The 144,179-nt window shown below is 36.3% G+C and overlaps 1 protein-coding gene and 1 pseudogene across 1 annotated transcript; one reads left to right on the top strand and one right to left on the bottom strand.

The window, feature by feature from the left end:
- Positions 1 to 31,381: 31,381 nt before the first annotated feature.
- On the bottom strand, positions 31,382 to 118,902 carry LNPK (lunapark, ER junction formation factor). The gene is made up of 13 exons (XM_037020635.2): positions 118,744 to 118,902; positions 113,414 to 113,502; positions 111,848 to 111,889; positions 110,850 to 111,037; positions 94,912 to 94,970; positions 88,618 to 88,658; positions 82,125 to 82,208; positions 81,993 to 82,044; positions 52,811 to 53,023; positions 42,355 to 42,460; positions 41,034 to 41,104; positions 39,998 to 40,162; positions 31,382 to 32,390 (listed from the first exon to the last, which is right to left on the bottom strand). Exons 2-13 carry the CDS (start codon positions 113,438 to 113,440, stop codon positions 32,155 to 32,157), a joined length of 1,284 nt encoding a protein of 427 aa, XP_036876530.2. The 5' UTR covers positions 113,441 to 113,502; positions 118,744 to 118,902; the 3' UTR covers positions 31,382 to 32,154.
- LOC140845056 (U6 snRNA-associated Sm-like protein LSm3 pseudogene) lies at positions 84,771 to 88,611 on the top strand (annotated as a pseudogene).
- Positions 118,903 to 144,179: the final 25,277 nt, after the last annotated feature.

The following is a 144,179-nucleotide window of genomic DNA, read 5'->3' as shown; positions in this document are numbered from 1 at the left end:
TCTATAACCAAAAACATTAGTGTTCACTTGGTAGAAGCTACCCAGATCTTAGGCAGGGGGCCAAGAAGATATCCACTAAGGGTTATAACGACAAATGCAAATCTAGTAATTAAAAGCAAACTTACATTAGCTTAAATACTTCATGCCACAGTTAATGCTTGCTGCTTCTGCCTCTGTTGCCATGGAGATGAGGAGCAGCTGGTAAGCTGCGTTTCTGTGATTCCCAGCTAACCATGCTACATATAAGAATAATTTGGGGAACTTCTAAAAGTACAGCTTCTCTAGCTCCATGCCCTCCTCCCTTGAAATTCTGATTGCATATATATATATGCAATCAGATCCTTCCAATGTATATATATTGGAAGGGTGATGGAGTAGTCTGTGCATTTCAACTCTTTTTTTAAATTTCATTAAGATTGGTTTCCACCAAATTAATATTTTTCAACTCATTGTGCCTTCATGAATAAGAAAATTTATGAGAGATTTAGTCTCTGACACTTAATAAAATTCTTAGAGGTATAGTTGTCCAGACGTTTGAACTGATACAAATTTTTTCTAAAAATTTGGGATTTAATGAGGTTTACTAAAATAGATCCTGTGTCAGCATATTTCCAGAAAAACACTGCTGCTTCACCCTTTTCTGGTTCAACCTTTTAAGCAACTAATATCAATGACTATGAGGATTCCCTGAGTAATCTCTAATAGTAAAGAAATTTGATTGCTTATTAATTGACTTGTTTTTCTGGCAGTCTGACCAAAACAGAAGGATCTATAAAGACATTTTTCCATTCTTTCCATTTCTTGCACTCATTTACAATAAATAAAATGAAGTCCAGGAGAGTATATTTATGTGTGTGCCAATCTAGGGGCAAAATGGGGAAAGCCGCAGAAGAGACTAGCTTGCCCTCTGGAAAGACAGCCAGAAATCCAGATCTTCTCCCAGATATCTCTGTTTTACCATACTGGGAAATAGGATTTTTCCATTCATGCTTCACATTAAAACTGTAAATACAAAAGAGGTAAATGCCTACTGGAGATTTAAAATTTTGTTCAGCATATGAGAGCACATTAAGAGTTTATAATTTTTATTGCAAATTCAGTAACTCATTTGTGTTGTTGATTTGCTAAGAGGCTACATAAATATGTAACCAGACCTTTGGAGGCTAACAGTATTAGCACCACACAAAGACCCATCAAGCATAATTAAATAAAAGAATGGCACTAAGTCCATAACAGTTTTGTACCCACAGAGGTGCCAGAAGCACCTCTCTGAATGAGGTGACGTTTTGGCTACCCTTTAAGGCACATCCATCTCAAGTCTTTACTCAAGGGATCAGGCTTGGCAGGCAAGATGGCGCCCTGTCCCTTGGGTAGCAAAAGCCTCACTTGCACTGAACAGCTCTAGAGAGTAAAGAACAAGGCACAGAATGAGTTCGTCCAGGAATGTCCTAATGGGTGGTTTCCTCCTCCTCTTCTTTCCCTACTCCCTGCCCCCATTCAATTTGGTTGGCATTTCAGGGGGCTTGGCAAAGTGCCACAGCAGGAAGAGAGGTATCTGGAGAGCCCTCTTCACACCGCATTATCATCAGTGCTCCACTCACAAGATTCCCCTCTCATAAGGCTAAACGTCTCTTGACTCCTATTGAACCCTGTGTAAGCCACCTTCATGCAGCACGCCCATCTATGTAAAACGCTGCAAAGAGGATAAGCAGTATAAAATCTTGATAGAACAAAATAAAATGTGCACCAATGTGCATCTGATAGATGTAGCAATTGATTTGTGGATTAGGTTTTTATTTTCAGCCCATTGAAAAGAAATAATGTATGGAGGCAATCTAGTACTAAGCATTTTAGAAAATCTATTTGAGATCATTTCAGCAGAAGCTCTGGCAGTTTGTCATAAGAGGGGAGGAGAGCAAAGGATAATTGTCTCCAGTCTAGTAAAACACAGAATAACTGCCATCACACTTGAGTGAGCTTATAGCCAGCCGGTCCCAGGGCCTCCAGAAGATAGAGCAGTTAATGTTCCCTTTTATTTCAGAGGTTATGTCACTTGTATCACAGATTTATACCATGATACAGCAATTTCATCCAAACAGATGGATAATGATGTCAAAGGCAGAAACCCTGTTTTTATTGAGTTTTGCAAAGATTGCTCAGATAGCTGCTTCAATTGAAAAGCCCAGCAGTACTTCGGCTCTTAATCTTTGTAATCTCAGTGGTATTAAATTTCATCATTTTTGTTTGAAGGAGGAAAATTCTGCAGTAATGGCTTCCTAATAGGAAACACAGAAGCTGCAAAGCTGGGGGCTCTCGCTGCGGCTGCTCCATAAGCACTGCTGATTTATAGGGCTGTTTATGACAGAAAGGAAAATTATCTTCTGCAGGTATAAATCAGGTAAAGAGTAGGAAATTGAACTTAGATATCATCTTGTCAGATGCTTAATGTTCTTCCTCCTGTCACTTTGGATAGGCCCAATTTGTAGAATACTGCAGAGGTAAAAGAAGACAATTAACAGTGACAGGGTGGTAATAGATGAAGCTATAAACCGACCTGCTGGTGCTGGATGCTCTGTATGATTTTAAGATGAAGTGGTGCCAAAAGTATATATTAGCTCAAACCAACCACTTCCCGTGCTCAGCAATACCCAGTGTGGCACTTGTTTGTCACTTTCATTGAGATCTACATACTACAGTTTACATATTAATGAACCCATAACATCTCACCTTTCCTGAAAGTCAAAGGAGTTCCACAGTGGCTTATTTGTTATTTACTTATCAAAAACACAGGGATTATTTGCTTAAGGAGCAGATAAGGAGGTTTCAAATTCTGGTGGTCACATTTCTGGCCAACACGCGGAGGAGAAATGGGGAGCGATACCCTAAGGGAGCCAAAGCAAGTGTGTAACTGAAGAGCTCAGCACCCAGTTCGGGGAAATAATTCCAACATGGTCCCCAAACCTACCCTGTGGAAGCACTCCAGATCCATCCCCAGAAAGCCAAAGTAGGGCTTACACGACAGTCTCCAGGCCCGTAAAGGTTGGAAGGTTAGAGGCCAGTTAGGTAGCAGAAACTGGCTGACCTTGGGGCTGGGGTCATTGGTCGCAATCATCTGAAGAGGCTATAAACAACATTCCAGGGAAATGAACTCCAGGACGGGGTTGCTTAGGACTCTGTCAAAGCCAGGCTGGAGCTCTGGCTGCCAGAAATTGAGGGTTTCTCTTTGTGGGCACTTTTTCATTTTTCATTTTGTCCAAGTCTCACAGAACCTTTAGTGTAACACGGAGATTCTATTTAGAGACAACGAGGCACAGAGCCCCAAGGATCATCTGTCTCCAGATTAAGTTTCTGCATCTAGTAGAAGAGATTCCGTTACATGTTGGAACCTGGTCAGTAAACTGGCAGGTCCCAGGCGAAGAACATCAGGGTTAGAAATATCTACCATGACTCCAAAAAGTAGTAACTGATCATAATACCATTCAAGAGAGAAGTAAGTTGCTTGTGTACAAGACAATAAGTTCCCCAAAGAGACAGAGTGCAGAACTCCAGAGAAAACCACAGACATGAGGAAGCTGTAAACCACAGTTGCTGAAGGAAGTCATTTCCAGAAGACTGTTGGCAATTGTTGCAAGGTACAGGGAGCAGCATTTCAACTGAAGTGCTACATATCTGCCTGGATCTTAGCAGAGCGGCTTTCTAGGCACCAAGACTCTAGGCCTCCTGCCCACAGAGCCTGCCTGTTAGATGCTCTATTGGCGCTAAAGGATGGCACACAGTTTTATTCAAAGGATTAAATTTGAATCTGTCAAAATTGGGAACCTATGTTTTCTAGGGGATAATACTCTGCTTCTTAGATCCTCAATCAATCCTCTCTGGTAAATAAAGATTTGGAACAAACACCAATGTATTTGGCATGTGGTTTTAAATCTGTATATTTCTCTTTTTGTAACTTTTTCCAGCAGAAATGTCACTTGTCTAATATGTGACCATTTGGTTAAAGTCCTGATATCAATGAACAAGGGAGGGAAGGAGGAGGCCCAGAGGGAAAGCTGGGCCAGGCCAGGGGAGCCAGAACAGGCACAGGTGGAGCAGAACTGGATGTGCAGAGGCCTGTGCCAATGAGCAGTCCCTCTCACAGCTTGTGAAAACCAGAGGCATCTGCGGGGACAAAGCCTGGGAGCTGGGCGAAGGAAGTGAGAGCAAGAAACGTGAGCGGGAATGAGAGTCACCCTAGGCTGGTCTTCGCCATTTGCCTGATAAATAACAGCGACAACAGTGAGCCGTGGCTTGGAGGGAGAAAAGCCCTTCTGATGGTGGCCACCAGGAAGGCAGAGTGCCCCTTCTGTGCTGAGGACAGACACAGTAGGAACACGTCATTTTATTTTTTTATTTAAGGAAAAATGAGAGGGTACACATATCCATGTTCTCCCTCTGCTCTCTCACTCCTGTTCTTTGCCATCTACTCTTCTGAGGCGGAAGCATGAGCCATTCCATCTAACCTAGGCAGCCAGCCTAGTTGTATGTGTGTATTATTTAATGTACAAATTATCCAATGTGCTGTGAACAAATTCTGAAGTTTACAAACTCTGCCTCTGAACCTCTTTGTCCAAGGTACTGAAACTACCTCAAATGTAGCCTACTTCAGGAAAACCTACTGAGGTCCGGGAAGAAAGCCCCATTAGGCTGGATCCAAATTGAATCCTGACTAGTTCACAACAGTACTGACTCATGAACTGATGCACAAGCTGAGTAACCATATCACATTTCATCCTGCAAGTATCATTTTTAAAAGACAAATGTTTGCCTACAATAAAGACGTAGATGAGGGTATCAGTCAACGTATTACCCAAGGTCTTCTTCATGAGATGTCCCTTCAAGTTTTAGCACAAGGAATAGTTGTATGGAGCAACTGGTTATCTTTTAACTTATAGATACCACAAATTACACAGCTTATCAGATTTTCCCTCTTCTTACTAGCTGCAGGAAGCTCGAGTCAAATTGGAAGTAGTAAATTTTGTCTCTAGCAGATATTTGCACACTTGTAATAAGCACTTAGGAATCAGCCTTGTGCCTGGCTCCATTTTATTTCTCTCTACTTTCTCTTTCTCACTGACTTTTAAGAAGTTAGTTCTAATGCATGTTATCTTGATGTATTTATGTACTAAGTAAGCTACCTTAAATCCTCTAAGGAACAAGGTGGCAGAAAGAGAGACAGAAGCGTGAAGAGATAGAACATGGGTAGAGGAAGTGACGGCCTTCAAGGGCTTCTAGCAACAAGACAGTCTTCATGACTGTGGTGTCTCTAGCCAAATAAACTAGAGCCAGGTTAATGGCCCAGTGCTCTTCAGGTCATAGGCAAGTTCCTCTGCACAATTCCCAGTGACTCAGCAGTTTCTAGTTACCGGTTTCACAAATGAGGGTATTGTTGTGGGACCTGTTCTCATAGGCAAAACTGTCTATTGCAATAGGCAAAAACACATGGCCAGAAGTAACAAAAACTAACTTTGATGGGAAAAGGGCAGGGGATGATACTAAGAATTCTAGATGAAAACTGAAGACTAAAATTTTTGTAAAAACAATACCTGTCATCATCAAAATGAACAATACTTATAGATGCATTGTTGTTGAAAACAATCCCCAAAATACTGAGATTGTATACCAGGAAAATATCTGGGTGATTATAATTTTCTTGGAATTTATCTTCTTATTTCAGTTCCTTGATATGTGATACAGTATAATGATAGGCGGGGGCTAAGTTTCACCAAAATCATCAATTCGTTTAGTTAATTTAGTTACCCATCAAATCAATACACATTTATTGAGCATTTACATGTACCAGACGGTGTTAGAAACTAAGGATATGAGATGGATAGACGAATAAGATATGATCCTGCTCCTCAGGGTCTCTACATGTTAGCGGGAGACAGACACATTAATAGTTATAATATGTGTCTCCAACAGTAGGAACCAAGTGTGGTAGAAGCTCAGTAGAGGAGTGCATTGGCTCCATCCTGGGCTTGGAAGAAGGGAGAACCAGAGAATTTCATAGAGGAGTTGAAAGTTGAATTGGACCTTAGAAATAAGGAGTCCTCAAGCATCATATCAAGGAGATCAGGGAGAGGAATCAGCTGGAGCAGAGGCCTAGAGGCATGAAGGCCCAGGAGGTTTAAGGACAGCCTGGTGTTCAGCGTGATCAAAGCTGAGGTAAGAACCGGGAAGCACTTCACATGTCCCTGCCGTGCCTACGAGTTTGGCCTGCATCCTTCATGGCAAGGAGCCACTGGAGAATCTTAAGTGGGGAAGTAAAATAATTAGAATTATATATTTTTAAAGGTAACTGGTAGCAATACAGGGAATGGACAGTTGTGAGTACAAACTTATGGGATTAGAGGTCATTTATGACCATCTCAGTTCTGGAAATCCCAAATTTGGAATTACAGCATGTGGGTACACGCTATAGTTAATGTCATGGGGATGTGTGAGTTCACCTGTAAAAAGTTATGAAGAAGCAAGAAAAGCACCCATAGTAATGTCAACCACTGCGATGAGGCGGGCAGGGGAAGGTGAGCCCCTGAAGGAGACCGACACAGGAGACTGGGACTGGCAAGGATCTTGAACAAGAAGAGTGAGGCTGCAGATGGATGGGCTGCAGAAGGAGCTGTCCACAGGGCCCAGTGGGCAGTGCAGGAAAGGCCACAGGGACTGGTGGCTTTGGCAAGGGTGGTAAACACCAGCAGCAGAAGCCAAACTCTGGAGTTAAAGCAGAGGCAGCAGGAACAGACTGTTCTTTATCAGAGATCTGGCTGGGAAGAGGAGGGAACCAGGTGCTATGAGAGAGGGAGCATGCAGGGAGATTCTTCGGGGATGTCAAAAGCTTGACTCTCTGGGCCGACCCGAAAGTGCTAGTGAAGAGGAGACAGTAGAGGGGAAGAGAGATCGGCGTGGAATTGGGAAGAGAGAAACAGATGATACAAGGTCTTGAGACAGAAGCTGGGAGAAGTGATCAAATGAAAATCCACTCTGGAAATCCATCAAATCACTAGGAACGAAGGTCCGTATAGCAAGCTTTTGAGGCAGCATGCCTGCATGGGTAACATGCTTCAGCCTGTTCTACTGAACTTTTGAAGACAGAGCCCTGGGGACCTATGTATAAGCTAGTCAGTAGAAATAGTGGTTTAAAATATTTGCTTTGCTTCATTTTTAAATAAATCATCCTGGAAAATTTCAACTCCCTCCACCTCTTTTTCTTAATTTAACATTTTGATGTAACCATTGAAGTATTAAAAGCATATTTTTTAATACTAATGAATACTCAGATCAACTGTCCCATGAATGATATTTGCTGCTTGTGGGAAAATAAAGGCTCATCTATCATGAAACAGGAAGGACACACACTCCCAGAACTCATGCCTTTGTGTCCTCACCAACACGGCGTTTGTCCTCTGCCTTTCTAGACTAAGGACCCAAGCTGGAACTACACCCAATTCCAAGTTGTTTGCATCTCCATTTAATATGACACCTCCTGTTGGAAAAAATGACCACCTGAGTCAGAAAAAATGCAGAGGAACAAGCACTCTTTGCAACTTGAGACTGGGAATATTTCTGTCTATGATTCTTCACGATCCAGGGCACCTAGGACATTGGCTGTCCCCAGTGCTATACACGTTTCTAAAACTGGCGGCTGATCTTTTTCCATAAGACTGTGCATTACTTTTTAATCTGATCCCTGACACACACTAGGAAATAGCATAAATCCCACCTGTATCTTCTTCCTTTTTTGCAAATTTTCTTTTGGCTTCTGAAGATTATTGGCTTCTCTAAACTTAACAATTTGAATAAAATTAAAATCTAATAGGGTCAGGAATCAGAATTCCCAATTTATTTTATATTAGAAAGAATATTTAAATAGGCTCAATTTTTTTACCAAGAATATGATAACAAATCTTTAAATTAAGTATAAGAACTTAGCAAATAAAAAGGCCCTTTGTTGGCTGCAAGGCACGGAACTATGTCTAAAAAGAAACTAAGCTGATATTTGTAAAAGCAGGGTTAGTTACATATACTCTACCTATAAGCAAAGAGGTACATTTATTTGACTATGTAAATTTTTTTATGCAACTGCAAGAACAAAACCTCTATGTCCCATTTATTTTTAGGAGAGCCAATATATACAATACAAAACGGTGTCGTGTTGCTGAGGAAGGGTGCAAGGAGATTGCAGACACCTGGCTGGCTGGTCAGGGAGTGTCTGACCAGAAATACAGCATTCGAACTGCACTTTGAAGAGTTGGCAGGATTTCAATAACACCAGGACTGAAAGAAGAAATGCCAGGTAGGATGGCAGAGGCAATACCAACAAGAGAAAACTGAGATGTGCATGTTTTCAGTCATCCCCCCAAAAGTGATATTCTCTGTTCTGCTAAACTCTAAAAACATGGAAACAGAGCAGCCACATCTAGTGCTCACAGGACATGGGGAGAGCAGCAGCAGCACCCTGACCGACACTGGGTGTCAGTGTTTTCTGCCTGGGCTGCCGTAAGCAGGCAGAGGAGCAAGCCTGGGTGCTGGCACAGCTGGGGGCTTGCCTGCTGAGAGAGTAGAAGGGCCAGCCCAGCAGAAGGAGAAGCATATACAGAGACACACAGATTCTTCCCATAGAGTTTCTTTTTCCGATATAAGTATGAGAATAATAATAATAATAGTGGACTATTTTGCCAACGGGTTTCAGCCCCGGACAAGCTCACTACGGATTCAATGAGACCGAAAAATGAAAATGGAACATTCTTGGGGTGAAAGAGTTTATACCCAACTTTATTCCCACGGTGGCAGGTCAGTGTCTAGAACCCTATATACTCAGAGCGAGTCTGCATGCAGCAAGCCCGTCTCTACCTCTGAGCCTCTTGGCCCCGCAGCCGTCTCAGTCTCTGTCCTCGACACTGCCACCACCCTGGCCTCTGCTCCCCTACAGCCGTGCAGCCCAGAGCACAGGGCGGAGCTCTATATAGAGTCAATACCGACATATTGCCCACACACGGGCAGTGAGCAAGCCGACCAGGGCCAGGTGAGAATCCTGGAACCTTCACTTTCTCCACATGGACATTTGTTAAGCTCTTAACTACTTGCAGGTGCAGGTCAGAAACTTTGTTAAATCCTCAGATATCCTTTGAGGCAGGTACTACCCACATTTAACAGATGAGAAACTTGAGATCCAGGGGTTAAGCAACTTGGGTCACTTGGCCAGAAGGGTGGATTCAGTAGAGGATCCTGCTCCGGGGCTCACATCCTTAACTGCAGTTTCACCACAGATGACCTTGTGGTAAAGTCAAGGAAATGTAAATTTGCTCTTACCAATTCTATAGTTTGGAGAACAGTTGTATGTTTCAAGCCCTAAAAGTTATCTGGGAAGCAGTCAGTCTCAAACATGGATTGAAAATTCAGAACATGCTACTTAAGACACTACTTACTACCTCTATCCCCGGGGCACTTGTATTTCTGGTCGGAAATTGTGGTGAACTGCCACCACATTTCCCACCCAAGACCTCCCTTCTCTTGAGAACTTCCATCTCCCCCGACTTTCCTCTTCAACCCAGTGTCCCAGGAGCCAAGTTCTTGTACGGCCTCCCCGGCCATAGTTGTTGGAGCTAGAGGTGTGCCCATCTGGGCTTGACTGGCCTAGAACTGGGAAGCAACAGCTGCTGAAACGAGTGGCAGGAGCTGTGGATGCGAGGCTTGGTGTTGTTGGCCATGGGCTCCACCATGTAGAGGACATTGCGCCACAGCGGCTGAGGGCAAAGCCAGATAGGCAGAGAAGAGCTCCAGATGTCTAGATCCTGTGGTCCCTAAGGTCTAGCCACATGCCTCCCCTGCCTAGATTTAGGTCATGCAAGATATACTTACTGTAGACTTCCAAAATATTCCCCTCTTTCTTAAGCTAGCTGAGTTTGGCACTTACAGTCAAAAAGGTCCTGACTAACACAAGCATAAAGAATTAATGTACATAAAAATACTAAAAAGACTTTTATAAAATAACCTGCAAGCAAGGGCTGCTGTATCACTGTTCAAAATAGCACATAAATATACTTAGCAGAGAGAGATCAGGGAACACGCTCCTGAAGGTAGTGGTCAGGAACAAATAATTCAGTGAATGCTGCCAAGTGGTTCGGCTTCATCCACAGTTCTTGAGACCATCCCTATTCTCTGATTCCAGAAATTTTAGGTGATCCTATGTGCTTTAACCCATGGCAGCTCCCAACAATTTCCTGGGTTCTTATGGGATCTGGAAGAGGTGAGTTTCTGAGACAAAATAGTATAGAAGATAAGACTCCACTGTAAAGTAACTGATTATAAAGTGAATATGCCAGAGGTGAAAGCCCGAATATGTGTTTTTTCCTTCAAAGCCATCAGCCTAGCCCTTGGTCTATGAGGCTACCATCTCTCAAAACAGCGTTAGTACTCCAGTTTGGGGATGGCCTTCACAGCTTACCACCTATGCCTCTGAATATTCTTCACCACTGAACACAAGCCTAGACTTCTGGAATGAGCCAAAACAGTTGGAGCCAAGGTTGTTGATTAAAGCAAGTAATCAAGCTTAGGAAACTACTTGGCATCAGAAATAATATTTGGATATAAATATAGAGATAGAGTTTTCTGTCATTTACAAACTGCCTCTGACAGGCTCTTTTGTTCAGCTATGTACTGTTATAATTTCATAATAGAGCTCACCTACAAAATAAAATTTAAAAATCTTATTTATATATTTATCTAATCACATTCATAAACAAGGAGAAGAAAAACCTCTCCTCCCTAAGTCCAAGATCTTACAATAAGAGCAAGAGATATGCCACCAGAAGTGTTTGGACTATTATGTAAACTTAAAAAAAAAAAGGATTACTTTGGATTTTATAGAATCTTTCATTCTACCCTCAACAATCTTGAGTAATCTGGATTATCATCTAGCCACTATGGGGACATTGATTACCTTGAGGGATGAGAAGTGACAATATTCAGAAATTCTTTACTCTAAATGTGATCTTTTTCTCTTTGAAAAACCTAGCAGTTGAAATAAAAACAATGTTTCTCATTTTCTGCCTTTTAGAAAGTTTTTTCCTCTATAAGCTATTCTTTCACCTGCCCTATGAGGTCAGTGAGTCTACTGAGGACTCCCTAAAGGTCCAAGAGACAAGGACATCAAAGGATTCTCTTCACATCTTCAGAAATGTTGCCCTCCACAGCATTTCCAGAATCTTCTTTTTTACATAATTTCTCTATGAAATTATAGAACAATAAGCATTATGAAACAATCTTTCACATTTCCCAGAAAATAAATACATCTGATCTGGAAACTCTTACATCAGTAAGATTGTACAAATATTATTTGTACTGGTTATTTATTGAATAAATAAATTAATAAAAGCCCAGAAAATCTTTTTAAGACATCATCTCAAATGATACAGATAGAAATGTGTCACGCATGGCACGGCTGTCTGTTTTACTGGTACTGTTTTACTATTTCATATTCTGAGCCAACAGAGGGGCTATTTTCCCCAAAGGGTTCAGGAGGGCAGACGATTTCATTTCTTCAGAAAATTGTTTCTCAAGATTTCAATCTTCTTAGCTGGAGATGACAAAACATAACATCAGAAACACTTATGCTTTTTATCTACTATATTTTCAAAGCATAAATAAAAGCTCAGTATACATTTAAGACAGGTAGAGGCAAACAGGGATAAATCATATACATATTGTAAAATAATTTTATCATGTAAGAACATTTTAACTTTAAAATGTTTAAGAAAAGGCTAAAAAAAACCTAAGCCCTTTAACAATATTTTCCATTGTCACTCTTATTTTACTTAGGTAGCATTCAATTTTCTAAATCTTGGGGTTAATGAGACAAGTAATAAAAAGTTAAATTGGATTTTTAGAAAAAGGGATTCAAATGGGCAGCATTCAGCCAACACTTCTCTTTTCTATTTCTATGCACATTGGCAAGCACTGTTTTGGTTTTCAACCTCATTACACTTCTATTCATAAAGCATGGTATAAAAACTTCAAACCTCAAATGTTTTAAGAATAAAACAAATCAGGCATCTATGAAAAGATGAACATAATGGCTTTTTTGTAGCATGTCTAGTGCAGTTCCCAACTGGTCTTGCACAGCATTAGCTGAGCAATTCCCATTAGCATTAATATGCTCTTAAGTTTCTACTGTCCTATCATTTAAGCAATAATTTGAGGATCAATTCAATTTCATGGGAATTTCACTATTCCAGGCCAGCTTTGTGGCTTTGTGACATAGAGAAATTTGGTTGTTGAGACATCAAAGCTTTCATGGTCTTTTGCAGAGTAACTGAACACACACATGTCATTAAACTAGTGTCATGGATAAAACCAGTCATAAAGTAAGGTAGCTTCTGAGAGGTGGATTCCCATATGCCTCCCAAGCCCCCTTCCCTCAGCTCCCTGCTTGTTTGCAGGCACTATAGTGAATAGGTCATACAGCAAAATATGAGGATCGGTCCCTTAAGAGATTTAAGAGAAACTTAAAAAATACTCAAGTCTGTATTCCATTCCATTGCTGTGATGGGGTGAGGCATTGCCTCCAGGAGGTCTCTGTTAAGACACCGATTTCTGACAGCAACTCACTGGCAGAGCTCCCTACGTGTAGTAGGTGTTTAATATATGCTTATTGAATTGAAAGAGCGCCTATGAAATCAGCCCATGTGACTTTTCCAATTAGTAATGGGCAGAAGCATCAGAGGACAGAACAAGAGACCTGGGTGGAGGACAAAGGAAAGAGCAAACAATACAAATTCCACTGGGGAATTCAGAATTCTTATGTAACTGAGAAAGGTTTAAAAGGCAGCTTCATTGTTTGCTGATCAAACTGTATTCTTGACACCAAAAATACTTCCTAGTGGTTGCAAGGAAGTTCGGAGAAGTCACCATTATAAGCTCAGTGACTTTTATCTCCTCTCACTCACTGGAAGTAGGAAAGGTCTGAGGAATAAGAGCATTGCGCTAAGACTGGTAAGTTCTAAGACCTACTGAACTTTGACACTAATGAACTTACAAAAATTTCAGCAAGTCTCCTGCTCATCTTTGCACCTCTTACTGTTAATGCTCTTTATAGATAATCCTGCTTCAACCTTGGTTTAGCTTCCTAGGACAAGCCTGGATGGGATCACTTATAACAGCCACATGACATGCATTACGGAACTGAACAAGGCTCTTTGGCTGTAAGAGAGACACATTTCAGAAATGGCTTGCATTCTGCAAAATCACAGGACTTAACAGGAAAAAATTGTGTTAGAAGCAGATCCTCAAACCCAAACAACTTGGTAACAGAAACACTGACAAAAAATAATAAACATAATAAAAATATTGTCACAGTTTAAAAAAATCAGGTTAACTTCCTGATTTAAAAAGGACTACTGTAAACACAGGAATTTATTCCTTTAAAAAAGAAGGTATATTTTTACCACAATAAAGAGAAGATAAATAAATATAGAGAAGATAGCTTAAAGGAAGGGATAAAATGAAGGACTGAGGCTGCTGGTTTGTGCAGACAAGAGCAAAAGACCCGAAGCTTGGAGAGGATGACACAACAAGCACCCAAAACAGGGCACAAGGCTGCACTGTTCCCACACGGTCTCCTCAACTTGGTTTGCCTGTGGGCTTCTAGAGCCATGTTCTTCCCGAGATTGCTGCATTCGGCACCTGTTGTTCAGGGGTGCAAAGCTTTAATGATCTGAGAAAAATCAAACATGGCCAACATGACTTCTAAGTGCTACCGGACTCATTCTCCTATTTACCAGTTGCATACCAGCCAATTCATGTTATAGAAGCAGACTACAGACTATAGGAAAAGTTGTTGCCTCAATGTTGATATGGTATTTTTTGAGAAAATAGAAGACCTCTAAGTGTCCTGTATGTATTACTCCTTTAACACTTTAAAGGCAGAAGCCAACACCAAATCACCTCCAAGACCCATCTAGCTCTTCTATTTTAGGAATATTCAGTTCTACAGACTCAAAAGCAATTTAATTTTTTTAATGAAAGGTAAGTGACAATAACTGTAGATGATACAGATACAGATGTAGATATCTACAATAAATGTGGATACTAACTGGCAGGAGGCCATTGCCTAGTATCTCAAGTAGAAGAGAGATTTTTCATAGAGTTAGTGATTTTGATATTCCATCAGAACAAAGGAGCTCAGTCAAACAGGACAGTTAATCAAATCATCCATCAGGCAATACCCATGCCTTAGGAAAGTGCCCAAGGTCAATCAGGGTTTTCAGATCCGGGAAGGATGTCTTCATCTCCAGCCCTTTGAAGACACACTCATGTAGTCATTCTCCACCCTTTGAGCCTGTTCAGTTAATGAGTGGCCAACATGCTTTTTTCTATTGCTTTTCACCAAAAAAATTTGCCCGGATCTCTTTCTTTAGGCCCTTCTTGATGCTAAGAAGCTTGCCCTTCTAATCTGCTTTATTCAGCACAAAATATGAAACAAAATAAAAGCTATGGTTGACTTCTAGAACTGTCTTTTGCTTTCCCTTTTTGGCCCCCCTTTGCCCTATTTGAACAGCACTGTATCTCCTTCACATTCCATTCTTAATGAGGTTATTTACCTTGCATCTCCAATGAGATTGTACCTTATATAATAAATTCTCTTCTTTGAGATATGTCTTAGAGGGCAGCCTATTCAACTATTAAAAGGATTAACCTTTTAACTGAGAGTCGTCTTAAGGCTGGACACAACTATCATGCTGAGCTTTCAATTACTTAAAGATGTCACCATAGCATACAGAGGTGTTTACATTTACATAGTAGATCAGTCTTAAAAATAGCCACTCACTAACTTTGCAAAATAATTAGCAAATAAAGCTCATTTATCACTATATGTGTATTGTTCTTATTTATATGTGTTAATGAAATACATGTGTGCTAATAATGTAAGCTGGGAAGTTAAGAATATCATTTTTAATGCATTAGTATTGCTATCAATTATGTGCGCTCCTGAAATACATGGAGGTACAGTCCACATGGACCCTTCAAATTTCCTTTTAGTCAATAATTGTTCTTTTTACCATAAGAGATAACATTGACTACCTTACTTGCATCTTTTTATATTACCATCTGAGGTGGAAAACATACAGAGAAATGGCCAAAAATCTAGAAACAGAAAAAGGGATGAGGAAAAAGCAAATAGCTTGAATAATCCACTCTGTGGGCAATAAATTCGGCTTTCCCTCATCAGTGGAGTGGTGGGAGAGGTGACATGGGAAGTGGCTAGAGGCTAGAGGTTAGGGAAAACAAGAAAAATTTTTTTCAATTATCTAGGCTCATATACGTCATTGCATTCAAAGGTGATATTTAAAGGAATTTTCGTAAGTCTTTTCCTCCAACATCCAGCGGACGTCTGCATCACAGCAAATTTCACTCTCAGATTCTCATGACCATCACCAGCTGGTCTGCTTGCTTTGGTGCTGTGCTGACCTAAAAATTATCTTGTTAGAGTGGTGTCCAAGGTGCTGAGAAAGCAACTCTCTTAAGTCAAAACAATTTCATCTCTATTCTCAGGAAAGGAGTAACTGAAGGGAGAATCTTCTCTTGAACATAAACTACCATGTCCAGCTCTCTGCAAAAGTCCTGGGAAGATCTAGCCAATTACTAATGTTCTGGGGCTCATGGAGATTTCAAATGTGAGTGATAATCTACCAACTGCCAGGCACTAGGAATACAGCAGGAAACAAAACATTCAGAAATTTCTGGCAACATGAATTACTTTCTACTACAGGGAGGGGTATAACAAACAAAGATGCAAAATATTCGGTATGTTAGATGGTGATAATATTGCTGTTGAATGTTGGTGATAATAGAGAAGTTTCAGACAATTTTAATGGAGAAAAAAATCAGGAAAGGGAAATGCAGGGATATTTTAAGGAAGGTGTTGTTAGGTCAGGGAAAACAAGCAGATATATGAGTAAATACCAGGGGTGGGTCCAACTAAGCAAATGTGTTTAAGGCAGAGAGACCATTAGGAGAAAAGGTTCCCACGCAGGAACGTAGCTGGGAATGCCAAGGAGGCCCGGGAGGCCGAGGAGAGAGGGGGCAACAAGGCCAGGAGCACCGCACAGGGGCTGAGGGTGGGCAGTGTGGGCCACTGAGTGATGTGGGCTTCTGCTCTGATCAGGATGGGCAACTGTGGGCCTACGTGTCTGTCAGTGGGTGTATGACCAAAGAAGATGTGGTACATATACACGATGGAATATTATTCTGCCATAAAAAGAAAGAAACCCTGACATTTGTGACAACACGGATGGACCTAATCAAAATTGATGGTGAACTAAGTGAAATAAGTCAAAGAAAGACAAATAATGTATGACCTCACATAAGTGAGATTTTTAAAATCTGGAATTTCACTTTTAAAATCTGGAATTTTAAAAATACAAACTCAGAAACAGAGAGCAGGGTGGTAGTTACCAAGGGTTGTGGGATGGTGGAAATGAGATATTGGTCAAACAGTACAAACTTCCAGTTATAAGATTAACAGTTTTGGAGATCTAATATATAGCGTGTTGATTATGGCTCATAATACTGTGTCATAAACTTGAAGGTTGTAAGGACAGTGGATCTTAATACACACAAAAAAAATGGTAACTATGTGTGGGATGGAGGTAATATTAATACTAGGGTGGAAATCACTTCACAGTTTATAAATGGACCCAATCAGCATACTGTGCACATTAAACTTAACACAATGTTATATGTCAATTGTATCTCCATGGAACTGGAGGAAGAACAAAAACAAAACAACGAAAAGAAGGAAAAATGACAGGGAACCATGGGGAAAGCATATGAGGAGTGATGAGACCCTAGAAGCAGGCTCACTCTGGCAGCTGCTGGGAGTGGGTAGTGAGACAGAGGGTGCGTGCCCATGACAGTGACCAGGCGAGAGATGAGAGGGGCTTGGCTCTGACAGAAGAGGGGCAGTGCCTGGACAGCATGGGTGAGGATAAGGCTGCCTTCAGAGACAGCCAACATCTAGGTAACAAATGAATTTATTTTACAAATTCTAATCATAGCAATTATTAGGAAATCAATCCATCAGTGCGAACACAAATTAGTGGCCTCCAATGTTAAAGCATGTTACAAAATATGTTTGTGTGGCATTCTTTAAAGTCACTACACATACTTTTAAAAAACTGAGTCAAATATTTGGGAATGACAGAAGGACCCTTGTGGCATCTAGGGCTTCTATGGAGCCCAGCAGGAAAACTAGAGTTCCCGGGGCTGCTGGGAAAGATGCCACTGGCACCTGTGGGGACAAAGGAAGTGAGCCCGGTACTGCTCTTGGGAGGCATCGGCAGCGGTGGGGACTGTCACAATGCCTGGAAGCAATAGAACAGCCCAGCTCACCATCACTCTCCTGGGGGCCTGAGCCTCACAGCCCTGAAGCACTTCCCTACCTACCTTCCCAAATGTCTGGCAATAATGTTTGACAGAGAAATGTGTTAGTAGTAGAAGTTTATAGAAAGTGTGACCTTTGTAAATAAGACCATCACGATGCATGAATTGCATATATATATAAACAGGAGTCATGAAAACTACATGGACAAGCCATAAAGGACTAACAGAAAGGTTGACACCCAACCCAGTTCAATAGAAGGACATGTAAAGTACCGGGGATGCTGGTGCTGGGTGGGCACAAGATGATCACAGGGAAAGGATGTGAGAGGAAGAAGGGGGATGAGAGGCCAAACAAAGCTGCTGACTAGTATGAGGTCCTTCATGGGGCCAGTGCCTCTAACCAAAGTTTAAGTGGAGAAAGGCAGCCAGTTCCCATGTCTGAACCACTAGGTACAGCCCAAGGGGCGGAGAGCAGCAGTCCACACCCTTCCCTCCCTGGCTTCCATGGACCTAGAGGCATAAGGAACTCCAGAATCAAGGTTTCTTCAGCCTGTGTAAGAATCCCAAATTTCAGAGAAGGTAAGCATCTGTATCAGAGCCACAGAGCCCTGCTAAAAAAACAATTCGATTCCACAAATGTACATGGAGACCTACTGTTTGCCAAGCACTGTCCTAAGTGTAGAGTTGAAGGTATCTAAGAGACAGTCCCTTCAGTGAATGGCAGTCCAGGAAGAAGTCTGCATCCTTTGTACAAATCAAACCAGCACTTGACATGTGCTCAGAAAAACACTGTGACAGACAAGAAATAGATATTTCTCAGTGCTTTCAGTGAAAATCTCATCGGAGAGACAGTTTTTTAAATGGCTCAGAATCAAAGAATTTAGATGCTTGTTTTATAAATTCACTTAGTACAAAGATTAGAAAGGTAATTTCTATATGCAACAACTTACAATAATCTTTTCTGCTATTGTCACAAATCAACTCAACACTACATGGTGTCACAGAAGAGACACAGCCAACAGTGGAAGTGGAAAGGATGCACCCTGCTCCTTCCTAAGTGAAGAATGAGCCAGCAAACAGTATGATATTCTTTTTTCAGCTTCTAAAATAACAGTAACATCTCCAGTAGGGTTCCACAAAATCAGGACAACCTATGGAGTGGTCATCTTGCTGAAGGGATTCTTCAAGACATTCCTCAGAATTTTGAACAAAAATATTACTATGAAACATTTTAATAGGATATTTTAATATTTAATATTTAATCATTTTATATAAGGAAAGAGAGTGTTGCTGATAAAGAGCCAACCTTAACAAACAGATAAGACTCAAGGTGGTGTGCTGCAGTGAAGCATTTATGGACCAGGCTAAGTTCAAGCCCTGCCTTTACCACTTACAGCTGTGTGATCTTAGATGAACTACCGCATTTTTTCAAATTTCAGTTTCCTTATCTATAGGATGGAGATGAAAATTACCTGCTTCAAAGAACCCTAAGGATCAAATGACACTGTGTGATGTGAGATGTCTTCCAGCAGGTTGGGTATGAGTAAGCATTCAGTCAATTACAGTTTCCCCAACAGGACACCAGCCCATCGAAGTGTCTCCAGGGACACTGTTGTATGTAACTAGATATTTAAAATAATCACCCCAAAGTTAAACATTTCCAGAAAGCCTTACATGGACTCTGCATTTACCTATCTAATCTCCTAAATCATGTAATTCATTCTCATCTCTATTACAAGTTATCACACGCTTTCCATTTGGGAATCCCAAATCAGATTCTGCTGTATTTGCCATCACAAGACAACCACAGACAAAACCGCACTGAGGCAGTTCTGCATATTGTACTGTGATTATTTCCAGATGTTTTTCAGAACCCAGGTTTAGGAAATTACTTGCATATCCATAAGAAGCAGTCTTGATATGAACTTAATTGTGAGATTCCGAAGAAATATATTAAGAGAAGATCAAAGATTATGGCACCATATTGCATATAACAAAGCAACTACTTACTAGAAAAAAATACCTTTGATTCATTCCTCTTAATTAAATCAATGAGCTGTGTATGTCTATATATGTGCATATAAAGGGAGGTGGAGAAAATATGTAAATGTGTGCAGGGGCTTTCAGACCATTCTACAAGCTGAGAGCACTTTACTTAAGCTGCCGGAAGAAAAAAATTACCTGAGCTTCTCAGGTTCCTTCTTCATTTTTAAGTTCATTATAATTAGTAAAGCATTCATTTCTCTTCTTTATTCCAAGGTAACCAAGGTCTTTCTATTTGTACTGCTCAGATAAACTCACTTTTTTCTCTTCCTTCCCAAATTAAACTTGAGTCAACTCTTTCCCAAGACTAATTTGGCAATAACTGAACTACTGACTTAGAAATATTTCTGTAACACAGTGATGAATTGTAAATCATTCTTCTAGATTTATAATTTTTTACCTTAAAAACTAGAATTTCTAATAGTAATACACATTCTTAATATTCAATTTGGAAAATTCAGGGGGGAAAGGTAAAGAAAACAAGTAATCCACATCCTATAATCCAAATATAATTAGTTAAAATTTATTGTATTTCTTTCAGTCTCTTTTATATATATACATATGTGTGTATATCCTTGCGTAGAAGACCCAACTATGTATACTGTATAAATTTATATTCACCTTGCTCTTAATATTAAGTCATGAGCATTTTCTCACAGTATTAAAAATACTTAAAAAATGTTTAATATTTAAACATTCCTCATTCCTGAACTTTTTGATCATGTATTTTTTTTGCTACCATAAATAATTCTGTGATGAACCTCATTTTACAACACAACAGGTTTAGACCCACAATGTACCAACTCAAATTCTAGATATATGTATGCTAAAGGAGAAATGAGGAGATATGCAGAGAAGGACTAAAGAGACTGGGCATCCACATCCTCAGCCCGAATTTACCAGAGTGTGAGGGGAAACACCCATTACCACCTGACAGCTGCTCAGGGGTCTGTAAAAAGTGCAGGGTCTGACCCTTTCCAGCGAGCGGACGTCCATGGCTTCAGGTACTATGGAACGGTCAGTAATTGACTCCTGATTTTGACAGCGACAGTTCACGTGAGAGAAGCTACAGGAGGGAAGTGGGACCCTACGCAGAGCACCTCTCGGACATACTTTGGTTTAAGAACACAGCTGCGTACGTATCAATTTTTAAAGCATATAAACTAAGGGGATTAGGTTAAAAGTAACCTAAGGAAGAGAAAACTTAATGCACTTAATGATAGAATTCAGCGAAATAACTTTTAAAAATCTGTCATTATACTTTGCATTTCTTATACTGTGTTAGGAACGGAGAGAGAGAAAAATAGGTATTGGTGAAAAATACTCATTGTATGACATGGTTGCGTGGGAAGGACGTTCCGGGGCAGGGGAGGGAGGTGGCAGATGGGCAGCGACAAATAAAGAACAAGCTGGGGGTGGGGAACAGAACTATAATATCTGTAGTATCTGAGTTTGGATATTGTGATTCCTTACAATACTACCATCTTATTTTCAAAATTCAGCTTCACAAACCTGACAAGTGTTAATTAATTCTCATGTCTAAAAGTGATCATTGATAAAGCTCAGTCTAAAAACACACAAGATCCACACAATGAACTATAGTTCCAGTTTTATACTGATTTTGTCACTGGCGTGGCCTTGCTACTCTACGCCGGCATATAGCTTCTGGTCATTAGATAATTTGAAGGCCTTTTCTAATGCCCAAAGAAAAGATACTTTTCTTATACCATTACACACAAATATTACAGTAGTATTAAGTAATATCTTTGACAATTAGCAATTCTCCTAGAAGAGAGCCACAGAATTCCTGTTCTACTGACTCATAGTCCCCTTTTAAGTACAGGTGAGAGCTGTGTATTCTCTCCCTGGAGAAATCTGCACGCACACATACAAAACTCTGCAGCAAATTGCTGGAGGCCCTGGGAATTCCTGAATCCCTATCAACCTCTACACCAGAGAAAGAGGAATGTGTAGGGAGAGAGCAAACTGGCTGACTGGGAGGTGTAAAGGCTGCTAATGATGGGAAGTAGAGAAGGAAGTTCCCAGTTCTGAAGACTTGGCATGGATGCTCCTTATTCTTCACTTTCCTTAGCATCTATGTGTGCTACATAATATTTTTCCATAGTCAAGAAAACTAAGGTTAGAGAGGTTCTGTAACTTCCCCACAAAGTCACACTGCTGGGAAGTGGTAAAGTCAGAATGCAACCCGGTCCCTGAGATTTTTAGTCCAATGTGCATTTTACTTAGCACTTACTAAATCAACCTCCTGCTTTTTCATCTTAGGACTTCCCAAGATAGAACCAAACTATTGGACTAAACACGTCAACTAGACTGTGAACTCCCTGAGAAGCTTGTTTCGTCCATTTTATATTTCTTGTGCCTGACACATAGAATGCACTCTTTGAAGGAGAAATTAATGCATAAATTAACACACAAGGGCAACAGTCCCATAGACAGCAGCAGAAGCTCTATGCAGCTGCATGTTGCCACAACATAAAGGTCCTTGTCATCACTAAATATTCCTTTAGATGACCATTGGGAACAGTTTTTAACATATTTTAAAAAGCACAGGTAAGTCCGCTGTGCAGAAACAGCACTTAATCCTTCTGAAAAATAACCTGTTCATAAGACACGAAGTAGCTTTAGAACAATTTGCCCAATAATATGAACATTTTTTGGTAGCAAACTACTTCAGCTTATGAAAACAAACTCATGTTGAAAGTAATTGCTTAAATTAGGACTATTTCTAGAAATACTTGATTTTACCAATTTGAAAGTAAGAACTTAAATGCGTTTTTTGTTTTGGCAATAATTGTTCTGAATATGAAAACTAAAGCACCATTTCAATGTAGAAAGGTAATTGCTGCATTTACTGCCCATGTCATGCTGATGTATGACTGTGTATCAAAGGTCATCCTTCAGTACTCATACATTATCAAATTTGAAAGCACAATGTTTGATTCTGACCAACCTATAAACTGCTCATAATGTGTGTAAAAAATAGATGGAGTTCTACCTTGGGTTTAAAAAAAAATGAACCCATGTTTCGGAAGCAGATTGGTCAAGAAGCCAGTGGCAAGGTGAGATGTCAGCACTATGAATCTCATACTGTCTTAGCTTATCAATGAGGTCTAGTACAATGATCACAAGCTAAAATTGCTCTACTAATGAACACAAAAGTCTAAAAAATTAGGTAGCACAGGCCTTCTGACAGAGGGCAGTACCTTGTAGACAATAATGCAGAAATAAGAACATAAATCACTCTTTAGAGACAATAAAACCTATAATGCACAAACTGAATTGTTTACATGTCTACTGGAGGCATTGTTAAAACAGAAGCCGCCATACCTTGTTACTCATCTGAAACACAGCCACCCTCAATTCAGCTTCTTTACTAGAAGGCAAGTCATCTGTTTCCCAGTTGTCCTCTTGCAACACCAAATACACAGCACTACTGTCTGATACACAGTTTAGTATTCTTGTGGGTCCTGACCTAAAAGGAGTGCTGGACATTCCCACTGACTTCAAATGATCACTTACAGTTGTTTGCTGGGTGGATGAATTGGTCTTATCAAAACCTACTAAAACCTGAACATCAGTTGCTCTGCCCTTTGGTGGTCAGTGAGTATAAGGTGGGTAGCATGGGGAGACAGGAAGAAGGAAAGAGAAAATCCTCACTCTTCAGTAATGATGTGCTTGTCTTGAAAGAAGTAAAATACCACTTCATTTCATCAAGCCCAGCTATAGGAGATTGCCTTCTTGAAGAAAAGAAAGATCATACAAACATGCAAAAAGAATCCATGTCTTCAAAAACTAAAAGAAAAGAAGTTCTGAAAAGAATTCACAACATCCCTCCAAAACATGTTTCAAACATACCAATTTTATTTCAGCCTCCACTCAGTTTATTCCGTAAAATTTACAACATCCTATCCTGAAAATTCATGTGTTTTTTAGCTGTGTAGCCACTCATAATTGAGAATACAAGTTCATTTTAAAATTTGATTCCTTCTTGTTCCTAGGAAAAAGATGTTTTAAAAAGCAAACCACTATAATTTAATAAAATGTGTCAACTCTTGGCAGGTAGGCAAAGCCTTTAGAATTCTTGCTGCAGATAGTAAGGTCCAAGTAGTCTGTTTCAATTTTAGAAAAGAATAATGAATTACTTTCCTATAATTCATAAAATATACCACACTTGTGCAAGTTTTAATTATACTTGCTATGTATAGTAATGCATTGACTTTTAAGGATTTTTTTGAGGCAAGTACTTGACTATAAGGTCTGAATTCCTATATTCTGGAAGAGGAAATAGTCCTAAATTGTATTGCATACATGTATGTGTATGAATATCCAGGATCCATCAGGCACAGTCTCAAAAAAGAAGCAATTTAATTCAGAAAATTCCTAAGGTCAGTTATAACATTAAACAGTTCAGAAATGAGATAATGAACAAGAATAGACAAAAACAAAAAAAAGATATTTTTGAATATCCCATTTCAAAGGTAAGTAAAACATGAGATCAGGAGTAGGGGGTGTAGGGGTCTTCAAGAATGGGAGTTTGTTACACCAACTCAAATTATTTTATACAATTTAGAGACCTTCCCTGTATAACGGATGCATGTGTATCACGGAAGAGCTCTGGCACGGGGATCCCACCTCAGCCCGCTGGCTCTTAAGTCACCTCCAGTTCAGTTCCTCCAGTGACTGAGCTCTCTGTCGGGCACTAAGAATACAAAAATTAATGAAACCTCCCTACCCTCGATGTCTTGGTTTCCATAGGCTCCTGCCTTGAGCTACTCCTCCTTTTCCAGCCCCGGTCACTTCACTTGTAGGCATTTCAGATACAAGTAGTGCAGCACCCACCAGTGCTACCAAGTCAGGCCCACCACTCGGTTACTGTAGGAATCCACTCACTACACACACATGTAGCAGACACCATGCCAGGCTTGAGTTTTATTTATTTTGTGTTGCTTTGTTGGAGGAAAGCAAGATGAAGAAAATTGAGAAACATAGTCTATCTTCAGTGTTTGTGCGGGAGGCAGACAATAACAAGAGGTCAGGAGACTACAAGGTATATGTAGTGTGTAAAGGAGAGTGGAAACAAAAAGCAAGTAACTGCTTAGGAGAAGTGAGGAAGACAGAGAAGGCTGGGTCTTAAAGGAAAGAGAGTTCAAAGAGAACAGCATCATGACAGATCAGCGCAGCACATCTCTCAGAAGTATGAAGTCCTTGTGTGGTCAGGGCAGAAGGGAGAGCTGTCAGAGAGAAGGCTGGAAAGGTGACTTGATTCTGAAGAGCATCTTTATGAGCCACCTAAGAAGTCAACCATATGCATATGAGCCTTGGTGGATATTTTAAAATTTGTTTTACAAAGCTCCAACAGCAATATAGACTATGAATTAAATTAAAAAAAAGACAAAGGAGTCAATTGGAATTTGCCTAAATTGTAAGAAACAAGTTACCCGGCCTCTTCCGTACTCAATAATACAAATAAATTGAGATTTGCAAAATTCTCACTATAGAATCTGCCCTAAGACTACAGCAGTCTGCCCATTCTGTGTGTGTGGTGTGTGCATGTATGGTGTGTGCACTCATTAACAGATAATTTATTGTGTCTTCTGTACACCAGACACTAGAAATATAAGCACAAACAGGCATGGCCCTGCCTTCAAGGAGTTCATAATATGGTGTGGGGAATATTATGAAAGAATTTTCAGGGGAGAGTGTGTGTGAGGAGTCTGACAAGTGTTAGTCTAAGTCAAAACTTCCGTGTAGTAAAACAAGTTACCACAAAAATGAGAAACCCAAAAGAGCATTAGTCTACTTCTTTTAGTCACCAAAGCAGAGGGCACATAGGTAACAAAAACAACAAGGTCTTAACGATCCTAGGTTCCAATTTCATTTACAACATCCATAAACTAAGTGGTCTTGGAAATTTAGTTGCTGCTCAATAGGATTTCACCTACACAGTTGTGAGAACTATGAGTGTATGTAAAAGTGCCTAGACCACAGTGCCTGACCAAGTGCAGGTATTCAAAAAATGCTCATTTAATTCCCCACTTTCTTCACCCCTCAAAATCAGACAGATAGAAATATTTATTTTTGCAAATAAATGATTTTTCCCAGGTTTCTTAAGTCATGTGCCAGTGATCTGGTCTTTGGCAGCTGAGAATTTGGCTTATTCCCATATAACCCTGGAATAAAAATTTAAACTAATTTATGAGGGAGGTGTTTGAGGACACTTTTTAATCTTCTCAGAGTGCTTCCAACTTCAATCAATTTTGCTGCCAAATAAAAATGGAGGGTATATATGTATTTTTTAACTGAACAAAAATGCAAAAAGCAGAAAACCTAGGTCTTAGAAAACACCAGTATAGAACCATGTAAGTGGGTAGTGTTTTCTTCTCTTAAAGCCCATGAGTAATATAAATTAAATGACATGTAACAGGACCTCTGGAAAAGAAAGGATGGAAAATTAAAGGGAATATTTTTCCACAAAAGGCAAACATAAACAGAAAAGGGGCGGACACCTACTATCCAGGGAATTCAACAACTTTTTAAAAGGCACTTTAAAGTAGTATTAAAGTGGAAAACATAGATTTGTTTCCGAGAAAGAAAGATACTAGGCTGAGACAAATTAATACTTTATGGTTTTACAATAAGGTTTTAATTTTGTGCTCACTTTAATTTTTGTTTGTATCCTAATAAATGTACTTTTCTATATTTATATATTTGTCTAAATTCACAGCCTGAATGTAATTTACTTATTAACTTGGTAGAGTTAATATATTTCATCTTTATTTTGGAACAAGTCCAAGTACAAACTATAAGATTTACTATATATAGTAAATCACAACCATCTCTATCTTGATTCACCTTTATTTAAATACTTAAAATTTTTTCATTTATTTATTTATTTTAGTATCATTAATATACAATTACATGAGCAACTCTGTGGTTACTAGATTCCCATTATCAAGTCCCCACCACATACCCCATTACAGTCACTGTCCATCAGTGTAGTAAGATGCTATAGAGTCACTATAGAGTCACTACTTGTTTTCTCTGTGCTATACTGCCTTCCTCATATCCCCCACACACATTATGTGCTAACCGTAAATGCCCCTTATTTCCCTTCTCCCTACCCCCCAGTCCCTTTCCCTTTGGCAACTGTTAGTCCATTCTTGCTTGGGTTCTGTGAGTCTGCTGCTGTTTTGTTCCTTCAGTTTTTACTTTGTTCTTATGCTCCACAGATGAGTGAAATAATTTGGTATTTGTCTTTCTCTATCTGGCTTATTTCACTGAGCATAATACCCTCTAGCTCCATCCATGTTGTTGCAAATGGTAGATTTGTTTTCTTCTATTGACTGAATAATATTCCATTGTGTATATGTACCACACCTTCTTTATCCATTCATCTACTGATGGACACTTAGGTTTTTGATTTCTTGGCTATTTATTGTAAATAGTGCTGCAATAAACATATGGGTGCTTATGTCTTTTCAAAACTGGGCTCCTGCATTCTTAGGGTAAAGTCCTAGAAGAGGAATTCCTGGGTCAAATGATATTTCTATTTTTAGTTTTTTGAGGAACCTCCATACTGCTTTCCACAATGGTTGAACTAGCTTACATTCCCACCAGCAGTGTAGGAGGGTTCCCCTTTCTCCGCATCCTCGCCAACATTTGTTGTTCCTTTTCTTTTCTGTTGGCCATCCTAACTGGTGTGGGGTGATATCTCATTGTGTTTTTAATTTGCATTTCACTGAAATTAGCAATGTGGAGTGACTTTTTATGTGGCTGTTGGCCATCTGAATTTCTTCTTTGGAAAATTGTTCATATCCTCTGTCTCTTTTTTAATAGGGTTATTTGCTTTTTGGGTGTTGAGGCATGTGAGTTCTTTATGTATTCTGGATGTTAACCCCTTGTTGGTTATGTTATTTATAAATATATTCTCCCATACTCTAGGATGCCTTTTGATAGTGTCCTTTGCTGTATAGAAGCTTTTTAGCATGATGTAGTCCCATTTGTTCATTTTTTATTTTGTTTAAAGAGATTTTCGCCTATGTTTTCTTCTAAGTTTTATGGTTTTATGACTTACATTCAGGCTTTGATCCATTTCAAGTTTACTTTTGTGTATGGGGTTAGACAATAATACAGTTTCATTCTCTTGCATGTAGCTGTCCAGTTTTGCCAACACCAGCTGTTGAAGAAGCTGTCATTTCTCCATTGTATATCCATGGCTCCTTTATCGTATATTCATTGACCATATATGCTTGGGTTTACATCTGGGCTTTCTAGTCTGTTCCATTGGTCTATGGGTCTGTTCTTGTGCCAGTACCAAATTGTCTTGATTACTGTGGCTTGGTAGTAGAGCTTAAAGTCAGGGAGTGTAATTCCCCCTGCTTTATTCTTCCTTCTCAGGATTGCTTCAGGTATTCAGGGTCTTTCGTGGTTCCATATGAATTTTAGAACTATTTGATCTAGTTCATTGAAGAATGCTGTTGGTATTTTGATAGGGATTGCATCAAATCTGTAGTTTGCTTTAGGCAGGATGGCCATTTTGATAATATTAATTTTTCCTATCCATGAACACAGGATGTATTTCCATTTATTGGTTTTTCTTTAATTTCTCTCATGAGTGTCTTGTAGTTTTCAGAGTATAAGTCTTTCACTTCCTTTGTTAGGTTTATTCCTAGGTATTTTATTGTTTTTGGTGCAATTGTGAATGGAATTGTTTTCCTGATTTCTCTTTCTGCTAGTTCAACATTAGTATATGGAATGCAACAGATTTCTGTGTATTATTTTGTATCCTGCAATTTTGCTGAATTCAGATATTAGGTCTAGTAGTTTTAGAGTGGATTCTTTAGGGTTTTTTATGTACAATATCATGTCATCTGCAAACAGAGACAGTTTAACTTCTTCCTTGCCAATCTGGATGCCTTTTTTCTTTCTGTTGTCTGATTGTAGTGGTTAGGACCTCCACAACTATGTTGAATAAAAGTGGGGAGAGTGGGCATCCTTGTCTTGTTCCCAATCTTAAAGGAAAAGCTTTCAGCTTCTCACTGTTAAGTATTATGTTTGCTGTGGGTTTATCATATATGGCCTTTATTATGTTGAGTTACTTGCCCATTATATCCATTTTGTTAAGAGTTATCATGAATGCATGTTAAATTTTGTCAAATGCTTTTTCAGTATCTATGGAGATGTTCATGTGGCTTTTGTCCTTCTTTTTGTTGATGTGGTGAATGATGACGGATTTTCAAATGTTGTACCATCCTTGCATCCCTGGATAAATCCTACTGGATCATCATGGATGATATTTTTCATGTATTTTTGAATTTGTTTTGCTAATATTTTGTTGTGTATTTTTGCATCTATGTTCATCAGGGATACTGGTCTGTAATTTTTTTTGTGTGGTGTCTTTGTCTGCTTTTGGTATTATAGTGATGCTGACCTCTTAGAATGAGTTTGGGAGTATTTCCTCCTCTTCTACTTTTTGGAAAATTTCTGTCTTGAATAGTGGCACTATTTGTACAATGAGAAACACAGGTCTGAAGGTCTTGAAGGTTTGAAGGGAAAGACAAGTATCCTTCTCAAGTATGTTGACTGTGAGACATTCCAGCAGGCAGGTGACTCGCTCTGAAGTAAATGAAACACACCAAGGCTGAAGATATGAGAACCAGAGAGACAGATAGTAAGTAAATCCATGAAGGTTGATGGGAGCCTCTAGAGAGAGAATATGCAAAGTGAAGAAATGCTGGCACTAGTTAGAAGCTCTGGACACTGTCACTTAAAGAATGCACAGGGGAAGAGAAGCTTCCCAGGCACACTGAGAGAAAGGTGCCAGAGAAGAGAACAACAGTGTGAGAACTCAAAAGAAAAAAGAACCCAGGAAAAAAGAGGGGGTTCAATGAAAAGGGAGCACTCAACCAGTGAGAAATAAGCTAAGGACTGAGTTTTCATTGGATTTAGCAACAAAGTTATCATTCACATAATATGTGTCATGCATTGTGGGAGGCCCTGGAGGCACAGAGGTAAATAAGACAAGAGCCTTGTGAACATAGACTTTATGTTGTAAAGACAGACAGTAAACTGGAAAATAAATACAATACTTATAAATTGTGGGAAGGACTTTTAGTAGAGATGAAGTGACAATGACAGGTCAGCTTTAGCTAGGGAGTTTGGGAGGGCATCTCTGAGGCAACAGTGAAGTTGAGACTGAAGGCAAGAAAGGATTTAGCATGATCAGAGAAGTCAGAGGCTCTTGAGGCTACAGCATAACAAGAGACAGAAGTTGGACCATGCTTGTAATCACACCCAGCACATAGTAAGAAAAGTTTAGATGATAACCTATTGAACATTAGTTAGTAGAGAAGTTAAGACCACTCCAGCTAATAGCATTTAGTAGTTTGCTTTTTCATTTACACTAGTCTTAATCATCAGAGTGGAACATTTTACATTCTTTTAACCATCAACTTTTGTATTGTATATTGTGTATTACAATATCAGAATAATCTTGCCTGGTTTAAAGGGTACTACATAATTACAGCATGTTACTTGTTCCATTAATTTTACTAATCCCTGTTAACCTTCTTTCATATTTCTTGCAAAGATATTTCTCATAATATCTGCTTGATTCTATTATTAAATTACATTTCTCTGAGGTACTCTTCTTTTCCAAGCAAAACTGTAGCAGATTTGAATGTTTTATTACAAGAAGACTCAACAAGTTTTTAGTAGTTGTTTATGGGCCAATAACACATAAAAACCTGGTGGGATTCATCCCTCTAAAAAAGATTATATTCCGTAGAGATTGTATTCCGTTGTTTCAGGTCCCTATTTCCTTATCTATGTCTTTACATATATGTCTATGATAAAGAAAAGTTGATACAGAAAACTTTGGCTTGATTCTGGCCAGCTGAATTATATTACATATAATTCATTTTTTCATTTCCTTTCCTCAAGAGGAAGAATTTATAGCACTTTCATATTTTGTAAAGATATCAATAATATAAAATGCTATTTACATAATATCTATTAATTATCAGGCAATGAGCTGGGTACATTAGATAAATTTTTTTCATCATCCTTATACCCCAAAAGGTATTATTCCTCCCATTTTACAGATGAAACTCTCTCAGTGAGGTCAGGTGACTTGCCCATGACTGCAGAGCTGGAATTTAAGCTCCATTCTATAATCTCAGAAACTAAAGTTACTATACAATGATGCCACAAACTATTAACAGGTTGGGTTCTTTAAAAATACCTATCAGATATAATATATCAAATTATAAAGGTGAATTTTTAAGTAACAAATGTTATTTTATTAAAATTTTAATAAACTATGTACAAGCTTAGAAATATTTGCCATATACACCATTCCTATATATTCTTCCCCTTTGCATAACTTGATATACATTTTTTTAATAATGGAGAAGACACATAAAAGAAAAGATGACACCATACTGAAGGTGTATAGATGTAGAATCACTCTGTTGTACACCTGAGACTTGTATATTATGTTACCTATACTTCAATTTTAAAAGTTAATTAAATTAAAAATAAAAGTATTATCATCTGGGTCAAAAATCTTCCCAGTTAATCCTTAATACATGTGTTAACTGCAATGACTACCAGTAACTGCCTATTCTCATGAAACTTATTTGTCCCTCAAAATGTAAAATTACAAATGGCCTAAGGTTTCCCTGAGTCAGAAAAATGTAATCTCTGATTCGAACCTCTAAATATCAGTATTTCTCTGAATTTCAAAGACAACAATTCTGAATAAAAGCATCATAATTTGCTCTCAGCAGAATCCATAGATTAATTGTATTGTGAACTCTTTCTACTAGGGTTTTTCAGGTAGACAAGTAATCCACAAAGATACAGTCTGAAGAAGTTTAGATTTTTAACAAAAACAAACTGTGGCCAGATCACTTTATTTTCCTTAACAAAATACACACAAGAGCACAAAATTCACTTATAATATCATTATTTTACAAATAAATAATGCTCAGAATTCAAGCACAGTCAAGTGCAGAGATATTTCCTATGTTTTAATATGTAAACATATGCTATGATATCTTGTGCCTTTGGCCCAGCTTCAAAATAGAGACAGCAAAAAGAAACACTGCACCTGGCTGTCCAATTGCATTCTGACTGAGAAGTCGTACCAACGCCTGTATAGTTACAGTCACAACTTTTATACTGCTTAATGTAAATGGCTAAGCAGATATTTTTCCCCTAGCAAGTATATTAAAAATTAAATTCTATCCATTTTTAATAAGTCCTAAAAATCTTAATTGAGTTTCATTCCTTAAAACAAACACTATTAGAACTTACTCCTAACCAAAGTTCTTCCTATGTCAAAATATATATTATTTACAGGTCACACATACAGAAAATAAGAAGGCTATCATGTTTGTTTACTTTCAGAATGGGAAAAAAACATCTAAAAGCTAAACAGTGTGGATCTTTATACATACAAAAAGATCCTACTTTACCAACATCACTTGCTTTTAATTTTAATAGCCAGTAGATATAACTTTGACATACTGAAATAGCTAGGCAGTCTGAATTCACATGGTATCAAGCATATCCTTAGAGGGAAAAAAAAAAAGAAAGCACCACCTAAAAAGCATTAACTGACACCAACAGGACTACAAATATCCAGTTGAAGGCACATGGAAGAATTTACTACATTGTCATCACAGGTTCCCCACTTAGTTCAGGATGAGGAGCAGAATCACCCTTGGGAACTGCTGATTTGGCTTCAGTCACTGCGGTTTCCTCACACTCGGTCTCCTCTTGTTTCTCCTCTGGTTCCTCAGGGCCAGATGCTTTTTCAATCACTTGGTTTGTCTGCTCTGTATCTGCTATTTTGTCATCTATCTGCTCTGTATTTTTATCAAGAACATCTTGCTCTAAAGATTCTGAAAAGATAAAGAGTCAAGACTTTAGGAATACCCAAGCATTGAAACTGCTAAATAAGGTAAGCAAAAGATAGGCACACACATATATGGACTAAGAAACAGCATTAACCTTAAAATCTTTCAAAATATGTACTTAACTCCCTATAGCCTACCATATACGAATCGGTATGAATGAAGTACAGAAAAACGATTTGGGGGGAGCAAACCCACAAATTCATTTTTTTGAAAGCTCCATATTTTCATAAACTTTAGAAACTTTCATAAAATTTAGGAACTTTACTAAAGATGTATTTGAAAGTTGAATGTCCAAATATATCAAAGTCACAACAGAATTATGTGCTTTATATAAGCTAACAGTCCAGCAAACAAAGCAAATGTATTAACTCCTAGCTTACGTTTCCTAAAGGGATTGTCTCCCTTTGCACCCGGGAACCCTGTGAGCTGTGGGTAAATGTGCACCGTGTGTGCAGGCAGCACTGGTTCCCACACTGACTCACATCTCTGTTAACCAAGGACTGGGGGGGCTTGGATCTACCTTTTCTAAAAGACATGACAAATCGCCCCTCACCACTCTGCAAGACAAGTCCTCCGGATTTCAGACTCTGGGACAGAATAAGCTACGTAATTAGAACGTTAGGGAGAGGAAAAAGAAGAGGCTTTTCTCCAGCTCCTAGCAAAAGCATTAAATAAGGGTCTTGGTCATCACTTCCTGAAAATTTACTCCCTTTAAATTCACCTTTGCTTTTCACTAAACTTAAATGCCTTAATAATAGTTTAATTGTAACAATAATTTTATTAAATAAAGTCCCTTCAAGTCTTTAAAGTTTAAAAACTGTGATGGGGGAGAGAATGACAGGAGTAGGAAACTCTGGACCACCTAATTTTCAAGTTAAAGATAAAAAACTAGCTTTGAAGTGTTTCTCTGCTTTTTTTTTTGTTGAAATCTGGTTAAACCACATCAGGTAAACAAATAAGCAGACCTTCCTACCCTCATAGAAGATCCCTTATAATCCACTATGTTATTGATTCAAAAAACATGGAGGAAAGACCAGTCTACATTAGAAAAAGTTCTACTTTAGTTCCTTGTATAATACAGGCCAGAGTTCTGCTAAATAAATAAAAATCAATGGCTTGGCAAAGAAATTATGTGCTATTGTGGAGGTCTTACAAATTCATGGTTTTACCAGATTAGTCTTAATAAATAAAAATTATCTGTATCTACACTCTATGCCAAGACTTTAAAAATATTTTAAAATAATTATTTCTTTAAACAGTTACCTTAAACTCTAGTTTACAGAATTAGCCAAATGTCACAAAAATGCTATTTTTTATCTTAACAGGAACTTAAAAATGGCACTGCTGTACTACTGGGAATCCTACAGAAATCAAGGTAGAAGAGCAGTGTAGTAGGTCACCTCAGTTTTGTTATTTGAATGCATCAGTGCACAAAGGAAAAGCAGAAAGTGCAAGTGAAACTCTATGGACACACACAGATCATTTCTGCTATTAACGGCAAGTTCTTCAGTGGAAAACTTCAGGTATCACCAACCATTTGTAATTCTACTCTCACAGAATTTATCCATGGCAGATTTTAAGAGTAACGGTTTTCTACACTCTCTCGCCACAGAGAGATACTTAACTTGCCAAGGGATTTATAATTTGTTTAATTTATAAGCCTTCTAAAAAATACCAAGAAAGCAAAGAACTCAGGATACAGAACTGAACTCACAATAAACGTCTAACAGTGAACACAGGTCCACAGAGTTTGCCATATTCTGTCTAACAGGTTGCTCCACTACTGAACTTAAACCAGTGAGGAATCAAAGTTCATGGTTCATCATATTAAAGTTTTATGATATAACTATTTTAAAAAATAGACATATCACTAGTCAAATCCAATTTTAAAATTCTGGGTTCCTAGCGAAGCATTTAATGCAAAGAGGAGAACTACATACAGCACTACAACTAAATGTTTAATGTCTGTAAAGGTGAATTCTAAGAAATACCATGTGTTGTCATAATTAGAAAACAACATCATACCCAAAGCTTGTCAATACTGTATTGTATTTCAGAGAATGTATGGAATAAAAATTGGTATAATGATGAGTAGGGCTTTAAAACAACCAAAAAACCTATTAATGACTACTTTTCCAACCCCACGTTAATTTGCAAATTTGCATGAAAGTAGTAACAGTAGCAGTAACACTACAAAACACCAGTATGTGTCATGGTGCCTGAAATACAGACACCTGCTGGTCTAAGTGATGTGGGTTGTCAATGCTTAGGTGCCAAGGCCATTCTGTGAGTTAAGTCATCCAAACAAGACTTAAATTAACTAAGTGTGCAAGATTAACAGAGAATTACATATCAGTTTAATAACTACTGAAGATTATAAAATGCATTTGAAAGTATACTTTATTTCTATGAGGGAGTATCAGCTGCCTATTCTAATAAAAACAATAAATTCTTTCTGAGAAGTTGTAGATTAAAATAGCTTGATAGTATAAAAATACATTAGAAAAGATGTCAATACTTGGGCATAAAATACTAAAAGAGAAACCAGCCTTTGTGTTCACATTAATTACGCAGGCCTACTCTCCCTGGTGCAGCACCAGTTTAAGACTAAAATTGAAACAGAGTTTCATGAATGACCTAATTCCATCTGTAAGATAATTTTAAAAATCAACTTTGGCATCTGTAATGGCAAGAAAATAATGTATCACAATATAATATAACAGAAATGACCCATGGAATTTGTTCTTTTCCCCACTCCTGCCCCCAGCCACACTCCCGCCCCCAGCCACACTCCCATCCAAATATTCTTGAGAAAAAAGCTTTTTATCAAATGTAACAAGTGAGTGTAATTGTATAATGAATACCACTGCCTCACCTATAAACCACATGCATGCAAAAATATGTAAGAACATCACCTTACCTTTAGGTTTTATTTGCTCTCTTGGAAGAATAATTTTCTAATTAAATAATAGTCTAGCAAAACAATTTCATGTATTTCCAAAGAGAATACAGAATTTCCATGTAAAATACATGATTCTATTTAGATTATGCCTTTGAAAACCCCTGGTATTTTTGGTGAATTCACTTATATTCTTACTTTTCTCTTTACAATAAAAATAACAACAAAATTTTTCGTTGCTAACACATCAGTACCTGCTATGTGTGTAGACTATAAAACTTACCCAAAAGAAATTGTTAAATTAAAATTAACAATTTGTCTTTGAACATACAGCGTTTTTTTAAAGATTTATTTGTTTGTTTGTTTGTTATTATTTTTTGATATCATTAATGTACAATTACTTGAACATTATGGTTACTAGACTCCCCCTATTATCAAGTCACCTCCACATACCCCATTACAGTCACTGTCCACCAGCATAGTAAGATGCTACAGCATCATTACTTGTCTTCTCTGTATATACGGCCTTCCCCATGTCCCCCCCTACATTCTGTGTGCTATTTGTAATGCCCGTTTTCCCCATTATCCCTCCTCTCTCCCCATTTATCCTCCCCATAAACTCACAGGTTTTAAACAAAGCAGTTTTAACAAGATTTTTCTGGCTTAAATAAAATGGCCAACTTAAGGAACAAAGCCATGATTTTATCCCCAAACTCAACTCAATGACTCAAATAAAACTCAAATAAATACTAACCACCTATGAGAAGATAGGTCATAGTCAACACACAGAATACTGCTTATTTATCTATCACTGGTGAACAAATCTATTAGATGAGTAAGATTGTCATTATTAAGCAATGATATAAAACTATTATTAGGTGAAGGTGTTTTAGAAAAGGGAATAAGAAGGCCAAAAGATCTCTATGCCTAAAACAAACATGCAAACACATTCTACAGGCAAGTTTACATCTTGAGGAAGCTATACATAATCAAAAATAAACAAAGGCATAAGCTTTTTGGATGTGGTAAACACAGAATTCAACAAAACTTACATTATCAAATAGTTCCATTTCCTAAATCATCATACCAAAAATACTAAAAATAGAATTTTGCCTAATGCAACATAACCTAATGGTGACTGTACATTGCTTCAAAGAAAGGAGAAGAGCTAAAATTACATTACCAAGATTTGATAATATTGATTAGATGCCATGCGTTTTACTATTAGCAAGTTATTTCCAGTTAAATAAGAGCTATTTTCTACTGAAATAATTACATAAGACCTAGACAAATACAACTGAGCACCAAAAACAATATTAACCTTTCTCAAACATGCTAGCCCAAAATCACCATACTGGTATACTAACAATGTAGAAACCTCATACACTAATTATCATCATATCTAACAAAAAGAATGTTATATATCAAGTATTTTGGAAAGCACATTTTTAAAAATGCAGAACTGATAAACTACTTTAATGTGGCTTAGCAGAGATTCAAGTACTAGTCTATTACTCATTTAACCATAAAAGAAACTGAGGAACTAATTTCTTGGGTTTCTCTAATACTCTATTACCAAAGTATCTACATACACGGTTCTTTAAAAATCCTAGCAATTCAAATGAACAATAAATAGAAGAAATTTCTTCTAGGTCTCCTCCTTTGATAAAAACTTCCCAATATTTCTGTGTTGTTCTAAAGAATGGTCCAAATATTTCAAAAGCCTTATGCCTCATCCAACATGCAAAATCTTCCAGCAGCAGAATCAAGACAAAACTTAATTTCAAAGTCTTGCATCACAGATTGAAAAAAAGGTTTCTTCTACTGATTCTAGATTGTTTCACATAAATGGTTATAGGATATTCATTGAAAGATAGATTCAGATGGAAGAAAGTTACCTTTCGGTTCCACCTGTATATTCAATAACCTAATCTCTGCAGTTTCTGCTGCTAGCAAGGAGCTACTTCAATACTTTAAAAAATATAAAAATTCATGAAGGAAAATTTTTTCAGATCTCAAGTTTCTGTATCAAGAATGTAGAACTCAGTATTCACAATAGCCAAGAAATGAAAGCAACCTAAGTGTCCATCAGTAGATGAATGGATAAAGAAGATGTGGTACATATACACAATGGAATATTATTCAGCCATAAGAAGAAAAAAAATCCTACCATTTGCAACAACATGGATGGAGCTAGAGGGTATTATGCTCAGTGAAATAAGCCAGGCGGAGAAAGACAAGTATCAAATGATTTCACTCATCTGTGGAGTATAAGAACAAAACAAAAACTGAAGGAACAAAACAGCAGGAGACTCACAGAACCCAAGAATGGACTAACAGTTACCAAAGGGAAAGAGACTGGGGAGGATGGATGGGAAGGGAGGGATAAGGGGGAAAAAGGGGCATTACAATTAGCACACATAATATAGTGGCGGGGGGACACGGGAAAGGCAGTATAACACATAGAAGACAAGTACTGATTCTATAGCATCTTATTATGCTGATGGATGGTGACTATAATGAAGTATATTATGGGGACTTGATAATAGGGGGAGTCTAGTAACTATAATGTTGTTCAAGTAATTGTACATTAACTATACCAAAATTAAAAAACTAAAAAAATTAAAAAATAAAAATAAACAAAGAAAAAGAATGTAGAACTCAGAAATCTAAGCCCTCAATTACATTGGCTGTCAGCATAGAGAATGGATGATTGAGAGGATATAATGTTACTTAATAGTACAATCTAATCATAAAGGTATGCCACACATTCAAAACAAATACAGCTTCATCTGTTCATCAAAAATATTTCCAGTCCTTTACTAAATGAATCCAGCTTGGAATTGAAAACTGTATGTCACCGTGCTGAGTTCAGACAGTAGTCTTGAAGAAAAGTTTCAGTCTTCTGATAAGCCAAAGAATTAAAAAGTGCTCATAGCCATTTTGATGAATCCAATGAGAAGTATGAAAAAGTTACTACTCTAGAGAGTTTATCTTAACCCAATGGAAATACCGTTTCAGTTTCTGGCACTATAGAGGTATCAGACACTGCCTCAAAGTTTGTCTTCACCTGTTAACATTACCTTATTAGGGTTGAGTTTGAGTCAGTTAGACTTCATTCCAGAGATCTCAGACATAAAATGAGACATCTGGATATTGCTCCTCCTAGATTTGATGAGAAGGAAAGGTATGGATGGGTGGTGTTTGCTAACTATCCATCTTGACTAGCAGAAGATATAAAAGCATGGATTCATCATCAAGCTTTTTACTTTGTTGGCTGTTTTTCTTTTCTTTTTTCCTTTTTTTTCTGTCCCAACCATTAATTTTCCAATATTCACTTTAGCTTTCATAAACAAGGCTACTATAGAAAGAACTCAGTTTTTCCTCTAGGCATCTTCTGTATGCAATTCTTTAACTTTCAGTTCCAAGAGGCTGCAATGGCCTGGCGCATGATTTGCATGTGACAGCATGCAGCTCAGAGCATGACTTCAGCCAAACAAAAAACTTTATACTGTTTGGAGTTGATGTTGCATAGCTGGAGATGAATGCACTGATTCAGTGTTGGAAGTATACAGGCCTCTTATCATGACTGTCTGTATTCAAACTCATTTTGATATTTGTTAGTAAGCCTAAAGCCAAGCCCAAGTCATTACACATATTTTAGGTTCACTTTTCAAAGTTAAAAAAAAAAAAAAACTTAAATGCTCATACTAAACTTCTGATAGCTGAAAATTCATTGCCTCATATATGATTCTTGGTTAAAGCAATTTTTTTCACTAAATGCTTTTTAAAGAAGAAATCTAATTTATGTACATACTTCCTAGAAATTAAAAGGATGAATACTGATTAAACTATATGAACTGAACTTCCAATGTGGATTTTTTTCTTTCTTAGGTATAGCACAAAAATATCATGGCCTGTGTCATAATTTTAGCAATCTTCACACTTCGGAGCTGCTTAACAAGCATCTCCTCACCTACTATTAACAGCAAGAAATAGCTGGCAATTAATAGTCAGGTCTTCCATCTCATTTTTTCCATGAAACTTCCTCAAGAATTCCTAAAACAGAATTGCAAGATGAGTTCTAAAACCAAATGAATTATGATAAATTCTGTTTCTCTAAAGTAAGGTTACATCAAGGCATACATCAGCAAGATTAGTCTCATGGACCTCAATAAAGTGATTGTTTCAAAGGAACACCAGTCCTACCAACATAGTCACCTAAAGGATGACTTTCCAATACCAAAGTTTTCCCACTTTCTAGTAACTTCTATCAATTCAAGTGATAGGACAAATCTATTTTATCAATATTAATTTTAAATCTTATAAGAATTTTAACCTTATAAGTAGCTGTTTCATAATTCTCACAATCTGCTTCATTCAAATAAATTGAAAAAATGATTCTATAAAAACATTACTAGTCAAATCTCCAAACAGTTATTAGAAGAGGTCACTCCATAAACAATGTTTACCTAGCTGTTGCTAGATGCGGCTTAACACAATATAATCTGCATTTTAAAACTGAAACACATCATACCAATCACAAAGAAGGCTACATATCAGAGCAATAGCTGATATATGCATGCTTTAAAATCTGATAAACTAATCCATTCTTATCTAAAATCATTATGCTTTTATTGTTAAATAGCAAACACTATTAAAATACAAGACTTTTTAATTAACATAGTCCTACCTTCACTGTTCTCTGATGAAATCACGTTTCCGGAGGGCAAGGAGCCAGCCGAACTTGAGTCTTCCACCACCTGCCTCTTCTGAAAACTAAACTCTGGAAGTCTTGGAGCCTGGGGTCTGGTTTTTCTTGCAGGATTCAAGAAAAAACAGTAGGCACATCGAAAAGCTGCAGGAAATTTAAAAAATATATAAAACCACAAAGAAAATTCAAAGACTAATCATATAACTCTCAAGATTACTTTCACAAATAATCAAACAACCCTTCAAAAGTTTTATCCCTTGTATAACTACATGAGGTTTTAATAATATTTTGGAAGGTGTTCTAATAAAGCATACTTTCTAATTATTATTAGAATTAGAATATTAATTTTAAAGCAAAAAAGAGTAAGTCACATAGCAAGTTAATAGCAAAACAATATTAATAATGGTCTAATATATTACAGAAATTACATTTCTGGTCACCAGAATCATTAGGTCTTTAAAAATTCAGATCCTCACTCATTTGCCCAAGAAAATGTTATATTTGAGAAGGATAATTAATTTAGTATTGTATTTTTTCATTAGTGACTGCACATGAGAATCACCAGAGAGCTTTAAAAAACATGCTGATGAATGGACGACCCCACCCCAGATCAACTAAAGCAGACTCTGTAAGTGGGGCCTGGGCTCATTTTTTTTCCACTTAATTTTTTTTGAAATATTGTTACTATACAATCTTACATTAGTCTCAAATATATAACACAGTGGTTCAACAGTTACCCCTTTAGCGCAGTAATGAGCTGTCAACGCAGAAGATGTTACAAAACATTGACTATATTCTCCATGCTGTACTACTATCCCCTGAGCTCATAATTTTTAAAAGCTTTTCAGGTGATTCTGATGCATAGTGAAGTCTAAAAACAACTGGCCCAGAGGTTGTATATTCTGTGAGGGACAACACACGCCTGTTAACAATAAAATAACATTGCATGGGGATTAGCATAGAATTAAGTATTTAAGTGTGAAGTATTAAAATTTAACTGCCCAACAGTTCTTACCAATATATTCAAATTCTTCTTTCAAAGCCATGCCATTATGTGAAAAACACTGCTGACATATAAGGGCATACCTTCACCAAAAGAAAAAGTAAGCAGGTCAGTTACAAATACAGACAATGCCTGCATAGGAAAGGCTACTTAACCATTACAGCTAATTTAAATTTTACCATAGCTAAATGTCATAACAAATTGGATGTTACTTAGTAAACAATAAACAATACTCTTTACGTAACAACAAAAATTTCAATGATTTTAAAGTATAATTCATATGTCAAGTTAAAAATAAACTAAGCAACAGTCAAATGAATATATCCTTACTAAGTTAGTAGAAATAATTTGATAACAAAACACTTAAAGTTCAATGTTTCCTAACATATACTCCTGGGGATGATAGACCCCAAATCTGCCATCAGATAAGAGATGGAATCTTTTAGAGATTCATTATTAATATTATTAAACTTCTGAGAAGTCTTGCATTAAAAAAATTAATTTAGTTTTGTTTAGTCCACTCCAAAGGTTTATTTCTGTACATTGTGATTACTTTATCTACCCTAGTTATATTTAAACATCTTATTTATATACTTCCTATTTATATAAATTTATATAAACATTTTATATTTATATACTGTCCTCTGTTTATGTACTTAATACTTAGTCATATCAAACACCACTGTTTTGAATAACATACAATTTATTATATAAACATTAAATTCTAGTCCCATTATTAAAATGATATTAAGCAATAATCTGTCAAATAGCTACTATCTTAAGAATTTTTTTAAAGTTTATACTATGATAGTTGTTCTCTTAAGTCATACTTACCTTCCTACAGTTACTGTAAGGATAAAATAAGATAATTGGCAAAGCATTCTGAGAACTGTTAAATGTCAAACACATGTAAATTGTTCTCATTGTTACTATAATTATCACCACCACTAAGTCCACTACTGACATCTATAAAACTCCATTTCTTACAATCTACCAAGTTTTTACTATTTCTCTGCTCTTGAAATTTTAAGATTCAATGTAATGATTGTTTTTCTAAAAATAATTTTATAGTAGGGTTGTAATATAGTCAGGTTACAATATTTTTGTTATAAATATATAAATATATTTTTTCTATGTTTTATCTAGATGCTTTATCCACTCCTACTGAAAAACAATTGAATATGCACTTTTGCAGGGCTATAAAATACTCCAGTATGTTCTAAAATCAGAAGCTACAAATATGAAGTATCTAGTGCATACATGCAGACACACACAAACTGACTAATAAACTCTTTCCTCACATTCATTTATCTAACACCTGAGTAAACATTACCTGTTCTGGGGACCATCACCAACTAAATATTCAACAATTCTATCCAGAGCACCTCGTTCTCGGGGGAGAATGGGTCTTGCTAAAGGTGGACCTGGAGGGTGAAGACCTAGTAAATAAACAAATACATATAAAATTTATATGTATAAAATATCATTGAAATTAAATTTTAATTCAGTCACCAAGAACAACCTTCGTTTGTCAGAACTTTTGAAAGATTTTAACAAAACAAATACTAATTCTTATAAATCTCTGTAGAACATTCAAATTTTCATTAAAAATGCTTTACTACAAAAAATGTTTAAATATGTGCTATATCAGAACCACCAACATGCTCTATTAAGAAATGAAACAATGTTGGGTTCTATACAAACTAATTTTGAAAATGCCCAGACTCTTAAAAGCTTATCATAAATTAGGGAACTTCCACTTTCAACATAGCTTATAGTAAATTAGGAAAGTTCTGCTTTTCGACATAACACAGCAACAGGGATCAGACTTACCTTCCCACCTAAAACAACTAAAATATTATGCAAAATATATGATGCAAAACAGTTTTAAGACACTGGATATCAGGTAACATAGGGCAAAGATCTCTGAAAAATAAAAAGCAAACATGATGAGCCCTCCAACTGCTCCCCACCTGCTGCTCTCAGAGTTCCCAGGCAGCAGCTCGCGGGGAAGCCCTAGTGAGGTGCATCAGTCTCCTAAGCTGAGGAGATATAGCTGGAATTCTGGGTAGGGACTCAAGGCAGCTTGAGTTCACAGGATAGAGTGGATGGAATGCACAGAACAAGAACACTAAAGATCTACAGAGGATCTCCAAGACTGTTCCGCAGAGTACCAACTGGTGCATGCATGTGAGGAAACTACATGAGGACATAGAGAGAACAACCCTAGAAATATTAAAGGTCACAGTGCTCACATGGGGCCTAAAATATTGCATGTTTGCACCAACTAGAGTGGAAAACTGCATAACTCACAGTTGTTGGCTAAATATTGAGAGGAGTTTTGTACAGGACTATAAAAATACCCAGCATCCAATAAGGTAAAATTCACAATGTCTGACATCTGATTAAGAAAATATTTGACATGCAAACAAGCATGAAAAATACAACCCATAATGAGAAAAATCAATCAAAAGTGACCCAGAAATGACAGAGATGATAGAATTAGTAGACAAATATATTAAAACACTCATTATGACTGTATACTGTATGCTTGAGAATTAAGAGTAAAGATCCAACATGTTAAGTAGAGAAATGGATAAATTTTAAAAGAACCAAATTAAACTTCTACAGATGGTAACTACAATGTCTTGGATGAAAAATCCACAATGGGAACATCAGCCATTAGGTCATTACAGAAAAAAATGAGTAAACTTGAGTATATAGCAAGAGATGCCCTACAAAATAAAACACAGAAAAGACCAAAAATTTTTTCAATGAACATTTCGTTAGCCAGCTGTAAAACAACTTCAGGCAGCCTAATGTATGTATAACTGGAGTCTAAAAGAGAGAAGAGAAAATATTTGAAGAAATATGGCACAAATTTTTTCCAAAGTTGATGAGAGCTATAAACACATAGATTCAAGAATATCAATAAACCCTAAACACAAGAAACATAAGTTTATACGAAGACACAGCATAATCAAATTGCTTAAAACCAATGATAGAAAAATCTCAGAAACAGAAAAAGATACATATATACAGAGAAACAGAGATAAGAATGACAGCAGATTTCTCATCAGAAAATAGCAAGCCAGAAGACAGTGAAACAGTATCTTTAAAATTCTGAAAGAAAAACTATCAAATAGAATTCTGTATTAGTGTAAACATGTTTTAAAAATGAATGCAGAGATTCAAGATGGCAGCGTGAGAGGTGAGATGGAGAATTCCTGCCAAAATCACAGATAGTATGAAATGTAGTTAACTGATACAACTAACCCAGAATAACAAGAAAGAAGGCTGAACCGGACTCCACACAGACCTCACTAAAAGAGCGGACCTCACGAAACAGGGTAACTACAAAAGCCTTTATCAGGCGGGACCCAAGCCCATCCCCCAGCCCAGTCACTGGCAGGGGGAAGAGAAACAAAGCCGGGTGGGGGTGGAAGCCTGAGACTGCTGAACACCAAGCCCTGGAGGTCTGCTTTGGGAGCAGAAAACTACACTGTGTGGTGTGCTCTGGACGTTGGGGAGCTCAGACAGGTGGAGGGCTTGAGACACAGATTCTGGCCATTTGTGGAGGAGGGGATCCACACCCCGCAGCTCTGGAAAAAGGGAAAGGCAGGCGGTCTGACAGGCTTCCTAGCAGCCAGAGGGCTGCTGAAGGGGCGGGGTTTTCACGGAGCTTGCTACACGGGGGAGGGGAGAGCTGGACAAGGTTGTCTGGGTGCCCTCTGCCCAGCTGGTTGGGAACTTTGCTGAGCTCCAGGCGCTCCATCCCCGTGGCTGCCTGCACAGTTCCAAAGCCCCCTACTGTGACTCACAGCCTGCTGCGCCTTCCTCCAGGCCTGCCAACACCCGTTCACAAACCGGAAATCACTGTGCTGGCATCAGGCCAGCCAGAGGGAGGCCACGCCTACAACAGCTAGAGACGCAAAGCACCGAGGCTTACACCTGTGTGCTTGGCCCACTGGCTGTGACACCGGAGACAAGCACCACAGATCTTTCCTCCCCCCAGGCACCAGCGCTGCTCCCCTATGAACCCCAACTTCACTCTAGGGGCTGAGCAGCTCCACAGACTGGAGCTTCTGGGCACTACTGGGCACCACACATAAATATGAAATGTCAAAGAACATGGTTCAGACCAAAGTCTCACAAACCGCCAGAAAAAGGGTCAAATGAAACTGAACTCATCAATCTGCCTGAAGGAGAGTTCAAAATAAAAATCATAAACATGCTTATGGAGGTACAGAAAAATATTCAAGAAGTCAGGAAGGAATTTAAGTCGGATATTCAATCATTAAGAAATTCTGCATCTGAAATTAAACATACAATGGAGGCAGTTAAAAGCACATTAGATGTAGTACAAGAGAGAGCAAATGGAATAGAAATTAGAGAAGAGGAATACAAAGAAGCTGAGGCACAAAGAGGAAAAAGAATCTCTAAGATTGAAAGAATATTGAGAGAATTGTATGATGAATCCAAATGGAATGACATTCATATTATAGGGGTACAAGAAGAAGAAGAGAGAGAAAAAGGGATAGAAAGTGTCACTGAGCAAATACTTGCTGAAAACTTCCCCACTCTGCGGAAGGAGATAGTCTCTCAGGCCATGGAGGTGCACAGATCTCCCAACACAAGGGACCCAAGGAAGACAACATCAAGACATATAATAATGGCAAAGACCAAGGATAAAGACAGACTTTTAAAAGCAGCTAGAGAGAGAAAAAAGATCCCATATAAAGGAAAACCCATCAGGTTATCATCAGACTTCTCAACAGAAACCTTACAGACCAGAAGGAAGTGGCAAGATATATTTAATGCAATGAAGCAGAGAGGTCTTGAACCAAGAATACTATACCTGGCAAGGATATCATTTAAATTCAAGGAGGGATTAAACAATTTTAAGATAAGAAAAAGTTGAGAGAATTCACCTCCCACAAAGCACCTCGACAGTGCATTTCGGAGGGACTCCTACAGATGGAAGTGTACCTAAGGCTAAATAGATGTCACCCAAGGGATAGACAAAGAGTACAGAATATGATTCATAACATACAAAGAATGGAGAAGGAAGAAAAAGGAGGAGAAAAAAAGAACCTTTAGGTTGTGTTTGTAATAGCACACAAAGTGAGTTAAATTAGACTGTTAGATAGTAAGGGAATTACCCTTGAACCTTTAGTAACCATGAATCTAAAGCCTGCAATGGCACTAAGTACATACCTATCAATAATCACATTAAATGTACCAATCAAAAGACAAAGAGTCACTGAATAGATTAAAAAATAAGACCCATCAATATGCTGTCTATAAGACACTCACTTCAAACCCAAAGACATATACAGACTGAAAGTGAAGGGATGGAAAAAGATATTTCATGCAACTAACAGGGAGAAAAAAGCAGGAGTTGCAGTACTTGTATCAGACAAAATAGACTTCAAAACAAAGAAAGTAACAAGAGACAAAGGACATTACATAATGATAAAGGGGTCAGTCAAACAAGAGCATTTGACTGTTCTAAATACCTGTGCACCCAACACAGGATCACCTACACATATGAAACAAATACTAACAGAAGTAAAGGGGGAAATACAATGCAATGCATTCATTTTAGGAGACTTCAACACACCACTCACTACAAAGGACAGATCAACCAGACAGAAAATAAGTAAAGAGACAGAGGCACTGAACAATGTATTAAAACAGATGGACCGAACGGACATCTACAGAACACTCCACCCAAAAGCAACAGGATACACATTCTTCTCAAGTGCACATGGAACATTTTCAAGAATAGATCATATACTAGGCCACAAAAAGAACCTCAGTAAATTCAAAAAGATTGAAATTAAACCAACCAGCTTCTCAGATCACAAAGGTATGAAACTAGAAATAAATTACACAAAGAAAAAGAAACAGCCCACAAACACATGGAGGCTTAATAACATGCTCTTAAATAATCAATGGATCAATGACCAAATAAAAACAGAGATCAAGCAACATATAGAGACAAATGACAACGATGATTCAACAACATAAAAAAATCTGTGGGATGCAGTGAAGGCCATGCTAAAAGGGAAATGTATTGCAATACAGGTGTACCTCAGGAAAGAAGAACAATTCCAAATGAACAGTCTAAACTCACAATTAATGAAACTAGAAAAGGAAGAACAAATGAGGCCCAAAGTCAGTAGAAGGAGGGACATAATAAAGATTAAAGCGGAAATTTAAAAAATTGAGAAGAATAAAACAATACAATTAAAGAAAGCAGGAGCTGGTTCTTCGAGAAAATAAACAAAATAGACAAACACCTAACCAGACTTATCAAGAAAAAAAGAGAGTCTACACACATAAACAGAATAAGAAATGAAAAGGAATAAACATAACAGACACCACAGAAAAACAAATAATTATGAGAGAATACTATGAAAAATTATATGCTAACAAACTGGATAAACTAGAAGAAATGGACAACTTTCTAGAAAAATACAACCTTCCAAGGCTGACCCTGCAAGAAACAGAAAATCTGAATACACCAATTACCAGCAAAGAAATTGAATTGGTAATCAAAAAACTACCTAAAAACAAAACTCCTGGACCAGATGGTTTCACTGCTGAATTGTATCAAACATTTAGTGAAGACCTAACACCCATCCTCCTTAAAGTTTTCCAAAAAGTAGAAGAGGGAATACTTCCAAATTCATTCTACAAGGCCAACATCACGGTAATATCAAAACCAGGCAAAGACACCACAAAAAAATAAAATTACAGACCAATATCCCTGATGAACATAGATGCAAAAATACACAACAAAATATTAGCAAACCGAATTCAAAAATATCATCCATCATGAACAAGTGGGGTTCATCCCAGGGATGCAAGGATGGTACAACATTCAAATATCCATCAACACCACTCACTACATCAACAAAAGGAAGGACAAAAACCACAGGATTATCGCCGCAGATGCTGAAAAAGCATTTGACAAAATTCAACATCCATTCATGATAAAACCTCTCAAGAAAATGGGGACAGAGGGCAAGTACCTCAACATAATAAAGGCCATATATGACAAACCCACAGCCAACATCATACTTAACAGCGAGAAGCTGCAAGCTTTTCCTTTAAGATTGGGAACAAGGCAATGATGCCCACTCTCCCCACTTTTATTCAACATAGTTCTGGAGGTCCTAGCCACCTGAATCAGACAACACAAAGAAATAAAAGGCATCCAGATTGGCAAGGAAGAAGTCAAACTGTTCCTGTTTGCAGATGACATGATATTGTACAAAAAAAACCCTAAAGAATCCCCTCCAAAACTACTAGATCTAATATCTGAATTTAGCAAAGTTGTGGGACACAAATTAATACACAGAAATCTGTTGCATTCCTATACACTAATGATGAACTAACAGAAAAAGAAATCAAGAAAACAATTCCATTCACAATTGCATCAAAAAGAATAAAATACCTAGGAATAAACCTAACCGAGGAAGTGAAAGACCTATACCCTCAAAACTATAGGACACTCTTACGAGAAATTAAAGAGGACACTAATAAATAGAAATTCATCCCATGCTCTTGGCTAGGAATAATTAATATTGTCAAAATGGCCAACCTGCCTAAAGCAATCTACAGATTCAATGCAATCCCTATCCAAATACCTACAGCATTCTTCAATGAACTAGAGCAAATAGTTCTAAAATTCATATGGAATGACAAAAGACCTCAAATAGCCAAAGCAATCCTGAGAAGGAAGAATAAAGCAGGTGGAATTACACTCCCTGACTTCAAGCTCTACTACAAAGCCACAGTAATCAAGACAATTTGGTACTGGCACAAGAACAGACAGACAGACCTGTGAAAAAGAATAGAGAGTCCAGATATAACCTCAAGCATATATGGTCAATTAATATACAATAAAAGAGCCATGGATTTACAATGAGGAAATGACAGCCTCTTCAACAGCTGGTGTTGGCAAAACTGGACAGCTACATGTAAGAGAATGAAACTGGATTACTGTCTAATCCCATACACAAAGGTAAACTCAAAGTCGATCAAAGACCTGAATGTAAGTCATGAAACCATAAAACTCTTAGAAAAAAATATAGGCAAAAATCTCTTGGACATAAACATGAGCAACTTCTTCATGAAAATATCTCCCCGGGCAAGGGAAACAAAAGCAAAAATGAACAAGTGGGACTGTATCAAACTAAAAAGCTTCTTTACAGCAAAGGACACCATCAGTAGAACAAAAAGACATCCTACGGTATGGGAGAATATATTCATAAATGACATATCTGATAAGAGGTTGACATCCAAATTATATAAAGAGCTCATGCACCTCAACAAACAAAAAGCAAACAAACCAGTTAAAAAATGGGCAGAGGATATGAACAGACACTTCTCCAAAGAAGAAATTCAGATGGCCAACAGGCACATGAAAAGATGCTCCACCTCTCTAATCACCAGAATGCAAATTAAAACCACAATGAGATGCCTATCACCTCACACCCATTAGGATGGCCACCATCCAAAAGACAAACAACAACAAATGTTGCCGAGGATGTGGAGAAAGGGGAACCCTCCTACACTGCTGGTGGAATTGTAGACTAGTTCAACCATTGTGGAAAGCAGTGTGGAGGTTCCTCAAAAAACTCAATATTGAAATACCATTTGACCCAGGAATTCCACTCCTAGGAATTTACGCAAAAATGCAGCAGCCCAGTTTGAAAAAGACATATGCCCTCCTATGTTTATCACAGCACTATTTACAGTAGCCAAGAAATGGAAGCAACCTAAGTGTCCATCAGTAGATGAATGGATAAAGAAGATGTGGTACATACACACAATGGAATATTATTCAGTCATAAGAAGAAAACAAATCCTACCATTTGCAACAACATGGATGGAGCTAGAGGGTATTATGCTCAGTGAAATAAGCCAGGTGGAGAAAGACAAGTACCAAATGATTTCACCTATCTGTGGAATATAAGAACAAAGCAAAAACTGAAGGAACAAAACAGCAGCAGACTCACAGAACCCTAGAATGGACTAACAGTTACCAAAGGGAAAGGGTCTGGGGAAGGTGGGTGGGAAGGGAAGGATAAGGGGGAAAATGGGGCATTACAATTAGCACACATAATGTGGAGGGGGGACATGGGAAAGGCAGTATATACAGAGAAGACAAGTAATGATTCTATAGCATCTTACTACGCTGATGGACAGTGACTGTAATGGGGTATGTGGGGGGGAATTGATAATGGGGGGTGTCTAGTAATCATGTTCAAGTAATTGTACATTAATGATATCAAAATAAGTAAATACATAAATGCAAAATGAAGACATATTGAACTGAAAAAAGTCATCAATAGCAAAACACAATCTCTGAAAACTGAAAAAGAACTACTTGCTAGTGATACTCTAATTTGAGAGACAACACACAGATGGCACTAAGAAAGCGAGAAAATAAAATAAATAAGATGTGGTATTTGGCTTTGTAAAACAAAGCAGGATTAATGTAAGAGGTAGACGGGCCACAGTGGAGGTTTACATAGAAACCTCATAGAAGATTTTTAAGCAAAATGAGGCCTCGTTGAAACAAACCCTGTGATACAAGAATACAAGGTTTCAAAACAACTTTGACAAAAACTTAAGGGCTTTAGTGTATCAATACTATATTCACACTTTATAGGATATAAAAAGATTTGCTTTGTAAATCAACACAATCCTAAAGGCTGTTACTATCTAATAAAGGTCAAATTATGTCAAAATTACAATTATTATTAAATGAAATTTGGTTCTAGAATAAGTTCTTAGTATTATAAATCCAGTACATCTTTCAGATTTCATCAACAAAGTTATTGGCTTACTTGTATCAACAACATTCAATCATTATCATAAAAAATATAAACTTGAATGTTAAGTGTCATCCTTCATTATCAAGTTTTCAACTTAAACAAGCATGCCAAATTAGATTTCAAAAGCGTTTAAGCCAACTTAAGTTTTGTTGGAGCATTTTACCTCTACATGTTTAAAATTAAAGTGTCTATAAAGGAATTTGAATACATCAAATAACAGATTTCATAAAAATATCTTAAACTCTTTAAATACTATAACTTTTGGTAACAGCAATTAATACAAACATCAAGAGCCATCATTGTAGGCATACTGGTCATTTTTACACACCTTGGCAAATTATCAAGTACCTGCTGATTTTTAATTTTCAAACATATGGGAGCCCTGTGGTAATACACATTAAATTATCTTCCACAAATAAGGCATAATGAAAAATGAATTATTAATCTTCTTTGTAAGAAATCACTTAACTCATTCATATTTTTTGGCAATGCATAACTCAAATACAGTCTTTTACACAGAAACAAAAGAAAAACTTTAGTAAAATATGTTTTATTTATATGATCATGAAATTTAAGCCATTGTTCCTCTATAACCCTATTCTTACATGTACAATACAATTTTTATTACTTTATATAATAAAAGTTACTAGAAGTTAATAAAAGTTACTAAACTTTTATTTCTTTAAAATTAGATAAGTACACAAATGTATGTAACTGATGTACTCAGAAAAAAAATTCTTTCATTAAACAACTAAGAATTTTACATTACAAATCACTGGTATATCAAATCAACCAGATAACAACTGAAAGATGAATAATTTTCAATTTAATTTTTCTCAATTTCACAAAATATATGGCTGCCTTAAGTGACACCATTGTATGTCAAGTTTAAAATTACCTTTTCAATAAGTATTTTAAAAGTTAAGATTTGTATACAGTTCATTTGTAACCAGCTTTCTTAAGTAGTTTATAAATTACAGATTTCTACTTTTCTAAAACCTTATGCTGCTTTTTCTGAAGGAAAAGCAGGAAAAATTCTATTCTAATAGTAACATTTAGATTGCTTATTGATTTTGCTACGCCCTGAATACCTGTTATCAAAATCATGATAAATTATGTTAATAATTAGTCATGAAAAACCAAAGTAATCTAAATTAGAATTAAATACCCTAAAATAGGATAAATAACTATCATATTCAAGAATCTGACATGGAAATCTACATAAAATGTGATCTGCCGAAGCAGTGGACACTTATGTCCCAATCACACTCCAAAAGTAAGTTGCAGAGTGATATAATCCATTACAGTCCAAAAATGGGATCTTCACCTAGAGATTTACCACACTAAAAAAAGGGAATCCAAAGAAATGAAAGAGTAATAAAGGCAGTATGTTAATTTAATAGGACTTTATGCTAAAGTATCTGTCAGAAAATACTAAAATTCTATGGCTTAGAAAAAGACAAATCTACCAGCTCATATTAACAATAGTAGTATTGTATACCACAATGCAGGAATATTCTTCCTGGAATATGTTAAGTAATTGTCATTTAAAAATATATGTGAAGGGTTTAACAAAAAGCATGAATATATTCCAAAAGTGTTCTCTTCTATCCTCTTTTATATAAATCTGGAGCCACTCAAGCTGAATATAAAAAGATATGCTATACTGTTGACTACAAAATACTACAAAGTTTTATTGCCATTTAAACAAAGAAACCATAACAGTTAAATGAGCTCAAGAAATAGGTTTCAGTATCACAAGGTGCCATCTGTAAAGAGTTATGGCTAATTGAATATGGAACTCCTGCTTAATCAGATAACTGCTCTGCTATTTCCAAATGAAATGCCATTTCCATACTGTCTGAAAATGGCCCGTTTTATTGGTAACCAGAGAAAACAATATAAACTGTAAATAACATTAAGTGCTCTGTTTACCCATTCCAGACACTGAAGTAGCAGGGGACCCAAGACGTCTTGATAACACATTTGATGTTAGGGCTGGAGTAACAGTTCTCTCTGGGGGCCCACCAGGGGCGGAAGTGTCCTTCGGTGGTCCAGGAGATACTGGAACTTGTGGAGCAGGGCCTTGGCTAGAGCTTGCTGGTGTTGGAGAGAGGTTTCTTTGAGCTGCAGTTCGCTGACGAATCTCTGAGAATAAGAATAAAAAGTATATATTAGATTTAATATCCAATATACCATACTAGCCAACCACAATTATTTACATTTAATAAAGTTTTGTGGCACAAGGATGCATCTGTATGGTCAAAACTGCCTGTAATAAGAAATCTATAAAATGTAATATTGAAAACTGACTTAACAGAGTATTCCATTTCTGCACCCACAATTCAACTGCATATATTTATACAAGCTCTGATCTAAGTCTGTCTACTGATATCATTTTCCAAAATATTCAAATAAAATAAAATCATTACCCAATTATGTGTCATGTCTTTTTACAGTAATCCTTCCTAAATTATGATAAAGGAAAGAAAGCTTTAAAGGAACACTTTAAAAGGTGGTTTCACATTGGGAAAGCCATTAAATGCTGCAAAAGGCATTGAGATTAATGAAATTAAGTTTGGTCATTTAAATAAATTTTTAAAAACAAGGCATCAAATACTGTCAGCCATTTTTTATCTGGTAAAACATAACTCAAAATGATATTTTTCTTCCAGATAAATAAAAGTTTCACATTTATTAGACTATATAAAAAGTAGCTATTATCCTTTCACTTCTTGAGCAAAGATGAGACCACTTCCGCTAAATGTGCAGTTACCCCCTGTTCATGACAATTAACTAAAGCACTCTTGACTATCACTCATGTGCTATTGAAAGGTGAGGTCTATAACTAATGAATTAACAAAGGCTACCATATCTAGCATTCCATGAAAGAGACCTCATTTTATAATTTCTAAATCTTAACTTAGGCAGACAAAAGGGAAAAGTGATATAGAAGAGTCAGGAAAGAGAAAAAAACATAGTTTAGTTTTCAAAGGAAAAGAAGGTAACAAAGAGTTACAATAGCAAAGAAAAGAGCTATCAATATAATACCAAACCTATATGTAGTGACGTAGTATGAATTCTGGTAGTCTCAATTTAAAATACCTAACACTTATCTATTTTTAGCATTTGCTATGCACAAATGTTTTGTATTATGATTGCTCTAGAAAAGTTTCTAGTAAGCAACAAAGTAATAATATTGGTTATAGTCAACATTTCCTGCATTTAAATGTAAAAATACCATCCCTCAAAAAAATTTACCAAGCATTCCACATCAGTCTGGTAAAGTATCATCAGGAGTGTTCCATAAGGTCAATTCTTGACTGAAGGATGTTTTAACATTATCGGTGATCAATCACTGATTCAATAAAAATCACACTAAGCAAGTATGAGGACATGTTTATATTTTTTAATTCAAAATGAAGCAAGTAAAATCAAAATGAGATTGGTTACTAGATGTACATGCAAGTCTTTTCCAAGTTGATGACATCTCTCAGTTCAGCTTCCTCATGATAAGAATATTTACCTCTTACAGTTGTTGTAAAGATTAAAAGAGATAATCAACGCAGTAGCTTAGCCAGAGCCCAGGAAAATAAGCAATTACTACTAGTATACATCTATATGTTTGAGATAACAATAAATCAAAAGCATTCTAGAATTTTTAAAATGGATATTTTACAAATTAAATTTTTTCCTAAGGTTGTTTGTGAACTTGTTTACACAATTCAAAATTAATGTAAAAACAAATCTATAATTCTAGCTTGCTATTAAATAATTCTTGAGGGGCATGCATAGACTATGATAAAAATGATTCTCTCTTAATTTATCATATTTTTAAATACTGATTCTTTACACACTGATGGTAGCTTCTGTCTTTGTTTTGGTATTAAGCTGTAGTAGGAAGAACACCATGTAATAGTACAGAAACCTGAATTTTCGTCCTCACTAATACCACCAGTTCCTTATGTGAACTTACATGAACTTTTATGTGAACTAAAAAAGTTTTTTATTCAGTCTGGGTTTCAAATTTCTTTATAGAATGTTGGCAGAACTACAAAGACAATCCTCATATTTTCCCTAGCACAAGTCAAAGTTTTTCTGAATATTGTGTACAGTTAGTTCTAAGCCTCAGAAGAAAAAATTTCAGTAACTAGGATTTTAGTAATGAGGAGAAAAAAATATTTAAATCTATGGATGACTCACATGCAGATTGTGGAGACTTAAATTTAGGATGTATTGGGCTCTTTATGTATGAAATGTACTTAGGTGGAACATGAGGATATATCTTCAGAAGAGTTTCTATTTTTGAATTTGTATAAATTCAGGTCTCTAAATAGTTTATATAAATATGATTCCTTTAAATAATCAAAATAATAATAAAAATAAATAAAAATAAAGTAATTTTTAAAATACCATGACATATCTTCCTCTTATTTGCAAAATTTTTTAAAGTTTACATTCACTGTATTTTCTTCTTCACATCTTACCTATACTAAGCACCTTTAAATTCAGCTCCTGCCCTACTTCTCTGTTAAAATTGTTTTCTCAATAGGTCAGTGGCTTTTTATTAACAAAAATTACTCCCTACTTCTTCCTTCCCATAGAGGTAACACTCTTTGGAAAAAAAAAAAAAGGTTGAAAAACTTCTCCACCATTCCACTCAACCCAATGCAATCTGGTTTTTGTCCTCCCTTAGCTACACCACAGGATCACCCACTACTCAAAGTATCATTCCTTTGGTTACCAACAAACTTAGAGCACCACCATTATTGCTATTACCATAGCTACTCTTTATAACATTACTATTTTCTGCTAGGAACAACACTTGGTGCTCCAGGTGATTTTACTAACTTCATCTAATATACAACACTTTGAGGTAACTCCTATTCTTAGTTTTCAAAAGAAGAAACCAAAGCTCAGAAACCAGTTTAACTTGCCAAAAGTCACACAGCAAAATAGGAGCTGGGGCCAGGATTTCCATTGCAGCTGGAGCCAGGATTCCCTTAGGAGCTGGAGCCAGGATTCTGTTTTTATTACAACAATGCCCTAATGTTGTTACACAACCTGTCAGATTCAATGGCCTCATTTGTTTTCTACTTACTTGTCCTCTGCAGACAAGGACAGTGCATGCTATCCCTGCTACACTTCAATTTTCTAGATACCAGTTTAGTTCTGCTTTTAAACTCTGTGATCATTTTTTCTTTTTCATAGACTTTCTTTCTCCATCCACCCTTAAATGTTAATGTTCCCTGGGGTTCTCCATAGGTCCTCTTTTTACTCTATTTACTTTCCCCGGGAATTTTCGCTGAATCCTGAAGTTCAATAATGATCACCTGTATTCCCCAAGGATTCCTAAACTGTATCTATAACCTCAACTTTTTTCCTGAGCTCCATATGAAATAATCAACTAACTACCTATTAACTGTACCACCTGGATATAATTTTCACTCACCAAATCCAAAAGCAAATTCATCATCTTCTATTTTACACAAGTCTACTATTCCAAACCTTACATTCCTTATCTTGCTTGAAACATTAACATCTAATCAGTTACCCAAGCCAAAAACCTAGGCAATATCTTGACCCCTCCTCTCACTAAATCTAATTGCTATCAAATCCTGTCAATCTACTCTTAAATCTGAATTATCTCTTAAATCTCTTCCTTTTTCAACTGTTTTGCCACAACTTTATCTAGTGTAGGCCTTTTCTCTTACCTATTAGATAATATCCTAAATGATCTCCATGTCTTCAGCCTGCTCTAATCCATTCTCCATGTTACAAAAAATAAAAAAAAATGTTCTTTCTAAAATTCAAATAATCAAAATGCAAAGACTCCAGTGGCTTTCCATGTTGTATACTGTAAGATAAAGTCCCAAACTCCACAATGCTGCCTACAAAATCCGTCATAATTACCCCTCCCGCACATAAACCCTCTCTCCTTTTTCAGGCTTGTGGCACTGCTGGCCGTCCCTCAAGATACCAGGTTGTTTCTCTTCTTGTCTTTGCATGTGAAGTGGACCTGAAGAGTCCTTTCCCAACATATTTTCAAAACAAGTTGTTATTAAAAATTTTAATGCACTGTGATTCATGCCTACCTTCATTATGGTCCTTAGTATGTTAAGATTATTTACATGTGCATATCATTTTTAACCGAAAACTGATAGCCAGGAACTGCATCTTTGTAGCTCGAGGACATGGGAAGGAAACTGGCACAGAGTATGAGCTTAGTAACAGTCCGTGAAATGAATTTACTTTCCTCCTGCATTTCAGTATCCGATTTCCAACAGCCTATCCCCCAAACTAGTATAGTAGCAGAGTAACGGCCTCCCAAACATGTCCACATCCTCATCCCAGAACTTATAAAGGTTATGTTACAAAGAGGTATTAAAGTTGCAGATGGAATTATTAAGATTGTTAATCGGCTAATTTCTGTTGCCTGAAGCATTGAGAATTCCAGCCTAAATTCAGGAGACCACCAAAAAAGCTATCTTCAAGCAAGAAATGTGCTAATAGTATATACCACTTGCCAACCTTTTGTTGAGTTTATTTTGTTGCTCTGCTTTTTGAATTAATATACTTTGTTTTACAGTTCTTTATCTCAACATTTACTTTTTCCATCACCTTCATGATTTATTTCTACCATACTCAATCAACTTAACCTGTACCTTGTAGTTCACCAAAGCACCATTTGGTAAATTACTATTTTATATTTAAATAAAACTCCTGAATTCTTTAAAAAGTCTCCTTTTATTTCCTTCAACTCAACACACTTACATAAGCAACCTCTATGAATAAGGCTGCATTAAATGGGATTCATATTTCATACAGAAATGACAAGCAAATATAAAACAAAATTATGAAATACACTAATGCAAGGTAAGCACCATAAAAAAAGGAACCAATAAAATAGCATGGAGGGTCCACGAAGGGGGAGATTAAATTCAGTGATGGGATGAAGAAAGAGTTCATGGTAATGGTGGCATTTAGGATGCACACTGAAAAATGGATAGAGACAGAAATGCCCTTGTTACCTACATTGAGATAAGTGTGGCAGTTTTAAAAGAGTCCAAAATTCTTAGATTTGCCTCCCATCAAATGGGGAAGGGAGGATATCTATGCACCTTTGAATCTGTGCTCTCTTATTGTTTGACCAAGAGAATATAGGGGTGCCAGTTTTCAGGATTACTTTCTGTCTCTTGGGCTGCTTGCTCTTAGAACCAAGCCACCAAATTAGGAGCAAGTCCAAGTGACCCCATTAGAGAGGTCTATGTGAAGAGGAACCAACAAACAGCATCATCAGCCATGCGCATAACCATCCTGGTTGCAAACCCTCTAGTACCAACCAGGTAGCTCCAACCAGTGTGAGGCAGAGATGAGCTGTCTCCACCAAACCTTGCTGAAATTGCAAATACATGAGCAAAACAAATGAATGTTGTTTTAAGCCACTAAGTTTGGTGGTTTGTTACACAATAGATAGCTGTAACAGTATAAGTATGACACCTCAGTACACTTAAGAAAAAAAAAAGTGAATTTACTAATTTATAAGGTGTTATCCAGATTTTCTTAATCAAATGTACATCGAGAAAAAAACAGTAAAATATGAGGTACTGTTCCATTTGCAGTCAAGATAAAAAATGATTAACAATTTCTACTTTAATCTTCCATATATACCATGGAACACAAGTGAATAAACTCTAAAAACATACTTAAATGAGAAGTTGTATGTAATCCATTTGCCAGAGCCTCTAATTTTTCTACAACGGTGATTGATTTCAAATTTAGCTGCAGCAGGATACAACGGACTTTTCTTTTGTTAATTTCATTACTAGAGATACAGGGTTATGTACAAAAGTAAGATAGAATGTACAGATGGCTTCTGTTATTTTTAGTTATCAGATGGTATCCTCCAATAATCTTATTAGCCTCCCTACTTCAGTCATTTACGTCTGTGGTCGTAACCTAGTTCTAAAATCTTGCCATTAAGGATAACTGCACCCTGTCAAATTTAAGCACCCTACTTCTCAAACTACACCTACTTTTCCAGCTTACTTCCCCTATTATTATTTTCAACTCCAAGGGGACCTACAATCTATTAATTATTAAAGAAGCCAGCAAACTATTTTTGTAAAGGGTCAGGCTGTAAATATTTTAAGCTGCATTTCTGCTGCATAATCATATTCTTTATTATTTTTTAGAACACTTTGAAAATGTAAAACCACTTCTAATTTCAAGAGCCATAAAAAGCAATCTTAGCCCAGATTTGCAAGCTGTAGTTTGCAGACCTCTATTATTAATACTACCAACACCTTTTAACTGACTATTAATCCCCCCTCATGTCCTTATGTCCTTCATGATCATCTTAGATTCCATAATACATTGTTACAATCACTCTCTTGTGAACAACTTCACCTCCCTTCATCTAATCCATTAGGCAAAATCCCAACCTTAGTTAAAACCAACTGTCCGCCTACTCTATAAACACAGCTGGAAAACACACACACACCATGCTTTAAATTCATGACTGGTAACTTCAGGTGTACGTTACTGTTAGCCACAATGCTTCCCTAGCTTGTGCAACAGCTTCCTAAGTAGTCAGTCTCCCTGCTTCCACCTTTGCTCCCTTTGCAGCCTCAGCACAGTAACCTTCCTTTTAAAACATAAATTAGATCATGTTAAGCCTCTGCTCTAAACAAAAAAAAAAACAATTTTTTAAAAAAATCATTGACAAGGGAGCCAAGATGGCGGCGTGAGTAGAGCAGTGGAAATCTCCTCCCAAAAACACATAGAGCTATGAAAATATAACAAAGAAAAATCTTCCTAAAATAGAGACCACAGGACACAGGACAACATCCAGACCACATCCACACCTGCAAGAACCCAGCGTGAAGGGGGTAAGATACAAGCCCCAGCCCGGCGGGACCCGAGCGCCCCTCCCCCCGGCTCCCGGCGGGTGGAGAGAAACCGGAGCAGTTTTTTTTTTTTTTGGAGAGCGCTTTTTGGAAGCCTTAGAGGGACGGGCCCCCGTTGCTGGGGAGGCAGGGTGGCGGGACCGGTGAGGAGGTGCCTGGGAACGGCGCCAGAGGACAAAGAATATCCCGCGTTTCTCCCTGCGAGACCTGGGGGCGGGTGCCTGAGACCGGTGCCTGAGGACGGAGGAGGTCGCGCGTTTTTCCCCTTTTTTTTTTTTCTCTCTTTTTGGCAAGCGCTTTTTGGAAGCCTTGAAGGGACGGGGACCCCAGTGCTAGGGAGGCACGGTGGCGGGACTGGTGAGCGGGTGGCTGGGACCGGCGCCTGAGGACAAAGAATATCCCCCATTTTTCCCTGCGGGACCGGTGGGCGGGTGCCTGAGACCGGCACTTGAGGACAGAGGAAATCGCGCGTTTTTCCCCTTTTTTTTTCTCTTTTCTGCGAGTGCTTTTTGGAAGCCTAAAAGGGACAGGGACCCCGGTGCTAGGGAGGCAGGGCGGCGGGACTGGTGAGCGGGTGCCTGGGACCGGCACCTGAGGACAAAGAATATCCCGCATTTTTCCCTGTGGGACCGGTGGGTGGGTGCCTAAGACCAGCACCTGAGGACGGAAGAAATCGCGCGTTTTTCCCCTTTTTTTTCTCTCTTTTTGCCAAGTGCTTCTTGGAAGCCTTGAAGGGACAGGGACCCCGGTGCTAGGGAGGCAGGGCGGCGGGACTGGTGAGCGGGTGCGTGGGACCAGTGCCTGAGGACCAAGAATATTGAGCGTTCCTTCCCTGCGGGACCGGTGGGTGGGTGCTTTTTGGAAGCCTTGAAAGGACAGGGACCCTGGTGCTAGGGAGACAGGGCAGCAGGACCAGTGCGCGGGTGCCTGGGACCGGCACCTGAGGAAAAAAAAAAAAAAAAATCGCGTGTTTTTTCTTTTTTTTTTCCTTTCTGTTCCCTCTCTCATTGTTGCTGTTGTTGTTTTGGTTTGGAGAGTGCTTTTTGGAAATCTTAAAGGGGCAGGACAGGTCACTTAGACCAGAAGCAGGGAATCTGGGGATCTCTGGGCACTCTAACCCCCTGGGCAGCAGGGAGCACAGAGGCCCCTTACGGAGATAAATAGTCTCCTGGCTGCTCCCCCTCCAACGGGGCTCCACCATTTTGGAGGAACAGCCCCAGCCAGGCCAAGCCCACAGCAACAGTGGAGATAAACCCCAAAGCAACTGGGCAGGAAGCAGAAGCCCTGTCTGCGCACAGCTGCCCAGCACAAGCCACTAGAGGTCGCTATTCTCCCAGGAAAAGGCTACAAACCAACAAGAAGGGAAGCTCTTCCAGCGGTCACTTGTACCAGCTCTGCAGACTATCTCTATCACCATGAAAAGGCAAAACTACAGGCAGACAAAGATCACAGAGACAACACCTGAGAAGGAGACAGACCTAACTAGTCCTCCTGAAAAAGAATTCAAAATAAAAATCATGAACATGCTGACAGAGATGCAGAAAAAAATGCAAGAGCAATGGGATGAGATGCAGAGAAAAATGCAAGAGCAGTGGGATGAGATGCAGAGAAAAATGCAAGAGCAGTGGGATGAAGTCCGGAAGGAGATCACAGATGTCAGGAAAGAGATCACAGAAGTGAAACAATCCCTGGAAGGATTTATAAGCAGAATGGATAAGATGCAAGAGGCCATTGAAGGAATAGAAGCCAGAGAACAGGAACGTATAGAAGCTGACATAGAGAGAGATAAAAGGATCTCCAGGAATGAAACAACACTAAGAGAAATATGTGACCAATACAAAAGGAAAAACATTCGTATTATAGGGATACCAGAAGAGGAAGAAAGAGGAAAAGGGATAGAAAGGGTCTTTGAAGAAATAATTGCTGAAAACTTCCCCAAACTGGGGGAGGAAATAATCGAACAGACCATGGAATTATACAGAACCCCCAACAGAAAGGATCCAAGGAGGACAACACCAAGACACATAATAATTAAAATGGCAAGGATCAAGGACAAGGAAAGAGTTTTAAAGGCAGCTAGAGAGAAAAAGGTCACCTATAAAGGAAAACCAATCAGGCTAACATCAGACTTCTCAACAGAAACCCTACAGGCCAGAAGAGAATGGCATGATATACTTAATGCAATGAAACAGAAGGGCCTTGAACCAAGGATACTGTATCCAGCACGACTATCATTTAAATATGATGGTGGGATCAAACAATTCCCAGACAAGCAAAAGCTGAGGGAATTTGCTTCCCACAAACCACCTCTACAGGGCATCCTACAGGGACTGCTCTAGATGGGAGCACCCCTAAAAAGAGCACAGAACAAAACACACAACATATGAAGAATGGAGGAGGAGGAATAAGAAGGGAGAGAAGAAAAGACTCTCCAGACAGTGTATATAACAGCTCAATAAGCGAGCTAAGTTAGGCAGTAAGATACTAAAGAAGCTAACCTTGAACCTTTGGTAACCACGAATCTAAAGCCTGCAATGGCAATAAGTACATATCTTTCAATAGTCACCCTAAATGTAAATGGACTTAATGCACCAATCAAAAGACATAGAGTAATAGAATGGATAAAAAAGCAAGACCCATCTATATGCTGCTTACAAGAAACTCACCTTAAACCCAAAGATAAGCATAGACTAAAAGTCAAGGGATGGAAAAACATATTTCAGGCAAACAACAGTGAGAAGAAAGCAGGGGTTGCAGTACTAATATCAGACAAAATAGACTTCAAAACAAAGAAAGTAACAAGAGATAAAGAAGGCCACTACATAATGATAAAGGGCTTAGTCCAACAAGAGGATATAACCATTCTAAATATATATGCACCCAATACAGGAGCACCAGCATATGTGAAGCAAATACTAACAGAACTAAAGAGGGAAATAGACTGCAATGCATTCATTGTAGGAGACTTCAACACACCACTCACCCCAAAGGATAGATCCACCGGGCAGAAAATAAGTAAAGACACACAGGCACTGAACAACACACTAGAACAGATGGACCTAATAGACATCTATAGAACTTTACATCCAAAAGCAACAGGATATACATTCTTCTCAAGTGCACATGGAACATTCTCCAGAATAGACCACATACTAGCTCACAAAAAGAGCCTCAGTAAATTCCACAATATTGAAATTCTACCAACCAATTTTTCAGACCACAAAGGTATGAAAGTAGAAATAAATTCTACAAAGAAAACAAAAAGGCTCACAAACACATGGAGGCTTAACAACATGCTACTAAATAATCAATGGATCAATGAACAAATCAAAATAGAGATCAAGGAATATATAGAAACAAATGACAACAACAACACTAAGCCCCAACTTCTGTGGGATGCAGCGAAAGCAGTCTTAAGAGGAAAGTATATAGCAATCCAGGCACACTTGAAGAAGGAAGAACAATCCCAAATGAATAGTCTAACATCACAATTATTAAAACTGGAAAAAGAAGAACAAATGAGGCCTAAAGTCAGCAGAAGGAGGGACATAATAAAGATCAGAGAAGAAATAAACAAAATTGAGAAGAATAAAACAATAGCAAAAATCAACGAAACCAAGAGCTGGTTCTTTGAGAAAATAAACAAAATAGATAAGCCTCTAGCCCAACTTATTAAGAGAAAAAGAGAGTCAACACAAATCAACATAATCAGAAATGAGAATGGAAAAATCACGACAGACTCCACAGAAATACAAAGAATTATTAAAGACTACTATGAAAACCTATATGCCAACAAGCTGGAAAACCTAGAAGAAATGGACAACTTCCTAGAAAAATACAACCTCCCAAGACTGACCAAGGAAGAAACACAAAAGTTAAACAAACCAATTACAAGCAAAGAAATTGAAACAGTAATCAAAAAACTACCCAAGAACAAAACCCCGGGGCCGGACGGATTTACCTCGGAATTTTATCAGACACACAGAGAAGACATAATACCCATTCTCCTTAAAGTGTTCCACAAAATAGAAGAAGAGGGAATACTCCCAAACTCATTCTATGAAGCCAACATCACCCTAATACCAAAACCAGGCAAAGACCCCACCAAAAAAGAAAATTACAGACCAATATCCCTGATGAACGTAGATGCAAAAATACTCAATAAAATATTAGCAAACAGAATTCAACAGTATATCAAAAGGATCATACACCATGACCAAGTGGGGTTCATCCCAGGGATGCAAGGATGGTACAACATTCGAAAATCCATCAACATCATCCACCACATCAACAAAAAGAAAGACAAAAACCACATGATCATCTCCATAGATGCTGAAAAAGCATTTGACAAAATTCAACATCCATTCATGATAAAAACTCTCAGCAAAATGGGAATAGAGGGCAAGTACCTCAACATAATAAAGGCCATATATGATAAACCCACAGCCAGCATTATACGGAATAGCGAGAAGCTGAAAGCATTTCCACTGAGATCGGGAACCAGACAGGGATGCCCACTCTCCCCACTGTTATTTAACATAGTACTGGAGGTCCTAGCCACGGCAATCAGACAAAACAAAGAAATACAAGGAATCCAGATTGGTAAAGAAGAAGTTAAACTGTCACTATTTGCAGATGATATGATACTGTACATAAAAAACCCTAAAGACTCCACTCCAAAACTACTAGAACTGATATCGGAATACAGCAAAGTTGCAGGATACAAAATCAACACACAGAAATCTGTAGCTTTCCTATACACTAACAACGAATCAATAGAAAGAGAAATCAGGAAAACAATTCCATTCACCATTGCATCAAAAAGAATAAAATACCTAGGAATAAACCTAACCAAGGAAGTGAAAGACTTATACTCTGAAAACTACAAGTCACTCTTAAGAGAAATTAAAGGGGACACTAATAAATGGAAACTCATCCCATGCTCATGGCTAGGAAGAATTAATATCGTCAAAATGGCCATCCTGCCGAAAGCAATATACAAATTTGATGCAATCCCTCTCAAATTACCAGCAACATTCTTCAATGAATTGGAACAAATAATTCAAAAATTCATATGGAAACACCAAAGACCCCGAATAGCCAAAGCAATCCTGAAAAAGAAGAATAAAGTAGGGGGGATCTCACTCCCCAACTTCAAGCTCTACTACAAAGCCATAGTAATCAAGACAATTTGGTACTGGCACAAGAACAGAGCCACAGACCAGTGGAACAGATTAGAGACCCCAGAAATTAACCCAAACATATATGGTCAATTAATATTTGATAAAGGAGCCATGGACATACAATGGCAAAATGACAGTCTCTTCAACAGATGGTGCTGGCAAAACTGGACAGCTACATGTAGGAGAATGAAACTGGACCATTGTCTAACCCCATATACAAAGGTAAACTCAAAATGGATCAAAGACCTGAATGTAAGTCACGAAACCATTAAACTCTTGGAAAAAAACATAGGCAAAAACCTCTTAGACATAAACATGAGTGATCTCTTCTTGAACATATCTCCCCGGGCAAGGAAAACAACAGCAAAAATGAGCAAGTGGGACTACATTAAGCTGAAAAGCTTCTGTACAGCGAAAGACACCATCAATAGAACAAAAAGGAACCCTACAGTATGGGAGAATATATTTGAAAATGACAGATCTGATAAAGGCTTGACGTCCAGAATATATAAAGAGCTCACACGCCTCAACAAACAAAAAACAAATAACCCAATTAAAAAATGGGCAGAGGAACTGAACAGACAGTTCTCCAAAAAAGAAATACAGATGGCCAAGAGACACATGAAAAGATGCTCCACATCGCTAATTATCAGAGAAATGCAAATTAAAACTACAATGAGGTATCACCTCACACCAGTAAGGATAGCTGCCATCCAAAAGACAAACAACAACAAATGTTGGCGAGGCTGTGGAGAAAGGGGAACCCTCCTACACTGCTGGTGGGAATGTAAATTAGTTCAACCATTGTGGAAAGCAGTATGGAGGTGCATCAAAATGCTCAAAACAGACCTACCATTTGACCCAGGAATTCCACTCCTAGGAATTTACCCTAAGAACGCAGCAATCAAGTTTGAGAAAGACAGATGCACTCCTATGTTTATCGCAGCACTATTTACAATAGCCAAGAATTGGAAGCAACCTAAATGTCCATCTGTAGATGAATGGATAAAGAAGATGTGGTACATATACACAATGGAATACTACTCAGCCATAAGAAGTGGAAAAATCCAACCATTTGTAGCAACATGGATGGAGCTGGAGAGTATTATGCTCAGTGAAATAAGCCAAGCGGAGAAAGAGAAATACCAAATGATTTCACTCATCTGAGGAGTATAGGAACAAAGGAAAAACTGAAGGAACAAAACAGCAGCAGAATTACAGAACCCAAAAATGGACTAACAGGTACCAAAGGGAAAGGAACTGGGGAGGATGGGTGGGCAGGGAGGGATAAGGGGGGGGAAGAAGAAGGGGGGTATTAAGATTAGCATGCATGGGGGGAGGGAGATAGGGGAGGGTGGGCTGCACAACACAGAGAGGACAAGTAGTGACTCTACAACATTTTGCTAAGCTGATGGACAGTAACCGTAATGTGGTTGTTAGGGGGGACCTGATATAGGGGAGAGCATAGTAAACATAGTATTCTTCAGGTAAGTGTAGATTAAAAATTTTAAAAAAAAAAAAAAGAAAGAAAGAAAGAAAAGGGGGATTACTCCTTAACAGGATAAAACTATTGGTAAATCAAAGATCAACGCATGCTTTAAATATCCTTAATGTTGATCACTTAAAGGGTGTCAGATGATCAGCTATGGAGGTACTCTTTTCTGATAATATTCCTTTCTCTTAATTAAAAAAAAAAAAAAAAAAAAAAAAAGCAGTTACTGTGTGCTGACCTCCAATGAGTTCTGCACAGTGGTATAGAGGGCATGTCAAAGTGTGGGCAAAGGGTCTGTTTGTTTCTACGCAGAAGATCAAGGCCTAGCTTGGATACCCAGAAAATGAACTAAGATACGATATGAGGAGGAGCTTCCGGCATCAGCACTCTCTGGAGGACTCGTGCCGGGGGATGATCATCAAAAAGCCTCCACAGGGATCCGGACGATGCTGCGGTTGTGGCTGCATCCAGCCCACCATCTCCTGGACTTGCCATAAGAAGGAGGAGGGAGATGTCTAGGCTGGCATGTGCATACAGTGAGACAACGAATTTGACTGGATCTGTACTGTTGGAACTCAACCAGGAGTTGGGAGGGGTGCAAGTTGTAGCACCCCAAAATATCATGACTATAGACTATCTATGGTTAAAAGAACATATGGGATGTGAACAGATCCCAGAAATGGGCTGCTTTAATTTGTCTGATGGTTCAAGTACAGTTGGAAAATATCCATCATATCATAGATAAATTTTCACAAATGCCTAGGGTGCCTAAATGGTTTTCTTGGCTTCACTGGAGATGGCTGGTAATTATAGATTTGCTTTGTTTATGTCACCGTATTCCTATTATGTTAATATGTGTGTGCAAATTAGTTAGTAGTTTAAAACCTATACATACTTAAGGTACTATACAAGAAGATATGTCAAAGAAATAATCAATCCTCCCAAGTTTCCTTCATATGCTACATCTATAGCTTTTCTTCTTCCTTCCTAATTACAAACCTTAAATAGAATTCGTGCCTCATATCGAATTTACCGAGTATCATAATTCCTCCAGGTGGTAAAGATACCTCGAGACAAGTGCTGGGCATAGAAGCCACAGGGCATAAATCTGCAAAGAAGTAAAAAGCTAACCTTTGCAAACAATATGGCTTCTCTCTCACTTACCAACTTTACATTTCCCTGTATGGCCCCGGAAGATGACTGGTTAGCCAGAGACGGGTAAGATTCCTCAAGGGAGGAACAACCTAAGACAGGCACAGTCGCAGGGGGGCCATCAGGTGAGAATTTGGGGATCAACAGAGGTGAGGCTCAGAACCTCACCCCCCCTGCTTTGAGAGAAATCTTCTGCATCCGTGGATGTCTTGCTGCCCTTGTCTAGCCTGGATTAATACTTAGTCCATAGGCACACACCTGATCATCTGATCATCTACATTTGCCTTCTTACAGCACTAAACTATGTTTTCTACCTTTATCTTGCATCTACCTACCACTTCAGCATTTTATTAAAAATAATAATAATAATAATAATAGGAGAAATGTGGGATCAACATATAAATCAAGTACAAAAATCAAATGAATATTCATATTTGACCTGATGGTTTATAGGTCATATTGCATGATCAAAACCGAAAGTTTCTGTGATGAATGCCCTTGTACTGTTCACCATGTAAGAATTTATTCACTCTGTAAGAATTCGTTCACCATGTAAGAACTTGTTCGTTATGCTTCAGAAGATTGGAGACTGACGAGAATTAGGCTTGAGATGGATTAATGATTGTACATTGAGCATTGACCCCCCTATACTGAATTTTATTGTTGTTAACAACCATTTGATCAATAAATATGAGAGATGCCCTCTCAAAAAAAAAAAAAAAAAAAAAAAAAAAAAATCATTGAAAATTGAAGTTCTCACAATGGTCTATATTCCACAAGGCTCTATACCACACTATCTATCTCTGTTGTTCAATACAGTCCAGCCATACTGGCCTTGCTATTTCTAGAGCAGTCTGGGCATGCTCTCTAAGCAGGCTTGTACTTGCTAATTCCTAGGTCTGTTCTTCCCTCAGATATCTGCATGGCTCATTCCTTCACTTCTTCCATGTCCTTGGTCAAATGTCACCCTATCAATGTGGTCTTCCCTTGACAGCCCTATTTAAAATTTCAACCCACCTTCACTTGAGGGTTTCTTATTCACCATCTTTTCTTTATTTTCCTCCACCTAACAAACTTTTATTATCTATTCCACCACAACAAACAAAAAGGGAAAGGTTTTCTATTATCTATTTTATTCACTACTATGACCCCAGGCCCTAAAACAATGCCTGGCAGACAGCACACACCACTCAAGTAAACATTTGTTGAAGAAAGAAACAAATTAGAGAGATTCAGGACAACGGCATGAGAAGTGAGACGGAGAACACCCAAAACCACAAACCGTATGAAAATATAGTTAATTAGTACAACTAACCCTGAAACAGCAACGGAAGGGAGGGCTGAACCAGACTGCATACAGACATCACAAACAGAGCAGACCTCACAAAACAGGGTGGCGTGCAAAGGCCTTGATCTGGCGGGACCCAGGCCCATCCCCCACCCCAGCTCACTGGCAGGAAGAAGAGAAACAGAGCAGGGGAGGGGGTGGAAGCCTGGGACAGCTGAACACCTGGCCCTGGAGATCTGCTTTGTGAGCAGAAACCTGTATTATGTGGTGCTCTGGAGGATGGGGAGCTGGGACAGGCAGAGTGCTTGAGGGACTGAGATTCTGGCCGTTTGCGGAGAAGGGGATCCACACCTGGCCGCTCTGTGTCAGAGGAAAGGCAGGTGGTCTGAGAGGCTTCCTAGCGGCAAGAGGGCTGCTGAAGGGGTGGGGTTTGCATGGAGCTTGCTGCACAGGGGGAGGGGAGCTGGACAAGGCTGTCTGGGTGGCTCTGCCCGGCTGGTTGGGAACTTTGAGGAGCTTCAGGCGCCCTATCCCCCTGGCTGCCTACTCAGCTCCAAGGATACCCACTGTGACATGTAGCCTGCTGCACCTTCCTCCTGGCCTGCTGGTACCAGTTCGCAAACCAGCAGTCACTGTGCTGGCATCAGTACAGCCACAGGGCAGCCCCACCCACAACAGCCAGAGATGAGATGCCGAGCACAGAGGCTTACATCTGTGTGCTGGGCCTACTCTCTCTGACACTGGAGACAGGCACCGCAGACAGGAATCAGGAAACATATTTCCTCCCCCAGGCACCAGCATGCCTCCCGTGCAACTCCCAACCTCACTCAAGGGGCTGGGCAGCTCCACAGATGGAGCTTCTGGACACTGGTGAGTGCCTCATGGAGGTGTGAAAACTCAAAAGAACATGGTTCAGACCAAAATTTCACAAACCTCAGAAAAAGGTCCAAATGAAACTGAACTCACCCATCTTCCTGAAAGAGAGTTTAAAATGAAAATTGTAAAAATGCATATGGAGGTACAGAAAAATATTCAAGAACTCAGGAACGAATTTAGGTCAGTGATTCAATCATTAAGAAATTCATCATCTGAAATGAAATATAAAATAGAGGCATTTAAAAGCACATTAGACAAAGTAGAAGAGATGGTAAATGGAATAGAAATTAGACAAGAGGAATACAAAGAAGCTGAGGCACAAAGAGAAAAAAGAATTTCTAAGAATGAAAGAATGTTGAGAGAACGTGTGACCAATCTAAACGGAACAATATTCGCATTACAGGGGTACCAGAAGAAAGAGAAAAGGGGATAGAAAGTGTCTTTGAGGAGGTAATTGCTGAAAACTTCCCCACTCTGCGGAAGGAGATAGTCTCTCAGGCCATAGAGGTGCACAGGTCTCCCAACACAAGGGACCCAAGGAAGACAACATCAAGACATATAATAACTAAAATGGCAAAGATCAAGGACAAAGACAGACTTTTAAAAGCAGCTACAGAAAGAAAAAAGATCACATACAAAGGAAAACCCATCAGGCTATCATCAGACTTCTCAGCAGAAACCTTACAGGCCAGAAGGGAGTGGCATGATGTATTTAATGCAATGAAGTAGAATGGCCTTGAACCAAGAACACTATACCCAGAAAGGTTATCATTTAAATTTGAAGGAGGGATGAAACAATTCTCAGCTAGGCAAAAGCTGAGAGAATTTACCTCCCACAACCCCCTCTACAATGCATTTTTGAGGGACTCCTACAGATGGAAGTATTCCTAACGCAAAAGAGATGTCACCCAAGGATTGACAAAGAGTACAGAATATGATTCATAACATACAAAGAATGGAGAAGGAAGAAAAAGGAGTGAAAAACAAAAAGCTTTAGGTTGTGTTTGTAATAGCATACAAACTGAGATGAATTAGACTGTTAGATAGTAAGGGAATTACCCTTGAACCTTTGGTAAACACGAATCTAAAGTATGCAATGGTAATAAGTACATACCTATTGATAATCACCCTAAATGTAAATGGCCTGAATGCACCAATTAAAAGACATAGAGTCACTGAATGGATTAAAAAACAAGATCCATCCCACAGCCAACATTATACTGAATACCGAGAAGCTGAAAGCATTTCCTCTGAGATTGGGAACCAGACAGGGATGCCCACTCTCCCCACTGTTATTTAACATAGTACTGGAGGTCCTAGCCATGGCAATCAGACAAAACAAAGAAATACAAGGAATCCAGATTGGTAAAGAAGAAGTTAAACTGTCACTATTTGCAGATGATATGATACTGTACATAAAAAACCCTAAAGACTACACTCCAAAACTACTAGAACTGATATCAGAATACAGCAAAGTTGCAGGATACAAAATTAACACACAGAAATCTGTAGCTTTCCTATACACTAACAATGAACCAATAGAAAGAGAAATCAGGAAAACAATTCCATTCACAATTGCATCAAAAAGAATAAAATACCTAGGAATAAACCTAACCAAAGAAGTGAAAGACCTATACCCTGAAAACTACAAGTCACTCTTAAGAGAAATTAAAGGGGACACTAACAAATGGAAACTCATCCCATGCTCATGGCTAGGAAGAATTAATATCATCAAAATGGCCATCCTGCCCAAAGCAATATACAGATTTGATGCAATCCCTATCAAATTACCAGCAACATTCTTCAATGAACTGGAACAAATAATTCAAAAATTCATATGGAAACACCAAAGACCTCGAATAGCCAAAGCAATCTTGAAAAAGAAGAATAAAGTAGGGGGGATCTCACTCTCCAACTTCATGCTCTACAACAAAGCCATAGTAATCAAAATAACTTGGTACTGGCACAAGAACAGAGCCACAGACCAGTGGAACAGATTAGAGACTCCAGAAATTAACCCAAACATATATGGTCAATTAATATTTGATAAAGGAGGCATGGACATACAATGGCAAAATGACAGTCTCTTCAACAGATGGTGCTGGCAAAACTGGACAGCTACATGTAGGAGAATGAAACTAGACCATTGTCTAACCCCATATACAAAGTTAAACTCAAAATGGATCAAAGACCTGAATGTAAGTCATGAAACCATTAAACTCTTGGAAAAAAACATAGGCAAAAACCTCTTAGACATAAACATGAGTGACCTCTTCTTGAACATATCTCCCCGGGCAAGGAAAACAACAGCAAAAATGAGCAAGTGGGACTATATTAAGCTGAAAAGCTTCTGTACAGCAAAAGACACCATCAATAGAACAAAAAGGAACCCTACAGTATGGGAGAATGTATTTGAAAATGACAGATCCGATAAAGGCTTGACGTCCAGAATATATAAAAGGCTCACATGCCTCAACAAACAAAAAAACAAATAACCCAATTAAAAAATGGGCAGAGGAACTGAACAGACAGTTCTCTAAAAAAGAAATACAGATGGCCAACAGACACATGAAAAGATGCTCCACATCGCTAATTATCAGAGAAATGCAAATTAAAACTACCATGAGGTATCACCTCACACCAGTAAAGATGGCTGCCATCCAAAAGACAAACAACAACAAATGTTGGCGAGGCTGTGGAGAAAGGGGAACCCTCCTACACTGCTGGTGGGAATGTAAATTAGTTCAACCATTGTGGAAAGCAGTATGGAGGTTCATCAAAATGCTCAAAACAGACCTACCATTTGACCCAGGAATTCCACTCCTAGGAATTTACCCTAAGAACACAGCAATCAAGTTTGAGAAAGACAGATGCACCCCTATGTTTATCGCAGCACTATTTACAATAGCCAAAAATTGGAAGCAACCTAAATGTCCATCGGTAGATGAATGGATAAAGAAGATGTGGTACATATACACAATGGAATACTACTCAGCCAAAAGAGGGAAAATCCTACCATTTGCAGCAACATGGATGGAGCTGGAGAGTATTATGCTCAGTGAAATAAGCCAAGCGGAGAAAGAGAAATACCAAATGATTTCACTCATCTGAGGAGTATAAGAACAAAGGAAAAACTGAAGGAACAAAACAGCAGCGGAATTACAGAATCCAAAAATGGACTAACAGGTACCAAAGGGAAAGGAACTGGGGAGGATGGGTGGGCAGGGAGGGATAAGGGTGGGGGAGAAAAAAGGGGGTATTAAGATTAGCATGCATGGGGGGAGGGAGAAAGGGGAGGATGGGCTGTACAACACAGAGAGGACAAGTAGTGATTCTACAACATTTTGCTATGCTGATAGACAGTGACTATAATGTCGTTTTTAGGGGGGACTTGGTATAGGGGAGAGCATAGTAAACATAGTATTCTTCATGTAAGTGTAGATTAAAGATTTAAAAAAAAAGAAAAAAAGAAAGAAAAGGGGGATTACTTCTTGATAGGATAAAACGAATGGTAAATCAAAGATTAACGCAAGCTTTAAATATCCTTAATTTTGATCACTTAAAGGGTGTCAGATGATCAGCTATGGAGGTACTCTTTTCTGATAATATTCCTTTCTCTTAATAAAAAAAAAAAAAAAAAGCAGTTCCTGTGTGCTGACCTCCAATGAGTTCTGCACAGTGGTATAGAGGGCATGTCAAAGTGTGGGCAAAGGGTCTGTTTGTTTCTATGCAGAAGATCAAGGCCTAGCTTGGCTACCCAGAAAATGAACTAAGATATGATACAAGGAGGAGCTTCTGGCATCAGCACTCTCTGGAGGACTCGTCAAAAAGCCTCAACAGGGATCCGGGCGATGCTGCAGTTGTGGCTGCGTCCATCCCACCGTTTCCTGGACTTGCCATAGGAATGAGGAGGGAGATGTCTAGGCTGGCATGTGCATACAGTGAGACAATGAATTTAAGTGGATCTGTACTGTTGGAACTCAACCAGGAGTTGGGAGGGGTGCAAGTTGTAGCGCTCCAAAATCTTACGACTATAAACTATCTACGATTAAAAGAACATATGGGATGTGAACAGATCCCAGAAATGGGTTGCTTTAATTTGTCTGATTTCTCTCAGACTGTTCAAGTACAGTTGGACAATATCCATCATATTATAGACAAATTCTCACAAATGCCTAGGGTGCCTAACTGGTTTTCTTGGCTTCACTGGAGATGGCTGGTAATTATAGATTTGCTTAGTTTATGTCACCGTATTCCTATTATGTTAATATGTGTGCGCAAGTAAGTTAGTAGTTAAAAACCTATATATGCTTAAGGTATTCTACAAGAAGATATGTCAAAGAAATAATCAATCCTCCCATGTTTTCTTCTGTCTGCTACTTCTATAGCTTCTCTTCTTCCTTCATAATTACAACCCTTAAATAGAATTCGTGCCCCATATCGAATTTACCGAGCATCATAATTTCTCCAGGTGGTAAAGATACCTCGAGACAAGTGCTGTGCATAGAAACCACAGGGCATAAATCTGCGAAGAAGTAAAAAGCTAAGCTTTTCAAACAATATGGCTTCTCTCTCACTTACCAACTTTACATCTCCCTGTATGGCCCCGGAAGATGACTGATTAGCCAGAGACGGGTAAGATTCCTCAAGGGAGGAACAACCTAAGACAGGCACAGTCGCAGGGGGGTCATCAGGTGAGAAATTGGGGATCAACAGTGGTGAGGCTTAGAACCTCACCCCCCCTGTTTTGAGAGAAATCTTCTGCATCCGTGGACGTTTTAAGGCCCTTGTCTAGCTTGGATTAACACATAGTCTATAGGCACACACCTGATCATCTACAATTGCTCTCTTACAACACTAAACTATGTTTTCTACCTTTATCTTGCATCTACCTACTACTTCAGCATTTTATTAAAAATAATAATAATAATAATAATAAGGGAGAAATGTGGGATTCACATATAAATCAAGTATAAAAATTAAACGAATATTCATATTTGACCTGATTGTTTATAATTCATAATGCGTGATCAAAACTGAAAGTTTCTGTGATGAATGCCCTTGTAGTGTGCACCATGTAAGAACTTATTCACTATGTAAGAATTCGTTCACCATGTAAGAACTTGTTCGTTATGCTTCAGAATATTGGAGACTGACGAGAATTAGGCTTGAGATGGATTAATGATTGTGCATTGAGCATTGACCCCCCTATACAGAATTTTATTGTTGTTAACAACCATTTGATCAATAAATATGAGAGATGCCTTCTCAAAAAAAAATAAAATAAAATAAAATAAACAAGATCCATCAATATGTTGCCTGCAAGAGACTCACTTCAAACCCAAAGACGTACACAGAATGAAAGTAACGGAATGGAAAAAGATACTGCATGCAACTAATAGGGAGAAAAAAGCAGGAGTTGCAGTACGTGTATCAGACAAAATAGACTTCAAAACAAAGAAAGTAACAAGAGACACAGAAGGACATTACATAATCATAAAAGTGTCACTCCAAGAGGACATAACTATTATAAATATCTATCCACCCAACACAGGATCACCAACACGTGAAACAAATACTAACAGAATTAAACGGGGAAATACAATGCAATGCATTCATTTTAGGAGACTTCAACACACCACTCACTACAAAGGACAGATCAACCAGACAGAAAATAAGTAGAGACAGAGGCACAGAACAACATATTAGAACAGATGGACCTAATAGACATCTACAGAACACTCCATCCAAAAGCAACAGGATACACATTCTTCTCAAGAGCACATCGAACATTTTCAAGAATAGATCATATACTAGGCCACAAAAAGAACCTCAGTAAATTCAAAAAGACTGAAATTGTACCAATCAGTTTCTCAGATCACAAAGGTATGAAACTAGAAATAAATTACACAAAGAAAAAGAAACAGCCCACAAACACATGGAGGCTTGGTAACATGCTCGTAAATAATCAATGGATCAATGACCAAATAAAAACAGAGATCAAGCAATATATGGTGACAAATGACAACAATAATTCAACAACACAAAATCTGTGGGATGCAGCAAAGGCCGGGTTAAGAGGGAAATGTACTGCAAAACAGGTGAACCTCAGGAAAGAAGAACAATTCCAAATGAACAGTCTAAACTCACAATTAATGAAACTAGAAAAGGAAGAACAAATGAGGCCCAAAGTCAGTAGAAGGAGGGACATAATAAAGATTAAAGCAGAAATTTAAAAAATTGAGGATAAAACAAAAGAATTAAAGAAAGCAGGAGCTGGTTCTTCGAGAAAATAAACAAAATAGATTAACACCTAACCAGACTTATCAAGAAAAAAAGAGAGTCTACACACATAAACAGAATAAGAAATGAGAAAGGGATAAACATTACAGACACCACAGAAAAACAAATAATTGTGAGAGAATACTATGAAAAATTATATGCCAACAAACTGGATAAACTAGAAGAAATGGACAACTTTCTAGAGAAATACAACCTTCCAAGGCTGACCCTGTAAGAAACAGAAAATCTGAATATACCAATTACCAGCAAAGAAATTGAATTAGTAATCAAAAAACTACCTAAAAACAAAACACCTGGACCAGATGGTTTCACTGCTGAATTTTATCAAACATTCAGTGAAGACCTAATACCCATCCTCCTTAAAGATTTACAAAAAGTAGAAGAGGAGGGAATACTCCTAAACTCGTTCTACAAGGTCAGCATCACTCTAATACTAAAAGCAGGCAAAAGAAAATTACAGACCAATATCCCTGATGAACATAGATGCAAAAATACACAACAAAATATTAGCAAACCGAATTCAAAAATATCATCCATCATGAACAAGTGGGGTTCATCCCAGGGATGCAAGGATGGTACAACATTCAAAAACCCATCAACACCACTCACTACATCAACAAAAGGAAGGACAAAAACCACAGGATTATCGCTGCAGATGCTGAAAAAGCATTTGACAGAATTCAACATCCATTCATGATAAAACCTCTCAAGAAAATGGGTAGAGAGGGCAAGTACCTCAACATAAAAAAGGCCACATAAGACAAACCCACAGCCACCATTATACTTAACAGTGAGAAGCTGAAAGCTTTTCCTTTAAGACTGGAAACAAGACAAGGATGCTCATTCTCCCCCCTTTTATTCAACATAGTTCTGGAGGTCCTAGCCATGGCAATCAGAAACACAAAGAAATAAAAGGCATCCAGATTGGCAAGGAAGAAGTCAAACTGTCCCTGTTTGCAGATGACATGATATTATACACATAAAACCCTAAAGAATCCCCTCCAAAACTACTGTATCTAATATCTGAATTCAGCAAAGTTGCGGGATACAAAATTAACACACAGAAATCTGTTGCATTCCTATACACTAAGAATGAACTAGCCAAAAGAGAAATGAGGAACACAATTCCATTTATAACTGCATCAAGAAGAATAAAATACCTAGGAATAAACCTAACCAAGGAAGTGAAAGACCTATACCCTGAAAACTACAAAACACTCGTAAGAGAAATTAAAGAGGACACTAATAAATGGAAATTCATCCGACGCTCTTATCTAGGAAGAATTTATATTGTCAAAATAGCCATCCTGCCTAAAGCAATTTACAGATTCAATGCAATCCCTATCAAAATACCTACAGCATTCTTCAATGAACTAGAGCAAATAGTTCTAAAATTCATATGGAACCACAAAAGACCCCAAATAGCCAAAGCAATTCTGAGAAGGAAGAATAAAGCTGAGGGGATTATGCTCCCTGACTCCAAGCTCTACTACAAAGCCACAGTAATCAAGACAATTTGGTACTGGCACAAGAACAGACTTATAGACCAGTGGAACAGAATAGAGAGCCCGGATATAAACCCAAGAATATATGGTCAATTAATACACAGTAAAGGAGCCATGGATATATAATGGGGAAATAACAGCCTCTTCAATAGCTGTTGTTGGGAAAACTGGACAGTTACATGTAAGAGAATGAAACTGGATTTTTGTCTAACCCCATACACAAAGATAAACTCAAAATGGATCAAAGGCATGAATGTAAATCATGAAACCATAAAACTCTTAGAAAAAAATATAGGCAAAAATCTCTTGGACATGAACATGAGGAACTTCTTCATAAACATATCTCCCTGGGCAAGGGAAACAAAAGCAAAAATGAACAAGTGGGACTATATCAAACTAAAAAGCTTCTGTATAGCAAAGGACACCATCAGTAGAACAAAAAGACATCCTACAGTATGGGAGAATATATTCATAAATGACATATCCAATAAGGGGTTGACATCCAAATTATATAAAGAGCTCACACACCTCAACAAACAAAAAGTAAATAATCCAATTAAAAAATGGGCAGAGTTGCTGAACAGACACTTTTCTCCAAAGAAGAAATTCAGATGGCCAACAGGCACATGAAAAGATGCTCCACATTGCTAATCATCAGAGAAATGCAAATTAAAACCACAATGAGATATCACCTCACACCAGTTAGGATGGCCACCATCCAAAAGACAAACAACAACAAATGTTGGTGAGGATGTGGAGAAAGGGGAACTCTCCCTCTTGGCTGGTGGGAATGTAAAGTAGTTCAACCATTGTGGAAAGCAGTATGGAGGTTCCTCAAAAATCTCAATATAGAAATACCATTTGACCCAGGAATTCCACACTTAGGAATTTACCCCAAGAATGCAGGAGCCCATTTTGAAAAAGACATATGTACCCCTATGTTTATCACAGCACTATTTACAGTAGCCAAGAAATGGAAGCAACCTAAGTGTTCATCAGTTAATGAATGAATAAAGATGTGGTACATATACACAATGGAATATTATTCAGCCATAAGAAGAAAACAAATCCTACCATTTGCAACAACATGGATGGAGCTAGAGGGTATTATGCTCAGTGAAATAAGCCAGGCAGAGAAAGACAAGTATCAAATGATTTTACTCATCTGTGGAGTATAAGATTAAAGAAAAAACTGAAGTAACAAAACAGCAGCAGACTCACAGAACCCAAAAATGGACTAACAGTTACCAAAGGGGAAGGGACTAGGGAGGATAGGTGGGAAGGGAAGGATAAGGGCAAAAAAGGCGCATTATGATTAGCACACATAATGTAGCAGGGGTGTGGGACACGGAAAAGGCAGTATATACAGAGAAGTCAAGTAATGATTCTATAGCATCTTACTACGTTGATGGACAGTAACTATAATGGGGTATGTTGAGGGCACTTGATAATAGGGGGAGTCTAATAACCATAATGTTGTTCAAGTAATTGTACATTAGTGATAGCAAAATAAAAAATAAAAATAAATAAAACAAATTAATAAACCAGAAATAAGCGCACAGTAGTCAAATTTATTCCTATTGCTAATTAAAACTCTGAAAATAATTGAATTTTTCACCATCCCCAAATATCTAGTGTTTTTATTCTAGAGAAGCTATTCAGGAATTTACACTGTGGCAAATTCCATTTTTCACTAAATCCAAAGTTTATTACTTTGTAATCCAGTAATAATATAGTCTTTCCATCTCTCAATCCATGATTTCTACAAAACCAGAATAAATGCTAATCACCTAACACCATATGATTCTATTCAATGTATGTATGCATAACATATACATCAACATTTTATGTTCATTTACTCCTTCATATCAAATGATGATACTGATTCCCTAGGATTAAGCACTCACTGATAAAAATTCCTTATAAAAAGGAGTCAGGCCTACACTGTCAAGATTATCAAAAACAAGGGAAGTATGAGAAACTGGCACAGCCAGAAGTTTGAAGTCTAAGAAGACGTGACAACTAAATGCAATATGGTATCCTGCATGAGACAGAACAGAAAAAGGACATTAGTTAAAAACTAAGGAAATCTTAGTTTAACTAAGATTAAACTATGGACTTTAAGTTAATAATAGCCACTATTGGTTCATTAATCCTGACAATAGTACTACTATGTTAACGTAAAGGGTGTATGGGAACGCTGTACTAGCTTTGCAATTTTTTTATAAATCTAAAAACATTCTAAAAGATTAAGTCTGTTAAGAAAGGGGGAGAGAGCCAGGTTAATATCATGTCTGGTAAATATCATACTCCTTTTCAGTGCTAAAACAAATCAAAGAACACAATTTTCAAATTTTATAAGCAAATATAATTAGGAACTAATAAAAAAATGAAAGAAAGGTATCTACTACATATGAAAGTTCTGACTCAACAATCATGCAAGAAAGCAAGTAAAATAAGGACACCACAATTAGAAGAGCAGATCTACTCAAGCACATATGTACATACATATTTAGTACTTTTTTCCACTTTCTATTATACGTTCAGAATCAGGTGAAAGAAAGAGGAGGGAGGGAGGATGGAGAGAGACAGAGAGGAAGGAAGGATAAAACAAATGAAATGTATGACTAAGTCACCTATGAAATGATAAGAACCTAACATATTTGAAAGGATTAGATTAAACAGCAAAACTAAATTGTAATTGTCAAAAAGTAGATTCATACTCAGATATAGTTTAGAATTTTTTTAAATAAGGAAAAACTTCCAAACAGCTGTTAATTACTACAGACCTGGAAGAGCTAGAATTACTAGAATAGTACATGTCAAAACAAACTTTTAAAAGAAAAAAAAATAGGTTATAAAATTCTTAAGGTCAAAAACCATCTTATATTCATCTCTTTATTCCCCATAGTGTCTGCACAGAAGAGTTATTTAACACATTCTTTTAAATGAATGATTCATTTATATTACAGCTAAGGGTTAATTCTTCCTAAAAGAATATTCAAAGCAGTACCACAGGAATCCAAAGCAGATAGACCAGCAATGGTTTTTTTTTTTATGATTATGATATATCAGAAGGAAAAAATTCATTTGGGTTTCATGCTTCCAAGAAAAGATAAGTTTAGATTCTTGAAGGAATTTATATTGCCTAAATATTAATAAATACTTAGTGTCAGTAAAGGGGATCATACATCTATTCTTTTTTAATGAGAGAACATAATAATTTTTAAAAAGTAACAACAGCTTTCTGTAAAATATCACATTTAAAAAATATATTCACTAGTTATTTTTAACGTATTTTTGAAAAGTTAGTAATCAGTTATACAAAATACTCTAAAAATTATCATATCAAAATCTGACCTATAAGACAACTTTTTAATAATTACTAGAAAGAAGTATAAATTGTAGAAAAATATAAACTATGAATAAGAGTTTCATTTCAAGTGTCTATGCCTAATTTTTTTTAATCATCTGTAAACTTTTAAATTTATCAAAAGAGCAGGCTAATATTTCTGTAAACCAAAATCTTACTTACAGGAGAATGGGGAAGGGTGGCATTCCTCCCACAGAGCTAATTTTAAAAAATGCTAAAACTATGGTGGCTTATTTAGTATCCATGGTCTTAAGATATTTGTAATATCTTAAAGCTCTAAATGTTACACTAACTTTATAAACCAGGTTACAAATCACTGTAAGAATAGAGGCTAATTTTTTAAATAGTTTATTCTATATACACTGTAACAAAAGCTTTACAAACTATATTATTATATTCTAGAGAAGAGAACAAAGAGAGAAACCAATTCAAACTCAAAAGTATCTTTTCACATGCACCTTGGGAAAGTTTTATGTAACCACTTAAAATAATGAATTTTTAAATTTGCATAGTATTTGCATATGTAATGCTATATAATAATGGTTTTCACTAATAATCTGGCAATATAACCTCAAAAAGAGTTAATGTGTTACATAGCAGTAATTCAATTTTTTTCCTATTCAATGCATTATTTTCTCTTGCAAAATGTTATTCTAGAAGAAACTTCAAGTTTGACAAAAATCTTCACTGAATTCCTCAAAAATAAATCTTAAAAATTTAGGAATTTTCATAATAACAGATATTCTAAGAGATTATTATTTGAAAGGGGAAAACACAAAATGTAGGTGAAAATACTTAAGTCAAATGATTAAAATCAATTATATATTTAATCTCAACAGATAACATCTTATCAACATATTCCTATAAAATCAAAATGAAATAAATGTATTGCCATCTACTCCAAGTCATATCCCAAATTACCAAAGATAAATTAACATGAAAGTATTACATAAGTTTTTACACACCTCTATCACACTTTTGAACTCACTTGGGTGATCTTCCCAACAGCAGCAGCAGTTTCTACAAAGTTATTTACCTTGTCCAGGTCTTGCAGTTACAGCTGCTCCAGCAGATGGCGGCTCAAACTCCTATCAATTACAAGAATGTTATTACAGTAACCTATTACAATGTGTAATTTATAATAAAATAGTAGTGATATCAGTCTTACCTTTGCTTTCTTTGAGTCTGGATCAAATCTTTCAAGAATCAATTTAGCCGTTTTATAAGTTTCTTTTTCCATGACCTCCTCAAGCTGTAAAAAATTTTTACAAATTGTCACATTTTAAAACACATGCTACTTATTTCTAAGTCCTATTCAAGAAGTGCTCCAAGAACAATATTTAAAATAAACAGCACACAATATATCCAGATCACATTAAAGACTTCCTACATTCAAATAATTAAAATCCAGATTTCAAATGACTTCTAACATCTAATATGTTACTTGTATTTAACAGCTTTACTACAAGGAAATACCAAATACTGCTAATTGTTTACATATAATGAGGAGAATAATTACATGCACCAACTTCAATAATGGAATGTGCAAAAATCTATCAGCCATCATTATTGGAAGTTATTAGACATGACAAGCAAATGACAGGCAATTCCTCAGATTTATTTCCTCATAGCACTTAACACTATTAATTTAAAGAAGGTCGTTAGCCAAGAGCTTTGCAAACTAAAATCTCTGTGCCAATTAACTGCTGTCAGCATTGATTTTAGATTATTTATTAGCAGAAGCAATTAGCTTGCTGCAAATGCAGTGAAAACTCACTAACTGGGAGACCAGCCATGGAATTTACTCAGATGACTTTAAAAGCTGAAGCTCCCCCTTTTATATAAATTCAAACAACTTTAAAGGGAAAAAAACTGAACATAGTAAGAATTTAAGTAAAAATTTTACTGAGTTCTATGCTTATACTAGGGACTGTATGTAATTAAAACTTCATTAATTATAGCATTTTATTTGCAATGCACTCCCATCACTTTATAGCTTAATACAGGGGTTTAATTTTAAAACTAATCACTAGTGAAGTATCATTTTAGCAGTTACAGCCCAATATCAGAAAAAGCATAACTTTAGTACAAGACAGTCACAGTTATGACAAATAGCTAATGTGTAGAATAAAATACATTTACAAAAAAAAAAATGAAAAGAAGCATTTCCCTTCTGAGCAAGCACAAATAACCAATTAGATGTATTAAATGTCTTATTTATTCCAAAGGGCATTTATTTTAAAATGCAATGCAGAGCACATTTACCAAGTTAAAATTCCAGTTAAAAATATGTTGCCACAAAAGCAAGTCAATGGATTCCTCATTAAAAACAATTCAACATTTAAGAAGCTAAGCACTTAGATGAATTACTTATTAACCTTGGTTTAGTGAAACTAAAACATTTTCCTATTTCAAAATTATGATAAATTTTCAAAATAAGCAAGTTTAATTTTCTGTTGTAAAGAAAATGTTCATAATATTACTGTAGAGTTGGGGAAAAACTGGGAATGGAGGTAGAGAGAGGACATGACAGAACATATCCTCAAACTAACATAATCTACATGGAATACCAAAAAACTAAATCCCTGATCTCTAAAAATTAATTTTTGATGTTTTAGACCAGTGTTGTGGGAATAGAGCTTTATGTAATGATGGAAATAGTTTATACCTGCACAACACAGTACCCAAGCCATATGTGAAAAATGAGCACTTTAAATGTTGCTTGTGCAACTGAGGAACTGAATTGTAATTTTATTCCATTTTAAGTAATATAAATTTTAAAAGCTACATGGAGATAGTGGCTACTTGATTCGGACAGCAAAGTTCTACACTAAGACTATTGCTAGGCTTAAAAAGAAAATTAGATATAACTGTAATCTTTAAAACAACACACAAAACTCAAAACCAAAATGCCACTTCATCAGATGACTGCAATTCCTGGTACACCATTCAGTGAATATCCATGTTTGTTATCTATGTACATATAAAAATCTTAAATGAAATCATGTTTAAAAGCACTAAAATGTACAACCCATTCTCCTTTTTACATTTATTTCAATTTTTTTTTCACGTAAGAGCTTAGTTAACACACTTATCCATACAACATTTTAAGTGAGTAACTTGTTTTTAACAGACTTTCTGATCAGTGGAAAGATCACGAACTTGAAATGTTGAAGTCAGAAAAAGTCTGGGTTCAAAGCAAACCCTCATTCTTAATTTGCTAGAAAGACTTTGAGCAAGTCTGTTACGCTAGCTTTCCCTTTTGTAAAGCAGACTCATTAATACTTTCTTCACAGCACTGTTGTGTAATTTAAATATAATAATATAAGGGAAAGGGCCTACAACAGTACCTAACACAGTAACACATAATATTCAGTGATACCTCAATTATTCAAAATGGGTCCAAAACAAGTATTTCCAAATAACCAATACATTAATCCCAAGATTTGGAAATGAGAAATTGGATTCTCAGAATTCCCTAAATTATAAGTTTCTCTGTATTTTTCATAATATTTTATATATTTTAAATAATAACAGAGTGAACTGTTTTTCTGTGATATGATTTTACTGTTTCAGAATTTTTTTATTAAAAAGAGAAAAACATTTATTGTGAGTCAATATTAATGAGATGTATTTCAGTAACATGTAAAAATTATTTCTACCTGATAGACATTTCATCATAGAGAATACTAAAATACTAACACAAAATAAATGTCAATTTTTTTAATTTTGAAAGATAATTCTACAAATATTTAATATTTAAACTATCATTCTTGAACTAAAAGTTTTAAACACACAATGCATAACTGTCCCATCCAATATTCTTGATCTTTGTTTCATGACAAGTATTTCAAATATAGAAAAATTTTTCATTTTGCTTTAACATTGCTCAAATTATTAAGAGTAACAAAAAGTATCTTCAATTCAGATCATTAGGATACATCTTGCATCATTTAAACTCATCCTTTTACAGTGTGAAAATATTGCCTCTTATCCTGATTTTGGTTTTGCTGTTGCAATCAATATTCTTTTTACTAGTTCAGATTTTATATCACTTTCTGATTTCATATAGAAGTATCCCACAATGAAGTCACACCTTTTCTCTTTGCATTTCTTCCATTAAAATATTTACAAAAACATGTAGCCTACAGTGAATATTCAAAGACTTGAAAACACCAACAAACATTATTTGATAATATAAAATATGGAACATCTGAAACTTCTAGTGAGGTTGACAGTCCTACACAGAATCCCATACTGAAACTTCCAATGTAAAGACTTCTTTCGCCTCCAAACTTTATTTCATGGAATAGCATTCATAGAATTTCATATACTATGTGTGTAAGCTTATTAATATTTATTTGTAAGAAGAGCTCACCATTAAAAGACAGGACCAAAAGAGCGGAGGGTTTGAAACATGGCTGACGACGTAGACCAGCAACAAACTACCTACACCATAGAAGAGCCCCTGGATCTAATCAGGCTCAGCCTGGATGAGCGAATTTATGTGAAAATGAGAAATGACAGGGAGCTTCAAGGCAGATTATATGCTTAGGATCAACATTTAAATATGATATTGGGCAATGTGTTAGAAACTGTGACTACTATAGAAATTGATGAAGAAACATATGAAGAGATATATAAATCTACAAAACAGAATATTCCGATGCTCTTTGTCCGGGGAAATGGTGTTGTACTAGTTGCCCCTCCATTGAGAGTTGGCTGAAACAAAGAATTTGCCCTGTGTGGAATATAGGACACTTTGTATGATTGCCTCTTTAAATGTAGAAGATACTCAAAAAGAGAAACTGCATACATTTTGGTATTAAGAAATGACCAAGGATCCCTCCACTCCTGAAAGGAGTTGATTTGCATATAACTCACAAATTTCTTTAGATGTTATTTTTATTTTTCTCCAACCCTTTCAATAAATATGATCAACAAGATGCAAAAAAAAATAAAAAATAAAAATAAATAAAAGACAGGGCCTCTAAAATACACCTAAACATGACCACAACAGCAAGCTATTAGACTGCGCCTTCTCTTTTACATATTCCTGGCCTGTTACCCATTAACCTACAGCTCAGCATACTAACACTTCTTGCTCTTGCTTTAAACTGACAATAGTGGATTCCTCTGAACCAGTAACATTTATAGTTGATTGTTAAGCTTTAATTCTCAGAGAATTATAACACCTCTTCCCATGTTCCCAATTTCTCAACTGATTTTTCTCATAATTTAGAAAACATAAATTTCCTGAGAAATGCCAGAAAGGAATTATTGCATAGAAATACTATTCTGGAAAAAGCACAGCATTGTCATGAAGTCACTTAAAGAGGTCATTCTGATTCATGTTTTAATGGATCTTAATTTTGAACTGTTTTGATGGGATGTTCATGGATGCAGAGGGATTATCAACAGTGATTTTTTTTTTAACTGAAAACATTTTTTTGAGACCACAAAACATATGTGAGGGCAGAATGCATGCATGAAGACTTGGGAATTCTTTAGCTAACTGAAGATTAATTCCTTGCTTTATTTTAATGAGTAAATACTTACATTAAGATCTTACATTTAAAACATTGGTCCTTTCTAAGTAATTTAACTTTTAAGTCAATTGATAATTCATGTTCATTGTTACAAATTACACTTTTACAAATAACATTACAAATCTATATAGATTAGAGAGATGCATCCCTAAGGAAACCACCTTTAATAAAATGTTGGGTAGTAAATATAACTTGTATTAATTTTGTTAATGGAAGAGAAGGGTTACAAGTTGAATAATATTAGTTTTTTTTCCTGCCAGCATTTCAACAATAAAAGTATCTTTAAAGCTATAACTGTAGAATTTAAACTTAAACATCAATGAACAAGATCATTTTTTATTACATTTAGCTTTTGCTCAAAAGCAATGTCATGACTTTTCCTCTCTTAACCAGCATAATCACTAGCTAGCACTGTGCTTCTTACTAATTCGCCCTTAACACCTATTGTTCTAAACAAAGTGCAAAGGTACTCAAACTAAACAGCTGCATTAAGGGCTTGAGCAGTAAAGGCCCACAGGAGAGTTCCCAGTTAACAACAGTATTATAACAAGTCAGTGCAAATTGTGTTCCCTGATCAATGAGTTACAGTAGCCAACTTACTTTTCTTTAATCATACTACAAGAGAAATGTCATACTGAACTACTCTGTAACATTGAAGCCTCATGAACCATTTGGATACTACAACTATTGAACCCTGAACTGAATTTCCCAAAGGTCGGGCCTACATAGAGGAGCATCTTTTATACTGTGATTCCTTCAAGGGCTATTAAATAAATAGCTTGACTTGTCCTTTCACAGAACTTGAAAAGTCTGCTCTGTTACTTTACTGATACAGTTTTTCCCCAATCATATGTTCTTCAAGGTTCTGTTTTCTGGTCATGTGATTACACTGACATTGGGTTAGTTTCTCATCACTTATAATTTTTCATTTTCTTCTATTTTTTTCTTTTGTCTTCCTACATGTCTTTTCTACTTTAATCAGTATTTCTCCATCTTGGTCCAGCTAAAGTTGGCTGTGATCACCACTACCAGCTCTCCTTATTTACCATATCAGCAAACCAAACCAATAATATCACATTTCCCTCTGAGAACCATCAATGTTTCAATTTAGGACCGTCAAAAATGTCAATATAATTTTGATAAATACCTTAAAGAAAACTGAAGAAGCAGCAAACAAAAAAGACAAGGAATCCTTTCAGAATTAAATCCCTTTATTTTTCAGGTACTTAAAACCCTTGAGACCAGTGTCTTTTATTACCAATTCACAGAACAATTTCTTACATTAATCTTAACCTTCATAATTTTTATTAGTCACATTTATTACATTACACTATAATACATTGAACTGGTCATTCACAACTGATCAAATTTCATTAAATAAATTGCCACATAACATGGAAAGCATAAATAATGATATAGTATCAATTATCATTTTTATACTTCAAAAATACTTATATAAAAAAATATGTAAATTAAAGTCAAACACCAAGTTCCATTCACTTAATAGAGACTATTACATAACAACCTTTAAATATCTAGGGACTCTCCTCTCTTAATCTTGGCCCTCCTTCCAATATATCCAAAGGATGCATTTAACTTGCCCCACAATTAGATACTCATGTTATCAGAGTTGCTGGCAGAAAAATGGAAGAAACTAAAGAAAAAGATTCTTTCTCTTTCCCCCTTTCTCCAGCCTTTTCAGGTTAAATTTCTTTTACCACCCATCTTCTGGATTTCCTCTCTCCTAGGCCTTATTTTGTCAAGAAAAACTGAGAACTAACATAGGTGAATGGTCCTTTTTTGGCTCTAATTATCAATCTGGACAACCTACCTTTTTACCCCTCTGCCTCATTTAATCTTCCAATATGATTCATTTACTTAGTTCTCAGTTTCCTACTGAAATGAATTCTTAGAATCTCAAAAGTCCATCTAACTACTTTTTCCTGTCAATCATTATTAACTAGCAAAAATATTCATAATTTACCTTTATTATTAAAATGCTATCTAAAAGCACACCTGTTTTTTGGACAGTCATTACTTACAACATATAAAAATGAACTGTTCGGTTCTTAATTTATTAGTTTTATATAAATTAAATAAAAGTTAACTTACTATTTTTTTCTTCTGAGATTTTAAATCATCCAGTGCATCATCTAGAAAACAAGATGTAAATAAAAACTGAATCAGATATTAAGATACTTAGATAGAAGAAAAAAATGATACCAACTGATATACATTAAGTAACTACAAGAAAACTGTTTCATTTTAGGATTTCTTACACGTATGTACAGACAAAAATCATCTCAATCTTTACCTATATATATATATATTTTAGCCTACATATTACCACCTAAATAGGGGGAAAATGGACTTTACATAGAACACCTATTGAATTTAAAAATATATATATTTTTAAAGATTTCCAGAAACATTACTTTCTATTATCTCTTTGCAAAAGCCCACCCATATTAATTTATAAAATAGCTAATCTCTTTTTATACATCAGTAATAAAAATGTTCTGTTTATAAGAAGTGCATAATTTACTGTTATCTAACTGTCAGATACTGAGCACTAATAAGAGAAACTTTTTGAAAATCTACAGTATTATACCTGAGGAAGGAATTGAAGAGGAAGGGGATAGTAATTACTTTTTTCAAAATTAAACTTTTCTAATATTTGCCTACTTATTTAGGTTGGCATGGCAGAACATGAAAAATCACTTCAAAGAATATCATTTATGAGTGTCAGTGTCTGCTTTACAAATTTATTTTAGGTTTCCAGTTTTTCTCTGGAAATATTTAAACTATACAGATAGGAATACTATTCCAGCTAGAAAGAAGACATATCTTGATTTAAACATTTTGTCACATAGAATTTAAACAATTATTTTCTAATTAGATTTATAAATAAAATTATCTCTTCATTGAAGTTCTGGAGTAGCAAACATCTGAATACATAAGTCAAAGCACATCATTTATGTAAAAATCCAAAGAAATAGAAACTCACAAAAAGAGGATTTTCCTATGAATTTTTTTTCAAGATACATTTAGTCTTTATTGTGCTAGCAGACTTATTACTGAAGGGGGGGAAATCTGCTAATATCTTTAAAAGAGAATAGTCAACTATAGTTAGATAAGATGGTGCCAAATATATATATCCTTTAATCCAGAGGTCACCAGACTTTTTCTGTAAAGGGCGCGACAGTAAATATTGTAGGTTTCATGGGACAACAGGTAAAATCAAGTTGGTACTTCTAAAGCAAAAGAGAAAACAAATTTCTACAAACTTTTTATTGACAAAACATAATAACTGAGTTCACTTTTTGGAACATAGGTCTACCATAAAAGGAATGGAATTTTTTCTTTTCTGTTGGGGGGGGATAACATTTCACCATAAATGAGATTCAAAGTTGGTGTTCCTCATCATCAAAATTGATTGTAAGTGTTAATTTGTTAATGTCAATCTGTAATGACATTTTACACATTTGATTTTGGAAAATGTTTTTTCACAAAGACAGGTGCTGCTAAATATTGACATCAATCCACAAGCACGTATTTTATTTGAGCATATACATCATTTGGAAGGCATTTATAGAATTCTTTAGATTCTTCTACTAGTATTTGCCTTTTATCTCATTATTACATTGCAAATTAATCACTTCCAATTGAAGATTACTGGTACTTCCTGAACTATACAGTTAAATGGATTTTGAAATATTCAAAACTTCCTTTGCACTTGTGTGAGTCTGAAAAACAGTTGGAACTGTAATTTGAGCTCAGATCACATATCTGATGTGAATTTTTGTGGGAATGGAGATCTTGCTTCTTGTTTTAACTTTTCATAGCACCTTTTAAAAAATTACTTTCTGTCATTACAATGTTATTTGTTTTCTAAATGATTTTACACCATAAAGATTCCACATATAAGGATTCCTCCATCTTGTACTCTTAGGTTGATTCATTAAGACCCATTATCAAGCTCACAGCAAAACTTAATTTCCACAGCCAATCAAGGGTTCAGTCACTGTGGTTGAAGGTGGTTCTTCTCATTTGGAAATATTTCAATCTGGGCTCTGAGCTCAAAGTAGTACAACAAAACTTTACCACTGCTAAGACATAAAACTGCTGTGGGATAGGTCAGGCCAAGATATTCAGCTTCTATTTCTGATGAAAGTTCACGTAACTGATGACATTTAAGTCCATGAGAGCAAATGAAGTTCCCCAATGACACTATTAGTTTAATAACACAATAGGTTCAAAGATGTTCTGCAAAGTACCTGCTGTTGAAAACACAGTGAATACCATAGAATTTAAACACCTTACAGTTCCACAGGTTTTGTAAATTAATCCAACTAAGCCTTTTTCTGCTTCACACATATTTTTTACCACCAACAGTTGTAACAGATCTTAACAGATTCCATTTCAGGTTGTATTGAATTTTTATTTATTTTCAATTTCTTTGGAAACACTCTCTCCTACAGCTGCTCCACACAGATTTTTCATAGAGGCTAAATTTTTCAGTCACTTCAAGCTCAGTGTTAAGTCCTCCAATAAACACAATTGAGCAACATTATTTAAATATGTCAACTCATCAAGAGCCAAGGAAGATCACTTGAAATCATTTGTCCTGTTTTTAAATTTACTACGTTGCTTCCAATGTTCTCAATTCTTCAAGCAAATGTTCTTGCCAAAAAGCTACTAGTCAAGCAAGTATATTTTCTCTGAGCACTTAGCTGCTGCAATCAAACACAATTTAATGAGCTCACCATTGGTAAATGGCTTTCTCTGCTTCACAAATAAGCCATTCAGCAACTTACTTTGGTTGAAGCTCCATTTTCACTTTTTATTTTTATGATGAAATTCTGCTAAAATGAGATATTTCATTTTAAATGTTCTAACTTTGTTGACCATTACTATTTGGTGAGTTGGGAATGCCATGATGAATACTTAGTAATATCAATGTATATTTGCATTCTTTTAGCACAGCTATAATGTCATTGCTAATAAACACAATGCTTTGTGTTTTGATAACAAAATAGTCCACCCTCTATTGTGCCCTAAAAGTGCAACATTCAAAGTCTGACTTTTCTCATTTTCTTGTTTTTACATGATGAATAACCACTGGTAACTTTTTAAAAATAAAATTGGCATAATACAATATACACATGGCACTTGAAATGCTATCATACTATTACTGTGTCACCATGATTTGCTGTGCATGCTGCAACAGGCTGAAGTGTTGAGAATACCACATACAGTCTGTCACAACTACTCAACTCTGCCATTATAGAATAACAGCAGGTATAGAAAACATGTAAGTGAATGGGCATGGCTGTGTTCCAATAAACAAAGAAACTTGAATTTCATATAAATTTAACATGTCACAAAATGCTATTCTTTTGAACTTTTTTCAATGATTTAAAGTAAAAACCATTCTTAGATCATGAGCTATACAAGGTGCTGGGTAGGACTTGGCTCACAGGCTGTAGTTTGCCAACCCTTACTTTATTCTAGCTCCAAGTTGTTAAACAAAGGAAGTAAAACTAATAGAGACAAAGAAAAACAAGACACAATCAATAGCTTCAGTATATAGTATATATAGTACCTGACTTCATGCTAAAAACTAAAAGTGTATAAGGCTGGCTGCAAGACAATCTTTTATGAAGTCTACTTAAAATGAATATACAATACCTATTCAAATGAATTAGTAAATTCATTTTTTAAATTTTTAAGTGAAGATTTAAACATTTTAAAGCAAAGAATACCTTTATATAATAACAATATCCTGATGTGCCTATTGGTAAGTTAAAATATTCACACATTTGATTTCCTTAGAAAGTGATTTCAGGGACTCTTAATGTTTCTTATATTTTTCACTTAGTCCCATAGGTGAGAGAACATATTTGTTTTAATGTTCTTCCTGTCCTCCAACATCTGCTATATTACTAAACATCACTGAAAACAATACCATAAGTTTAATCTCTTTATCTCATAAAAATTATCAATTTTTTTCAAACTATAGCAAACATCATACCTAATGTTAAAAATTTTAAGGTTTTGCACTGAAATGAGGAACTAGACAAGGGTATCTGCTATTTCCATCTCAATTCAATATTATACTAGGCCCTAACCCAAAATAATAAGGATTTGGGGGGAAAAATCAGTACCATCAGTCCACATGTGTGCAAAACTTCCCAGTTTTTATGTTTTCCCATAGTTTATTATGTGAAATACCAGTAATAGTCCTGCCAAAACAATATTTGCTTCCACTGTACAATTAGGAAACTAAGGTTCAGAGAACTTAAACTGGTTTGCAGGACAAAAAGATGGCCAGTGTGGCTGGAGCAAAAATCAAAAAAGGAGAGTGGAAAGAGATGAAGTTGGAGAAATGGACATAAACCAATAAAGCTGGGGTAAAGAATTCAAATTTCACTCTGGTTGCAATGGGAAGCCATTAGAGAACTGTAAACAGAAGAGACAAAAGATTGGATTTATAGCTTTAAAATAGGCTAATTAGGAAGCCATTGCCGTCATGCAAGCAAGAGATGATGCAGGCCTGAATTGGAACTGTAATAGTAGTAAAGAAGGTAGAAGTGGCCAGAGTCAAGATAATTTTGTAGGTAAAGATTATAGGACTTTGAAGAGGAAAGAGAAATGAATGATAAATTAAAGGGATATGGTATCAGGATAGGGTTCCCCCCCCCACCAAATGATTGTACTGAGGCAGGATTATACGTCAACAGGAACAATCTAATAGAAACAATGATGCCAAAGAGAGGATAACTGCAGGAAGGACTAACTGCAAGAGACAAGTTCTTGAGATGGCCAGTGTCTAGAATCCAGAACATAAATGTAGGGCTAAGCCACAGATGAGATCAAGGTCAATCTTCCAGAAAACCATGACAGCATACTAAGTAACAAATGGAGTCAACTTAACGTATTTGGATGGTGAACTGGCTCTCATCTGTTTGTAACTGTTTTCTCCATAAAGCTCTTAAGACTATCACATGAGAGTGGCCAACCAAGTAGATTTTTGTGGGGTTTGGTTTTTTTTGTTTGCGGCTTTTGAATTTTATTTGGTTGGTTGACTGGTTTATATTCATTTAGTTTTCAGTAGGAAGGCTGGTATTAGTGACTCGATACAAATGGCCTCAAAGAGAAACAGGTGAATTTACTAGAGAACTGTAACACAGGCCTGTGTAGCAGTGTTGAATGCATACCTGATACTTGCATCATAGATCTTTTAATCAGGTCAGCATGTATGATTTTTCTCTAGCAAAATTAGCTTTTCTCATACATTAAACATTTAAATGTTTTTAACCAGGTTGGGGTTTTGCCAATCATTGGGTAAGCATGTACTTATATTTGAACAAGGCATGGTTTGCCAGACAAGTAGGATGGGAGAGGGCCAAAGGAACCAAGGGTGTCTACAAGAGATCATCCTTGGGCTAGACTAAATTTAGATCCTAAGCTGGGTAGAAAAGTCTTGAGGAGGGCAGTCTGAAAGTCATATATGTATATGGACCTTATTTGGATCCTGAGTCAAAATATTTTTTTAAGTGAATGACATTTATGAAATAATTGGGAATTTATTTTGTTTATATTTAATATTTTATGATATTAAGAACTCTTTTTTAGGTATACTAATGTATTGTGTTTATATATTTTTTAAAAGTCTGCTTGGATAGATGTATGTGGGACATACTTTCAAATAACACAGTAAGTAGAGAACTGGATGAGGGTAAAAATGAAACAAAACTGTCCATGAGCTGATGACTGTTTAGGTTGTGTAGGAGGTATGAGATGATTCATTACACTACTCAATCTACTTTTGTATATTTTCTATAATGAAATTTCTATAATGAGAACTTAAAACAATAAAAAAGCCACATGTAAAGTTCATTTAAAATGAACTTTACATATCTTTGGTTAATTTAACACATAATTTTATGGCCCAGAAATCTTACTTAAAATCTGTATATATGTAGGATACAGAAGGAGGTTATATCATAATTTGCATATTTCAATAAAAATAAAAGCCTAAGGGCTGGGAGGTTAAAGAGAATAGTGTAACTAACAGATCAAAGATGTGAAACTATATTTTACTCCATAATCGTAAAAAATTTCTATAGTTATTAACAAATAAAATTTGTCTTTATTTAAAGAAATGAATTATTTTGTTTTGTGTAAACAAATTCTAAATGAGCAACACAGAAATAACACAAATGAAAATTGGAACCATCCTGATTATTTGCATAACCTTCTTTATGCTTTACAATAAACAACTCTGTAATATTTATGTCATTGCAGTACACTGTTTCACAACCTGCCAAGTACAAACCAATGCACAAAACCAAACATGGATTTTTTTTAAATGTACTTAGAAAACTTAAAAATTACACTTACTATTTCTTTCTGTTCTCTTGGAAAAGAAGAAAATAAGCACTGTTCTTATTGTCCAGATGCTACAGAGGAAGCAAAATTCAGAAATAAAAACCATCATTAGGACAAGTGAATTAGAAGCCACATAAAATGAAAACAATTTCCAATTAGACTTAGGTAGTCCATTGTTTCCCTTTGTATTTTGAAAATCGAAAAGTACTCCTTTCAGAGACCATTAGAACTCTACCTGTGTTTTCTAAGAAGTAGTTCTCAATCTAAGAATCCATGGACCTTCTGAAGGTCCCCATGAATTGATAAATTGCTTTTGTGTGCATAAGTGTATTTCTTTGGTGAGACCATTGCTTTCATCATTCAAAAAGTGGACTATGAACCTCCCAGAAGAATAAGAACAAATTACAGAACCCCTTCTTACTAAGTAAGCATCAACTCCAAACGTGTCTATTCCCATGTATTGAGGGAAAAGCATGTTTTACAAATCTAGACCATTATACAAACGTAAGTTGTATAACTCTTTCCCTATTACATAACATTGGAGGGATCTTCTCTATTAAGTAGAATAAGCTATTTGGAGAAAAAAAACTTTTTTACCTTCAAATAAATATTTGATAAGTGAACTTAACTAAACATCTCCTTCCAAAGATTTTATGAGGATAATACTTTAGGCCTTGTATTTGTAAGACATCAAAGATATTAAAATAATTAAAAGAAAATCAAAGAATTAATTCTAAACACAAGCTTGCTAAGCTCATCACTTAAATTCAATGTTAGTATAACAAAAAACCTCTTTCTGCAGAGAACATGGCAAAATAAGTATATAAACATTCAGTTTTTAAAAGAAAACATTCTATCTGTATATACAATATAAATTCAGATAACAAGTATGAAAACACAATAAATTCTGGATCTTAAAGAAAATTCTAGATATCTTGCAACACAGAAAGACATGCCTCCTTATTCACACAAATCTCCTACAAATAACTGGACCAAAGTAAACATACCACATAGAGATTTATATATTTTAAGTTTTAAAAACCTAAAGTAAAACACAAAATTATGTTTCAAAACTTAAGCCATCTTTCATCGCAATATATGCAAGTGAGATAAACAAGCAAAAGAAAAAGACTTTCAGACTGGATCATAAAACAAACCCATATACACACACACACACACACACACACACACATAACATATATATGTAAACTGAAATCTAAAACTAAGTGTTGTTGAAGGTTGAAAATAAAACAATGGACATTTGGATACTAGACAAATACAAACAAAACAAGGGTTGTGATCTTAACATCCTACAAGTTTGAATTCAAGACCCCCCAGGAAAAGTTTTAAACTAGAAAAAGCATGTAGTTTTATATTGTTAAAAAAAAGATGTGATTCCTTTTCCAAGAAAAGGTGTTGGAGCACTTGGGAATTCACAGGCAAAAAAAAAAAAGAATCCAAATGTCACACCTTACATAAAAACTAACTCAAAATGGATTATGAACTTAAATTTAAAATGTTAGAAGGAAAAAAAAAAACAAGGAAGAAAATCTATAGGATAGTTACAGAGGGGTTCCCAACAAAAAAGTACTACCCACAAAAGGAAAAATTAGTAAATTTTGCTCTACAAAAGACCCTATTAAGAAGATGAAAAGACAAACTACAAGTTGGGAAAAAAATATCTGCAAGCCATAGATCCAACAATGAACCTGTTATCTACAATATATAAAGAAATCTCAAAACTCAACAGCAGAAAGACTAATCCAATAAGAAAATTAAACAAAAGACATGAAAAGACATTTCACTGAAAAGGAGATACAGATGGTAAATAAGCACATGAAAAGATGTTCAACGTCATTAGCCATTAGGAAAATGTAAACTAAACCCACAATGAGATATCACTACACACCTATCAGAATTATCAAAATAGAAAACAGTAATAATACCAAATGCTGGCAAGGATGCAGAGGACCTGTATCATTCACACATAACCAGCAGAAATGTAAAATTCTACATCTACCCTGAAAAAATGTTTGGCAGTTTCTTATAAAACTGAACATGTACTTGCCATATGACCCAGAAATTGTACTCTTTGGGTATATTCCCCAGAGAAATGAAAACATGTTCAGACAAAAACTTGTACACAAATGTTCAGAATAACCTTATTTGTAACAGCCAAAAAATGGAAACTATCCAAATGTCTTTCAACAGTTGTAAGGTTAAACAAACTGTGTTACCTTACACCATGGACTACCACTCAGCAATAAAAAGGAACTACTAATGCAGTTAACATCTTGAATGGATCTCAAGAATATGCTGAATGAAAAAAGCCAATTTCAAAAGGCTACATGCTATGTGATCCCATTTTATAACAAATTATATAGAGAGATGGAAAACAAATTAGTGGAAGGCAGGGTTAGAAATGGAGTAGTTGCAGGAGGGCTGGTATGACTACAAGGGGTTAGTGAAAAGAAGCCCTGTGGTTTTAGAACAGTTCTGGATCTGAATTGTGGGGTAGTGACATAAAGCTAAACATTGATAAAATGATAAATTCAGATAATAAGTATGAATACAAAACATACATAAATGAGTGCACATAAAACTGGTAAAATCTGAATAGGTTGTGTAAATTAAACAAATGTAAACTTCCTGTTGTAATATTTTACTACAGTCATGCAAGTTGAGAAAAGCTCACTAAAGAGTACATGGGACCTGGTAAACACCTTGGATTTTGGGGTATTTTGTTTTGAAATTTTGTGTAAAGCTAAAATTTCAAAAAGTTTCTTCTTAAAGAATGTGTTTACAATGAAGATACAACAATTAGGAATATCTACTCATCAAAAAGTAAAACATCAACATTCATAAAGCAAATTAAAGGAAATACAGAAAGAAGTAGAAATATATTATTAGGATATCAAAGACATATATGACACAATAAGGAAGTTCTCATTGAAATATTAAACTCTGTGCATCTTAAAAGAAAAAAAATACATCTTCAAGTATTCATGGAACACAATTTTACCAAACAGAATAACACCAAAAAAGTCTCAATGAATTCAAAGAAGTAGAAATATTAAACATTCTCTGAAAGCAACACAATAAAATCAGAAGTGATAACTAAGCCAAAAATCAAACACACATCTGCCACATGGAAATAACTCAAAATCTAAAAAAAAAAAAAAATCATCATCTAGAAAATAACCAAAGTAAATTACTACATACTAATACCTATCAGATAAAACTAGAACAATGGTCAGAAAATACCATGACCTGAATACATGTACAGTATATTGTGTTAATAAGTAGGAATGAAAATAAATGTTTTAAGCATACAATTTAAGTTATAAGAATAAAATAAGCCTAAGGAAGAGAAAAAGAGAGTAAGAAATACTTTTTTTTTAAGTTGATTCCTTGGGAGAAAAAAAGGCATATAGCAAACAGCTAATAAAAACAAAAAAGAATATAGAAATAAACAAAACAAGACACAAAGAAGCAATAATCAGAGATACAAAGAAAATTTTTAAAAAATCAATGAGAGACAATGATGACTACTGTTACAACACCATGAAAATACATTTTGAAACTGGAGAATGGGATATATATATAATTTTTAACAAAACTAACCTTAGGAGTGAGAGAAAATTTAAGATTAACTACTACTGAATTTTAAAAGTTAAGAGCTACCCTCTATAAAAAGCATCCAAGCCCAAAAGAATTCAAACAAAATACTACCAAAGCTATAAAGGACAGATAAAGGCAGTACTATTTAAAATAAAATTTTTTTAAAAGCATTAAAAAATAAAGAAAATAAAGAGAATTAAAAAATAAGGAAAAGCTGCCACATGTTTTCATAAAATGATTACAACCAAGAAAGTAGAAATATTTCTGTAATTTGAGGTTTTAATATCGGAATTTGTATTTGATATTTAATATAAGCCATCATACCAAGATATGTAAGATAAAAAATAATTTGGCTACCTCTACAGATAATGAAACAGCATTTGACAAAACTCAACAATCTTTCTTGATTTAAAAGAAAACCAATAAAATATGAACAGCTGGAAAATTACTTAATATGATAAAATGTGTCTCAATCCTAAAGTCAGAATAATGCTAAAGAGGAAAATACTTAGAAGCATTCCCAAAGAACAACTCAAGGATGTCCACTATTTTTCTCATAACTTAACATTGCCCTTAAAGTATTGTCCAAAACAGTTAGCCAAGAAAAAAAAAAATTAGACAAAAATTCTAAAAGGTGATGGTAAAATTGATATTTACAAATGATATGATTGCATACTTGGAAACTCTCAAAGAATCCACTGGAAATTTTACTGAGAACAGTTAAGACAATGATTGCAGTTGAATACAAAATTAGTAGAGAAAATCAGTATGTTCATAAATAAAATCAGTTCTAATAGGACACACTAAAAACCTTTTCTTAACACATTCATCAAATCATTTCAGCTCTTTTCTGAATGACACTGATGCTATTTGAAAGAGTATAGCATGAATTTCTCTTAAACATAATTTAGGAACTTGCAGTATAAAATTATAAAGGTAAAGTGGAGGGGGAATAAGAAGTGATGCAAAAACTTCCTCCCAAAATCACATAAAACATAAAAATACAGCAAATACAACTAATCCTGAAAAAGCGACCTAAAGACTGCAGAACAGACTGCCTACATCTGGGGAAAGAGAAGACCTCACAGAAAGGGTAAATTAGCAATGCTGTGATCCAGCTGGACTCAAGCCCCCCTCCCACCCCAGCCCACAAGCGGGAGGAAGAGAAATGGAGCAGGGAGGGAGCAGATGCCCAGGACTGCTGAATACCCAGCCCTGGAGATCTGCTCTGGGTGCACAAACCCACAGTACAGGCTGCTCTGGAGATTAGTGGAGTGGAAAGCAAAGACAGGCAGAATACTTGGAGAGACTGAGATACCAACTGCCTGTGGAAAACAGGTATGTAAAAACTGTGCCCCTGAGACAAAAGAAAGGTGGGCAGTTTCAAAGACTTCCCAGTATCAAGAGGGGTGCTAAAGGTACAAAAATTACACAGCACTCACTGCCCAGGAGAAAAGGCAGGTGGACAAAATCACCCCAGCATGCTCTGCCGAACAGGTTGTGAACTCTCAGGAGATTCAGAATGCTCCATCCCCTTGGCTAGCAACGCAGCCCCAGGTCCCCCACTGTTGAACACAAACTGCCACTCCTCCCTCTCGGCAGGCACCAGTACCACTCACCTGCTGCCCCTGCCATCCTGCCAGGCCAGCTGGAGGGTGACCCCACCTATGGCAGCTATAGGGGTATAGCAAGGAGGCTCCTCTCTGCACACTCTACCCAATGGATCTGGCAGTGGAGGCAGGTGTTACAGCCAGGAAGGCAGGAAACCCTCCCAGCTGAGCTCTGCCTTGCCAGCAGGGACTTGTTTCTGTTGCCTGCGACCCCATCCACTGCCGCAGGTGCTTGGCAGCTCCAGAGAGTAGACCTTCTGGGCACTAGAAGACACCGCCAACATGAAGTTATTATTCCATAGGGAACACTAAAAAAAAAAATGAAATGGCAAAGGAATTTGGTCCAAACAAAACTACAGGGGGAAAAAAAGCCAGAAAGAGGGCTCAGAGAAACTGAAATCACCAATCTTCTTGATAAAGATTTCAAAATAAAAGTCATAAACATGCTCACAGAGCTACAGAAAAATATTCAAGATCTCAGGGAAGACTTTAACAAAGAAATAGAAACTTTGAAAAATACAGTATCTGAAATGAAACATACAATGGAGAGATTTCAAAGCAGTTTAGATGAGGTTGAGGAGACAGTAAATGAAATATAAATTAGAGAACAGGAAAACAAAGAAGCTGAAGCACAAAGAGAAAAAAGGATGTCTAGGAATGAAAGAATAGTAAGAGAATTGTGTGACAAATCCAAACAGAACAATATTTGCATTATAGGGGTACCAGAAGAGGAAAAGAGAGAAAAAAGGATAGAAAGGGTATTTAAGGAAATAATTGCTGAAAAAAGTCCCCAGTCTGGGAAAGTAAATTGTCTCTCAGGCCATGGAAATGCACAGATCTCCCAACACCAAGGGACCCTAGAAAGACAACACCAAGACATATAATAATTAAAATGGCAAAGATCAAGGACAAGGAGAGAGTACTAAAAGCAGCCAGAGAGAGAAAAACGACCACTCATAAAGGAAAGCACATCAGACTATCAGCACACTTCTCAGCAGAAACCTTACAAGCCAGAAGGAACTGGCATGAGATATTTAATGCAATGAAACTAAAGGGCCTCCAACCAAGAATACTCTTATTTGGCAAGACAAGAATGTTTTAAATGAAAACATTGAAGCAGAGATTAAATACTTTCCATATAAAAATTGAGGGAATTCACCACCTAGAGACTGTCTCTACAGTGTATCTTAAAGGGACTGCTATAGATGGAAGCACTCTAAAGGCTAAATAGCTGTCACTAGAGAAAATAAAACCACAGTAAAGGAAGTACACCCATTACTAAACAAATACAAAATTAAATCAACTACTTACAAAGTCAGTCAAGGGATACACAAAGAGTACAGAATATGATACCTAAATTAGAAAGAGTGGAGAAAGAAGGAGGAGAGGAAAAAAAAAGGACCTTGAGATTGTGTCTGAAATAGCATAATGAGTTAAGACAGGCTGTTAGATAGTAAGGAAACTACCCTTGAACCTTTGGTAAGCACAAATCTAAAATCCACAATGTCAATAAGTACATATTTATCAATAATCACCCTAAATGTAAATGAGTTGAATGCCCCAATCAAAAGACAGAGAGTTACAGAATGGATAAAAAAACAAGACCCATCTATATGCTACCTACAAGAGACTCACTTCAAACCCAAAGACATACACAGACTAAAAGTGAAGAAGGGATGGAAGATATTTCATGCAAATAATAGGGAGAAAAAGCAGGAGTAGCAGAACTTGTATCAGAGAAAATAGATTTCAAAACAAAGAAGGACATTGCATAATGATAAAGGGGTCAGTCCAACAAGAGGATATAACCATTATAAATATCTATGTACCCAACACAGGAGCACCTACATACGTGAAAACAAAAACGAACAGAATTAAAGGAGGAAACAGAATGCAATGCATTTATTTTAGGAGACTTCAACACACCACTCACTCCAAAGGACAGATCAAACAGACAGAAAATAAGTAAGGAGACAGAGGCACTGAACAACATATTAGAACAGATGGACCTAACAGACATCTACAGAACACTCCACCCAAAAACAGTAGGATACACATTCTTCTCAAGTGTATACAGAATGTTGTCCAGAATAGATCACATACTAGGCCACAAAAAGAGTCTCAGTAAACTCAAAAAGACTGAAATTGTACCAACCACCTTCTCAGACCACAAAGGTATGAAACTAGAAATTACACAAAGAAAACAAAAAAGCTCACAAACACATGGAGGCTTAACAACATGCTCCTATATAATCAACAGATCAACAACCAAAATAAAACAGAGATCAAGCAATATATGGAGACAAATGAAACAACAACTCAAGAGCCCAAAAGCTCTCGATGAAGCTAAGGCTGTTTTAAGAAGAAAGAATATAGGAATAACAGGCTTACCTCAAGAAGGAAGAACAATCCCAAATTAACAGTTTAAACACACAGTTAATGAAACTAGAAAAAGAACAACAAATGGGGCCCAAAGTCAGTAGAAGGAGGGACACAATGAAGATCAAAGAAGAAATAAATAAAATTGAGAATAAAATAATATAAAGAATCAATGAAATGAGGAGCTGGTTCTTTGAGAAAATAAACAGAATAGATGAACCCCTAGCCAGACTCATCAAGAAAAAAAGAGAATGTACACACATAAACAATATAAAAAATGAGAAAGGAAAAATCATTACAGACACCACAGAAATACAAAGAATTATGAGAGAATACTATGAAAATCTAGATGCTAACAAAGTGGATAACCTAAAAGAAATGGACAACTTTCTAGAAAAATACAACCTTCTAAGACTGACCCAGGAAGAAACAGAAAATCTGAACAGACCAATTACCAGCAACGAAATCCACCTGGTAATCAAATAACTACCTAAAAACAAAACTCCTGACCCATGGCTTCACAGTTGAATGTTATTAAACATTTAAAGAAGAGATAATATCCATCCTCCTCAAAGTTTTCCAAAAAAGTAGAACAGGAGGGAATGCTTCCAAACTCAATGAGGCCAGCATCACTCAAATACTAAAACCAGACAAAGACACCACACAGAGAAAACAAATTATAGACTAATATCCCTGATGAACATAGATGCAAAAATACTCAACACAGTATTAGAAAACTGAATTAAAAAACACATCAAAAAGATCATCAATCATGACCAAGTGGGATTTATTCTAGGGATCCAAGGATGGTACAATATTCAAAAACCCATCAACTTCATACACCATATAAACAAAAAGGACAAAAATCACATGATCATGTCAATAGATGCTGAAAAGGAATTTGACAAAATTCAACATCCATTCATGATAAAAACTCAACAAAATGGTTATAGAGTGTAACTCAACATATATGGCCATATATGACATACCCACAGCAACACCATACTTAAAAGCAAAAAGCTGAAAGCTTTTCCTGTACAATTGGAAACAAGACAAGGATGTCCACTCTCACCATTTTTATTCAACATAGTACTGGAGGTCCTAGCTACAGCAATCAGACAACACAAAGAAATAAAAGACATCCAGATTGGTAAGGAAGAAGTTAAACTGTCACTGTTTGCAGACGACATTATATTATATATAGAAAACCCTAAATATTCCACCAAAAAACTATGAAAACTAATAAATGAATTTAGCAAAGTTTCAGGATACAAAAGTACTACACAGAAATCTGTTGCATTCCTATATACTAACAATGAATTAGCAGAAAGAAAAATCAGGAAAACAACTCCATTCACAATTGCATTAAAAAGAATAAAATACCTAGGAATAAACCTAACCCAGGAGGTGAAAGACCTATACCCTGAAACTACAAGATACTCATGAGAGAAATTAAAGATAACACCAATAAATGTTAATACATCCTGTGCTCATGGATAGGAAAAATTAATACTATCAAAATGGTCATCCTGCCTAAAGCAATCTACAGATTCGATGCAATATCTGTCAAAATACCAACAGCATTTAGAACTAGAACAAACAGTTCTGAAATTCCTATGAAACAACAAAAGACTCCAAATAGCCAAAGCAATTTTGAGAAGGAAGAACAAAGCTGGGAGAATTACACTCCCTAACTCCAAACTCTACTACAAAGCCACAGTAATCAAAACAATTTGGTACTGGCACAGTAGCATACCCACAGATCAATGAAACAGAATAGAGAGCCCAAATACAAACCCACACCTATATGGACAATTAAGGAGCCATGGATATACAATTGGGGAAAAACAGCCTCTTCAACAAATGGTGTTGGCAAAACTGGACAGCTACATATAAGAGAAAAAAATTGGATTATTGTCTAACTCAATACCCAAAAGTAAACTTGAAATGGATCAAAGACCTGAATCTAAGTTATGAAATCATAAAATTCTTGGAAGAAAACATAGGCAAAAATGTCTTGAATATAAATATGATCAACTTTTTCCTGAACATATCTCCTCGGGCAAGGGAAACAAAAGCAACAATGAACAAATGGGACTACATCAAACTAAAAATCTTCTGTACAGCAAAGGACACCATCAGAACAAAAAGGCATCCTACAGTATGGAAGAATATATTCACAAACAATTTATCTGATAAGGGTTTAACATTCAAAATATATAAAGAACTCACATACCTCAACACCCAAAAAACAAATAACCCAATTAAAAAATGGGCAGAGGATCTGAAAAGATACTTCTCCAAAGAAGAAATTCAGATGACCAACGGGCACGTGAAAAGATGCTCCACATCACTAATTATCAGGGAAATGCAAATTAAAACCACAATGAGATATCACCTCACAGACGGCCAACATCCAACAGATAAGAAATAACAAATGCTGAGGAGAATGTGGAGAAAGGGGAACCCTCCTACACTGCTGTTGGGAATATAAATTAGTTCAACCATTGTGGAAAGCAATATGGAGATTCTTCAAAAACTAAAAATAGAAATACCATTTGACCCAGGAATTCCGCTCCTAGGAATTTACCTAAAAAAAACAAAGTCACAGATTCAAAAAGACATAGGCAATCCTATGTTTATCACAGTATTGTTTACAATAGCCAAGAACATGAAAGCAACCTAAGAGTCCATCAAGCCAGGTGGAGAAAGACAAGTACCAAATGACTTCCCTCATTTGTGGATTATAACAACAAAGCAAAACTGTAGGAATAAAACAGCAGCAGACTCACAGACTCCAAGGTCTGTGGGTGCATGGGAAGGTAGGGAGAAGGGGATTAAAGGGATTAAAGGGGATGCACTATAATTAGCATTCACAATATAGGTAAGTCAGAAGGAAGGCAGTAAAGGCAGTACAGCACAGAGAAGACAAGTAGTGAGTCTATTAGCATCTTACTACACTGAGGGACAGTGACTGCAATGGGAGGTGGGGAGGTGAGGACTTGATAATACATGTGAACACTGAAACCACAATGCTGTTCATGTGAAACCTTTGTAAAATTGTCTATCAATGAAACTTTAATTTTAAAAGATGTATAAAGGTGTATTAATAGGAAATACTTGGAGCCTGAATATAAAAGAACCACACTTTAAATACAGTGAACATTTTTAGTCCTTAATATTCAGTGCTTTACTGTACCAAGGTAAAAATGCTGAAAGTTAAAATATAGAATACCTAAAAATTAACCAATATAATCAAACCTTCCTCATACTTTACACTACAGGATTAACATTCCATAAACCCATGATGGTTTTCCACCAACCTTCATATGTGAAGCACTTTTTACTTTTCATCCTTTCTGCCAAACTTATTCTCCTTCCAACCACATAAATCCTATCCAATTTATTGAAATGTTTACAAATGAGATTTAGTAATATACAAAGTTAAAAATAAAAAGACATACGGGTCTCAATATTTATAACTATGTAGACTATTTTGTCCATTTATTTAACCATCAAAGGCTTGAGCAAGAATTACCTTCACATTCAGACAAATAACAAGGATATGTTTTGGTATAAGGAATAAGGCAGAAATCAAGCTTTACTTTATTTTATCTTTTGAGTTTTAATAATAGTTTATCTATTTGGTGCAAACTTTTCTGCTTTGTCAAATACGTTTGACTCACAAGCTTTTGGACTTAACCCTATAAGATAACCAGTCAACAGCTGTAATCAGTTAACTTAGGAGAGTGAAAAACAAGATCTGACTGCATTGCTACATGTCCACGCACACTTATCAACACTGTTTCTCCCAAGTCTAACTTTGGGATGGAAGGGGCCATTTCTGCCTAATTTCTTTTCTTTTAATTTTTTTTATCTTTTTTTTATATCTATAATTTAACACCATTTTCCCCCAATGATTTGAAATGTTATCTTTATCATATGTAAAAAAAATACATAAAAACCCTTTTGGGATTTATTTCTGGATTCTTATATCCCTTTCTTTGGTCTGTTTCTCTCTTTAAACACTATATCCAGCTTTAAATTAATGAAGTTTTATTATGCATTTGATGGCCTATAGACCTCTTCTTCTCCTCCCTCTCCTTTTTTAGAATTTTCAAGACTATTCTTATGCGCTTATTTTTCCATTAAAATTACGGAGTAAGTGTGCGAAGATTTTTAAAGTATTGTTGGTATTTTTATTGTGAGCACACATTTTTAGATTAATTTAGGGTGAACTGCTCTCATTACAATCTGAGTTATCCCATCCAAGGATAGGATTTGTCTCTGAATTATGTCTCAGTTCAACAGTTCTTTAAGTGCAAAATTCTGTCAAGTGAATATCTACCAAAATTTAAATATCTAACAATATTGGAAAAGAGATGCTTGCAAAATGCTACCAAAACTAAAAGTATGCTCCCTGAGTATCAAGAGATGTTCACAGATACCTTCTCCTTTGAAAGCCACTATAGTTGATGAGAAATACTTTATATTCTTAGCAGTACCATGAAACAAATGTTTAACTTTCCTCTAAAGCTACAAATTATGTTTATCAACCTAGCTGGATTGAGGAAATAGCTATTATGAGTTATTTGGAAGGAGGGGGAGGGGTAGGCATAAAAATGTTTAAGATCAAAGTTCCATCCGCAAACGGCTTTCAATTTAAGTAGAAAAACAAGAAAACGTAAGAAACAACGACAGGATCACCTTTCTCAATTCATTTGCTTAAATTTTTCCCCCACAACCACATTTTAAGAGGCAAACACAGACACGCAGGAAAATTTGGCGAAATCCTCTTGGAAGTGCTATATTTTATGCTAACAGTTTCTGAAATAATCTTTAGATTATTTAGATCATCCCATTCTAGAGACTGGAATTTCTATAAAGTTATAATCTGTCAGAATAAGATATCCAGGAGTAGAAGTCTGCAAGATTGCTTGTAGAGTTAGTTAAGGATAGAGATAGAGCTTAATGGTTGTTCACTCTGAAAATGAACCTACTCCCAAAGCAATGCATAATGCAGAAATACAAAATTTTAACTGCCACCCAAACCTTCCCTCACTATGGAGCATAGCCTTAATGACTTCCATGAAATATGTTTAGCATTTAGATTATAATTTCAATTTCAGAGGGATATAAATACATTATTGAATCTGAAAGGCAGAAAAACAATAGGTTAGAATCATTCCAAGTTCCTCTGTATTACATCCTGAAAAGAAGACAAATAAAATCTCAAAGGATCCTATATAGAGTATTGATATTCTACCACAAAAGAATTTTGGAATAGTTATGATTATGAAATAGTTATGCAACAGTTTTTGGAATAGTTATGATTATGCAATATATGCTCAGTCCTCAATCCATAAAACCTCTCTGTCCAGTAAAAGCATTGGGGAAACTTGGAATGCAGTGATAAGCAGTCATTTTTTGCAGTTATCACATAGATTTCTAAGCTTTATAATCAATGTAGACAGTGATCAGTACAAAACAATACATTATAATGCTCTTTCTGCCTCCACTTCTTTACATAAACTGTTTCCAAAAGAAAAAAGTCCAGGGATAAGCCTGGGCAATAGATCACATTACACACAAAGAAAATGTTCTGTGGTAAGTTTTCCTTCTATATACAGCACTCACTTTCACATTGTGTACTTTATTTCATGCTTTTTTGATTGTCATCAATCTGAAGGACAATTCTATTCTTTGTTGGATAACCGGTCTACTCTTCCAAAAGCGAAGAGCTCACTGAAATACAAGCTGCAGCAGTTGAGAACCAGGTCACAAATGTGAATGAGACAAAGTGAGAAATGGTTCTGTAGCTTGACAAGCCAAGAAAAACTAGATGCAGGTGATGCAGAACAGGCAGGAAGATACAGTAAGGATAATAAAGTTTCCTTCTGAAAATAGTAGATCAAACTGAATTTAAAAATATACCTAACACTAAACACTAAACAAACAAAAAATGTTTACTATAGCAGTCCCAAAGAAAAAGATCCCACCCCTGCCAAATGTCAAACCAAAAAACCTAAATATCACTCTGATTCCTCCTTTCCCCTTACCTCCCATTCCCTCCCTTCAAGTTGTCTGTTATACATTCAAAATATCTCCAAGTTATCTATTCATCTCCACCACTAAATTGAGAAGTCCAATCCATTTTCATCTTTAAATTTCTAGAACAGCCTGCTAGCTGAGCTATTTCTACACTGTCCTCTTATTCAGTCTCCACAAGGCAGCACAAGTGATCCTCTTAACTTAAATCTCATAATGCCATTCTTTGACTAAAACCTTTACAAGCTTACCGTTTCACCCAAAATGAAATTCAAATTCCTCACCATGACCCTCCACTATCTACATCCTGCCTGATTCTGCAAGCTCACCTTGTTATCACTCTTTCCAACCATCACAGACTCCACATACACCTACCTTCTTGACCCTAGAATAAATCATGCTCTCAACTACTTTGGCCTTTGCATTTTCTGTCCCCTCTTCGTAGTTGATCTTCCCTCAACTCTTGGACTTCTGTTTTGGTTTGATTAAAAAACTCAAACAATACCAAAAAGTATATGGAAAGAAATAACTACTTAAAATCATACCACATAGAATTACTATTAATATTTTGAGGATAATCCTTTCCTACATCTCTCTATGGATATATATGCTATTTTATAGCATATATGTAAACACTTTCCATAAATTCCAAGTCTTTCCATGCTAGTTCTTTTTAATACTTTAGCTATCAACTCAAATACCACCTCCTCAAAAAAGGTCTTCTTAGACCATCCTAAAGTAGATAATTCCTCTCTATTGCATCATCCTGTTTATTTTTTCATGCACTTAACTCTCTTTTAACTATGTTCATTTACATGTCTCTCATTTTTTGTCTGTCCAAGCCCAACATAAGGTAAACCCCATGAGGGGCAAAGATCTTGCCATTACTTTATCAATCACTAGGGTCTAGCTCAATACACAATATACTGAAGGTATCCAATATTTACTGAATGAATACATGATGGCTCTGATTAACATTTATTAACTGCCGAATCCTAAATTTATATCTCCCATTCAAACTTCTCTCCTTAGCTTCATACTGCTTAACCATCCCACTTGGCAGCTCTACCTGGGAAGAATACAGATATTTTGGATCACCAAACCTGTGAATCACCAAATCCTCCTCATGTTGTTCCCTGTTTAGATCCTCTGTTTATATAATCAAACAGTAATCTAGGCACTGATATGAAGGGACTTTGCAGATATGATCAAGTATTATTATTAAGTATCAGTTGATTTTTAAGATGGAGAGATTATCCTGGTGGGTCTGATATAATCAGATAAATCCTTAAAAGCAGAGCTTTCTTCTGGCTGAGGACAGAATAGGAGGTCAGAGAAATGCAGCACAAGTTGGTGAACAACCTGACTGAGCCTGGGAGAATACTGCTCCCCCAGACACTCCAGGTAAGACCCCAGGCCAGCTGATAACCCTGACTTAGGCCTGGGAGACCCTAAACAGAGAACCCAGTCAAGACTTCTGACCTACACAACTATGACATAATAAATGGATATTGCTTTAAGCTATTAAACTTGTGGCAACAATAGAAAATGAACACAAAGACCCTTCCCTGAACCCCACCTCCCCAGGCTGTATTAGGACCCCTATTAAATGCTCCCATAGCATCTGGCACTTCTCTTTCATAATATTCATCACACTTATTAATGTATGCAGTCAAAGATCTACAGGGATTTTTTTTTATTTCTGTGTACCTTATGCCATTATAATACAATGTCTACACAATTGGTACCCGTAAACAGTACCAAAATGTTTGTTGACTGAATGAACACATTTTTTATTCAATTGTCTCTCAAAATTGTCCATTACAGCACACCTCTGGTGAAATACTAAATATTAAACTATCTCTATCAGGGTCAATTGCTTTATAGCAGTGATCGAAAAGAGGGGAAGAAAGGTGGGATGAGTGGAATATATTCAGAATCATTGGAGCAGTTGTTCTTTTTCTTTTACTTGCCACTACCCACAATTGGAAATGCCCACTCCTTGCCTAATACCCCTAGGGGAGCAGGACCATCTGTTAGAGAACCACAGAAGATTGTGATACAGAGCTATTATTTTCAATGTCACTGGGTTATATTCCTCAGGTATGCTGGGCTGTAAGTAAAGATTTAAAACAATTGTTTTACTTTTTTAAAGAAATATTTTTTAAATTGCAAAAAAAAATGCGAATTTATTCAATCTGAGAAATTACTATTTCATGCTAAAAGAGACTGAATACATTATAAATATCTGGTCAGAAGGGGAAAAGTCAACAAAAAGAACAATTTACTTACATTAGTGGGAAAGCAAAAAATGGGAGTGTCATGGCAAGTCTCGCCGTAAGTTCATCAGGAAGATACCACAAGTATACAATTAAACATGTAAACAGATAGAGAACTGAAGAGTAGAGAATTAATCTTCCAACCCATAATTTTTGTAATCTCTGATTTTTTTCCCTAAATTCTTCCAATGCTTGAATTTCCTGTTAAGAAAAATTTGTTCTATAATTATTAAATCTCAAAGTTCATAAGGAAATAAAAATGTTAACAACTTTTAACATGCTAGAGAGACCTTTACATAGGAAGAACTTCACATAGAAATAACTCTTAAAATTCAATGAAATGTAACACCTTAATATTTAAAACAGAACATAATGTGAAAAAGAAAACCAAAACTAAAGTTTCAAATATATGAAAATGCCTATTTTCACAAACTGCTTTTTAAATACAAAATTAAGATACTATTTTTAACTTAACAAATTTGCAAAGATCAGAGGTATGAAACTGGCATCAATAAACAGTATTTAAGTCAAACAAGTAATACTTCTCCCTGCATAGCCTAAAAAAATATTAGCTACAAAAAGAATTAATAAAAATTGAAACAGTGATCCATACTAAGTTATTTCAACTTACTCATCACTCTCAAATTCCCAAAAATAACCATTTTTGGTAACGACAGAAAGAATAAAAAGCTGTCAAGTTTGCCAACTGACAAAAATTGTTGCAGATTATTTTATGAACTACTTTATCCTATCTGTAACATTGGTTCACAACACTCAGTAGATCTAATTTCATTCTAATAGGCTCTATTACTTGATACAGACTTCTTAAGTCACTGATGTTGGATTTTTTTGAGATCATGCAACATTAAAGTTCTCAGACTTATTCTATACCATCTAAAAACATATGGATCTAAATTCGTAACAGATTGAATCTCAAAAATAATATATACTAAAGTAATATTTACATAACACCTAGGATGATTTAAAACACCCCAGAGCCAAAGAACATACCTTTTCTATATTTTCCAGAACTTCCACTGTCGAAGGTTTTGTCTGTTACAGAAATAATAGACAGTATTAAAACTTGTTACTGCAAACTTAGAAACAATTTGATTTACATAATCATATAATATTTTAATCCAAAATAAAGTTTTTTCAAATGCTGTCAAGCCGTATGTATTCCTATTCATTTATAAATGAGATTTAGATTTAAATAAAAACTATAATTATAAACAGAACATAAGACTAAATAAACATTTTCCTACTTAGTACTTTCAACTCTGATAGCTCAATTTCTACCATTCTTAACCCCAATAAAATATATTTTTATAGAAAAAAACAAATTTTCTTCTAAGAAAAAGTTTCTTAGATATGACTATTCAAAAGAATTCACATATTAAAAAATTCAAAACTGAAGATGATCTGATTTGCTATTGCTAGAAGTTCACTTAGGACCTGGAAGTCAAAATCAATAGGCTAACTTCATTCTTAATTCCTAAGATACTTCTCTGAAGAGCAGATTTTAAAATAGCATCTAAGAATACTCCATTATAGCAGAGCTTGTTTGTCAGATATTTTTATACCACAAAGAATAAAAACCGGCCAAAATGGCTCATATAACACTTGAGAAAATATTTACCAATTATATACTCAACAATGTAAGAGGTAATGAATATCAATTCATTTTAGTTCCCACAAGAGTTGTTAACATTAGGTTGAACCATATGAAATTGCTGTTTATGTAAGTCAAAGCTGTTGGATATTGGCAATTTCATATGGTTCAGCCTAACAAGAAAAACAAAGGAAGAATACATAAATTTGATCCTCAGACAGAATAGTAATAAGGTTTTAAAGAGGGGTGGAGGTTAATATAATGCCAATTCAAAACAAAGCAGTCCCAGAAGTAGTCCAAAAACTAGATCGTGTACTAAGCATTGCTAGATTCCATTACTATGGTAAAAAGGAGTAAAAAAAATTGGCATAGCAGTTGGTCTAAAACTACATTATCTCCTCTTATATTAGAAAAAAGCATTTATCAATATATTTTACATTGTCTAGCTCTAAATACTTCCTCTAAAGGCTTAATCGATAAAATCAAACTGCATTTTTTATTCTGTTAAACCTATAATTTCTCAAAGAATATTTAGTGTGACTTCAGTAAATATTTGTGAAAAGCTTTAGGCAGGAACATACAGCCTATAAAAACATGAGTATTGTACAAAGTACTTAATTGTAACCATACTTAAAAACATTTCAAAGATTGAAATTTAGGCAGTATGAGAAGAAAACAAGAAAAGATAGCCATTTGTATACAAATACCTATAGAGAGGAATAAAAATAATTCATAAGTCAAAGTGAAATAATTCTACTGAACTGATACATTAAACACCTATATAGCAAGAAGAACTATTACAGTCCAAATAAAAAACTAATTCATAAGGAAGAAAAAAATTAAATAGAGTTAGGGATATCTTACTACTACTTAAGTCTACACTATAAAGAAGACTTTTACAAATATAGCATTACATGACACTTTTATATTAAACTAAGAATAGGCTGTAAAGAAGAGTAGCTTACCCTCCATCGAGAAAATAATCCACCCATCTTTTATTTGTAGAAACTGGGCACAGTGATAAATATCATCAATTGTCCAAAGGAATTCACAGCTAGAAATAAAGCAAGTATTTAAAACTTTTAGGTTATACATACAGCATACCCACTATAAAATGTAACTGTTGCAATACTGTCTAAAATACTATAAAATATTAATTTCCTTGGACTCCATTACTTGGAATTTTAATTCAAACAGTTTTGGGATAGAGTCCACCTTTTATGAGATCCTTTCTTCCAAGCCAGGATATATTTAAAAGTGAAAATAAAGCTAGAAAGGCTTTTTAAATGGCAAGGCATTTAGAAGTGTATATTCTTACTACTTTGCAATTTTCTGTTCTTTAAAGTAAGACTCCTATGTTTTTCTTGTAAGAAAAGTTTTACTATACAACTTTCATTCTACAAACTTAAATACAACCATTTCTATCATTCAGCTATGTTCCATCGAAACTAGTTATTTGGAATAAGGGATATTTTACAATGTTTAGAATAACATCACCTCACAAGCAATAACAGAAAGCAAACGGGATTTTGAATAAGAAAATAAGGGTGACAGGGCTGTGTCCCTGAGCAAATCGCTTAATGTTTCTGAGCCTTAACTTTCATTTCTGTAAATTAGAATTAATAATAGTACCACTTTACTCAGGATAATCTTATTAACATTTTACAGATGAGAAAATTAAGTGCAAAAAGGTTTAGTGATTTGCCCACTGCTCAGAAGAAACATGGCCAAAACCACTCTATCTTCAGACTTCTGGTCTGTTCACTACTGTTCAACACACAAATAAACATTTTTCTCTGAAATTTTGTCTTAGTCCCTCAAGTTAGTTGACCTTCACATCAGCTAGCTGTATATCCCCTTCTTCCAGTTGTTTTTCTATGACTGTCGAATGTATTATAATTTTATGATATGTATGAAAATGTATCAGCAATATTACATTATTAATCAATTTACCAATCAATAACTATATAAACTTTTATTCTCTTAAAGTGAAAGAGTAAAGTATACTTTCAAATTTACATATTTTTACCAGGTTACATATTATACCAGTAGTCTGTCAATGTGTAAAACTACTTCATTTCCACACAAAAAAGTTAGGCCATAATTCTTATACATTTTTTTAGACCATAAATGTAATCACTAAATAATGTCAGTATCAACTAAGTACACTCAGTCTGCAACATTATTTATAGATTGGAATTAACATGAGGCATACCTACCTTGGACTTTCTTAATTAGAGAAATAACAAAGAGCATAATTTTTAAATACTTTCACTCACAAAGTGATTTTTTAGGAACAGAAATACCTGTATCTATCCTGAAAACATCTAAAGTTTATAAATATAATGAATATCAAAAGCCACAGTTAAGTTGCAATCTAATTATTATTAATCATTCCATATTAATTCAGTATTCAAATTTCTAAAATGCAGTTGGAGGAAATTCAGGAATTCTAATGAATAAAAGTATATATAAATTTCTGAATTAAGACAAATGTATCTTAAAATCTTAAGATGCTAAAAATAATCACCAAGAAAGGTGATTGGGGAGGGTAGATGAATCTCTTAAAACTATATGTCATCCATTTCTTGTGGAGCTTTTATCTGTGTACTGGGTCCTGTTATAAGATGGCTTATCATGAGTTGATATAAAACATTTTGATTGGTTAAAAAAAAAACTATACATTATCCCTCTATTTTGTAACTAATGCATGGTGTCTAGCACATTTTGTATACAAATGACATATACATTTTGGTTTATAACAGAGCTACATGACTCCAAGTTAAGTTCGTAGCCATCACAAATCAGATTTTTTAGTATATGAAATTAATGATGATAATACCAGTTAAACATTTGATAAACATTTTACCTATAGCAGGCCTTAAAACAAATGTTTTACATGAATTTTACCATCTAGATACTACCATCACTCCATTTTACAAATGAGGAAACAGACTAGGGAAGTAATTTGCTAGGATCTCAAAGATATTAAGTAGCAGAGCCAGACACAACATTTTAGTTTCTATTTATTATACAGTAACCAGTTATTCCCAGTAATACAAAATCAGAAATAAACTGTTTTATATAGATTAGATTGGAATATTTACATATTAAATGTATAAAAGTACCGCTGACACTTTCAAATAGCTGGTAACAGAGCTACTGAAGTGGAAAGTGAGTTATAAACACAAGAGACAATGTTAGTACAGTGCTTCATATAGCCTAATTCCTTTATTTGAATGCTTAAAACTGCACGGTAGAGAAGCTAAATGATTTGTCAAAATCATGTAGCTCCAGCTAGGGGCAGAACTATACTAGAAGTTTTTAAGTACTGCTTTTACTCGTTTACTGCATATCACTTTTTAGATAAGTACATGAAATATATGCATAATATTGCAATTAATACAACTTTGCCATTAATTATTTGCTTGGAGAATTGTTGTGGTGCTAATGAAACAAACTACAGCTTCGCCTTTAAGATCCTTGAAGTAGAGGATTGATTATGCTTACAATTGTCCTCAAAAATGACATTAGGGTAATAGTCATTAAATGTCATATCCATGCTTTGAGGTTCATAATCAAAGAACTCGTCAACCCTTATTGTTCCAGTAATTTTCCTATCAAGTTATGGAATTTGTTAAAGAAACTGATGTACTGTAACTGTAGTACTTTCTAACAGGTAAGAAAGTATAACAAAATTAAATAAATCAACTATTTCTTTATAGCTTTAATTTCATACCTCTTCTATTTTCAAACACTTTTTTCCCCCTTCCCACCCAAACATCTTAACTCCAATTCCTGTAGCCCATTAGCTACTATGAAACCATGGGCAAATAAGTTATTTAACCTCACAGTTACTCAGTATCTTCATCTGCAAAAGAGGGATAGTTAAAGACCATCTTAAATGGTGAAAGGCAAAATGACATTATGCACTCTAAAGTATTTATAACAGTCTCTGACAACTACTAATTTCCCAATACAAATTGTTATTCTGACTGCTGTGGTTGTTACTACTTTCTAGAGCCTCTTCCAACATGTGGAAAATGCATGGGAGCCAAATAGCTAGCATATCTTTCTGAAGCACAAATCGATTTTTTGGCCCTTGAGTGGACAGATGGCTCAATCTCAGATGTCTTACCCCAGGAACTCTTCCATGAACATGGGTAGAGACTCTTCCACTCTGATATCACAATGGAACCTGACATGACCTTAAGAGCTGGGTGCCTCTATTGTATTTTTCCATGAATAATAATGCCCACCTTTATTATTTAAATGTTTTCTGTTAACTGCTATTCACACTCAGTTTTGAGTGTCAGAATTTAAAATTCTGGGGCATGTTATTGTTAAATTTTCAGCTCACTTCAATTCACATTAAAGTAATGGTGAAAAAAAGGGTCTGGATTCAAAATATGGCTCAAGCACATATTAGTTATGTGATCTTGGATAAATTAAATTCCCTAAGTCTCAGTCTCTGCATTTATAAACTGATGAAAATACCTACACTTCATAGAAGTGTTGTATAAATGACATTATGTATCATTTGGCACAATATCCAACAAAGAGTAAGTACATAATAAATTGTAGTCACTATTATTGCTATTACCGGAACGTATATGTAGTACAGACAATACTTCTCATATGGAACATATTTCTAAGATTCTTATAGGAACCTGTTTCATAATTTTATAATTGGAAAACAAAATTACAGTTTGTATTTTAGCTGAAATTGTATTGCTCTCATTTCTCTAGGATAAAAATATAAAGCAAAATATTCTGTAAACTCTTCCTTAACCTTGTAGGTCTTTAACAGCAAAGGAAGTTTAATTTTTGTTTATCAAGTTCCAAACAAGTAGAAACTATTCAATTCCCATCAAGAGTATCTCCATAACATATTGAACTATTCAACTGAAGATTAAAAGTGACATGTTTTAGAACTCTTTTCAAATATCCTAATTGAAAAGGCAATTCTGAAATATTCCAAACCACCATATTTATTGCTCAAAATAAAATTACTGTAAAGAAGCACACCTCTAAAAGCACTTTTATTATATGATAATGAAGTTATGGTTTTGATGGTATGTCAATGTTCACTCTGAACTAACTACGAAAAAATGACTATTTGACTAGAAAGACTTCTATATGAAATCATACGTTTGATAATCATATACCTTCTTCCTTTTCTTAAATTCTCTTTCAAGTTAATAATATATAAACACTGTATATTTAGTAACAGCATCTACTGATCTCAGAAGATGACAGAGAAACTTAAAATTCTAATTTTAAATGTACCACTCTTTTTTTTAAAAATGTGTTTAAAATCAACTTAGTCCTCCTAAAATGGAACTATGGGGGCTGCTGAGGACAAGGGATTAGCATTCCCTACCAATCTGAACATATGCCTGTAACCAAGCTGACTTCACACCCACACAAACCGCTGCTGAGTGGGGTCAATTTTATCACCCAGGCCCCAGAGAAAGGCGGTAACATTCGACATTAGAAACAACAAACCAGGAGTCAACTGGGAAAAGCAGAACACGGAAAATAGTGAATCGTAGGTTTTAGTGCTGTGAGGGCACTATCAGCAAAACTGAGTTCACCAATCCCAACTCTCTCTCAATCCCCATACACAATATTAAAGAATTAAAACTATTGGCAGTTTAGATAGGCTCTTCTTCTGCCATGCCTGTGGCACCTACGAAACCACGCCCTTCCCTCTACCCCTTTTACTCCCCACCGACCCTCAAACAAGGACAGCGGCTGGAGGCTTCTCTAAATAGCACCTAACCCACGCCCGCACGCCTGGGCCGAGCAGCATGACACTGACAGTTTTCGGTCGCTCGCGATCTTTCCAACTCGTGGCGCCTCCGCACTAGTCAGGGAAAGGAAAGGACAGAACACTCACAGGGATAGTTTAACGCCGGACCTTTTGCCTCTTCGCTACGACATAATGGGGCCAAAGAGCCGATGCTCAGCCCAACCCAGTCACCACCCGAAACTCCGAGAACGGAGCTGAGGAACCACCACCCACTGGGGGTCAGAAAGGGGCCTCTACCACTCCAGAGCCACCCCTGCCACTGTGCTGGGAAACCAAGGGGACCAGGCAGCGAGGCTGGGTCAAGGCGCAGCCCGACAGCAGTTCGAGCAGCCACCGCCCCAGAGCCCTTAGGCCACTCGGCAAGGGGCGGAGGCGCCTGGGAGAGGCGAGCGCGGGAACCGGGAGCGTATTTCCAGGAAAAAGCTCAGCGCACATCCCCTCTGCCGAGCCCTCCCAACTGTCCTCAATTGGAGCACCTACCTTCAAGCAGCGGGCAGAGCCAGGCACTGGCGTCCACCTCTGCCAGCTCCGGCGGCCACCAGACAGCCTGCTTCCGCAGCAGGCAGCAGCCGCCGCTGACGGAGCTTTGGGCCCGGCCACCTCCTTCCCATCAAACCCCGCGCTCGCACCGCCAGCCAATAGTCGCCACCACCGGCGCGCCGCTCCCCGTCACGTGACTGAGACCAGGGCGGGCAGTTGGGATCCGCGAGTCGGGCGTGTGTCTGGAGGACCCTTCCCCTCTGGCATCCACTGCCAAGTACGGCGCTCGTCGTTGCTTCTGAGGTGTACTAACATTTACCGGGGCTCTTACAATACAGTTACTTCGTACTCTTCCTCTGACTCCTTTTCTTTTAAAACCTGTTCTGCCAAGTCTCACTGGAGAAAGAAAACCCAGAAATTTGATCCTGATGGTCCCAGACCATGGAGAGAGAAGAGTGGGCTTGAGGGTGGAGATGAGTGTGTCTGGAAAGGAGTCCGCCCTGAAGAGTCCAGAATCAGCTATCATCCATCCCGGCAGCAGAGCATACACCAGACAGCTTAGAGGACAGCAGTCTCCAAACAAGCCAGTGGAGAGAATTCAGCCTATAACTCCAGGAACGCTTGCGGCTTTGTGGACGTCAAAAAGGTTACGTGATGACTGGACGCTTACCTCACCGGTGTGTGCTAAGCTTCAAATGCCAACTAATGTTGATTTCAAACCCGTGGATAACTACATAAGCTGAGTTTTCTATCTTAAAATTCGTACTCCAAGAACACACACTCCCTTTACGTGGGCCCATGAATAAACTTCCTAGGCTCTATTTCCCTACAATTTGAAACATTGGCCAACGAGCATTAAATTTCCTAGTCAACTGAGAATGACAAATCTAAATAACCAATGAATACTTATACCACACAAGATAACACGGAGTAGGGCTGAGAAACTTGAGCAAAAGTTTTTATCATGTTTTATCCCTGTGACATGTTTTAGCCCTGTGTGCAAACATTTTTCATGGAATTTTTCTGTTTTATCTATTTACATAAAACATTTTAAAATAAAATTTTGATGACTTTTAGAGTATAACCGTTTTGATAATACATCATTTAAACTTTGACAATGCGAACAGTTAAAATAGGAAAGGAAACAGCACAGTTTCTAGTTGGTAAGAATAATTCATACTGGAAGGTAACACATAATTCACTGTAAACTTGTTCTAACTGCTAAAATTCTTAGTTACAGCTTTGTAAACCTGAAAGGATGAAAGGAAGGGAACCAAAGTTTACTTATGTAGATGCTAGGTCTTGCACTTTACAAATCTAGAAGAAAATGAAAAAAAATATTTCACCTTTTTTGATATGGAAGTTTAACCATTTTTTTACATTTGCTGTTTCAAAATATATATTTTTTAAACTGTGCAGTTAGGCAAATGCATCTTCTCAGGAAGATCTCCTTTCCTAAGAAAACATAGAATAAATGTTTTCCATTTTTCAATGTTTTGTTCTCTAGCTTTAAATGAGCCATCAAGGACTATTGTAAAGGGCAACAAGCAAACAAACAAAAAAAAAAAGCAGGAGCGGGGATAAGAGAGATGAGACAGCTGGGTGTAAGAGATTCCAAAAACCTAATCCTAAGACAAAATTTCCTGGGTAACTGCTCTAGAAGAGGAGTTGGCCTGGCAAGGGGAGGGAGAGAAGTATTGAATCATTAACTCTTTTGATCCAACAACTTTTTAAGGTAAGTATCATTTTTCAAATGAAATTGAAAAGTAGAAAAATTCTGTACATTGTTGATGGTAACACTATACCATTGCCTCTCTTATACCAAGTGTTGAGAGTTTGTTGGGCACAGTGAGGGAAGACACTGAGAGCAGAGATATCAACATATGCACCACATGGCTACAGGGGTCTTTCCAAGTATTTATTGAGGACAAGACCCTGTGTGAAGGACTGAGGATACAGAGATAAGGAAAACAGCTGCCCTAAAGAACTGGTACTAGTGAAAGAAAACTTGAAGAAAACAAACAAACAAAAAAATACAATATAGAGTCAATAATTGCTGGATAGAGGCAAATGTTCAAGAGATTGGAAAATGATAAGGTAACAGCAGCCAGAAGGGATGTGGGAAAGCCAATGGAGATGGTGCTTCAGCTGAATCCAAATATTAAAGAACCATTCCCTACTAACCCCAAAATTGTTCTGGTATAGATCTTAAGGAAGTGCAATTGGAAGAATACCAGAGAGGATGAGAGTGGAAACAAACTACTCCAGTCATAGGAATTATAAAAGATCTAATGCAACAAATAAGTAAGCCACATTTATTCAGAGAAACAAATGAAAGTTGCAAGGCACAAGTACCATGAGAGTTTGCAGTAGGGTCATTCATTGATCTGATCAGAAAGTTAGGGAAGGCTTCCTTGAAGTCACGCTGGAATGGAAACCTGGAGGATGAGGAACTAAGGAAAGGAGAAAAGGAAACAGAGGAAACAACACGTGTAAAGTCTTTTGTCAGGAGGGAACACTGCAAGTCTGAGGGACTGAACAGAGGCCACAGTGGTGCTAGAGCATAGATTGCATGGAGAGAGTGCTGTGGTATGAAACTGGAGACCAGACTAAGCAGGACCTCTTTGGCCATACTGAAACCCTTCATCTTTTTCTTGAGAGTGGATTTGTCCTGACCACATGTTTTTCAAAATGATCATTCCAGTTGCAGTGAGGGAACATAAACAGGGTCAGTGTTGGACCAATTAGGATCTAGGGGCTGGTGATTATTGTTGGTAGTAATTTCAAGTGGATTGGGGTAGTAATGAAGATAACAAGTGGGTAAAATGGAATAATTTTGGAAATTAAATGAGAGATCTTAGCAATAGAATTGGATTTGGTGAGGTCGAATGGGGATGGAAGAAGGGGGAGAAGTCTGAGATAGCAGGATTTCTGGAAGGCCCGGAAGATGGATAGTAATGCTATTGTTGAGATGTGGGGAACTCTGAAAGAGAGTCAGAAGATTATTTCAGTTTGAACATACTGAATTTAAGATGTTTTTGTGATTTTGATGAGAGATGTCAGGTAAACAGATCTACAGGTCTGCAGCATTGAGAAGACTGGATTCGAGAAAAAAATATTTTACAGTTTGCCATCTTTTTCATGAGGTATTTATTTTTTCAAAATGCAAGTATCTTCACTTATTATAAATAAGTGTCTTCTTTTGTTAAATACATTGCAGAAAATAAAAAGTGGAAGTCCCCTTTTCTCAGACTTCCCTGTGTATCACCTGGGGCCTTTTTTAAAAAAACAAATTTTCAGGTGCCTTCCCTGGACATTCTGATTCTACATGCCTGGTACGGGGCACAGAAATTTGGACTTTCAAAAGTGCCACTGGTGATTCTTTTTCTCAGGCAGTTTCTTTGGGCAATGGTACTCCAGTGCCAGAGGCCACCTGAGTGAGAGTTAACCCTAGGGGCTTATTAAAATATAGTCTCTTCGACTCTGCAGACTAAAATCTCAAGGGGTAGGATCGCAATGGGAGGAATGGAGAGAGGAGGATGGTACAGTATCAGGCGGTCCAAAACTTCGCCCTCCATCTTTGACAGAAGTGTCCTAGGCTCTCCACCAGGCAGTTCAGAGGAAAGCTGGATTCCTTTGCTGGACAGTGCCTACACAGGCAGCAAGCAACCCTCACAGGCTGCTGTGATAACGGCTTTCCTGGCTTCTTAGCCAGGGCCTCTTGCCTTGTGCACTAAAATGGCATTCTTCCTACTCTGATGCTGTTTTTCCACCACTCTTGTAAAACCTCATCCTTCCCTCCCTGGCCCCCCAGTCTTCTTCAGTGTTATGCTTTATATCCTGCCGGTTCAAAGGGGATTTTTTTAGCTAATCTTGCCAAGGTTCAAGAGAAAAGTTCAAGTGCTATGATTCACTCTTGGCAAAGCTATTTTTTGCTCAAGAACCTACTTTGGAATTATTTTTGGTTTTGAAGATTGAATTGTTTGTTCTCTTTGTAGTCTTGCTCTAGCAACTCTTAAGTCTGAGGCACTGTAAGTGCTTCTAACTAGAGGAAGAATTGGGAAGTATGGGTAAAAAGAGACAGTTAGTTTTTTTTTGAGATGGGAAATAAAGCAAACACACAGAAAAGTTCATAAACAGAAGTGTACTGCTTAAAGACAATAACCCAAACACTCATGTAATCCCACTGGGCCAAAAAGTGGAACATTACCAACACCCCAAAAGGTCCCAATGTGTCCCTTCCAGTGCAAGTGCCTAGAGATAACCACCATCATGATTATTAACATATTCACTTCCTTGATTTTTATGGTTTTACGGCCTGATTACTCATTCTCTAAATAATATAGCTTATGCCTGTTTTTAACTCTATATAAATGTAATCATAGAGAGTTTTTCTCAAGAATGATTTTTTTTGATCAATGTTATGTTTTCAAGATTCACTCATGTGGATGTTTCTGTGGTTTATTCATTTTCATTGCTATATGTTACTATATTGTATGATATACCATGATTTATTTATCTATTCTACTATTAATGGACATATAGGCTTTTCCAGCTTTAGGCTATTTATAGGCAGTGCTATTGTAAATGTATGTGTGTGCGTTTGTGTGTATATATCCTGAAACACATAAACACAGACTTTTATAGTCTTTGCCTTGATAGGGTATTCTTAGTTCACAAGGCATGTTTATCTTCAGCTTTACAAGACCATGCCAAAATTTTTTAATGATTGTAACAATTTATATAAACAACAAATAATATATAAAAGTTCCTGTTGCTCTACTTCCTCACTGATGCTTTAATTGTCCAACATTTTAAATTTTGCCAATCTAATGGATGTGCAGTGCCAACTTATTGTGCCATTATTATTAATTTCCCTCATTATTAATGAAGAATAGCATCTTTTCATATGAGCATTGGCTTATTGTTCAAGTGTTTTCTTATTTTGGATTGTTTGTCTTTTTCTTGTTGATTTGTATTCAGTGATTATATAATGTAGAAATACAAATATGTGCTACAAATATTTTTTCCTCTTTGTGGCTTACCTTTTCACCCTCTTAATAGTGCCTTTTGATGAAAAGAAATTCTTAGTGGAGTCAATTTTATCATTGTTTTCCTTTATGTTTTGTCTGTCATGTTAAGAAATATATTCCTATCTAAGGTAATTAAAATATTCTCTTACATTGTCTTCTAACATTTTATTGTTTTGTTTTCCAAATTTGGTTTTAAGCAGACCTGAAATTAACTTTTATATATGGACAACAGGAAACATCTGTAGTCTTCACATCCAATTCTCCTCTTAAAGTGGGAAATTAAAGCAGCACCATTTGTTGACAGGTTGTCCTCTCCACCTGAACTTTCAGTGCTATCTTGATCACAGACTAAGTCATGGATGTGTGGATTTGTTTCTGACCTTGCTACTCTGTTCCATTGGCCTATTATCCTTTTTATATTGCTGGATTCAATATGCCTTTATTTGGTTAAGATCTGGTGGATTCAGATTTTGTTTAAGAAATGAGGAAAGAGGAAAAAATAAGATACAGAGGGAAAAACTTGCTGCTGTGAGATATGAACCAATACATGAGAAAGAGTGAGATTGACCTGTAATTTTTCTTTCTGGTAATGTCTTCTTTGCATTTGGCATCAAAGTTTTACTAGTTAACTTCATAAAATGAGTTAGGGAATATAACTTCTTTTTCCTACTCTTAAAGTCATTGTTTTGATCCCTTATTATTCTTAGTCATTGGAATCAAATTGTCAAGAACCCCCAAAAACCCACTTAGATTTTATAACACACTATTAAAATTTCTTTAATGGTGTATATTAATTTCAAGGACAATAATATCCTTCCATGAGCCTTCTCTTTCCAGATATGTTATGACTCTACATTTATTCAAGTGTTCTCATATGTTCTCTGAAAACCTTTACTGTCATCACTTCTCATTCTCATACCTTAGAGTAGACAGAATTCTAAAGATATCCCTTCAAGATGCCCATCCCTTGGTTAGTCAATAAAACACTAATGTAGGTACTACTGTAAAGGACATTTACAGAAGTAATTAAAGTTATAGATTACCCTGAATAATCTAGGTGTGCCAATCTAACCATCCAAGCCCTTACAAAGAGAAATTTCTCTAGCTGGAGTCAGTCAGATGTAGCAAAAGAGGAAAGCTGAGAAGAGATGAGGCAGAAGAGGAGACCAGAGAGATTTAAAGAGTAAGGAGGACTTGACCCTTTGTTGCTGACTTTGAAAATGGAAGAAAAGGACCACTAGCCAAGGAATGTAGGCATGCTCTTGAAGCTGGAAGTGCCTCCCGGTTAACAGCTAGCAATTAAGTGGAGAACTCAGTCCTGAAACTGCATGGAACTAAATTCTGTCAAAAACAACTGGAATGATTCTCCTGTGGAGTCCCCAGAAAGGTACACAATCTGCTTATACCTTGATTTCATCCTTGTGAAACCCAGGGCAGAGAACCACCAGCTAAGCCACAGTGTGCCCGGATTTCTGACCTACACTACTGTGAGATAATAAATGAGTATTGTTATAAAAGGCTAAAGTTGTGGTGATATGTTATAGCACCAAAAGGAAACCACTACATATCTTTCTTTTTAAGCAAAAGCAGTTGTGGCAGCTCATCAAGTAAACCTTTACTTTGATTGGAAGCATAGCAGGAAGGTCTGACTACTCAGATCCTGTGGCTGAGATCGTTTCACCTTTTAGAATCCAGACCAGAAATGCACATACATCTAAGGGAGGTGGCAGTTGGACATGCTCTCAGCTGCCTCCTAAAAGTGAGTTTAGTAGACAAGATAGGTAGTACTTAGAAGGAGAGGAACAAGAAATAATGGAAAGCATATCCCCAGAAAACATGAACACGGGATGCAGGAAAAAAAGCAGTGTGGCTCCTCAATTTCTGTTTGATCTGATCTACACTCGTCCATCACACCCTCTGAAGAAATGCATGCTAAATTTGGTTCCCACGCTCCAATAAAAAAGTGAGAAAATAAAGTTTAGACTGCTGTGAAGTAACTTTGAAAATAGCAAAGTATTTTGATATTGACGTTTATCAAGTCTAACATTTCTGTTATCATAAATAATGTAAGATTTCAGAGACCATTTGTGTCTGAAAGGCATGACTTAAAATTAGAATGCAAGGGATACCCACCAACCAGAGGATTCAAGATGGCGGCATGAGAGGTGAGACAGAGAACTCCTCCCAAAACCACATAGAGTACAAAAATATAGTTAATACAACTAGCCCTAAAACAGCAACCGGAAAGAAGGCTGCACCAGATAGAGCAGACCTCACGAAACAGGGTAACATACAAAAGCCTTGATCAGCGGGACCCGAGCCCATCCCCCACCCCAGCTCACCAGTGGGAGGAAGAAAAATGGAGCGGGGAAGGGGTGGAAGCCTAAAACTGCTGAACACCCAGCCCTGGAGGTCTGCATTTTGAGCAGAAATCTGCATTATGTGAAAAAAATAAAAAATAAAAAAAAATAAACCTGCATTATGTGGAGTTCTGGAGGTTGGGGAGCTGGGACAGGCAGAGTGCTTGAGAGACTGAGATGCCAGCTGTTTGTAGAGGACAGGGACCCACATCCGCTCTGGGAGGCAGGCAGTCTGAGGGGCTTCCTAGCAGCGAGAGGACTGCTGAAGGGGTGGGGTTTGTACAGAGTTGCTGCGTGGGAGAAGGGAGAGCTGGACAAGGTTGTCTGGGTGCACTCTATCCAACAGGTTGGGAACTTTGAGGAGCTTCAGACGCCCCATCCCCCTGGTTGGCTGCTCAGCTCCGAAGCGCCCCACAGTGAAACGTAGCCTGCTGCACCTCCCTCCTGGCCTGCCAGGACTGGCTCACAAACTGGCCATCACTGCACTGGCATCAGGCCAGCCAGAGGGAGGACCTGCCAACAGCAAAAGGAGAACCCAAGCACAGAGGCTTACACCTGTGTGCTCAACCCACTGGCGCTGACACTAGAGAAAGACACTGCAGCTGGAAAGCAGGAAAGAGCTCTTTCCTCCCCTCTAGGCACCAGGGCCACTTCCCTATGACTCAGAACCTCACTCTAGGTGCTGAGCAGCAGAGACTGGAGCTTCTGGGCACTAGAAGGCACCACATAGAAATATGAAATGTCAAAAGAACCTGGTTCAGACCAAAATCTCAAAAACCCCAGAAAAAAAGCCCAAATGAAACTGAACCCACCAAACTTCCTGAAAGAGAGTTCAAAATAAAGATCATAAACATGCTTATGGAGGTACAGAAAAATATACAAGAACTCAGGAATGAATTCAAGATGGAGATTCAATCATTAAGAATTCCATATCTTAAATGAAACATACAATGGAGGGATTTAAAAGCAAATTAGATGTAGTAGACGATATGGTAAATGGAATAGAAATTAGAGAAGAGGAATACAAAGTGGAGGCACAAAGAGAAAAAAGAATCTTTAAGAATGAAAGACCATTGAGAGAACTATGTGACCAATCCAAATGGAACAATATCCCCATTATAGGGGTACCAGAAGAAGAAGAGAGAGAAAAAGGGACAGAAACTATTAATGAGGAGGTCATTGCTGAAAACTTCCCCAGTCTGGGGAAGGAGATAGTCTCTCAAGGCACAGAGGTGCAGAGATCTCCCAACACAAGGGACCCAAGGAAGACAACACCAAGACGTATAATAATGAAAATGGCAAAGATCAAGGATAAAGACAGACTTTTAAAAGCAGCTAGAGAGAGAAAAAAGATCACACACAAAGGAAAACACATCAGGCTATCATCAGATTTCTCAACAGAAACCTTACAGGCCAGAAGGGAGTGGCAAGATATATTTAATGCAATGAAGCAGAAGGGCCTTGAACAAAGAGTACTCTACCCAGCAAGGTTATCATTTAAATTTGAAGGAAGGATGGATTCAACAATTTTCAGATAAGCAAAAGTTGAGAGAATTTACCTTCCACAAACCACCTCTGTAGTGCATTTTGGAGGGACTCCTACAGATGGAAGTATTTCTAAGGCTAAATAGATGTCACCCAAGGGATAGATAAAAGAGTGCAGAATATGATTCATAACATACAAAGAATTGAGAAGGAAGAAAAAGGAGGGATGAAAAAGAACCTTAAGGTTGTGTTTGTAAAAGCATATGAAGTGAGTTAAATTAGACTGTTATATAGTAAGTGAATTACCCTTGAACCTTTGATAACCACTAATCTAAAGCCTACAATGGCAATAAGTACATACCTATTGATAATCACCCTAAATGTAAATGGTCTGAATGCACCAATTAAAACACAGAGTCACTGAATGGAAAAAAAAAAAAAAGACCCATTTATATGCTGCATAACAAGAGACTCACTTTAAACCCAAAGGCATACACAGATGGAAAGTAAAGAGATGGAAAAAGATATTTCATGCACTTAATATTGAGAAAAAAGCAGGAGTTGCAGTACTTGTATCAGACAAAATAGACTTAAAAACAAAGAAAGTCACAAGAGACGAAGGACATTACCTAATGATAAATGGGTCAGTCCAACAAAAGGATATAATTATTATAAATATCTATGCACCCAACAGGATCAACTACATATGTGAAACAAATAATAACAGAAGTAAAGGGGGAAATACAATGCCATGCATTCATTTTAGGAGATTTCAACACACCACTCACTCCAAAGGACAGATCAAACAGACAGAAAATAAGTAAAGAGACAGAGGCACTGAACAATGTATTAGAACAGATGAACCTAACGGACATCTACAGAACACTTCATACATAAACAACAGGATACACATTCTTCTCAAGTCTGGAACATTTTCAAGAATAGATCATATACTAGGCCACAAAAAGAACCTCAGTAAATTCAAAAGGATCAAAATTGTACCAACCAGCTTCTCGGATCACAAAGGTATGAAACTAGAAATAAATTACACAAAGAAAATGAAAAGCCCACAAACACATGGAGGCTTAATAACATGCTCCTAAATAATCAATGGATCAATGACCAAATAAAAACAGAGATCAAGCAATATATGGATACAATTGACAACAAAAAATTCAACACCGCAAAATCTGTGGGACACCATGAAGGCCGTGCTATGAGGGAAATATATTGCAATACAGGCCTACCTCAGGAAAAAAGAACAATCCCATATGAACAGTCTAAACTCACAATTAATGAAACTAGAAAAGGAAGAACAAAGGAGGCCCAAAGTCAGTAGAAGGAAGGACATAATAAAGATTAGAGAAGAAATAAATAAAATTGAGAAGAATAAAACAATAGAAAGAATCAATGAAAGCAGGAGGTGGTTTTTCAAGAAAATAAAATAGATAAACCCCTAGCAAGACTTTTCAAGAAAAAAGAGAGTATACACACATAAACTGAATTAGAAAAGAGAGAGGAAAAATCACTATGGACACCACAGAAATACAAAGAATTATGAGAGAATACTATGAAAAATTATATGGTAACATGACACCTAGAAGAAATGGACAACTTTCTAGAAAAATAGAACCTTCCAAGGCTGTCCCAGGAAGAAACAGAAAATCTGAATAGACCAATTACCAGCAAAGAAATTGAATTGGTAATCAAAAAACTACCTAAGAAGAAAACTCCTGGACCAGATGGTTTCACTGCTGAATTTTACTAAACATTTAGTGAAGACCTATTACCCATCCTCCGTAAAGTTTTACAAAAAGTAGAAGAGGAGGGAATACTCCCAAACTCATTCTATGAGGCCAACATCACTCTAATACCAAAGTCAGGCAAAGACACCACAAAAAAATAAAATTACAGACCAATATCCCTGATGAACACAGATGCAAAAATACACAACAAAATATTAGTAAACCAAAATCAAAAATACATCAAAAATATCATCCAACATGATCAAGTGGGGTTCATCCCAGGGTTGCAAGGATGGTACAACATTCGAAAATCTATCAACATCATCCACCACATCAATAAAAAGAAAGACAAAAACCACATGATTATCGCCATAGATGCTGAAAAAGCATTTGACAAAATTCAACATCCATTCATGATAAAAACTCTCAACAAAGTGGGTATAGAGGGCAAGTACCTCAACATAATAAAGGCCATATATGACAAACCCACAGCTAACATTATACTTAACATCGAGAAGCTGAAAGCTTTTCCTTTAAGACCAGGAACAAGACAAGGATGCCCACTTTCCTCACTTTAAGTCAACATAGTTCTGGAGGTCCTAGCCACGGCAATTAGATAACACAAAGAAACAAAAAGCATCCTGATTGGCAAGGAAGAAGTCAAATTGTCCCTGTTTGCAGATGACATGATATTGTACACAAAAAACCCTAAAGAATCCACTCCAAAACTACTAGATCTAATATCTGAATTCAGCAAAGTTGCAGGATACAAAATTAATACACAGAAATCTGTTGCATTCCTATATACTAATGGTGAACTAGCAGAAAGAGAAATCAGGAAAACACTTCCATTCACAATTGCATCAAAAACAATAAAATACCTAGAAATAAACATAACCAAGGAAGTGAAAGACTTATACTCTGAAAACTACAAGACACTCATGAGAGAAATTAAAAGAAAAACCAATAAATGGAAATACATCCCGTGCTCATGGACAGGAAGAATTAATGTTATCAAAATGGCCATCCTGCATAAGCAAACTACAGATTCAATGAAATCCCTATCAAAATACCAACAGCATTCTTCAATGAACTAGATCAAATAGTTCTAAAATTCATATGGAACCACAAAAGACCCTGAATAGCCAAAGCAATCCTGAGAAAGAAGAATAAAGTGAGGGGAATTACACTTCCTGACTTCAAGCTGTACTACAAAGCCACAGCAATCAAGACAATTTGGTACTGGCACAAGAACAGACCCATAGACCAATGGAACAGACTAGAAAGCCCAGATATAAAACCCAAGCATATATGGTCAATGAATATATGATAAAGGAGCCATGGATATACAATGTGGAAGTGACAGCCTATTCAACAACTGGTGTTGGCAAAAGTGGACAGCAAGAGAATAAAACTGGATTACTGTCTAACCCCATACACAAAAGTAAACTCAAAATGGATCAAAGACATGAATGTAAGTCATGAAACCATTAAAGTCTTAGAAAAAAACATAGGCAAAAATCTCGTGGACATGAACATGAGCAACTTCTTCATGAACATATCTCCCTGGGCAAGGGAAACAAAAGCAAAAATGAACAAGTGGGACTATATCAAACTAAAAAGCTTCTGTACAGCAAAGGACACCATCAGTAGAACAAAAAGACATCCTACAGTATGGGAGAATATATTTATAAATGACATATCCAATAAGGGGTTGATATCCAAATTATATAAAGAGCTCATGGACTTCAACAAACAAAAAGCAAATAAGCCAATTAAAAAATGGGCAGAGTTGCTGAACAGACACTTCTCCAAAGAATAAATTCAGATGGCCAACAGGCACATGAAAAGATGCTCCACATCGCTAATCATCAGAGAAATACAAATTAAAACCACAGTGAGATAACACCTTATGCCAGTTAGGATGGCCAACATACCAAAGACAAACAACAACAAATGTTGGTGAGGATGTGGATGGAGAAAAGGGAACCCTCCTACACTGCTGGTGGGATTGTAAATTAGTTCAACCATTGTTGAACTAATATTGTTGAAAGCAATATGGAGGTTCCTCAAAAATCTCAAAATAGAAATACCATTTGACCCAGGAATTCCACTCCTAGGAATTTACCCTAAGAATGCAGGAGCCCAGTTTGAAAAAGACATATATACGCACCTCTATGTTTATCACAACACTATTTACAATAGCCAAGAAATGGAAGCAACCTAAATGTCCATCAGTAGATGAATGGATAAAGAAGAATTAGTACATATACACAATGGAATATTATTCAGCCATAGAAGAAAACAAATCCTTCCATTTGCAACAACACGGATGGAGCTAGAGGGTATTATGCTCAGTGAAATAAGCCAGACAGAGAAAGTCAAGTATCAAATGATTTCACTCATTTGTGGAGCATAAGAACAAAGCAAAAACTGAAGGAACAAAACAGCAGCAGACTCACAGAACCCAAGAATGGACTAACAGTTACCAAAGGGAAAGGGATTGGAGAGGATGGGTGGGAAGGGAGGGATAAGGGGGAAAAGGGGGCATTATGATTAGCACTCATAATGTAGGGGTAGGGGACATGGGGAAGGCAGTATAACACAGAGAAGGCAAGTAGTGATTCTATAGTGATTCTATCATACTATGCTGATGGACAGTGACTGTAATGGGGTATATGGTGGGGACTTGTAAAGGGGGGAGTCTAGTAACCGTAATGTTGTTCATGTAATTGTACATTAATAATAGCAAAAAAAAGAAAGAAAAAAAAACATACCCACCAACCTGACAAGTGTTACCTTTGGGAAGGGAACTGGGTTTGGAGGATGGTGAACAAGCTAGGGCACCCTACTTTTATTTGTAGTTCCCTAGTTTTATATATATATATATATATAAGTATGTGAATGTTAAACTATTTTTTAATTTTAAGAAAAATAAAAAGCATTGCTCATGTAAAAAGAAAATTAGAATGCAAGGTATCCTGGCATGTAGACAATTCTATGCGCACTCAATCCAGTTATAGAAAAAGGAGAATTTCCTTCTTACATTGGAAAAAAAATTTTGCTTTTTCTGGGAAAAAAATTACGTAGTTAGTGTCAAAATTGAATTGAATTTGTAGGACACCCAGTTAATGTCCAGAAAGTTGGAAAATTGGTTGGTGTAAGGGAAAAACCTACACATCTGGTGTCAGAAGTGCTATGAGCAAAAACAGTTCACCCACACATGAGCAAGTCAGTGGTGAGGCCAGCATTGTGCTGGTTTGTCACAGAATTTAGGGATCATCTTCTCCACATCTCTCCCTCCCAAGATTTCCTCTATAATCTCCAGCCCACAAGGGTCCTTTTTCCTAATCTTCTGGCCAGAAAGATAGAATTCTCCTGGGATTCCTAGATGCCCATGCTGCTTCCCAGTCCCCACACCTGGGGCCACCCATGGGACAAGGCAGAGAGGAGAAAGATTAAAGAACAGGAATTCTCCCTACCTTCTCTGGCCCCCAGGTCTCTTTTTTTTATTCCTCTGGACAGAAAGACAGGAAACCCACTGCTTTAACTCCATTCTGTACCAGCCCTCTGCAAGCCACAAGTGAATAAAATACAAAGATGTAAAGGAAAACAGTATTACTCCCACACTCTCTGACCCACAGGAATCTCCTATCCTGCCTGGTCTTCTGGACCGAAAGTAGGGTTTCTCTGAGTTTTAGCTGTCTGCAATATGATCTCTGACAGGGGCATACTCTTGGCTTAGGACCATGAGAAAAAGAGGAAAAAAATGGGAAACTCACCCCAAACAGCCCACTGCTCCAAGTTTTGACTCTCTTCCCCAGTCTGCCTTCTTTTGTTTTCCTTTACTTTTCAAAGTCCTCAGACAGTTGCATTTCTTTTATTAAAGTATCATTGATATACAACCTTATGGTGGTTTAACATAAACAACACCATGGTTTCAACATTCACCCATATTATCAAGTCCTCTCCCCCTCTATGGCAGTCACTGTCTATCAGTGTAGTAAGATGTTATAAAGTCATTACTTGTCTTCTCCGTGCTGTACTGCCTTCTTTGTGACTTACCTATATTGTTATTGCTAATTATAGTGACCCTTAATCCCTTTCTCCCTCTCCACCCACCCTCCCCAAGCACTCCCCTTTGGTAACCACTAGTTTCTTCTTGGTGTGCTATTTTTTTCCTCCAGTTTTGCTTTGTTTTTGTACTCCACAAATGGGTGAAGTCATTTGGTATTTGTCTTTCTCCACCTGACTTATATCACCAAGCATAATGCCCTCTAGCTCCATCCATGTTGTTGCAAATGGGAGGATTTGTTTTCTTTTATATGGCTGAATAATATTCCATTGTGTATATGTACCACCTCTTCTTTATCGATTCATCTATTGATGGATACATATCTTGGCTATTGTAAATAGTTCAGCAATAAACATAGGGGTGAGTATGTCTTTTCAAATCAGGGATCTTGCTTTCTTCAGGTAAATTCCTAGGAATGGAATTCCTGGGTCCAATGGTATTTCTATTTTTAGCTTTCTGATGAACCTCCATATTGTTTTCCACAATGGTTGAACCAATTTACATTCCCACCAACAGTGTAGGAGGGTTTCCCTTTCTCCACATGCTTGTCAGCATTTGTTGTTTCTTGTCATTTGGATGTTGGCAATCCTAACTGGTGTAAGGCAGTAACTCATTGTGGTTTTAATTTGTATTTTCCTGATGATTAGCAATGTGGAGCATTTTTTCATGTGCCAGTTGGTTATGCAAATTTCTTCTTTGGATAAGTGTCTGTTCAGATCCTCTGCCCATTTTTTTATCAAGTTGTTTGCTTTTGGGTATTGAGGTGTGTGAGCTCTTTATATATTTTGGATGTTAACCCCCTATCAGATAAGTCATTTACAAATATATTCTCCCATACTTTAGGATGCCTTTTTGTTCTAATGTTGGAGTCTTTTGCTGTACAAAGATTTTTAGTTTTGATGTAGTCCCACTTCTTCATTTTTTATTTTGTTTCCCTTGCCTGAGGAAATGAGTTCAGGAAAAAGTTGCTCATGTTTATATTCAAGAGATTATTGCCTATGTTTTCCTCTAAGAGTTTTATGGCTTCATGACTTACATTCAGGTCTTTGATCCATTTTGAGTTTACTTTTGTGTATGGGGTTAGACAATAATCCAGTTGCATTCTCTTACATATAGTTGTCCACTTTTCCCAGCACCAGTTGTTGAAGAGGCTGTCATTTCCCCAATTGTGTATCCATGGCTCCTTTATTATATATTAATTGACCATATATGCTTGGGTTTATGTCTGGGCTCTCTATTCTGTTCCATTGGTATATGGCTCTGTTCTTCTACCAGTACCAAATTATTTTGATTACTGTGGCATTGTAGTAGAGCTCGGAGTTAGGGAGTGTAATCCCCCTAACTTTGTTCTTCTTTCTCAGGATTGCTTTGGTTATTTGAGATATTTTGTGGTTCCATATGAATTTTAGAACTATTTGCTCTAGTTCATTGAAGAATGCTGTTGGTATTTTGATAGGGATTGCATTGAATCTGTAGTTTGCTTTGGGCAAGATGGCCATTTTCACAATAGTAATTCTTCCTATCCATGAGCACAGGATGTACTTCCATTTATTGGTGTCTTATTTAACTTCTCTCATGATTGTCTTGTAGTTTTCAGAGTATAGGTCTTTCACTTTCTTGGTTAGGTTTATTCCTAGATATTTTCTTCTTTTTATGTAAATGGAGTTGTTTTCCTGATTTCTCTTTCTGCCAATTCATTGTTAGTACATAGGAATGCAACAGATTTCTGTGTATTAATTTTGTATCCTGCAACTTTGTTGAATTCATTTATTAGTTTTCATAGTTTTTTGGTGGAGTTTTTAGGGTTTTCTATGTATAATATAATGTTATCTGAAAATAGTGACAGTTTAACTTCTTCCTTATCAGTTTGGATGCCTTTTTATTTCTTTGTGTTGTCTGAATGCTGTGGCTAGGACCTCCAGTGCTTTGTTGAATAAAAGCTTGATCCTGATCTTAGAGGAAAAGCTTTCAGCTTTTCGCTCTTAAGTATGATGTTGGCTGTGAGTTTGTTGTATATGGCCTATATTATGTTGAGGTACTTATGCTCTGTACCCATTTAGTGAGAGTTCTTATCATGAATGGATGTTGAATTTTGTCAAATGCTTTTTCAGTATCTATTGAGATGATCATATGAATTTTGTCCTTCTGTTTTTGCTGTGGTCTATGATGTTGACTGACTTTCGAATATTGTGCCATCCTTGCATCCCTGGAATAAATTCCACCTGGTCATGATGGATGATCCATTTTAATGTATTTTTGAATTCCATTTGCTAATATTTTGTTGAGGATTTTTGCATCTTTGTTCATCAGGGATATTGGTCTGTAATTTTTTCTTGTGGTGTCTTTGTCTGATTTTGGTATTAGAGTGATGCTGACCTCATAGAATGAGTTTGGAAGTATTCCCTCTTTTTATACTTTTTGGGATACTTTAAGAAGCATTGGTATTAGCTTTTCTTTAAATGTTTGATAAAATTCAGCTGTGAAGCCATCTGTTCCTGGAGTTTTGTTCTTAGGTGGTATTTTGATTACCAATTCTATTTCACTGCTGTTAGTTGGTCTATTCAGATTTTCTCTTTCTTCCTGGGCCAGTCTTGGAAGGTTGCATTTTTCTAGAAAGTTGTCAGTTTCTTCTAGGTTATCCAATTTGTTGGCATATAATTTTTCATAGTATTCTCTAATAATTCTTTGTATTTTTGTGACATCCTTTGTGATTTTTCCTTTTTCATTTCTGATTGTTTATGTGTGTACACTCTTTTTTTCTTGATAAGTCTGGCTATGGATTTATCTATTCTGTTTATTTTTCTCAAAGAACCAACTCCTGGTTTCATTGATTCTTTCTATTATTTTATTCTTCTCAATTTTATTTATTTCTGCTGTGATCTTTATTATGTCCCTCCTTCTACTGACTTTGGGCTCATTTGTACTTTTTCTTGTTTCATTAATTGTGGGTTTAGAATTGTTCTTGTTTCTTGAGGTAAGCCTATATTGCTATATACTTTCCTCTTAGAACTGCCTTCACTGCATCTCACAGGTTTTTTTGGGCTGTTGAGTTGTTATTTTCATTTGTCTCTATATATTGATCTCTGTTTTAATTTGGTAATTGATTCATTAATTATTTAAGAGTATGCTGTTAAGCCTCCATGTGTTTGTAGGCTTTTTTGTTTTCTTTGCATAATTTATTTCTAGTTTTATACCTTTGTGGTCTGAGAAGCTGTACACTTGAGAAGAAGGTGTATCCTGCTGCTTTTGGTCAGAATGTTCTGTAGATGTCTGTTAGATCCATCTTTTCTAGTGTATTGTTCAATGCCTCTGTCTCCTTACTTATTTTCTGTCTGGTTGATCTGTCTTTTGGTGTAGATAGTTGCTTTCTGTATTTTGCCTAGAGTTTTCCATTGTAATCAGCAGAGAGATAGGCTTTAGCAGGTCTACTCCATCTTGGGCCACATCAGAAGTTCAACTTGCACACTTTATAATTGCCTCTTCATGTGACAATGATTTTGTAATATCATTTAACATAAAAAGTAGAAAAATAATGCAATCTTTTTCATAGATACAAAAATTTTTTTTACAATTTAGGAAAATATTTCAGCTTTGTGTTAATATGTACATTTTTAGAATGACTGTCAAATGTGGGAAAAGTGCTATGAGGCTGTGAGTTTTTTCAGAACTATTTTAAGATATCAGGGCTTTTCAAGTTTCCTTGTGCAATAATTATTCTGAAATATTCTTTGAATGAATGACAGTTATTACCCATCCTTGACGACCTTGTAATGGCATATTATGAGTTTCTTATTACTTTCTTCAAAGTTACCATTTTATGTCCAGTCAACAAGAACTTTAAATCCTTTTCCAGTGCATTCATATGATTCTTTCCTCTCATTAACTAGAGCATCAAACAATCCAATCGCTTATTCATTACTTCTATTTGAAATGTAGTTTTTCCTTCTTGTGAATTCCTGCTTTGGTGATGATTTGAAATTTTTTTTGTTACAAATACTTCTTGACATCAGCATAATTTCTATTGTCTTAACTGCTTATCTGTTTCCACTTTTGTTTCATATTACATTAATTTTTACCTGAATGTTTTCTCAGTTCTTTACAAATAGATTTAAAGATGACAAAAGATGATCCTCTCATATAATTCAAACAAGGTGATTGCAATTTCTTAAATGTTTTATAGAAATGTTTCAAAGTGTCTTTCTGACTTGCACTTCAAATGATGTATTTGATTTTTATTAACTTTTTGAGTAAGCTTTTGCTTTTTTTGTGTTGAATTTTTTTCTTCCAAATCTTTGAAAAATATATTTTGGAGTCTCTCAAATGTGCTTGACCCAGGTTAGAAGGCCTGAACTATTATATAATGACTAATCCATACTACTACAGTAAGACTTTTTTTATCCAAGGTGATATGTGTATGTAAAATACTTGATTTATGAGAGGATCCTGGAAGGAAAATAACTTTTGGAGATGCCAACATGGTGAACAACTGTGGAGGCCATGTTTCTCTCAGCAGATTAAAGGAATGAACTGCACATACTATACATCCTGCACACTTATTAATATCTGTAAGGAATGTGAGGAGCCCTTTTTCTCACCTTTCATAGAAGTCACATTGTTGGACAACATTCGTGAATGTTTTCAACCACAGGTAACTATTGTCCAAAAGTTATTTCACATTGTTGAATAAAGCCACAGGCTGGTTTTCAGTTGGTGAAAAAGTTTAAAACTATGCAGAGAGTTTTCAGTCACAGAAGTAGAGCACAATAACAGCCAACTAATCAGTGTTGGGCACATCGATCATAGACTCTACGATAATGAAGCAGTATTTGGCATCTGTTTATTTATTTGTTAACCTTTTCATTATGTACCTATTTTCCCATTGTTTCTATTCATTCCTCATAAACCATTACTTTTTTTTCATTTTGGATATTTTTCCAAGTTCTCATACAAAAATTAGTTAAATTTAACTATTATTTCTAGAATTCCCATTGAACTTCTGATATTTGAGTCATGATGATTATATTCATCATGATCTCTGAAAACGCAATAACCCCAATTACTATTTGTAGCACTTCAAAATAATAAAGAATGTTCTTTCTTAGCTGTATTTTTATTTATGTGTAACCTAAGAAAACATAGTTTACCTGTGCTCCATAAACTAGTCATAGATTTTGAGGGCTTTCAGTATATTCATTAAGCCTGAAAACCTATCCAATGTGAGCAATGTCTATCTTATTGAAAATAATTTACAAACAAAACAGTATCTGTGACCATTTCTTTACCTTAGACTAATTAGCTAGAATCTCATAAGAGTATGACTATTGGAATTTTTTTCAAAATACCTTTTTGAGAAGTACCTCTTTTTTCTGTTTTATATTCTGTTTGATGCTATACAAATATTATTTGAATCCCAATTTTGAAGAAAAAAGTTGTCTTTAACTGAATGATATTATTCCTTTTTGTAACAGGCCATAATGAAAGACCATAGTCCTTATTAAAGTCAATGAAGTCATCAACATGAAGTTGCTACCAACCCTTGTTGACTATCTAAATTGTATTTTGCTTTACTATTTTCTATTTCTTCTGCTTTTTCATTTCCTCTCTTTGAATATCCTGATTTTCATAATCTTTTTCTCTTCTGTTGCCATTTTAGTCATCTATATTTTCTTGGCTCTCATGAATGTTTTCTTTTCTTCACAATTTTGACAGTTTTAGTGTACATTCCAAAACCAGAAGAGAGTTTTTTATTTTTTGAAACTTTTGTGATGCTTCCACTTAAAAATGTTTGGCTTCTAAAAGGATACTTTCTTCCAGATCTGTTTCAATATTAAAATGATCAATGATTCTGAAATTATTTTTTAAGAATCTGAAATTAAGGCCTGCAAAAGAATGATACAAATGCATTTTTAGATTTTTTTGCTATATTGTAATGAGCTTGAAAATCATATAACCAAATCATTTATACTATATATATTGGTTTATTAATGAATAGGTACATAATATTTGTCATTGGAATGCTTGTCTGCTCTGACTATATCACTGTGTTAGTGGCAACTTTGCATGCCTAGTCCCCTAAAACATCAGACTTTGGCAGAATAAGGTGTGTTGGTTTGGCTAAGATACTTTATAATATATTAGGATACAGAAAATACACAGAACATTCACTGTTTTAGTGTTGCTATAGGTATGTACCCTGCAAACACAGGAACTCTGGTAAGCTATTTTGCACAATTCCTATCAAAAAAGAATAACCATGTGATTCATATATAATTGCATATGCTGCCTTATCAAGTAAATTCCTGATAGAAAAAAACTTTTAATTTCACTAGATGTTAATGAGAACTCAGTCCTCCACTTATAATTTAACTCATCTGGTGACTGAAAAAATTTTACACAAACTAGCTTCTGCCTCCATACATTGTAAACCTTGTTTCCGCTTCACTAGCAACCTATTCCCATTACCCAGTTACCATTCATTTTGTGAGAGCCTCTGGCCTTGCACCTTCGTACCACCGTGCCCAGTGAGTCAGCAGAATGGGCTGCTGGTTTATACCTAAAATATATTCTTACTCTGAGAAGGTTAGCAATAATCACAGGAGTGGCTGTAAATCATGTAAATATATCCCACTAAACCAAAAATAGCATATCTCCAAATTAGCTACCCTTAAGCTGGATCCAGAAAATGCCTGAGCAATTGCAAAGCCATCTAACACAAAGGGACGTGTGATGGAAGGAAAGCCAGAAAAGAAAAGACAGCAGCAGTCAACACTGATTAGAGTTACAGTATCTTACTTGGGCAAATTTTGCAAAAATATATAACCTTGTGAACACATTGTTTTAGAGTCCCTATCAAGAAGCTTTGTAACTCTCTCTTTCAAGGAGTCCTGACAGATCAAACTCCTTATTATCTTCATGGTAAATTTGCCCGTGGACATTACTTCCAGGCTTTATCTGTAGATCCCCCCCACTGCCTGGAATGTCTTTTTCCTTTTACTGCTTCTGGGAAATCCTTATTTAAATGTCAATAATTTCCTGAGAAAGAACCGAGGTTATTGGAAAGAATTTGGGTCTTGGTAAAAGGCAGATCTTGGCTGGGTCACATGCCCTTTGTGTGTCACAAGCAAATCACTAACTTCTTTGAGTCTCAATTTCTTAATCTATAAAACAGGGATGAGAATATATACCTTGCCGACTTGTGAGGATTTTTTTTAAACTTAGCATTTCATCTTATTTTTCTCATCTTAATATCTCTCTATAGAATATTGGAAACATTGAGAAAAGGGTACTGAAGAGAGGCTTTAAATTACTTACTTCTCTTCTAGCATCATTTCATTATTTAGGTAACCAACAGGGCTGAAACTAGGATGAAGTGAGAAAGGCATCTGTCTCAGGTCCAAATATGTGGGGAGGGGTATCAAAAAATTCAGTAATCGATATAAATAATAGTTTAATTCAATGTTTTTTTAAAAGTCAGTGCAAAATGTTAAATAAAGATGGGATCAGTATTACTAATTTTTCCTTTTGCCTAAGGTTCCTATATGGCTCATGTTGGTGCTAGTGATCAAAACTTGATGGAAGAATTTAGAATATTATTGCACTTTATAGTTATTCATAGTAAACTGGAATTCTCTTTATATTCAGTTGTTTTTACAGATGCCATCTTTCAACACCTCCAATATTAATTTTTCTAGCCTTAAAGCTTGGCCCTCCACAACAACTGAATATAAGCAAATTAGCTTTGTTTTATCTTGGAAATATTGTTTGTGCTATTGAAAAGCAGCTTACTGTTTTGGAAATCTTTTAACAATTTCTATTGAGACAACTTCACTCTAGAGGGACCTACTCCATTTTTTCCTACACTGAAGCTATTTAAATTTCACTCTCAACCTTTTGCAAAAGGCTCATTTCAGAGTATTCCAGAGACCTTATACTTCCTTTAGGAATTCTACCTATATATCAGTAAGTTGTTATTTTTCATCTAAATATTCTACTTGAGATGTGCTCTGTAATGTGTATTTGTATATTGTTGGTGGAAGTATAAATCGGTAATTGCTTATGCCAGTTTGAAAACAACGGTCAAGTTTGAAATATTCATGACATGTTACTTTTTTAATTTAGAAAAATCAAATAAAAAATAATTTTTTTGAGAAGTGGTTATTTTTGCCATTTTATCCTTCTAAGTGAAAGATTACAGGGTCCCTGACTTCAAAGACCTAGCGGTCTAAGGGTGAAGAAGAAAAGAATGATGACTTGTGACCCTCACATAGGGCAATATCTTTCAATTCATTAGAAGTGGGTTTTCATATTTTAAATATCAATTATAACCACAATTACCATCCACTCACAAAGTGTGAACAGTCTAAAAATGTTGGAACTGCCTTAATTCTACACTTTGAAACTGAAGATAATTGTATATTAAATGTAAAAAAAATTCTCAAACTAATATATGAGTTTTATACTATTCGCAGTATTTCTCTTTTTAAATTATTTTGTTTATTTTTTTTGAGTGGGTATATATGCATATGATATAAAATTCAAAATTTGCAAAAGGACATAGAGTGAAAATTAAGTCTGCCACCCTGTCCTCAGGATTCATAGTTCAACCACTTGTCATTGCCATTTCTTGGGTAGCTATTCAGATATATTTTGTGAATATATGGATATGTTTCTCTGTCTCTTTTTTTTTTTTGGAACAAAGAGTAGTTTGTTCTATACACTATTCTGAATACATCTTAAGAATTAATTCTTAGTCTTTTTAGCAACTGCATTATATTCAATTGAAAGGATGTAGCATTCATCTAGTCTTCTATTGATGAACATTTAGATATTTTTCTGGTCTTTTGTGATTACAAACAGCACAGCAGTCTGTAACCTTGTATATGTGCCATTTCTTTGTGTGTCAATACACATCTGTAAGAAAGAATTTCTGAAAGTGGAATTGCAGGGTGTTAAAGATGATAGATGGTGCCAACTTACTGTCCATAGAGGTTGCACTAAGTTACATTCCCACCATGAATGTGTCTCTTTCCTCGCCCAGGACAACACAGTATATGATCACATTTTAAAATTTGTGACAATATGATTAGTTTTTAAAAATTGGTATCTCATTGCAGCTTTGTATTTTTCTAATTATGAGGGAGGCCAAATATCACTTTGTGTTAAAGAACAACACTCACTTTCAAGATTTATTACATAGAGCAATCAATATTTCCTTCTAAATTGACTAGATTTTTCCATCTTGGTGAAAAAACCCTCTTTCTGAGTTGTAATTTTATAGCCTCTATCATTTAAATAAATAAATAAGACACTGTGACAGCTTAGAATATGAAAGCAGGGTTTCTCCACCTTTCTAGAAGAATTCAAAAATTCATCACTGGACTTGTAACAGACATGTAAAGTTTCACTAAAATTACCAATTAGTAAAGTTGGAAATCCCCACAATATGCAAATACTCAATTTTAATTGTTTTTTAGAACCCATGTTAAAATGCAAAAAATGTGTATGCTAATTTAAAATATATTTTTTCCTTTAGAACAATAGCTGTGATGTTATGCAGTACTAAAAAAGCAAACTTAAAAGATTTAGAAAATCTCTCCTCTAATGAAAACTTATCCTTAACCTTCTTCTAACATGATTATTGATGAGTAATAGGAATGTAAATTTTAATGCACTATCCATAAATAGCATTTTTATATTATTGCTAGTGTTGCCACGCCAACGTAAACAAATATAAATGAATATTAATATTAATGCTTCTGTCTGTTCTGTGTCGACATTAAATTATTATCTTTCCATTATTGCCATGGAAGTTGATCTTACTATATATATCAAGTCTAGCATTTGAAATGTGTCAAAACACTTTTAGACTTTTCCACTTAGTTTGTTTTGATCATATGGAAATTTCTTAGTATCTTAGAGTTCTAAGTACAAAATACACTTTTTAATATCATTTTGGTGGGAAATTAGTCTTTCTCCTCCCTACTTCCCACCTTACTTCATCAGCCTCACCCAGAGAAATAACTCCCTCAAGTTACAGATAAGTGATGCCAATTAATCAGTTTGGCTGGTCACTATAGTGAAAGATGTCACTGCCAGATCCCCTGATACCCTGTACAGTGGCATAGACTCCTGGAATTGAAAGGGAGCCAGTTTAAGAAGTCATTTAATCCAGACCTCTCTCTTCCTGCAGGGCTCTGCCTGAAATGTCTAAGACAGATGGTTTATCCTTAAAATTCACCAGGGACAGGGATTCTACAATATTACTCTAGAGCTTTTTCTAATGTTTAATCACTATTACTGTCAGGTCAGTTTAAGCTCTTTCCTGCTAGTTTTTCCTCTGGAGACATGGAAAACATTTGGTCAGCAATTTCTTTATAATCACCTTTCCAATAGGCAAAGACAGTTACTGGGATGCCCTTCAGTCAGTTTTTTTTTCTAGATTATATAATTTATCTTCTATCCATTTTTAACATATTAATATTTTATCTCATTAATTATTTGGATTACTTTTCATTAAACTCCTTCATTTGTTCCATATCACTTCTAACTTAGTTTTATAGTAAGCTCTTCAATTTTAATGGGGCTTTTTAAATCTTAATTACTACAGGGCAAGGTAACTACTTTCATTTATTCACTATTTATTGCATATTTTGTACCATCAAGAAAAAAATAGGCAAATCACCTGCTCTCATACACTATATATACTCTAATAGAAAAAAACAAGAATAAAAAATTAAAA

The sequence above is a fragment of the Manis javanica genome, chromosome 12, assembly GCF_040802235.1.
Source record: "Manis javanica isolate MJ-LG chromosome 12, MJ_LKY, whole genome shotgun sequence".
Lineage (NCBI taxonomy): Eukaryota > Metazoa > Chordata > Mammalia > Pholidota > Manidae > Manis > Manis javanica.
The sequence above is the reverse complement of the archived record's forward strand: the minus strand, read 5'-3'. Positions and strand labels throughout refer to the sequence as shown.

What these genes read in the sequence shown, in the direction of transcription:
- LNPK (XM_037020635.2), bottom strand. Translation starts at nt 113,440, where the DNA reads ATGGGTGGATTATTTTCTCGATGGAGG. An exon ending in CAGACTCAAAGAAAGCAAAG is followed by an intron (nt 82,045 to 82,124) that starts GTAAGACTGATA and finishes TGTAATTGATAG; the next exon opens with GAGTTTGAGCCGCCATCTGC. An exon ending in GGTGATGGTCCCCAGAACAG is followed by an intron (nt 41,105 to 42,354) that starts GTAATGTTTACT and finishes CTTTTGGTGAAG; the next exon opens with GTATGCCCTTATATGTCAGC.